Consider the following 141,526-nt stretch of genomic DNA (forward strand, 5'->3'; position numbering starts at 1 on the left):
ATTCCCTGACACTTGCCCCTTCTGTGGTGTGAGGAGACCGTGGCACACATCTATCTTGAGTGCATCAGGCTACAACCCCTTTTCTGACTCCTTCAGAACCTTCTCCTTAGATTCTGGTTGCACTTTTCCACACACTTCCTGATTTACACAGACAATATCAATGGCCCCATGAAGTCGCAAGACCTCCTCCTGGCACTGACCAAGGTGGCCATCCACCATACCAGCAGGAGGTTGTAGGATGGGGAGGTACTCTGCCACTGTGGGACCTATTTCTGCTCCTCTCTTAGATCGTGTATCCTGGCAGAGCTCCTCCATTGGCTCCCTGGATGCTTTCGAGGAGCAGTGGGCACTGTCTGGGGTTCTCTGCTTGGGGTCACCCTCTGGCTCCCTGCTTTTGACCCTATAACCCTCACTCCTGTTCCTGCTTTGTCATTTGTTGTCCCACAACTTTATTTGAACCCTGGGTCTAGTGACTCCTCCCCTTAGGCTGGGTGAGGGGCCTCCTGAGGCGGATGGGCCCTCCTGGAAATTCAGTAGGTACAAGCAGCGGATTCTTTGTGTCTCATGTAGCTTGGCCAGTCTGTCCTATCTAGGGATTGCCACTGTGCCTGTCATGTGCACCCAGGTACCCACCAATTGACCTCTCACCCTCATGACCCCCATTGGACAGGCCTCTGAGCCTGCTGTGGGCCTCTGGGGGTCTGTACGCACAGGCAGGGCCTGAGCTAAACTCCACCTCCCGCTGACCCCAGCTGGTTCAGGGGCTGAGCTCTGTGTGCTGGGGATGGAGGGGCTCTTGTGTGTGGGCAGGACTGTGTGTGCCTGAGGGAGAAGGTGGGGCTCTCAGATGGGGGGGGCTTTGTGTGTGGGGCGGGGGGGCTGTCAAATATGGGCGGGACTGTGCGTGCCTGAGGGAGGGCGGGGCTCTCAGATGTGGGGGGACTTTGTGGGGGGCAGGAGGGGCTGTCAAATATGGGCAGGACTGTGTGTGCCTGAGGGAGGACGGGGCTCTCAGATGTGGGGGGGCTTTGTGGGGGGCAGGAGGGGCTGTCAAATATGGGCAGGACTGTGTGTGCCTGAGGGAGGACGGGGCTCTCAGATGTGGGGGAGCTTTGGGGAGGGGCAGGGGGGCTCTCGAATATGGGCAGGACTGTGTGTGCCTGAGGGAGGACGGGGCTCTCAGATGGGGGGGGGGGGTTGTGGGGGGGACAGGGGGGCTCTCGAATATGGACAGGCCTGTGTGTGGCTCTGCACAATCTCGGGGCCCTTGGCGCAGGGAAGGGGGGACTTGTGGGGGCGGCGCTATATGTTCCTTGGGAAACGTGGCTTTTCGGTGAGTGGGCGGAGCTTTGTGTCTATGGGCGGAGCTTTATGACAAGTGGGCGGGGTTTGTGTGTGGGCGGGGTCTGTGGAGCGCAGGGCTCGGGGGTTAGGTGAGGGGCGTGACTCTGTAGTCAGTAGGCGGGAGACTATGGGGGCAGGATCTAACGCGAAGGGGCGGGACACTGGGCGGGACCGTAGCGGAAGGGCGTGGCGGTGCCTGTGGCCTCGCTCTGACTGGCTCCGAAACTCCGTTGCCCTGGGTTACTCACCGATACAGCTGGTAGCCTGACGTCATTGGTGGGCGGAAACCCTTTGCGAGCGAGGCTTGTCTGCCCGCCCCGTTAGGAGGCTTCCCATCGGGCCAATGGGAAAGCGCGATGGGCCGGGCCTGTGCTGCGTTCTTCCAATGAGAAGGGGGCGGTCGGTTCGGGCCGCTGTAAGGGGGGGGCGGGGCAGCAGCACGCGCCCTCTGGCCCACTGAGGCCTGCCCGGGGGAGCCCAGGCAGCCGCGGGGGGGGAGCAGGACATTGGGGAGGGGAAGGAAGGGGGGATGGGTAGTTGTGTGGGGGGGAGGGGGCAGGCGGTTGGCGTGGGGGGTGGGGCAGTTGTGGGGGGGGTGGGGGCAGGTGGTTGGCGTGGGGCGTGGGGCAGTTGGGGGGAGGGGGCAGGTGATTGGCGTGGAGGATGGGGCAGTTGTGGGGGGGAGGGGGCAGGTGATTGGCGTGGGGGGTGGGGCAATTGGGGGAGGGGGCAGATGGTAGGCGTGGGGGGTGGGGCAGTCGTGGGGGGGAGGGGGCAGGCGGTTGGCGTGGGGGGTGGGGCAGTTGTGGGGGGGTGGGGGCAGGTGGTTGGCGTGGGGGGTGGGGCAGTTGTGGGGGGGTGGGGGGTGGGGCAGTCGTGGGGGGGAGGGGGCAGGCGGTTGGCGTGGGGGGTGGGGCAGTTGTGGGGGGGTGGGGGCAGGTGGTTGGCGTGGGGGGTGGGGCAGTCGTGGGGGGGAGGGGGCAGGCGGTTGGCGTGGGGGGTGGGGCAGTTGTGGGGGGGTGGGGGCAGGTGGTTGGCGTGGGGGGTGGGGCAGTTGGGGGGGGTGGGGGCAGGTGGTTGGCGTGGGGGGTGGGGCAGTTGGGGGGAGGGGGCAGGTGGTTGGCGTGGGGGGTGGGGCAGTTGGGGGGGGTGGGGGCAGGTGGTTGGCGTGGGGGGTGGGGCAGTTGGGGGGGGTGGGGGCAGGTGGTTGGCGTGGGGGGTGGGGCAGTTGGGGGGGGTGGGGGCAGGTGGTTGGCGTGGGGGGTGGGGCAGTTGGGGGGGCAGGGGAAGTTGTGGGGGGCGGGGTCGCTACTGGAGGTGGGAGTCGCCCGCCCCGCCCCGCTCCGGCGCTAGCCCTGGGGAGGGGCCGAGGCGGGCGGGGTCAGCCCGGCCGCTGGCCCCGCCCCGCGCCCCGCCCCTCCCGGAGGTGCCGCCGGCTGCGGTGGCGGGCGCTGCTGGTGCGTTGGCGGCGCGGGGCACGGCGCAGAGGACAGGGGCAGCCGCCGCCTCAGCATGGTGCCGTCCAGCCCGGTCCCGGGAGAGAGGCGGCGTCAGCCCAGGGCGGCGGCAGCGGGGCAGGCGCAGCGCGGAGCGGGGGCCCGCGGCGCCGGCAGGTGCTAGGTGCGGGGCGTGTGCCCGCCCGAGCCGCGCGGTCTGGCCGCTCTCGGGTTCGGCTGCGGTGGATGCCACTTTTGCACAGACGGCGAAGCAGGCGGCGGGATCCGTCAGTCCCGGGCCGGGAGCCGGCCGCTGCCAGGTGCGTGCGGCCGTGAGCATGCCCGCCTCGGCTCCGCCGCCCTGCCACACACCTGCCGGGGAGCGCCCAGCCCAGCCGTAAGGAGGGGGCAGCCCTGCCTGCCGCCGGAGCCCTGCCCTCCCAGCCCCCGAGGACCTGATCTCGCCTCCTCTCCGTGTTCCCGAGGGGGCCGGCGTGAGAGAGCCGGGCTCAGCGCGCCACAGGCTGCCAGGGTACTTGCCCAGGTGACCAGCTGGGATCCCCGCACTTGCCCGCAGCCTGCCCGGGAGGGCTCCTCTCCCGCACGCCGCCCGGGCTCCGGAACATCTGTTGCTGACTGAACAGCCTCCCCCCGCTTCCCAGCCCGGCCCCGATGGATGCAGCCGCCCTCTCCAGCCCCCGCCAGCCATGCCCTTCTGGCTGAGCCCCCCGGCACTGGGGCCGTTCCTTACGGGGGAGCTCCGCGCCCGTCCCTGCCTCGGGAGCCCCCATCGCGCAGCCCCCCATCTGAGCTCTCGCGTTACACTGCTGCTGGCTGCCATGGGGCTGGGGCCATCTGCCTCCTAGGTGCCGGCGCTCGGCTTCGGACTGCTGTGCCTCCTCTCCCCGCTGCCGGGGCCTCTTCTCCCCTCCCCGCTGCACTCCAGGCTCGGCCCCGGGGGTTGCCGTCCTCTCCCGCCCCCTGCCTCTGCCGTGAGCGCTCGTCCCGGTCCGCTCCCCGCCGTCTCTCCCTCTCCCCGGCCGTGCGGAAACCTGCCGTGACTCCGCGGGGGAGGCGGAGCGGGGGGAACATGGAAGAGAAGCGGCAGGCGCATCAGGTTGAAATCGACCCGGATTTTGAACCCCAGAGCCGGCCCCGTTCCTGCACCTGGCCGCTGCCTCACCCCGACTTCCCCGGGGAGGAGGAGGACGGAGGCGCGGCGGCAGCCGGTGGCTCCCGAGCCCCCGCGGCCGGCGGAGCGGCAGAGGGCTCGGAGAACACGGGAGCCGTGGCGGATCGCAAAGCCGCTTCGGCGCTGCCTTCGCTGGGGGCGGATGTTGGACAGCTCCGCAAGGCGAAGAACTCGCGGCGCAATGCCTGGGGCAACCTGTCCTACGCGGATCTCATCACCAAGGCCATCGAGAGCTCCCCGGAGAAGCGGCTCACCTTGTCCCAGATCTACGACTGGATGGTCAGATACGTCCCCTACTTTAAGGATAAAGGAGACAGCAACAGCTCTGCCGGCTGGAAGGTACGTACAGCCCCCGCCTGGGGCCAGAGCTGTGCCCGCGCCTCCCTGCCCGCAGGCGCCAGCCAAGTTTAATTTAAATCCATGTGTGCGACCAGGGAGGCTGTGTTGAATTAATCTGTGTGGTCAGGGGCTGCGCCTGTAGCTGCCTATTTCCATGCAGGGATCGGACAAGTTTCTCTGTCTGTGCCATCAGAAAAACCTGCTCGGTCCCTGCTTGTGACCAGAGTTTCATTAAGGCGACACATGTGATGTGGGGGCCATATCGGTGCATGTGTGGCTAGGGGACAGGCAGCTTGATTTCTCTGTGTGATCAGAGCTCTCGTTTTCATCTAGAGCTGGTGTCGGAGAAATTTCTTATCTACATTTGTGCATCTGCATATAGGGGAGCAGCAAGTTTTCCCAGATTCTCTAGCGTGAGAAGAGAGAAAAGGTTCTTGTTGCCTTGTGTGTGTTAGCAGGGAGATCCCTACCGGGTTAACTTGTCTACAGCAGCTCCCATTCACCTGTTCACCCATTCTGAGTGGCCTGGAGGAGGGGTCATTCTGGCCCTGAGTTCTTGCTGCCCTTGTGTTATAACTGCCCGTGCACCTGCCCATCTGGAAAGGACCCTGGGCAGCAGAAGCAGGGAGGTGCTTGTGTGTGCATGACTGTCTCCTGTTGGTGTGAATTGAAACCTGATTTAGATGAATGACACCAGAGACTTGCCCCTTCCCTCCCTTTTTTCCATGTGGTTATGTTATAAATCTTTGTTCTTGGGTTGCATTTTAGAGGAAGGAGTCTGAGAACAAGGTCTGGGAGAGAGGGGAGAAATCCATGTCTACTTTATCACATGAGAAGTGACTGGCTCACCTCTGTCAGATGCTGGCAGGGCTAGTGGCCAGCAGAGCTGGAATTAGACATGTGACAGCGGTCTTGGCTCCGGGTCTGTCAGGATAAAAATTGGTGCTGTGCTAGAAGCCGTCTTTGCCTGCCATATGTGAGCATTAGAGCATTATTAATTACAGCGCTGCCAATCCCCAGCACTGGGGGGGGAGGGAGAGGGTTACATGGACAATCGGGATTTGCCCAGCAGCATAATGTGCTTCTGTTGCGTGATCAGTAAGGTGAGATCAGGGGAGTCCTGTCCTACAGTCGTAGAGCTAAATATGCCTGCTTTGCCCAGAGTGGCTGTAGCATTGCTAAGTGTCTGACGACAGCGAGGCAGAAGGCTCTTCACAAACAGGTGTGCTCCATAGAAATGGCTTTGTGAGGCGCCTTTCACTGTACATGTACAGAGCAGGGTTTAAGTCTTGCAGCGCTGTGAGGGGGAACAGGCACTGAGGTCTTTCCCCGCAGAAGGTGCTGTGCTTCCCTTCCCTCATGTGCGCGCACACAGCCCTCTGGTCTCTGGATTTGGTTTCATTGGCAGCACTCCAAGCAGTTGTCTTTGGTTTGTTAAATATTTCTGTCAGCAACCATCGATCCCCTCTTACTGTGTTTTCCTGTGGAGCTGTGTTACGCTGACACTCCTGGAGCCAAGCGGTGGGGGGAGAGGCTGTGCTGAGCTCAGTCGCACCTGCCGGCTGAGGTGTTGTCTGTCACAATACCCTGCCCAGTAGGAAAGGGCACTTACACAATGACGGGCACTTGGAGACACACCTCGTGTTAGCAACACTTGGCAGAGCGGAGAGATTGCCTTGTGTCTAGATGGTGTCAGTAAACTAGTAGGTGGTTTCGCTTTACCCCTCCCCTAAACCCTGTCACCTCCAGTGTGATTAGTGGATAACAAGCAGTGTGTTCATTAATACCAGGGCTGCTGTGGGAGATGGGCCAAACTCTGTCCTGGCATTAGCAAACCCTGCTCCCATTGGGGTCAGGAGGAGTTGGGCCCATTTCTGTCCTTGCTGAGCCTACCCCCACCTCCTCCTAATAACTTGTAGGCTGGGCTGCTCTGGCCCCGGGGGATGTCCTAGAATATCAGGGTTGGAAGGGACCTCAGGAGGTCATCTAGTCCAACCCCCTGCTCAAAGCAGGACCAACACCAACTAAATCATCCCAGCCAGGGCTTTGTCAAGCCTGACCGTAAAAACCTCTAAGGAAGGAGATTCCACCACCTCCCTAGGTAACCCATTCCAGTGCTTCACCACCCTCCTAGTGAAATAGTGTTTCCTAATATCCAACCTAGACCTCCCCCACTGCAACGTGAGACCATTGAGCCATGTCCCTGGCTGCTCTTGAGACCTTTGTGAAGAACTAACTCCAGTAGCTCAGGTGTGCAGATATCCTGGTGGTCACTTATATTAGCATAGTCCCTGAGGTCCCCACTGAGAACAGGCCCCATTGTGCTAGGGGTTGTGTAGATGGGCTCTGCCCCATAAAGCTTATGCTTTATGTAGCCGTGACAGACAAAAGAAGGATTGTTATCCCCGCTCTTCAGATGGTGGAACAGAGAGAGGCAGTGACTTGCTCACACTGACACATGGAATGTGTAGCAGAGCCAGGAATCAAACTTGGATCTCCTGAGTCCCAGTCCAGTGCTTTAACCTTAAGCCCATCCTCATGGAGTAGGAGCCTAAATAGAACAGAGGAGAATGAGACTGTTTTACAGATATGTGCCCAGGAGAAGCTTCCACTGTAAAGGAGAAAATTGTAGGGTGATGAGTATGTGGGGAACTCTGACCAAAGAGCACATGAAATCAGTGCTTAGGGACTGGTGGCAGACACACCCACTGAAGTATCCAGGGAATTCCCAGTGAAGGGCCAGAGACAGCACAAGGTGGCTGGGGAAATGTGTCCCATACTGGAAAGGTGTCTGAGTGGTAGTCATTAGAGAGCCACAAAACTCCATCACTGGAGGATGTGAGCGCTGGGCTTCCTTGGGGAACTGAAATGTTATTGGGTGCTCCTAGGCAGCTGCCACGTTCCACCCCAGAGGTGGTTGCATTTCAGTAATGGATACAGAGATTCCCTTCCTATCCCTTTGTCAGCTCTCTGGGATGTTTGTGTTATTTAACAAGTGTAAAAAATGCTGTATGATCTCCAGATGTACAGGCTCCTGGAAGGATAAAGGATTCTTCTTATTGCTATGGTGGGAGGGTAGAAGGGGGCTTGGGGAGGGTGGGAGCAGTGGTGAGGAGTTGTCAAGCTTGCAAACGATGAGCTCGCTAGAAGGAGCCTGAGAGGGTTGTGTCTCTAGTGGCATGGTGCTGGCACGGATGTGGCATATGGGAGGTGGAAATTGCCCATGAGCAGACGCTTTTATCCCAGTTGGTAAGAGCGCTGGCCGAGGGTGGTGTGTGGGCTGAGAGCCAGGTTTGGAGTGGGGCACAAAGCCTTTCCTTGGAACACGCTAGCACCAGGGGTTGAGCTGCCTACAGCTTGCAAGCAGGAGGAACGCCCAAAGGGGGTCCCTGTGGGACGTGGGAGGATTCAGACCAGCACAGTGGGGCACTGCGCAAACCACTAGGGTGGAGCTGGTAACAGGTTTGGGCTTGCAATCATGCAAACGTCGGGATGAGCAGCGACCTTGGCCTTGCAGCGGTAAGGGCTTGAATGTGACTCTTGCTTTTTTCAGAGTAACAGCCGTGTTAGTCTGTATCCGCAAAAAGAAGAACAGGAGTACTTGTGGCACCTTAGAGACTAACAAATTTATTAGAGCATAAGCTTTCGTGGACTACAGCCCACTTCTTCGGATGCATCCGAAGAAGTGGGCTGTAGTCCACGAAAGCTTATGCTCTAATAAATTTGTTAGTCTCTAAGGTGCCACAAGTACTCCTACTCTTGCTTTTGCAGCCCAACCTTGGACAGGGTGAGGACTAAGGGGCTTCCTGTCTGGAGAGCAGGTGTCAGAATCGGGAACCATCCCCAGCATTCCCTCCAATGTACCTCGCTGTCTGTACGTCACGGCCCCCTGCAGCCCACGGCTAAGAGGCCAGACAACTTCGTAGCATGATGGGCTGGTGCTCTCTAAAGCATCCACTAGGGAGCACTTGTGCATGATGCAGCTTGCTCTGCTGCTTCCATTCCCCACCCAGAGATGGGAGAGCATCTCCTTATCTGCCCTTTGGGGCAGGGAGGGTCTCCCCTACCTTCTGGAGAGGTATACCCACATGCCCTCACGGCGCCGCGTGCACCTTCTAGCAGCGTGTGGAGCCAGTGAGCAAAGACTCGGTTGTGTTGCTGCCAGCCCCGAGGGGAATCACTGATTTAATCAAGCGTTTGCATGAAAGGGCTTCATCTGGAGCATGGCCTCCTTGTGGGAGCATGTTCTCCCTGGGGAATGACACCCTGAGACAGGCATGCAATCTGGGAAAGAGTGACTCACCTGGCCAGATATGGCTGCTGGACACCCCCTTCCCCCACACTGCCCCCCCCCCCCGTTTGAGGTGGATGCTATAGCCACAGAGATGAGGGGGGGAATAACCCCAGCAAGGAGCCAGTGGAACCCACAATGCTGCAGCGAAGCGGGGAGCATGGTTGGAGCCAGGATGGGGTCTAGAGCCCCAGCACCTGCCTTGAGGGAGAAGAGAGGATCGTGCACTCGGAGAGCCGAAGTTCTGGGGCCTCTCCCAGCTCTGCTCTGAGGAGCATAGGGCAGGCCTGTGGACTCCTGCTCAGGACAGGCAGGAACAAAGGATCCATCAGGTGCTCAGCCATTTTTGGGCATTAGTGGGCAGTTTGTCTGGGCAGACCTATCCGCCCTGCTTGGCAAAGGGATCCCAGGCAGCCGGGCGCGTTCTATGACCCAGAGGATTTGGTAAAGGGATTGGGGGTGAGTGCAGTTTGACCTGTCCCTGCAGGTGGCAGATAGTTCCCGCCATGGCTCGTGGCGTTTCTGTGCCTTTTGCCCGGGCTGAGAGCAGGAGGGTTTGTCGGCAGTGTGGCACAGCTGCAGTAAGTAACGACTCATCTCCTACAGCCTCGTGGTGACATTCAGACCGTGTCTGACACCTCCCACACAAGAACAGCTGTCGGCAAGCCGCCTGCCCAGTTCCTCGTGTTGCAGTTAGCGGGAAGGCCCCATAGTGAGCACGAATGCAGCAGAACACCTGACAGCAGCATTCCCTGGTGCACATGGCCCTTTGAATTTGGGAAGAGCAGGGTTTCCAATACCCCCCCCCCCCCCGAGACAGGAGCCCTGGGAGGGTACATGGCTCTCCCTGTCTATATCCGGGCACTCTGGACCCACATTCCCTGCCTGTGCTTGCTGTTGGGGGGGCTGTAGCAGCCCCTGTGTGCTTTGGATCAATGTGCTAAATACCCCTTTGGTCTCCTTGTCCTTCTCGTGGTGGTTGCTGAACCTCTTGGTCCTGTGCTCCCCCAGTGAGCCCTGCATGCACCGGAGGAGACCGCTTTCTCCTTTTCTCCAGCAGCCAAAGAAGCAAGGCTGCTATGGAGCTGTGCTAAGCCAGGCCACTGGGCTCTCTTGGCCGAGGTCAATGAGTCCTGCGTGTCCAGCAGCAGCCACACCTGAACTGGTGGTCGGAGGCTGTTGGTTTGTGATCCTGTGAAGTGCCAGTGTGCCAAGGGTTCGGTGGCAGACGTGCTGTCTCCCATGCAGCGTGTCAGGGAGCCTGGCCTGCTCGGAGCTGGCACAGCGTTTCTCTCCACCCTCTCCCTGAAATAAAGACGGGTTCTGCTCCTTTAATCTGCGACTGTGAGCGGGGGCTGGGAGGGAGCTGAAGCACACACCCCACAGTGCCAGCCTCTGTCTGCACCCTGTTTCCCAGGCCTTGCCCCGGACACTGTCCTGTCAGGTCCCTAACCCCAGCCTGCAGCACAGCTGCCTTCCTCCCCCTCCTGCCCCAGCAGAACCAAGCCTGGCTCCCCGGGAATGCCCTCCCCTCGACACACAGCCCCCTCCACCATGCTAATGGCGCTACGCTCCCCTGAATGCCCCGTCTCCTGGCACCAGTGCTGGCGGCGGGCGCACCTGGAGTAGCGGCCAGACAAACATGCAGCGATGAGCTGCTCACTGCTTATTGCAGAGGCTGCTCTTCCCCCTCCTGCCCCAAGCCTGGGAGAGGCATCCTGGCTCTAAAGCGTTTCATTACCGAGAGCAGTGTGGGACGGGATCTCAGATAACAGGGCTTTGCCTTTAATTAGCTCCCTGTGCAAGTGTCATGATCCTTGTGCATTGCCCTGAACGAGGGCGAGGCTGCTGAGAAAGGGGTAACTCTAGCCTCATTTCCCGGGTGACTTGCCCCAGGCTGCGCGGTGCTAGAACTGGGAGTTAAATCCTGACTCCTGACCTTCTCTGCCCACTTGACACCGCCCCCCACCCTGACCCAGGAATAGAAGTGCAGGGCTCCTGCTCTAACCACTAGACTGGGCTTCCTTTCAGAGCCAAAAACCGAACCAGGAGCTCCAGCTTTAACCCCTTTTGGAGCTGGGAACAGAGCACAGCAGTCCTGACGCCTACCCTGCTCTAACCACTAGACATGCAGCATTTCTCCTCCCCATAACCACACGGAGCCATGCCTGGAGCTCGGCAGAGCTATTGTTCGGAAGGGGGCTCTCCAGGATTTGAATACGTCTTTCAGGGCCAACCTGCTGCGTATGGCGACTAAAGGGAAGGTGGGTGTCTTTGGGAATCTCTCCTGCACGCAGGCTGCTCCTTGGTCGACCTTCGGGCATTCTTTAGCATTCACTGCTGTTTCCTCCTGCCCCAGATCTGGGCCTGATACACACCTGTGCACAGCCTTCCCCTGCGCAAGATGATCGTTTCAGTGTCCTTGGGCTCCGGCTGAGTGGACTTTGCCTCTGCAATGAGAGAGTGCAAGCCCAGTGCACAGGGATCTGAGTTCAGCTGGTCAGTCTGGGAGCCTGCGGGGGAGATGACAGACTGCTCAGAAGCCATGTTCTGCCCCTGCCCGAGCCTAAGGGCGGGAAGAGCTGCTTGAGCAGCCAAATAATGAGAGCACATTTCCTCTCACCTCCTGGGAGCCCCTTTCATCCAGTCGTCTCACACAGCACTTTGCAATCATTAACATCCCCTCCTATGGAGTGGGTGGCAGTAGCCCTGCCTCACATTCGGGGAAACTGAGGCACAGTATGTAAATGACTTGCTCACAGTCAGAGTTTGGAATGGGACAGAGGAGTCTTGGCTCCTCGTCTCCATTGTATTCAGCCCGCTAGGCTGTGCTGCTTCCAGTGGTTAAAAGGGAGCTCTGCCCTGGAGTCCCGCTCAGGGGCATGTCCTGGGGACCCCCAGTGTGTGATGTGAGTGGCAGCACACCCCCTGTGCAGTTATGCCAGGCACGTGCGCCGGAAACTGCTGCTTTTTCCCAGTGCGGGGCAGCCAGTGCCTGTGACTGACAGTTCTGCTTAATTAGGGAGTTATTTTATCAATTCCAAAGCGCTTGAAGTTTTCTGCTCCAGCTCACGCTTTCCACTTGTTAATGGGAAACCATCACCCTCCGTCAAAAGGCAGCAGCTCTGATTCTAAGTTTGACGTCCAAAATATAACACTCAAGCAATCAGAGCTACATCAAGCAGCCATCCACCAGCTGACCGTGCCAACTGCCTTCCTTTCTGAGCCCTCCCTGTCCCATGGTGCACTTTGCCCTCAGCCGAACAGCACTGCAGCCATAGGCAAGTGGGTGGCTCAGGCCAGGGAAGGCTTGCATAGGGGCAGGGACAATTGCTTGGGACATTTCAGCTTGGGCTGAGTAAAGTGTGGCCCCTCCTATCCCGCTGCAGGGCAAGAGCGAGGTGAGTAATGCAGTGGGCCTTATAATGTGATGGATGCATTTCTAGAACACAGCGCCCCCTCCCAGGAGAGTGGAGGAATGACAGGTAGCAGCCCACTGCCGCCCATTCTCTGCTCCTCCCAGCGCAAAGCACCAAGAGCTGGCGCTGTGTGGAGAGAAGGAGCCCTTCGCTTCTCTGCTTGCTTTGAAATCTCCATGCACTCGCACCTGCCCGGAGGGTATTTTGGGGGCTTGGGCCGCATGCCATTATCCCGGGTGCTTTTAAACCTGTTTAGTTAAACCGCTGTAACCTCCTATGCAGCTGCTTTTATGTGGGTATAACTTAGATCTGTCAGGAACTGATTAAGCCCTTGGAGGTCTGCAGGGGGGTTAGCAAAAGGGCTGAACATTGCACATTGGGAGCAGCTATCTCCTGTAGGCAGGCAGGGTCTGCACCGCCGAGAGGCTGGAATGAGGGGCGGAATGGCTGAAGGGAGAGGTGGGGCAGGGAGTGAGGGGGTTAATGGAGAGCTGTTGAGCCTGGGGTGCCTGTCTCTGGGCAGCCCTCATGAGTCCAAATACTCTCTTCCTCTGGCCCCCTCCCTGGGGAAACGCCCTCGCCTCTCTTGGGCCCATGCTGCAACCCCCGGGCCAACCACCAGGCTCCAGGTTGTTTCAGCTTCCCATTAGCCCCTGTGCAGCTGAGAGCAAAGTTACTTTTGCTCCTGGGCAGCCGGTTCAGCAGCAACGGCTGGCCACTGTGAGTCCCCGTGCCTCCCTTACTCCGCTCTCCTTCCTCTCCATATGTGGAGATCATTTCCCAGGGCTGCAGGACGTTAGCGAGTGCCAGGTTTGTATCATTTTTTGGTGGTGCTCAGAACAGCCATAGGACAGACTGGGGCAACCGCCCCGGACCCTGTGCTTTGGGGGCCCCGTGCTTCAGGGGGATGCAGGGTCCAGGGTGGCCTAGGAGGCTAGCAGGGGACGTGGTGCTGGCAGTAGTGAACGACTCAGCCCCAGCCCACCCTGCCAGCTCCCAGTGTCGCTCAGGGGAGGGGGCAGAAGCTGGAAAGAGGCAGGGTGGAGGCTTGGGGAAGAGGTGGAATGGGGGCAGGGAGGGAGTGGGGCGGGGCAGGCTGGGGCCGGGTCGCTTGCTGCTGCTGGCACCAGGACCCCCACTAACCCCCCAGGCTGCCCTGGATCCTGCGTCCCCATGAAGTGTGGTTGCCCCAGTCTGTCCTATGGATGATCTGAGCACCCTAGTCGCATCCCTTGGCCATCCCTCAGAGCTGTGTGTTGGTGACAATGCCTCTCGAAGTGCGGGGAGGGATGGAGCCAGCTCTTCCTGAACCCTGGGGTCTAGCTGTGTGGGGGGGAGCCCATTAGCGGGGGCAGGACAGCTGGGGTATGAGCACAAGAAATCCTCGCTGGCAGGGCTCCCCTCCTCCCCACAGCGCTTCTCTGGGCTCGCGGGGAGGTTTTCAGCCGTTTTCCCCTCTGAGTTGCTTCTCATGCAGCGCTAACTGCTGAAGTAACACAAACCTGCTAAATGGTCCAGCTTTATGATAACATAAAAATGATACTACAGCAGTGAGTGGGGCTTTATTAGCCCCCAGGGAGAGGCTCCAAATAAACAGCTTGCTCTGCTCTGAGCTCGCTTTTTCCTTTATTTTTAATAACCACTGGAATATAAACTACACTTCAGCTGCTGGGGACTAGAAGGAGCACTTCCAGGAGGTCGCTCTCCAGCAGTCTGCTGCTGCCTCTCCCCCGCTGTCTCTCCTCCTCGCTCGCTGCAGCCTGACACTGGGAGGCAAGTGCCAGATTCCTGGGCTGGGAAATGGATTTCCTGGCATTTGGAATTTTACTTAAAAGGCCTTGTAAATATTTTGGCTGGACTCTGATCAGTTCAGGCTCAGCACGGTGGCTGCTCTGACACAGAAGGGCCCAGGTCATTAAAGGTGCTGAGGTACTAGGAACGGGCCCCAGGATCTGCTCTGTGCTGCCACCCTTTGGAGAGTGATTTCCCAGTGATGCTCCCTGCTGGGAATGGTGTCTGTGCACCTTGCCTACTGCTCTAGGGCCACATTCTCAGCTGGTGTAAATCACCATCAGCCCATTGAAGCTCATGGGGCTACATCATTTTACTCCAGCCAAGGATCTGGCCTCTAGTTTTAGATATCCTCAGTGGGGGCAGGGAGGGGAGCAAGAGGGAAACCAGGAAAAAGCAGGGTCCCCCATTCTCCCTCCACACACAATGAGGCCGGTGTGCTTAGACCACTGGACTGCCTTCTGTCTCAGCGGTGCTCTTGTGCGTCATCTGCCCCAGCAAAGAGCCTCACAGACAGTGTCCCATCCCCTGAGCGATTCGCAGCACGTTCTCACGGAGCAGGATGGCCCATCTCCTGGCAGGCCAGCGGTGATGGCAGAAAGGCAAGGAGCGTGAATTCCTTCGGAATAGGTGGGGCACATACCTTAGGAAGCAACAGATCCTCCCTCCCCTACTGCCTGTGGAAGGGTGGGCTGCTCTGTTCTCCCAGTACCCAGCAAAGGTCAGCTTTTAGGAGCCACCCCCGTTTACCTCTTACATCACTCACACCTCTCCCCCAGCTCTGGTATTCTTTTATTCGAAGTGGAGCTGGTACTGCCACCTTTAATTAAGTTTGCCCTTTCCATTATCAGACCCTGTTTTCAGTTTCTTATAACTTTACCAAGCATTAGCCGTTTGGGCTGACGCTTTCCACTCTGGGTGGCTGCCTCAGGCTGAATGTTTTGGAAAGTTTCAGCGAAAACGGTTCAGCTGCTCTCCAGAATGAAAGGAGGGAAAATGTGTTGTTTTGCTGACGTTAAAAAAAATCATCTGTTTCTATAGAAGTGCTAGTGCCTCGTGCTTTATACCCAGGGCGTGGAGTTTATCAGGGGGCTGAGCCTAGTGGCAGGGATGTGTCTTTTACTGTTCTCATGGAAAAAACACCCACAGTTATACACTTATAAAGGCAATCACAGTTTGCACATGCTCAGGGGAGACTTGTTAGAACTTGGCAGCTAAATTCTCTGTAGCTTCCTCCTGCACTCGACGTGCTGCAGGCCAGCTGCAGTGGCTGAACAGGACTTCCCCTGCAATTGCTTCTCCCAGCTGCTGGGGACTGATGCGACTCTGGGCGCCAGAAATGAGGGTAGGGAGAGGTGTCCTCTGTGCTCTTCGTGCTGTCCTGCTGTCTCTGGGGCAAGGTGGGGGAGGAGGCTAGGCTGTGTGATGACTGCGGAGGGAGGGAATATGAGCTGGGCTGGGGGCAGAGGGAGTCAGTTGGGAGAAGCAGCCTGGGTGGAGTTTGGGACTGGGAGCCAGTGGGGAAAAACTAAGAACAGACAAGGCCCTAGGTTGGAGGGAGACTAGGACTGGGTAGGGGAAAAGCCTGGGACTAGGATGGGGAGACAGGATATTGGCCAGGGTGGAAGGGGTCAGACATGGAGACACCAGCAGCAGAAGGGTCTGTGGCCAGTAGAGCAGAGGTCTGCACAGTGGATTTCCTGCTGACCCATGATGTCAGTATGATGCCATGTGATGGAATTGGGGGGTGCTGCCTTTCCAACCCTGCTGCTGTGACCCCCATGGCAGCACCCTGTCAGGAAGTAGTTGTTGCCCACACAGCTGTGTTTATTTCCCCCTCTCTGTCGGCAGCGGGCTGTCCTGTCCCTGCTTACATTACTTTTAATTAGCCAGACGCTTCCTGTCCGCTCCTCTCTCCTGCTGAAGGTGCCTGGCTAGTGCGAGGTGAAAGGCACTTTGGGTTACAGAAGGACACTTGGAACAGGTTACCCGCTTGCTGCTGAAGCTCATTTTGGACGGCATCTGTTCATTATTATGTGTTGGCTTGGCCGCTTGCCAGCAAGGCAAGCCGAAAGCCCGACACAGACATTGCTTTCACCCGGCGGAGGAGAGAGGCTGCTCTCCCTGTCTCTGCCTCACCCCGGGAAGGGGAAACACAGGCGCTCACTGTAGAAGCAGTTGGGATCAGGGCTCCATGGTGCTGGCGCTATGCAGTCACAGAGGAAGGCATGGGCACCCTCCCCTTGCAAACAGGGAGAGCCCAGCTTCCCAGAGCAGGGAACAGCAGCAGCTAATGCCTCCCCACAAGCCCTTGCTGAGGTAGGGGAAACTGAGGCACAGAGCAGCAAAGCCCACATTTAGCTGAGGGGGGAATAGACCCCAGGAGTGTTGGCTCCTTGCTCTAACTCCCCAGGTGGGTTAATGTCTGGCAGGGAGAGCTGAGTTCTTGCAGTGCTCTGTCTCACACACTCCATTGCCTGAGCACCCACCTGCCAGCCTGTCTTCCTGTTCTCATCCCCAGCATCAGCCTGTCTCTGGTTCTGGAGAGCTGCATCCCGTGCCGCTGGCTGGAAGCCTCATCATACGCCTCTGTCCTTGCACTCCTCCCGGCTGTGTGCTGGGATCAAGGAGAGCTTTCCTAGCATGGATCCTGACAAGGCTGAGGAGTCGAGGGAATGGACCAGCCCTGCTCCCGGGTTGAGTACTTGGCTCTGCGTCTGCTGCTCACTGCCTCCGGTGTGTTGTTATAGCAGGACAGCCTGGAGACGTGGCTCATCTCACTGCTCCTGCAGCCCTGCCCGGGGAGTGGTTGGGAGGCCTCTGGGAGCCAGCACAGTAGTGGTTGTTGTGCAGCACTTGGGGATGATGGCAGGGTCCCTGTTTTCCTTTGGTGTGGGGAGAAGGGCAGGGGAGTCACTGCCCCTTGGCCCTAGGTGGCACTGGGCTGGGGGAACACCAAGATCTGGGTCTGTCCCACTGCTGATGTGGATCCGAGAGCAGGGGAGGCCAGAACATGTGTATTCAGCAATGAGGGAGCTGCTCGGTGTCAGGGCTGAGTGGCAAAGCAAGCAATGGCGAGACGCCTGTGCCAGGCCAAACCCAGGCCTGGTCTCAGCGGCCCCAGCCCCCGGGAGCACTCACCCCCACCCCCAGTGCCGCACGCACACACTCACAGGAGAGGGGCAATATCACTTCTGCGATCACAACTAGGTGCTTTTTCCAGGGCCCATCACCACGCTTTCTGGGCATTCAGCACAGATCTGGTTACAACACATCAGTGTGACATACATTCAGTACAAAGTAAATACACCCCATGTGATTGTGCCTCCCTCACGCTCACTAGTGCAGCCTCCTGTGCACACACATTGTCATACCTGCACACACGAATGTGCACACACTCACCTATGTGCACTTTGCTCACACACACTTGGACATACACTCTAGCACCCCCATGTGCACACACAACACTAATACCCTCATTAGTACACACATTACACACTGAAATGCCCATGCGTACACAAGCACATATTACACATTCCCCACATCATGTTCACATGCCCACATGAGCACCCCCAACACACAACATACACACCACCATCTGTGTGCGCACACACATACACCCAGTATATTCACCCTGTGTGCTCACGACTGCCACATATACATGCTCACCCCTCCCCTTTGTGCATTTACACACCCACCCACTGTCTATCTGTAGAATTGCTTAGTGGGTGTGCACAGAAGATACTGGTAAATATGTGACAGTCAAACTGGGTGAATAACTCAGGAGTCTGGCCCTTAACCAAACCTCCGCCTGGGCTGACCCCACCCTCCTCTGCCCCTCACCCTTTCTTTGGCGGGTTGGAGGGGAGAGTTCCCCATCTCTTCAGGGGGCTGGGAAAGGAAGAAGGTAGAGCTGTGGGTATCAAAGGGCTGGAGCTCAGGGGTGCTTTTGAAGAACATGCTGTGTCTCGGGGAGCTCGGGGGAGGCCGAGACAGAGAAGCTGAGCAGACACCTTTGATTTGCTCAGAAAAAAAGGGTTCTTAGAAGCCGCCTGCCACCTGGCGCGATGCCAGCGATTGAGACGCGCCGAAGCAGACATGCCAAGCTGTAATTGCAGACAGACTCGTTCAAAGAGACGAGACGTTTATTTTTAACTTGTGTTAAGGTAATGCGCTGATCTCCAGACTGCAGGTTCAAAAGTTCACTGCCCCCAGCCCACCCACCCCACCCCCAGCATTCCCTGGGTTTGGTCTTGCAGTGTTCCTTTGCCCCAACGCCCTCGCGGGCAGAGCGGCTCATCTGGCATTTCTCTAGACACCCCGTTCCTCTTCTGAGCAGCCTTTGTTGTCTCCCAGGGAGTCTGGCTCCTTTCATGTGGGGCGGGAGGAGCAGGCCCTCCGGGAACTGAACTCCAGGGAGGAGCCTCGGACCCCCAGGGTCGGGAGGAGATGGGAGCATGTGAGGCTTGCCCCGCAGAGTGGGGCCTGCAGCTGTGGTCAGCGCTGCTCCCGGCCGGACAGTCCCGGCATGGAGGGTGCTAAGGAGCCATTCGAGCTCAGAGTTCTCGTGGTTTATTAGCAGACCGAAGGGGTGGGGGTTGTTGGGAGCTGGGCTTGAGCAAGTCGGGGGGATGCGGGCCGGTGTGCAGGGCGTGTGAGCAGGAGCCAGGAACTTGACACTGACCCCAGGGTGACCTTATGCAATTCCCTTGCCCTCTCTCCACCCTGAGGGGGACAATGCTCCTTGCACAGGCCTGCACCTCTGGGCAGATTGTCTCTCTCCGGGGAGGCAGGTAGCTAAGCCCCCACCTGGGCTCATTCGTTCCCTCATGTCTGACACTGACTTTTATCCAAGGGCAGCTGGCCGTTCAGCCTCCTGCTCTCACCTGACTTCAGGGGCCCAACTCGAGTTGCCTTCAGTGTGGCCCACAGCTTTCCCCGCCTCGGCCTGCACGCCACACCCAGTCTTTCACGCTGACAGTCCTGGGCTGCCGGCCATTCCCCCACCCCACCATTAGCAATAACCCGGCTGGGGTGGCTGAGAATGAGGAATAGCTGAGTTAGGGGAGCTTTCCCCTCTGCCCGCCAGCAGGCCTATTCAGCTGAAGCCGCAGAGCCCCATAACATGTCCATCTTAGAATGGCTGCATACCAGGGTGCCCCAGAGAGCAGGCCAGAGAACCAGACCCTCAGCCTCCAGGAGATTCCCACTGTTCAGGGTGCTCTCCCCACCCTTTTTCCCCCTGTCTGGTGGGGAGAAAGAACCTTAATCCCAGAAAATCTCAGCTTCTGAGTGCAGAGAGTGATGCCTGGTCATCATCATCCCAGTGCACTTTATGGCTGTGCCCCCTTCAGTGTGCTGCAGCAGGGAGCTGCAATCTCCATTGAGGACCTGCTGGGGCAGTGCTTGTGCAATATGGAAATGCAGCCACCTCTGGGGGGCAGGGCAGCAGACAGCAGGTTTCACAACAGTGGGAGAGCGACAGGGAGTTTGGGGAACCCAGCTCCTATAAAAAGTGCTCTCGTATCTTAAAGGGCACAAAAGCTCACCCTCAAAGACCCCACATGGTCAAGTGCACTGAGCTCGAGTTATTAATATCCAAGTGATGAGGGCTGAGCTAACCTTACTAGGAGTTGAACCAGTGGCTCTAGGCATTATAAGCCTGACGCTTATTTAGACCCTGCTACACTTGGGTTGTTCAGCCAGTTTGATGATTTGATGTGCTGAGCCCTCAAGCGCCTCTTGGAATACTATGGAGCTGTTGGCTCATGCAGTGGATCAACGACCATATTGTCCCATTACAAAGATTTAGGCCCAGTACAAATTGTGTGCACACACAAATGCAACCACAGTGTACATAAATGCAGTGCGATTGCAGAATCTGCATGTGCAGAGATGGCCAGTTAGACATCATCTGTGTGCTCTCTTCCCAGTTATGTGTGCAACTGGAGTGGACTAGCAGCTTGTGCGCGTTCTGTGTGTGCTGAGGCAATTCTGAAAACCTGGCTCACAATATTTTCACTTTTTATTTTAAGTTAAAATACATAAAGCTCATCACTGTCTGGACATGAGAGTGGCTCATTTCTAGGCCAATTTCTTTGGTCTCTCTCAAATTAACCACCACTATGGAGACAGAGATGTAATCAAAGGCATTATTAAGTGGCTAAATAGTTGACCAATCAGTGCCAAGAACAGGAATGTGATAATGAGGCTCTGTCAGGTCTGTCTCCAGCCCCAAGAACATCTTATAAAATATTCTGAAAGAAAACTGGAGCAGAAATGCTTTATGATGCACTGGCTTTAAACCTGCAATAATAATAATTAGTAAACTATAATCCTTCCCTCTTTATTAGCCTCCTATCCAAGGATCTCGAAACATTTGACAAACATGAGTTAATTACACCTCACAACAATCCTGAGATGTAGGGGGAGTGTCTGTCTGTCCGTCTATTATCTGCGCCTTGGTTGGTCATTGTCAGCAGTATCTTGGATGTTCTCCAGACTCAGGAAGCAGGGTTCTCCTTAGTTTTGTTGAGGTGTCTTTTCTTCAGGTGGTCCTGATCCTCAGGGTGAGTATGATGTGCGGACAACACGGCGGATTTGCCTAGTGTGGGTGGCGTAGTTATTCCCTTTGAAATGTGCCAGTCACTCTTGTTTGGATTCTACTTCTCTCCCCCTTGAAGGGGAGGAAGCCATTTGGCACTCCTGCCAGGGCATTCCTTCCGTTGCCATTTCCTGGTGCATCACACTCGTGTAACTACTTTGGGGTTAATTGCCTTCAACTCAAGAAGCTTGTTAGACGTTAGCACTAAGGGCTGTGATCCTCTGCTTCCAAGTTGCTGCATCTGGTGACCCTAATGGAGCCTTGTGAGGTGTGCTGCCATGTTCTCATCATGCTGAACAGGGAGCCCTTGAATCTGCCCAATTTTTTTTATCAAGGTCTTTGCTTTTTGCATCAGCTTTCCTGCTGACCTACTTGAATGTGCACAGTAGGCCATTGTGTGGTGTGCTTGAGCTGATAAAGCAAAGGGAAGTGCCAGGATGATTCACGGGTGAATTGTGGACCATTATCTGTTATTAGCTCATCTAGGATCTAGGTGAGCAAGCCATGATTTACAGTAAGGTGTTACTGTGATTAGGGCGATGATTTGTTTATGGTAGCACCCACACTGGCAAGAAGACCTGGTCCCTGCCCTGGGGAGCTCACAACCTGTGATTAAAACTGTACAAGTATTAGTATATTGTTACTCGATGTGTTGTGCAACAGTGCAATGTAAATTGAGAAAATGTCATAGGAATCCACTAATAAGAAGTCACATTCCCCATTTAATTCAAAGAGACCTGCATCAGCCTGGGAACATCAGGAAACATGGCTCTACAATGAACCACATAGCAATGTGTGAAAGTGGTCACGAAGAGCCTTTTTTTCAAAAGTGCTGAGCACCCATAACTCTGGTTGGAAGTCAGTGGGAGCTGGTGCTACTCACCTGATTAGGCCTTTTAAGCTGGGGCCCTTTGTCATCCCTTGAGTGATATATGTACAGAATAGCTGCTCATTCAGTGGCTTCTCTCCTGTGCTGTAAAATCACACTGCATGAGGTCTGAAATGCTGAGCACAGTCCAGGTGCTTACCTGTGTACTGAGAACAGAACCCGAGAGATGCTATTCTAGCCAGGTATCAGTGCTGCCATCCAAGATAAGGCAGCCAAAGAAATCAACAATTGATACAGGAAGGAGAAAGCAAAAGAACCACTGAAACCACATGAAACTGACTTTGTATTTAAGACCTACCTGTACTAAGTGTCCAGTTTTTGCTGGGCCCTTGGATGGCTGCCTAATGCAGGCTCCTTTAGTGTGTGTGTGTGTGTTTTAACAGTAATCCCTGCAGTTCTGTATTTAGATAAAGAGAATCAACCTGCATGTTTCAGTGCATAAACTAAATGCCAAAGGGGAGAGGAGCCCCCCCCACACGGACAGTACCGCTCAATGCTAGGTGGCTTATAATAGGGGAGTTTTGCCCTCTCATTAAAGTATCATTGGACACCATCAGCTGTTGGAAGCGGGTTGGTTGCATGGTCTGATGTTGTACAGCAAGTTCTATGATCCTAAACACTAAGCAAAAACAGCTGCATGTGGCAGCTTAACAAATAGGACTTGGTTGGGTTGGGGTCTCCAGGTGAGAGGAGCATCTTTGCCTCTTTAGCCCCTTCATACTCTGTACCTGGCGTGCGGTGTGCGTGGAGAGCTGCAGAGAGGCGATGGACAAGCTTGTTCTGGAGTGACAGGCTGATAAGCCCCCCAACCTCTCCCCCCCCCTTTTTTTTTTTTAGACTGTCAAACCTATGTCTGTCCCAGGGCTGTGAGACAGCGTTTTATTGCTGCATGCTTGATGGCTGCTCCCGGTTCCTCTGCTGCTGTGATTTATCTCTGCACTTTGCACTGATTGGATTAGAAGTTTAAATGCTAAGAGTGCATAACAATATATTTTTCTTATTAATATTAAAAAATCATTATTGGATTTTTTATAGTTCTGTTTTGAATTGAATCCCCATGTTTGATTTATTCTCTCTCCTAGAGTAGAATTTAATGCTAATAGGGACAATCATTGCTTTGTTTTGAGGCTTTGACTGTTTGGAAAACTTTCACTGCAAAGGGAAATTACAGCGTTATTAAGAGTCCATTAAAAAGGGTTTGTCCATTGCCGGCTGATACCTGCAAGCTGGAGAGAAAACAAAAAAGTAAAGACAAAGAGCCTGTTATGCAAGGCTCTCTCCCTGTGCCCTTCCCGGGGTGTCACATAATTATCATGGCAATTATTATAATCAACTCTATTATGTTACAGGTATTAATTGCAGGTCCCACTGGTGAAATTTCCTATGGGACGCCAGGCTAATAATGTGTGTAAATCACGGTGGAGCATGATTTTATGTTAATCAGTAAAAGGAGAGATTGTGTGTCTTTGTGGTTTGTTTTTATTAAGTGAAGCCTTGTCCTCACTGAGAAAAAAGGTAGTTTCTTGTCTCGGGTGAACTAGTGCCCATGAGCTATCCTGAGCGAAAAGCCCAGCGAAAGCCAGGTGCTTTGGTTTTACCAGGAGGTAAAAAAGGCGAACTCAGCCCAGGTGCTGGCCTGGCCTGGCCTAGCTACTGTGCGCTAAAACGGATGTGTCTGGTCTGCGCTGTGTTTTTACCTCCGGACAGCTCACGTGCATTGCAGTGAGGTGAACTTTTCAGCGGTGTAGGCAAAGCTGAGACCCACCGAAAGGGGCCTCAGGTGCAAACCATATGTCTGCTGTTAAAATGCTATTCTAGGATGACCAGATGTCCCGATTTTATAGGGACAGTCCCGATTATTGGGTCTTTTTCTTATATAGGCTCCTATTACCCGCCACCCCCTGTCCCGATTTTTCACACTTGCTGTCTGTCACCCTATGCTATTCCCATGCTGCCAATGTGGGCCCCGAGGCTGCAGCTGGATCTACTCTGGCAGACCCTTGTGTGGGGCTGCCCACATCGATCCAATTGCAGGATTGAGACCAGCCCCAGGGAGTATTACAGAGGGAGAGATTTATTGCTTTGCTTTCTATCGCATCGGCTCTTGGGCTCCTTCTGCATCGTACTGCATTTGGACAGCGCGAGCAGGCCGGCTGGGGCTGTAGACCGCCTGGTTGTCCTACTGCTGAGGCTGAATTCACAGCACGGCAGAGGGGAAGGCTCAGCCAAGCAGAACTCTGCTGTCACAGATTTTTTTTTTTTTTTTTAAAGCCGTTTCTCTTTAGATTGCGGTTGGTGTGAACTTTTTTTAAACAAATTCTAAAATTGAAGTCTAGACCCCTTGCTCTGTGTGTGTTATCTGAATTACAGGAGCCCCTGTAGGCTCCTCTTTGTGGTCTGTGTTTGTACAGTGCCTAGCACAGTGGGTCCTTGTCTATGACTGGGGCTTCCGGCAATAAATAATAACAGGCCCCAGCTGAGATCGGAGCTCCATTTCACTGGGCACTGCACAGCTCCATGGGAACAGACTGAGGAGCTTAGAGGCAAAATAGATCAGACCGAGGTTGGGAGGTGGAGATGAGGCTCAGAGAAGTGACTTACCCAGGGTCCCACAGCAAATTGGTAGCAGAGCCAGGAACAGATCCAAGGACTCTGAACCATGGTGCCGCTCCAGTGAAGCCAGCTTTGGAGGACCATATGGAGATGTGGAGAGAGCTGGCGTGGCCCTTTCGGACAAGAAGTCAGGCTATCCGCGACTGGCGAAAGGGATTGGGTTGCCAACTTTGAAACCGAACAGCCTTTTCCTTCCCTGAGGCCCCGCCCCTTCTCTGAGGCCCCACCTCCCTCCCTTTGTCACTCACTCTCCCCCACTCTTGCTCACTTGCTCATTTTCACTGGGCTGCGGGAGGTGGGCTCTATCTGGGGCTGTGGGCTCTGGGCTGGGACCGGGGATGAAGGTTGGGAGTGCAGGAGGGGGCTCCAGGGTGGGGCATGGTGTTGGGGTGTGGGAGGGGGTGTGGGCTCCAGCTGGGGGTGTGGACTTTGGGGTGGGGCCGGGAATGAGGAGTTTGGGGTGCAGGAGGGGGCTTCAGGCTGGGGGATGGGACTAAGGGGTTTGGAGTGTGGGAGGGGGCTCAGGGCAAGGGGCTGGGTGCGGGAGGGTGTATGGGGTGCGAGCTCCAGGAGGGAGTTTGGGTATGGGAAGGGGCTCAGGGCTGGGGCAGGAGGTTGGGGTGCAGGAGGGGGTGAGCGGTGGGGGGTCCTGGCGGCGCTTACCTCAGGAGGCTCCTGGAAATGGCTGGTATGTCTGTCTGGCTCCTAGGCCCGCAGATCCCGCAGGTGCCGCCCCCACAGCTCCCATTGGCTGCAGTTCCCGGCCAATGGGAACTGCAGAGCTGGTGCTCGGGGCAGGGGCAGTGCGTGAAGCCCCCTAGGAGCCGGAGGGACATGCCTGCTGCTTCCGGAACCCGGGTGGAGCTGGGTAGGGAGCCTGCCTTAGCCCCACTGCGCCGCTGACTGGACTTTTAACAGCCTGGTCAGCGGTGCTGACTGGAGCCGCCAGGGTCCCTTTTCGACCGGGCGTTCCAGTCGAAAACCAGATGCCTGGCACCCCTAGAAAGGGAGCTGTGTTCTCTGTGCAGCCAGACCCTCCCAGACGTGCTTCCAAGCCAGCTGATTCAGGGAGTGAAGGGCAGGCCTCAGGAAGGTCAGAGGTCACATTTGGTTTGGAGCAGCATCCAAAAGTTTGGTCTGCATAGGGGCAGCTTTATTTGAATGATCCCTCCTGGCTGTGCCAAGGGCTGGAGACAAGAGGAGTAGATTACTCCACAGCTTCTCCTGCCATCTCATGGCCTGTTGGCCTGCTCCAGCCCGCCCAGTGGAACATGCTGGTTTGGGACCGTGCTGAGCCGGTGTTCAGCTCAAAGTGTGGGTGTGACTGAGCCCAGGCCAAGTCTGAGTCTTTCCAAACCGACGACTGCAGCCCTCAACCCATGAACTCTTGTATCAAAATGTTATTCCTTTGCAGTTCGGGTGGCCAGCTCTGTCCCCGCTAATCCCAGCAGGCGGGCGGGGCGCTGCATCTCCTCTGAGGGCTGAGTGGGGTGACTCCTGCGTGGCTGCCCGTGGCTTTATGCCCCACTGCCACTGCAGTAAGGGGGTGGAGGGGACATCAGTGCTGGGTCTCCAAGGCGGAGGTTTGGCACAGGCTGTGGTGTGATTGAGTGGGTGGCCTTTGGGGAGCTAGGACCCTTCCAGGGGCAAGTGGAATGAGCCTGCGTCTCCTGCTGAGCGCCAGGCTGCCTTCCAGCTCCCCAAGGCACCGTCTGACTGTTTCCTCATGCTGCTTCCAAAGGACATGGGGCAAGAAGGTTCCCTCTAGCTCTCCTGGGCTCCAGGGGCTCCTAGCAAGCTGTAGCATTCGTATGACTGAAATATGGCTGGGGCATCTTTTGAACTCAGCTAATTCATTCTCTCACTCCTGGAGCTGGGCTCTCCCTGAAACCAGAGGGAAGGGATAGAGGGGAGAGGGACGCTGCTCTTTTTCCAGCACTGCTGGGCAGCCGTTACTTTGTGATCATAGAATCATAGAATCTCAGGGTTGGAAGGGACCTCAGGAGGTATCTAGTCCAACCCCCGGCTCAAAGCAGGCCCAATCCCCAGACAAACAGATGATCCTTTTTCTCTCCCTTGAATGCTGATTCCTCTGGTCCCCTGCCCTGCCCACGACCTCATTCCTGTGCCGCCAGCAGCCAGCATTCCTTCGCACGCAAGGCTGCCGCAGATAGCGGGCTGGCGCTGGGCCGCCTGCTCTCAAGTGCAGCCACGCTGCCTGGGCTGCTCCTTGGCAGCTTTCGGCCTGCCTCGAGTGCGTGTGTGAGTAGCTCCCAGTAGGCTGCCAGGGTGGCAAGGGTAAAGTGGGTTAGGTGCTCTGTACCAGGCCTAGCAGCATCCCACGTGTTCAAAGCGGGGAACTGGGCCACTTCTGGGGTGGGCCCACGGTCCGAGACGCGCGTGGGGGTGGAAATGGTACCAGGATGTGTGCAGGGCAAGCCCCTGGAATCGGCATGTGGCATAGAGCAGCCTGCAGCACCGGTTCCCGTGCAGCTGAGGCTCATACAGGGCCCGTGTGCGGAGCAGAGACATGGGTGGCACATGCATACACGGCACAATAGTGGCCTGCACAGACCCAGCCAGCCCCGCCTCAGGGAAATGCCAAGATGCAGCGGGGGTAATGGTGAGCTGCTGCAGGGAATCACAAGAGAGGGTCAGAAATCTCAGCAGCAGCAGCAGCCAACCACAGCCTCCCAGTACCCCTCCCCCAGTACCCCTTGCCCAGAACCTGTTCACCCAGCTCCCGTCACCCGGAGCCTGCTTCCCCCAGCCCCCCTCACCCAGAACCTGCTCACCCAGCCCCCAACACCGCTCACCCAGAACCTGCTCACCCAGCACCGCTCCCCTGGAACCTGCTCACCCAGCCCCCATCACCCAGCACCGCTCACGCAGAACCTGCTCAACTAGCCCCCCTCACTCATAACCTGCTCACCCAGCCCCCATCACCCAGCACTGCTCACGCAGAACCTGCTCAACTAGTCCCCCTCACTCATAACCTGCTCACCCAGCACCGCTCCCCTGGAACCTGCTAACCCAGCCCCCCTCACCCAGAACCCCCTCCCCCAGTCCCCCTCCCCCAGCCCCCTGCACCCAGAACCTGCTCACCCAGAACCTGCTCACCCAGCCCCCCTCACCCAGCACCGCTCCCCTGGAACCTGCTAACCCAGCCCCCCTCACCCAGCCCCCCTCACCCAGAACCTGCTCACCCAGTACCGCTCCCCTGGAACCTCCTCACCCAGCCCCCCTCACCCAGCCCCCATCACCCAGAACCTGCTCACCCAGCCCCCATCACCCAGAACCTGCTCACCCAGCCCCCATCACCCAACACCGCTCACGCAGAACCTGCTCAACTAGCCCCCCTAACTCAGAACCTGCTCACCCAGCACCGCTCCCCCGGAACCTGCTCACCCAGCACCGCTCCCCCGGAACCTGCTCACCCAGCCCCCATCACCCAACACCGCTCACGCAGAACCTGCTCACCCAGCCCCCCTCACCCAGCACCGCTCACCCGGAACCTGCTCAACTAGCCCCACTCACTCAAAAGCTGCTCACTCAGCCCCTTCACCCAGAACCTGCTCACCTACCTTCCTCATCCAGCACCCTTCATCTAGAACCTGCTCACCCAGCCCCCCTCACCCGGAACTTGCTCCCCTAGCCCCCCCTCACCAGGAACCTGCTCACCCAGAACCTAGAGTGCTAGGGGACACGCTGCTGATGTTGAGGGAACCCTAAATGGCCTGCTCATTGGTGCTGCATGGAAGGAAAGCAAGCAGCTTAGGCCTCAGGGACTGAAAGTGGCTTTGGGTTGTCTCAGCCATCTCTCTCCATTGTCGCTGTCTCTGCCAAGATGCTGCCTTCCAAGAATCCAGCATGTTTTTGTCTCCTGGAGTTTCAAGTGCCAGTGCTTGGAGACCCTGTTAATCCGACTCAGCTACTTGTTGGAGCGTTTCCATCGCACAGCCCCAGCTCTGCTCCAGCTGCTCCATTCCAGCTCCCCTCCCCAAGCACAGGCAGAGAGGGGGATGGGGTGCACAGTGCCCCACAGAGAGCTAAGCCTGGGGGGTGCAGGCCCAAGGGACTGCTTGGCAGTAACCCAAAGGGGAGGGTGCATTTCCCACACTCTGCACTGTGGTCCAGCTGCAGCACTGCCCTTTCCTTGAGGTTCAGGGCTCAGGTCTCCATTGTGCTGTCCCCATGCCAGGTGGGGGAGAGACAAAGGTGGCTTTAAGCCCCTTTTCTGCTCACCATATTCTTGGGTTTCGCTCTAACTTAGCTGTAGCAGCCCCCCCAGGGGCCACCTACCAGCTCCTCGTGTGCCCAGGCCATATCGCCTCCCTGCTCTGCCTCCCCACCCCCCGCCACACCGTAGGGATCCCCTGGCAGTGGTTTCCAATCCTTGCTGCCACTGGAGCAGTGTAAAGGGGCCGGGTGCAGTGGAAAATCAGCCCCCAGTTAATGTGTTGCATGAGCTAAGGGAAGCACCAGCCCCTCTTTCTCCCCCAGCCCTGGACAGGCATAGAGTTGCCAACCCTACAGGATTGGCCTGGAGTCTCCTGGAATTGGCATTGATCTCCCGGTGACGATTGAAAGCAATCTGGGAGATTTGAATAGGATATTTTAAGAAAATGACATTACGTCATATTGAGGGGGAAAAATCTCCCGGAATAGCATCAGTCAGAGTTGGCAACCCCAGGCAGGCATCATCTTAGCCAGCCTGAGAGCAGGTTGTGAGTCGCGCTTTGGGGCTACAGTAATTCATGACGGGATTGTCAAACCCATGCAGCATTTGGAGAGAGAAACTCACTCTTCCCTGTGCACTGTGCAAGGAGAGTGCCGTTCCAGCGGGCACGAATTGCTCTGCCCTGGCTCCCGCCTCCCTTGCCTGCAGCCCTGGGCTGGGTATGTGGGTAAATGCACCTGAGGCCTTGGCTACACTTGCAGCTGTACAGCGCTGTGAGGTAAACCTGTCTTCGTACAGCTGAGTAGGGAAAAACGCTGCAGTCTGTCCACACTGACGGCTGCCAGCGCGGGGGTGTGGCCACACTTGCAACATTTGCAGCTGTGTTGGGAGCGGTGCATTATGGGCAGCTATCCCAGCATTCATGTGGCTGCAACGTGCTTTTCAAAACGGGGGGGAGGTGGTGGTGGTGGATTGTGACAGGGAGTGTGAGGGGAGAGAGAGTGCTTTTTGGAGCGTGTCAGCTCTCTATTTTGCAAGTTCTGAACTCCCGGTCCCCTGCTCATTCATTCACTCACGCAAAGCAAACAGCAAACTGTTTGCTTTTCTCTGTGGTACGAGCTTTGAAACCGGCACTTCCGCATTCCTGCAGCCGGATTGGCCACTTGACAAGGTGATTAGTACAGCGCTGCAAGCGTTTACACTCACACCCGTGAGTCGTAGCCACTTCGCTGCAGCTGTTCTTTCTCTCGGAGATGTGGAGTACCTGCAGCGGTTTACCCAGGGAGATACAGCGCTGCAAGTGCCCTGCCAGTGTGGACGGGGAGTGAGTTACAGCGCTGGGGGAGGCTTTACAGTGCTGTAACTTGCAAGTGTAGCCAAGGCCTGACAGCCCAGGGCTGGCTGGGTTACACACCTTCGGTGTAATACGGCATTACGTGTCGAATAGCCTAGGGAAATTGGCTGTCCTTTCTGTCCCTACCCCATGTGGGAGTGGGCAATTGGGGATACGCCATCTGCGAAATCTCCCAGCCTCCCCTGGGCTCCCTGGCAGAAACATGATAAGGATCGTTCTCCCCAGCAGAGGATTTGCAGCCATTGTCATTTCCCTGCTGCCTGGGGATTGTGATCTCCGGGTACAGGGGACTCACCACCCACCCTGTTGTTTGCACCACGGCCCAGGAGGGGCCAGGGAAACACAGGCAAACCAGCCTGGGCTGACACATGGACATCAGTGCCGGTGCTGCTATGTATACGTCACCTGGGTGTCTGGTGCTGCGGGCGGGTGGCCGGGTCTCTTCGCATGGTGGAGGGGATGAGGGTGGTTTTCAGTTAGGTGCAATGTGAGGTTTTTTAGATCCTTGTGGCAGGGATCCTGTCTTTATTTGTGGCTTGTACCGCTCTGAGCACCTGTCTGCATGGGGCACATACATCACAGTGATGAATTACGGCTCGAGGCCGGCACTCACTCAGCTACTGGACAGAGTAGCTCTTGCCTGCCATTCATTCCAGGGCTAAGGGGTCTTCAAGCCCACTTCAGCCCTTGCAAGGTGGACTATGCCACAGCACACGTGTGCATATGCCAGTGCCCCCTAGTGGCTAAACTGGGGAAGGCTGCCTCAAAGCAACACATCCCGGTTTTGTTGCTAAAGTTTGCGGGTTCCATTCCCTGACGCTGCACAGATGCACTTGGCTGAGCCCCGCAGTGCCTGCGTCTGGCTGTAGGTTGCTGAGTGCCAGAGTCCCTCCTCATGCTGCTTTCCCACACTGTGCTGCCATTTCTGCAAATAGTTTTCCCACCACTGAAAGCCTTGTGGCAAATGCACACAGCAAAACAGAAGCCCTCAGTATAATGAGAAAATGCCAGACGGGTGCATCACTGCCTGGGCTGGGACACACTGACGTATGGCGGTCTCTTTATCCCATGGAAGGAAATGATGGATGCTGTTTCCGTCCTCACCCAGGATTTATGGTGTCAGCCCCTCCCTCCGTGGGTCAGGAGAGTGACACTCCAGATTCGAAGCTCAGAAGTGGTCTCTGGACTCCCAGCCCTGCCAGCTAACTTCTGCTGAGTTTGCCATAATGGGCACCTTTTCAGCAAGCCTGCTTAATCATGGACCTGTGTGCGAGCCCAGGCCCCTGTACGTTGCACACTCACAAAACCTCTGTGCAAATGTGGGTGAATGGGCAGCACACAACCCTTGCACATGCAGAGGAGCAGGGCCACTGAAAAGCTGCCATCAAGGCTTCCGCTGAGAGCTAGTCAGATAAAGGCTTGATGGCAGCGTGTCCTCAGGAGCCCGCCCATCAGCAGTGACCATATGGCAGAGGTTTCCCAGCACCCAGTTCACAGCCAGCTAGGCAGCTCTGGAATCCCAGCAATAGGAGCCACTCAAACCTCCCTGTGTATTTCTTGGCCGACCTGCTCTCTTTTTTTCCTGCATCCTGTAGTCTGAGCGTGCGAGCCAAGGAGCGGCTGTATGGGGAGGCTGCATGCCAAGCTCTTAGCCAGCTGTTAGACTGGAGGATTTATGGCAGGATGAGGCTGCACTTGGTTAATGATGGTAGCTTCAGGTTAATTTTTGAACACCAGCCTCTTGTTTGGACTAAGTGAGCAGATTTGTCTTCCTGACCCTGAGAATTCCCAACAGGATCCAGACATTCCACTCCCAGCTTCATAACCATGTTCTGATTCCACTGCCCTTCCCTAGCACCAGCCACCCTCGTTGCTCAAAGCACATCACAAGTGTTCATGGAGCCAGCCTTGCAACGCCCCCATCTCCAAGTTGGGGAAATTGAGGCATAGAAAACATAAGGATCTGGGTTTTAAACTAGTTAGCTCTGCAATTGCATGTGCTGCATGTGTGCACAGCTGCCCCCCTGATTTGTGCATACAACTAACATGACAATGTGTGTTGATCAGGTACAGTAACGTTATTGTGATCACTTGCATGCTCATTGGATATCTGAGAGTGCAAAGCACAGTGGTCCCACACAAGGGGATCCCATTTTTCCATGCAGAATTGAGCATCTAACTTGTTATAAAATTGAGGGATTTGTTTGACATCACATCGGAAACGTCAGCAGGACCTGGGATCTGACCACCAGCCCATAGATTCAGATTCCAAGGCCAGAAGGGACCATTGTAATCATCTCTGACCTCCTGCACAGCACAGGCCAGAGACCTGCCTCACAATAATTCCTAGAGCAGAGCTTTTAGAAAACACCAATCTCAATTAAAAAATTGTCGGTGATGGAGAATCCACCACAACCCTCGGTAAAGTGTTCCAAGGTTAATTACCCTCGCTGTCAAAAATGTACACCTTATTTCCAGTCCAAATTTGTTTCACTTCAATTTCCAGGCATTGGACCATGTTAACCTTTCTCTGGTAGATTGAAGAGCCTGTTATTAAATATTTGCTCCCCACGTAGATACTTAGAGACTTTGATCAAGTCACCCCTTAACTTTCTCTTTGTTAAGCTAAATAGATTGAACTCTTGGAGTCTACCACTATAAGGCAGGTTTTCTAATCCTTTAATAATTCTTGTGGCTCTCTGCTGAACCCTCTCCAATTTATCAACATCCTTCTTGAACTGTGGCCATGGGAGCCGGATACAGTATGCCAGCAGTGCCAAATATAGTCGTAAAATAAACTCCCTCCTCCTACTCGATATTCCCCTGTTTATGCATCCTAGGATCACGTTAGCTCTTTTGGTCACAGCATTGCACTTGGAGCTCCAAAGCCGCCTCAGAGTCCCTGCTTCCCAGGATAGAGTCCCCCATCCCGTAAGTATTCTTTGTTTCCAGACGTATACATTTACATTTAGCCATATTAAAGCACATACTGTTTGTTTGCACGTAGTTTACCAAGCAATGCAGATCACTTCATATCAGGGACCTGTCCTTTTCATCATTTACCACTCCCCCAATTTCTGTGTCATCTGCACACTTTGTCAGTGATGGAGCCAGTGGTGACCAGCCATCATTCCTGTGAGATCCTCGGTGCCGTCTCTCTCCAGCTACCTCGGCCTAGTGTCTTTCATAGGTTGGAAGCTCGCTGAAGGGGCCTTGGCTGAGATTTTTCCATGCAGTCTAGAGGATTTAGGCACATACCTGCATTCACTTTGATGGAAGACATGTCTGAATCTCCTAGACAGCCTCGAAAATCTCATTCCTTGTCTTTGATCTGCCTCAAGTGCCCTGCATGGCCTAAACAATGATCATAGATGGGCCCTAAGGCAGCAGCATAGTCTAGTAGACGGTGCTAGGACTAGGAAGCAGGGCTCTTGAGTTCTCCCTCTAGCTTTGTCGCTGATTCAGTGTGTCCCCCTCCTACTGCTCCTGCTGCACCCACACCCCCCCTACCGCTGGCCCAGCACTCCAGGAGGCCAACTGGAGGCTGCTGTTTCGATGGATTTACCCCACTGAGATGGGAGTGTTAGGTGACAGCTCCCAGTCCGTGTGCACCCCTCTGACTCCTCCAGGGGGAGGGCAGCCAGCAGTGACTCCTATAATTACTGTTATGCCCTGACTAATTCATAGCATCATGACTCCAGCGAAGTCGCCCTCCCCTCCTGAGCTCATGGGGGCCTCTGCCTGGGAAGCATTGGCTGATGCTCGGGGCTGCACCAGGCACAGACTAGAGGGCTGAAGGGCCTAATGCAGGCTGGGCTGCACCTAGAGCCCGGGGCAGAAGGGGTGAGATGGGGGAGGCCTTAGGGCAAAATGCGATACACCAAAGGCAACTTTCCTTCCATCCAGCAGGGACTGGTGCCCTCTGCCATGGGGGGGGGGGGGGGGGAGGGAGAGTGACGGTGATGGGCTGTGGGGAAACACAGGAATGGATCAGGCACAGAACAGGGCGGGCAGTGTCCACCCTGGACAGCACCTGCTGCTTTCATCACCAGCCACTGAAGGTGCTGCAAGGTGCTGGGAAGCGGGACTTCTGGGTTCTGTTCCTCACTCTGCGACTGACTCAGTGTGGCTTTGGCCAAGTCTCATCCCTGTTCTGTGCTTCCCCTGTGCAGGGGGAATAATGCTTCTGGCTGGGGGGCTGAATTTGTTACTGTGGCCAAATAATTCAAGTCTTGGGGACTTCAATAGGAGCTGCTCAGCCCCTCTGAAAACTAGGCCAGTTATTTAGGCACCTAAATGTGCAACAAGGGGCCTGGGTTTTGGCCCCAGGTTTGGCTAAGGAATCTCCACCAAAGCGCTCCGAGCTGTGGGGCTGGATGTATGGAATTACCCCAGGGCTGAACTTGCCTCATGATGCTCTCCGAGAGGTTTATCCTCCGACAGGGAGAAGTGGGCAGGGTTTTGGGAGGGGGTAGCAGGAGCACATGCTGGAAGGAGGGCCCCTGGTGCAAAGCGTCTGCACGCTGCTCCTTGCCCAGCATCCCGGAGGCTGCGAGCTGTGAGGGGTTAAGAGGAATAAAGCCGTGTGAAACTTTCGGCTTTGGAGCTGCAGTCAGAAAGTGCATTTGTAGCCTCAAGTGGCCGCCTTGAAGACAATCCAGACCTGTCTGGGAGCCGTCTGCTGCTAAAACCCTTTGATCCACTTACTGTCCTCTGGGGAGCTCCCTGCAGTAATGGTGCTAATGCCCCCATGGCGACAGGGGCTTAGCTGCCAGACAGATGCAGGCGTGGCCCCCTCCCTCTGCCAAGCCATAAAGCAGCAGCAGAGAGAGAGAGAGATGGGGTCTTCTTTCGTGACAGACTGAGGATGCCACAAGGGCTTAACCCCAGCGGTGCTGGAAACCTGGATAAATGTGTCTGGAGCTGGAGACACCTGGCAGTTTCATCTGGGAGGGGTAGCTTGGAGAGGGGGATTCATTAAACAGAAATGAATTATCCCCAGATGCTATTTTCAGGTAGTTTTAGATAATGAAAGAACAGTAATTCGAGGAGTTTTACTGCTGGAAGAACCTCTGCTGGGTGGTCCTGGCAGGGGGCTCTATTGGGCAGTCATGGCAGGGAGCTCTGTTGGGTGGTCACAATGTGAGCTTCCTTGGTCAGGCATGGTGGGGAGCACTGTTGGGTGGTATTGCGGGAGCACCATTGGGTCATCATGGCAGAGAAATCCATAGGGCGGTCATGATGGGGAGTTCTGTTGGGTGGTTGCAGTGGGGAGCTCTTTGGGGCCGGTTGTAGTTGGCAGCTACATTAGGTGGTCATAGCTGAGCGGTCACAGTGGGAACCTCAATTGAGTGGTAATGTTGGTGAGCTTAGCCATGATGCGGAGCTCCATTGGGCAGTCCCAGATGGACCTTCGTTGCGTGGTTGCATTGGGGAGCTCCATTGGTTGGTCACAGTGGGGAATCCCATTCGGTGATCATTGCAGGTTGAGGGGTTCTTTTGGGGACTCATGGTGAGAATCTTAATTGTGTATTCACAATGGGTAGCTCTGGTGGACAGTCGGCAGGATGCAGGGCTCCATTGGGCGGTCATTGCAGGGGAGAGGCAATGTAGATGGTCATGATGGAACATCTTTTGGGGTCTAGCTTATACATTGGCATTGTGGTGGGATCTCTTATTGCTCATCTGGTCCCTTCCCCTGCCTCAGGGCCTACGGTGGGGGTTTCAGATAGTTTTGCACGGGAGGTGGGATGAGTAGAGCTTGATGGAGTAGGATTACATAAGAACTACTACACCCCCATTGGAGAGGCCTTGGTTGTTGTCTAGGCTTCATTTCTGAGCTCCCATCGGTTGCATCTTGCTGCAGGATGTGGATGGAGGAATTAGGATATGTATAAACTCCTTGAGACCGGATTGCTAGTGGGATGGGATCAGGGAAGATGGAAAAGCCCATTTGTTATAGGGAGTAGGGATCTTTCTCCAGGAGGGGAGCACAAGGTCAGAAGGAGAGCTGTCTCCATTTCCAGGAGGTGTAAAATATTTCCCCAGAGAAGGGTTTATTGAAGCTGGAGGGAAGACACTGATCCCAAGCCATGGTAGACTGAAGTCTCCAGGAACGCAGACTTGGGATTCTGTTTGGGAACATTCCTGAGACAGCTGGATCTCTGCATCTGTATGGGGATGAAATGCTGAGTTGAGCCCATCAGTAGATGAAACTACTGCACCCCTCCTACCTCCCAAATCTCCTTCTCCTACCCCTCCTTTGCCTGACCCCTCACAGAGTGTGTGGAAGATCTGGCATGGCCTGCATTAACACAAGGGACATCATGCTGGGAAAGAATGAACCTGAACTGGGTTGCAGGTGTGTTTCTATGTGAAATGGGCCCAGAATGGCCATGCTCAGATGAACCTGTATTTCTACTTCCTTCAGGCGCCCAGAGCCTTGGGAGAGGCAGGCTCTCAGAGGTACATGAGCATTGCAATAGCAGAGTGGGCTTGTAGTAATTCCTATGGGTACAGGGGAAGGTGAATGTGCTTGGCTTGTGTGTAAAGAGTGATGCTGCCCTTTGATGAACCTCACAGAGAGGAGAAGGGACCTGCTAATGCTGTTGCTTATGGGAGTTCAGCTTTCGCTCAAGTGGCAGAGGCCTGTGTTTTCTGAGCTGAAGACCTAGCATTTGAGTCCTGGCTCCCTGCGGAGTGTGTTGTGATTTTTCTGGTTGCTGTCTGTTGTCGAGGGCCCTGTGCCTGCGATTCTGCCCCAGGTTCGAAGAGCTGGGATGGTATTTATTTATTTATTTGCTCCCATGTATTCAAAGCTAGAAAGATTTTAAAAGTGTGGAACAGTGTGAAGTGGGCCCCAGGATTAAAGGTCCCAGACTCCATACACCTGGACAGGGGTTCCATTATCTGCCCTTCCCCCTTGTGGGCCCAGGGTGGCCTGTCCCTTCCTTTCCCCTACACAGGCCCTGTGGCCTGCCCCTTGTGCCTGGTTTCGTGGCTGTCCCTCCCGTCCCCTGGCACAGCCCCCATGAGCTACCCCTCCCCTTCTCCAATGCAGGCTTGGTGGGTTAGCCTTTCCCCTGTGATTCCTGTGGCCTGTCCCTCCCCTCCCCTCCCCTGGCACAGGCTCCGTGGCTTACCCCTCCCCCTGTGTGGGCACTGTGGCCGGTCCTCCCTCTGTGCAGGCCCTGTGGCCTGTCCTCACCCTTCCCTGACATGGCACGGCCCTCCTCCTTTTGGGTGAATGCTGGCAGAGGATGCTGAGGTTAGAGGTTGGGGGCTGAGAACCAGGATCTCTCTTCAATGGCCCCATTTTGCGTTTGGGGGCATACAGCTGGTGTCCACGTGGTGCCCTGGAGTGGGGGGGTAAAGGAGGTCCCCATGTGGAATGGGGCATAGCGGGGGGCATTGCCTGGCTGCTCTGATGGAGCCGAGGTGCCAGCCCTGGGAACAAATCTCTGGCACGGCAGCTGTGGGCTGCGGTTGCTTACACTGCATGACAGTGCGTGGCCAGGCTCCTGTGCGGATCGTGTCACTGCCTGTTACCCATCACCAGTCCTTGCTACGGCTGCGCCCTGCATCCTTGTGCACGAACCTGGGCCGGACAGGTTGGGAGACGGCTTCCTAGAAGGTAACAGGTGTTTCCTGTGGCACCGGTCCCTTGCCTCCAAGAGGCTGGGCACCGCACCAGCTCATCATGCCAGGCACTACAGCTGCCATCACAGCTGGTGGGGACAGGCTCAGGCATGGGGTGAGGGCCCGGGGGGGGGGGCACTGAGAAGGGGGGTGATGAGGCATAAAGGAGAAGGTCCTGGCAGGTAAGAAAGGAGAGGCTGGGGGAGGGGAGATGGGACTGCTAGGAGATATGCCCCCCAGCAGACAGCATGATGGGAGTGTGGGAAGGGGAGAGGTGTGAAGGTGAAGCTAACAAAGGCGCTATTGAGGGACTGAGCTTGGCCGCACTGCTTTGTGCGGAGCCGGAGGCTGGCCAGGAAAAAGAGGCCTGGAGCAGGGAGCACACTGTGTCCCTGGCTGGAGCTGTGCAGCCCTCGGTACATTCTGTTGTGCAGGAAGTTGGCGGGAGGAGGAGGCTCTGCACATCTGACCCTGGCTGGGAGAGACTCCCGGCCCCCTCTGACTGCTCGGCTTGCCATGCCTAATCGCCTGCGTAATGAGCTCCATTCAGGGCAGCAGGACCCTGCAGCTGGGGGGCTAAAGCCGGTCAGTTCTAGGTCAGCGCTGGGGGTCAGACTGGAGACAGATTGGGCGCCTTTCCCAGGAATTTGAGGATGGTTTGCAGGCTGCTCTGCCCAGGCAGCAGCATCGAATTCAATTAAAACTCAGTGTCCTAAAGCTGGAGAGCCCAAAAGGAGCACAGCACAGGGGAGCCGGTGGGACCCTCCTGGGCAGGCGGCGCCTGCAGGGGATTGCCACAAGTTACCTTCCTGGTGCTGCTCCCAACACCCCCCACCCTGCGGTCCGGTCCGGGGATAGCCTGTCTTCTGGCATCTCTGCGTGGCAGCTTCATGGCTGAAAGCTGCAGAACCGCCTGGTTGGCCTCGCTGTTCCTGGCAGACACTGAAGGGGCTGGCACCAGGGCCGGTGGTTTTGGCTCTGAAGGTGAAATTGCCCATTGGAGGATCCCCTGTGCCAAGCTGCAGTGGGAGAAGGGCACGCAGCAGGGTGAGGTGGGGATAGCCCAGGGACTGTGTCAGCCCTGCAGAGTGATGGGTTCACTGCAGGCAGGTCAGCAAAGCTGGTCCATGCTAAAGCTACCCTTTGTTCTACCCACCTGAGCCGGCTTCAATCCCTGTTATACAGAGCCAGCGTCCCCCGGCTTCAATCCTTGTTATACAGAGCCAGCGTCCCCCGGCTTCAATCCTTGTTACACACAGCCAGCGTCCCCCGGCTTCAATCCTTGTTACACACAGCCCGAGTCCCCCGGCTTCAATCCTTGTTACACACAGCCAGCGTCCCCCGGCTTCAATCCTTGTTACACACAGCCCGAGTCCCCCAGGTAGGCAGAACCTCAGGGGACCCAGCTAGCCGGTGCAGCAAGGGGAACAGCTCAGTCCTCTGCCACAGGTGCCCAGCAGCCTCCCAACTACGCAGCTGAGACAATGCCCAGTGAGGAGCGCTAAGCGATCCTCCCCACTTCCAGCTCGGGCTGGGCCTGGCTCTAGGCACCAGCAAAACAAGCTGGTGCTTGGGGCGGCACATTTTTAGGGGCGGCATTCTGGCGCGGGCCATGCCACCCCTAAAAATGTGCCCTGGCCGCCCTAACTCACCACCGCTGCTGCCGCTCGCGCGTCGCTGCTCCCCTTCCCTCCCAGGCTCTCAAACCCGGGAGGGAGGGGGAGATCCCGAGCGGCCGCGGTGCGCGAAAAGGCTGATTCATACGCCGTGGCCGCTCGAGATCTCCCCCTCCCTCCCGGGTTTGAGAGCCTGGGAGGGAGGGGGAGCAGCGACGCGCGAATCAGCTGTTTCGCGCGCCGCGGCCGCTCAGGATCTCCCCCTCCCTCCCGGGTTTGAGAGCCTGGGGGGAGGAGGCAGGGCTGGGGATTTGGGGAAGGGGCGGAGTTGAGGCGGGGCCGGGGGTGGGGTAAGAAAAAAACGGCGGGGGGTGGCCAAAATCCTAGAGCTGGCCCTGGGTCTCAGGCAGATAATGGCACTGAGCAGAGACCCAGAATCACTCCACACATGCCTCTCTCCCCCACACACCCCGACCTGCCTCTCCCCCTCCCCCTGCCTCCAAACCCTGACACACTCACCCCAGCCCCTCACACAGTGAACCCGCCCCTCCCCCTGCCCCCAAACCCTGACACACTCACCCCAGCCCCTCACACAGTGAGCCCGCCCCTCCCCCTGCCCTCAGACCCTGACACACTTACCCCAGCCCCTCACACAGTGAGCCCTGCTCCTCCCCCTGCCCCCAAACCCTGACACACTCACCCCAGCCCCTCACACAGTGAGCCCTGCTCCTCCCCCTGCCCCCAAACCCTGACACACTCACCCCAGCCCCTCACACACCCATCTCTGCTACTCCTCCTGCCCCTGACCCCCGCACCCTGCCCCCCCAACTGTCCCATTGTTTATATACATGCCTTCATCCTTCCTATCACTACTTCCCTCCCATCTCTATAGCCCCATCCTTCAACCCTCCCCCACCCCTGCAGCTGTCCTGCATTGCCCCTCTCACACCCTCCCCATGGCCAGGTGCCTGCTTCCGATCCCTGCTGTTCCAGGGAAGGCTGCTTGTCCCTCAGTCACTGTTCCAGGCCTTGCAGCTGGGCCAGGATTCAGCTGCTGGCCCTTGTGTTACTCCCCAACCCCAAGCGAAGCAGCTCCCAGGCCTCTGGGTGTGCCAGGCCCACTGGTGCCAACAGCGTATTGTCTTCCCATCTCCCATTGTTCCACATCTGGCTCTGGCCATGGGGTTCAGGCCACACACCCTGGCTAAGCACCAAGCCATGACAATGCCCTTTGTGCAGGGTTTGAGCTCCTCTGATGCAAAGAGGCAGAGCTCCCCTGATGTGCCAATGGAAATGCCCCTGGCACAAGAGGGGCTTGACAATTTGTGGCTCCCATATAGCCAGGCCAGGATGATGCCCTGTGTCTCTTGCTGCAGGCTCAGGCATGGGGCACCAGGCTGCAGTGGCACTCGGGCACCTCCTACCAGCCATAGTGCACTTGACATTGACTCTGAAGGAAGCAAAATACCTCAGCCTCCTAGCTGGGGCTTGGGGAGGCAGCCGTGACAGTAACGCCACAGAGGGTGAGAGGGGTCACTTGTGGGAAGTGGCAACGACATAGGGAAGGATCTCTGCACCAGCCTGTGCCGTGCATTCATGCTCCAGGCACTTCTTACTTCAGAAGTATGGGCTGGATGAATGGACTATAAGGTGGATAGAAAGCTGGCTAGATCGTCGGGCTCAACAGGTAGTGATCAATGGCTCCATGTCTAGTTGGATATCAAGCTGCGTGCCCCAAGGGTCGGTCCTGGGGCCGTTTTTGTTCAATATCTTCATTAATGATCTGGAGGATGGCGTGAACTGCACCCTCAGCAAGTTTGCAGATGACACTAAACTGGGAGGAGTGGTAGATATGCTGGAGGGTAGGGATAGGATACAGAAGGACCAAGACAAATTAGAGGATTGGGCCAAAAGAAATCTGATGAGGTTCAACAAGGATAAGTGCAGAGTCCTGCACTTAGGATGGAAGAATCCCATGCACTGCTACAGACTAGGGACTGAATGGCTAGGAAGCAGTTCTGCAGAAAAGGACCTAGGGGTTACAGTGGACAAGAAGCTGGATATGAGTTAACAGTGTGCCCTTGTTCCCAAGAAGGCTAACGGCATTTTGGGCTGTATAAGTAGGGGCATTGCCAGCAGATCGAGGGACGTGATCATTCCCCTCTATTCGACACTGGTGAGGTCTCATCTGGAGTACTGTGTCCAGTTTTGGGCCCCACACTACAAGAAGGATGTGGAAAAATTGGAAAGAGTCCAGCAGAGGGCAACAAAAATTATTAGGGGGCTGGAGCACATGATTTATGAGGAGAGGCTGAGGGAACTGGGATTGTTTAGTCTGCAGAAGAGAAGAATGAGGGGGGATTTGATAGTTGCTTTCAACTACCTGAAAGGAGTTCCAAAGAGGATGGATCTAGACTGTTCTCAGTGGTGGCAGATGACAGAACAAGGAGTAATGGTCTCAAGTTGCAGTGGCGGAGGTCCAGGTTGGATATTAGGAAACACTATTTCACTAGGAGGGTGGTGAAGCACTGGAATGGGTTACCGAGGGAGGTGGTGGAATCTCTTTCCTTAGAGGTTTTTAAGATCAGACTTGACAAAGCCCTGGCTGGGATGATTTAGTTGGGGATTGGTCCTGCTTTGAGCAGGGGGTTGGACTAGATATCTCCTGAGGTACCTTCCAACCCTGATATTCTATGATTCATCCCCTGAGGTGTGCCATCTGAAACCGCTCAGGGACCTGGGGTGGGACGGACCCCGCTGTCTCTGGCTCACTGGTGCACATGCAGGTCAGGAGAGATTGAAGGCTTTATGCATCCGAAGAAGTGGGCTGTAGTCCACGAAAGCTTATGCTCTAATAAATTTGTTAGTCTCTAAGGTGCCACAAGTACTCCTGTTCTTCTTTTCCCATCCAGTGGCTTATGAGAAATGTCTCTGCTCTCCAGAGTGCCCATGTCACAGGTCCCCCAGCACCAGGGATTGCCCCCTGGCAGTTTGGACTCAGCAGAATGGCCAGGGACTGAACAGGTCTCGGAAACGAGACACCACTCTCACCTCCGAAGAGGTCAGAGGTGTGTTAGTGGGGGCAGTTTGTGTGGGAAGCTAGCACCTGTACCATGGAGGGAGGCCTCCATCAGCCAGCCACACCGAGCCGCTTTGCTGGGGGAGAAGCTAGCAGCTGGGAAATGTGTTTGGAGGCTCTGAGAGGTGTCTGTGGAGCTCTACAGCAGCTGTGGATCTGCATAGTGGTTCTAGATAAACAGGATTTCAGGTCTCGCTCACACTCTCCTTCCCAGGATGTCGCTGCCATATGCAAACTGTCTCCCTGGTGCAGGTGTAAAACACCCTCTAACAGAAGCAGTAGACATCCCAGAGATGAGGCTACGTTGTGTGGAAGTTTAGGACAGTACTTTACAGTTGACATAGGCCTGAACCAAATCCCATTTCTACGCAACTAAAACCAAAAGGAATAAACCCCTGCCCTCCAACAATAGCAAAACATGGAACTAGCAGTACTTTATCCATCGTCTGTGTGCTTGTGTGTTATTCCCAGTCCCCAACCCTTTGTCTGTTCATGCGGCTTTTATGCTGAGCTGTATTTGTGTATTGCCTACCATGGGCTCGATCTCAGAGTTTTATACTGTTTCCCATCACTGTAGCCACCTTCTGTGTGAAATCAATTGCACTAGCACCATCTCTGGATCTTCTCCCTTTTTGGGGTAAAAGCTTTGCCTGGGGTATGATCGATCCCAGTTGAAGACTTTGGGCGCTATTGAATGTAGTGCTAAGAGTAGGAAGAACAGCAGTCCTGGATCCAAACCCCAAACCTGGGAAGTGTGAGTTTGGAGTCACACTTTGTGCCTGACCCCTACCTTTGCAATGGGTCAAGCCAGATCCCTGGATCCAAACACACCTGTACTGGGGTAAATCTGAATCCAGACTTTGCGACACAGTCTCATCCCTGATCTCGTACGTTCCACCCAGGGAACAAACAGCGCTTTACAGACGTTGGTTCCTTAAGCCTCACTTTGAGGTTGGACTTGGTATCATCCCCCTCTTACAGGCACAGAGAAGCTAAATTCAAAGTTAATTATAACAACAATTCTGGCAGGGATATTAAACCCTGTGCTTCAGGCTTAAGCCAATCTCTGACTGTGAGAGACCAGGTGGAGCACTGCTACACCTGCCTCTGAAGCATCTGTGTGAGATGGACTTCAGGGCTGATCTGCTCTGGCAGTTCCTGTGTTCCTAAAATCCTCAAACACGTCCATTAATCCCGAGACAGCTTCAGCCTCTGAGTTTGGTACCTCAATTCTGGGGGCCCTTCTTAGGACACCATCAGATTTCTCTACCCAAACTAGTCACTTTTGATAATTCATGCCGTGGGGATGTGTCTGATGCCAGACAGTGAGTCGGGCAGAGGTAGCACTAGAATGCTGACAGCCTGATGCCTGCCTGCTATTAGAATATGGTGTGTATTATACGGGGGGAGGGGCGGGATTTCAGTGTGTTTTCCTTCCTGTAGCTCCTAAATAACCCAATTCATGCTGGCTAACTGGTCCTAGCAATCCTGTTTCCACACCCACACTGGGGCATTTCCAGCATAGCTTGGTTCACTTTGGAAGGAGTGAAATGATTTTCGTACTGGGGCTGGATTTATCATTTGGAGGCCGACATCTCGATCTCCAGGGCTCCTAGCACTGAAGGGACGTCATGTGCAGAGCGTCTGTGCGGCTGTACACAGAGGGAATGACTCTGCTTCTTTTTAGAACAGCATCTCAGTGCCCCTGTGCTGCGCAAGGAACCAGCTGCTAAGAGAGGTTCAAGATGATGTAATTTTTGCCATTACAGGTAAAGCTTCAGGTCCCCTGTGTGGCCAACTGTTGAGCTCCTCTGAGACGCTGACAGGTGTGTAGGTTGTTGTGTTCCTGTTCCTCTGTTATATCCTAACTGGAATAGCTGCTGCATCCCTAGGTGTGTCTGTTTCCCCGTGTAGGACCTTCTTGGGATGTATCAAGGCTCTGCTGCTAATCCAGACCCTCGAGGCATTTGAGCAGCTGCTATGGGACGCCAGAGGCTGCTCCACTGTCACGTGTTTGGAACTGAGCTACTTTTACCCCAGGATTCATTTGTCTAAAGTTCCTCAGCTGGAATGGGAACTGCCCACCTCATTTTGCTTCCCAAGCGACACTTGCATGGCTCCATTCATAGCTTCGCCAACTTGCTGCCCCCAGACACAGTATTAGTCGTCCTTGTCTTTGTACCTCTTTTGGAAATATCCCCCGCATTGAACCCTATATGTGGCTGCAGGCTGGACATTGTGCATGCAGAATCCTGCATCTCCCTGCACAAAGGCAGTCTGCTGGACTCACCTGCTACTGCGGCTTGCGGGTGGGGTTGGGTAAGCAGTGGGCTAGGCTGGCCGGGGGAAAGACATTTCTGTACAGTGGTGACACCCTGCCAGGATGAATGGCCACAAGTCCCACATGCCTTCCCCCCCGGGGACGACGGCATGCTGGCATGCCTGCAGTCCCCTGAGTTTGGGATGCCTGTGGAAATGAATGACTCCGTTTTCCTGATCTGGGGAGTGGCACCTCCGCAGAGAGAGCAGTCGTTGGTAATGCACTCTGAGCCCCTCCGAGGGAAGGGCAGAGGCTGTCGTTGATACAATGATAACTCCAGGGCACTTCTTGCTTGTGGAGTAGTAGCCCAGCACGAGGCCTGAGGCTGGGGGGATTAGAGCCAAGAGGTGCTGAGGCTGCAGGGTAAGGAGCTGTATTGAGTATCGTGGTAGCGACCCGCACAGTGATGGGCGAGGCTGAGTGACAAGGCAGGGAAAGAGGAGAAGACACCAAGGCAGGCAGTGAACACATGGAGTGGAGAGCTGTTTGGAGAGGGAACCTCTGGCCTTGCGTCTCCCCTCCCTCCCTGCAGGTCAGCCCAGGAGAGCAACCCCAGTGTCCCCTCATATGTGGGGATGATGCCCAGCAGGCCGAGAGCTCCACACTTCCCACCCACTGCACTGCCCTGAACAGCCAGGAGCATGCCCGAGGGGTGAGACAATGACTTGAATCCCTTCCTTCCCCCAGCACAGCACCCCCCAGTGGTGCTGTGAAACCCCATGAAGGCCAGTTCCTTTAAGGATTAACTAACATAAAAATAATAAACAACATTGAAAATCAGCTCCGCCTTCACTTACCTGCCGGGATCTTAACTCAGAGCTCTGTGTTTCCTGGCAACAGTGGATGGCATCCCTAACACCTAAAGCAGAGACTTTCCTTGCCTGACTTTAAGGTGCTTGCGATGTCATCAGCCGTTTCCCAGGTAACAGAGAATCCGGAAGCCAGGTCCTGGCAGGCAGGTAGAGGAGGAGCTGAGTTTCACATCCCTTTCTTTGCAGCTGTATTTGCTTCTCTAAAGTTGATGCATCAGTTCTGCGACCTGTTCACTGATGAATGGGGAGTGGTTGTGCAGTTGCCCCTCTCTGCTCTGCCACCCTCCCTTCACGCAGGGTCTGGTCAGGGCTGCAGCCCCCCGCATGTCTGAGTCTCCAGAGGAGGAGAGGTTGCTATTTCTACACTCAGTGGGAGAATGTAAAGCTGGATAAGGAAAATAAGAATTGGACTGGTGCCCTTTTTTGCATCTTTTTGATGGATAAAGGAAATCTGAAAGTTCAAGAAAACAAAGTGTGTGTGTGCAGGGGTGGGGTGGTTCTGTTTGTTAGAAAGCCAGGCCTGCTCTATCCTGCTTTCCCTGGAAGACTCGATAGATGACCGGAGAACTAACTGGTAGATCTCAGTCCTGGTCTATGCTTAAACCTTTTGCCAGCATAGCTATGTTGGTTAGAAGTATAAAAATAACACCCCACTAACCCACAGAGCTATGCCAGCAAAAGCCCTAGTGCAAACCACCATACTGGCAAAAATGTCCTTTTGCCGGCTGAACGTATCCCATGCAGGGAATTGGTGTAAGCTCTACCAGCAAAAGAACTCTTTTGCCAGGATAAGCTGCATCTCCACGAGGCGGGTTTGCCAGTGTAGCTATAGCTGCATTCCTGTACCAACAGTGAAAACTGACGAATGGTCTAGGAAAGTGATTTTCATCCCACTGTTAGGAGTTGTCTTTGACAGCACCTCTCATCTCCAGTAACAGCAGGAGGAGAATCTCCTTTGGGTCGGGGTTCAGTTGCCCCGTCCTTTCAGGTGAGGGAATCCAAAGCTCTGGGCCCTCCAGCAAGGCCCAGCCTTGATCGCGATATTTCGAAGTTAAGAACAAGCAGGAATGAAATGAGGCTTTTGTCCAGGAGAAGTGAAATAGACACCAGCCTGATCTGTAGTGGCCTTTGCCTTGCCACTCAATCCCTGGGCTCGGGAGGCTTTAAGGGTGGCCTGTCGAGGTGGGATGGGGGTAGAGCCCCTGCCAGGATGTTGCTCTGTTGTTCACACCTGGGGTGCGTCTCTCCAGTTGGGGAGCTGGCCCGTGAGCGATGGCCTTTCCCCGGCTGACTCTCCTTTCCCGGTCCCACTCAGCTCCCCGAGGAAATGCCGGTAACAGAAAGTGGCCTGCGGGCAGCAGCCATTTTGTGCCTGTTGTTATGTAAGTGGATTTCTTGGTCATTTCAAAGGGCTTAGCTGTGTTCCAGGTCTGAGTCGCAAATCCCACCTCTCCTAATCCAGGTAGATCTGTCTCTGAGAAGCTAGGAGAAATCCTGCTTAGCCAGGGCACTCTGGGGTTAAACACTCCTGTCCCTGGGCGTGAGGGAGGGAGCAAGCCAGAGGCAAGCCCCAGGCGCACATTCACACAGACCCACCCAGACATCAGGGCGCCTGGGGATGCTGCCAGTTCATCAGGGCTCTGGGAAAGTCCCTTACTTGGACAGCATTTGACAGCCCTGCCTTGCTGCCTGGCCCCCAGCAGCGATGGTGGGGCTGGGCAGGTTATATTGGGATGAAACCGGAGCTGCATGGTGCAGCCACTGGGAATTCCCCGATGGATCATGTGCTCCAGGGGATTTCCCAAGCCTGGGAGACCAGACCAGCCGGTGACGTCCCTCTTTTCCAGAGGCAATCCCTCACCTTTCACTGAGTCCAAGCCTGCCACGTGGCACCTGCCCGGGAGGAGGGGTCCTAGGTCCCCCTGTAGCGTCGCTCCTTGGTCAGAGACTGGCTGTGTCATATGTTCGTATCCACATCTGTGTGGGGCCAGTGTGCAAGGGAAGAGCTGCGTGTGCACAGTGTATATACAGAGCACACACAGTGCAGAGAGCCAGCAACCCACTCTGTTCTCTTTTCTAAGCACACCTTTGTGCGTGTGCACACACCTAGAGTGTGTAAGTCTCCTGGGGGTGTGTGTGTGTGTGTGCAGCAGGTGGAGTGAGTTAGGGATGTGCTGTGCTGGGCTGCCTGCCGGGTGTCCCGCCTTGTCGGGCAAGGTCTCGCAGGTGGCGATGGCATAGGTGTGGGCGCTGAGGGGACTCCCCGCTTGCACTGCGTGAGCGGCGGGACAGGCTCCCTGTGTGCACTCCTTGTCCCTGGGGGCCAGGGGAAGGCCGTCTGGCCCCTCTCTGAGCACAGGACTGCGGTGGGGAGGGGCAGGGCGAGGTGGAGGCTCCGGGGAAGATCCCCCAGCTCTAATGCTGAGCCTGGCTCTTCCTCTGTGTGTGTGCCTCCTGGCCCCTTTGATTAGCCTCAGTCCCTGCGTTAACCCCTTGCGGGCAGCTCAGAGGGGTTAGTGAGAACGCACGGCTCAGCGCTGTGCCCGATATGGGAACCCAGGGAACGGGGCCAAAGGGACACTGGGGAGGAGGTGAGTGACAGGTACCACCACTGCCTGTAACCTTCCAGCACCCGGCGGCCTGGTGGGCACCTGTGAGGCTCTCTCAGAGCTGGGGAGCAGTCGTGGTCCTGGGGGCTGGTCTCATTCCCTCCTGGTGCTGCCAGGGTGGGAGCAGGGCGGGGGCTGGGGCTAGGTCTACAGAGCAGCAGTGCTGAAGCTGCCTGGCGGTTCCTTGCTGGAGCCTGGAGGGTTAATCTTCTGCAGCTATAAATGGCACCAGCCCCCCCCCCCCCCCCCCCCCCCCCCAGGGCACCTGGGCCTGACTGCGCGGCAGCTGATGTGCGTGTGGGAGGATCCCCCTTCCCCGCTCTAGGAATTATGAGTAAGCCCTGGCTGGTGAGACCCTGGTGAGAGAGGCTGAGGGGGTGGAGGGGGGAGGTAATTAACAGGTGCAAAGCAACCCGCTGCCCGTCAGGTCAGCTGAGTCACTGCAGGGCTGTGTGTGCGTCTGCACATGTGGCCAGTGTATGTGGGCTCGGGGTGTCCATTCAGGTTTTGTGGCCGTGAGTGGGTGTGAGAACGTGTGTATGTGAGGGAAGTGTGTGTGTGTGGGGGGGGGGTCGTGCACTGTGTGAATGCATGGAGTATATGGGAGGGCCGTGGGAGCATATGAGTGCCTGAACGCACAACTGCTGGATGCCGGAGGTCTGAGTGAAGGGGATAAAAGATTGCCTGCTGGTGTGGGCCCCAGGAGATGCCATGGGCTCTGGCTTCTCAGGGTGAGTTGGCCATTGCAGGTCCGTGCTCCTGATCCTTGGAAGATGGGAGCGTCAGCCTCCTCCAGTCAGGAAGTGCAGTTGCTTTTTTGGCTTGTCTTCAGCACCAAATGGAAAATCCTCCCCGCCCGCAGGGCTCTCCTGGGCTTGACTCGGAGCCTGCCAGGAGCCTGCTGGCACCCGGAGCAGCGCAGCTGGGATCCTGCCCGGGGAGCTGAGCAGGGAAGCCTGACCGTTGCTGGCTTTACCGGCCAGAGGAGTGAAAGAGCCTCCCAGCATACCAAGGGCCTCTCCAAATTCCCCTCCCTGCCAGCTCGTGGGGGAGGCGCGGGGACGCTCACATGCACAAGCAGAAGCACAAGCACGCTAACACTGTCAAACTCATTCCACTCGCCATTTGCTTCTTGTGGAGGGGCAGAGCTGTTTCCATGGTGTATTGTGCCCGCCAAGCTGCTGGGGACAAGGCCTGACATCGCATTCAGGGAGGCTCTCGCACGCTGGAGAAAGGAGATGCATGTGTGTGTGAGTGTGTGCGTGCACTGGTGTGCAGGCAGAGCTTGGGGATTTAACGGACTGGCAAATCCCTCTGCCTAAGCGGTGACTGAGAGTCGGCGCTCCCTGGACCAACAGGGACAGCGGGGTTCTGTTCCCAGCCTCCCACTGACTCACTCTGATCGGGTCATGGCCCCACTCCGTGCCTCAGTTTCCCCATGACCCTGACCCTCCTCCCCAGTTACTCCATTAGTGTGTGTGGTGCTTGAACACAGGAGTGCTGGCCTCCGCTCCCCATTACATTGCCTCCTCTGGGCTCTGCAGCACCCGCCTGCACCAGGGCTTTGGGATCCTGCAGCCCAACAATGACCTTGTTTTGCTTGCGTGACTTTGGTCTGTGGTGCGTGTGCTCGGGGTGTCATGGTCTCAAGATGGAATAATCACATCCTGCGCGGTTCATCCCTGCTGGATGTCTGGGGGGAGCCGGGACTTCTCGCCGACCCTCCCCCCGCTCTGAGGAGGGCCTAGTTGTGCCTGTGGATGGTACTGGCCCCAGGCAGAGACTAGGACCTGTCAGCCGAGGAGCTGCTAACCGGGCTCCCTTAAAGGGACAGCAGGCTCTGCTCTGCTCTGCTTAGCGTGAGCAGCTGGCATTTGCCACACTGCCGCTGCTCACCCTGCTCTGTGCGCAGGTGCATGCCTGGGGGTGAAATATGTCATGTGCGCGTGCACATTTGTATGTGTGTGTATATGTGTGTGCATGTGTGCACATTTGTGTGTGTATATGCGTGTGTGTGCACATCTGTATATGTGCAAGTGTGTGTGTGCGTGTGCACGTTTGTGTGTGTATATATGTGTGTGCATGTGTGCACATTTGTGTGTGTATATGCGTGTGCACATCTGTATATGTGCAAGTGTGTGTGTGCGTGTGCACGTTTGTGGGTGGGTGTAAGTGTGTGTGTCTATGTGTGTGCACGCACTGTGGAGGCAGCTGAGCTCTCTCTCCCTGTGTGGGACGAACAATCGTGCTTTGCCTGGCGCTGTCTCTGGCGCTAAGCCCTGTCACCCTGTCAGTGGGGACCAGGGCTGGCTCACAGGTGCTGGTGCTGCCCCAATACCCGAGCTGTCCTTACTCCCCCTTCCCTGATGGTGCTCACTGCCAGGAGAGGGTATTTGCCTTCTGTGTTGGGGGGTAGCAGGCTGTTCCCGTTCCCCTCCCTCCCCTATGCAGTGCCAAGGGATTGCATGGCCTCTTCCCCAGGCAGGGGTCAGGCCCAGCTGGCACCCCCAGGTATTGTCAGGGTGTGGGGAATTGACAGCCACTTCCTAGCCTTCGAGCAGTTTTGGGAGAAGCCGTTTTCTGCCACTGAACTATTAACTAGCCATTTCGTCCCACCTTGGCCCCAGCAGGATCGCCTGGCCCTGGAATGTGACAGCACAACAACCCTTTTCCCCAAGATCATGGCTGGGGTCTCAGAAGTGCAGTAGCCCCCCATGGCCCATCCCCGGCACTCTCCACTCTCTGGCTGACCCATCTTTGCCCCACCGTCTTCGTAGTGCCTTGCTGAGAGGCAACGTGTCTGGCATCCCTGGAGCCTGCGGAGCCAGCACTGGGGACCCAGCCCCTTGGCCTGTGCTCTGAGCAGCAGGACGCCAGGTAGCAGTGCAGCATGCTCCGGGTGCATGCAACGGTCAGGAAGGGGCTGGCTGAGTGAGCCAGAGCTGGCAGACGGCTCGCACAAGCAGCTCCCTGTTCCCGTCCAGGCAGGACACCAGCTCAGGGCTCTGCTCACTAATGGCCAGACGGGGCGAGGTCTGTGACTGGGCCCGTGGGAAGGGCTAGCAGGCCTCAGGCTGCCAGAGGCGGAGGAGCAGAGTCCCAGGTGTAGGGCTCCCCCTTCCCCAACTGGCCCCTGCCACCCCTCTACACCAGCGCCCCAGCTGTGTGTCCAGCCTTCCGGGATCCCCATGGCTGCAGGGTGACCTGCAATGATCAGCCTTGCCCCTGCCATCCGCCGAGGTCCTACAAGGATCCTCCTGGCTCTGGGGAATGGCCCAGGGAGGCAGTCTCCTGTGTTGTGGCTGGAGCCATGCCCTGGGCTGCGACGGCCTGCGGCTCTGCTGGGAGCAGGCAGCTGGCTCGGCCCCCGCCAGGCTATTGCTGCTTTGCAGTGTCTGATCCCGGTGTGAGGAACCCGCCAGGGCAGGGCTCTCGTCTCCCCAGGGCACATGCCGTGGGGGGCAGAGGGTAAAACCTGCCACTTCTAGATGGGAGGGTGTCACCCTCAGGCCTCACTGGAGCAACACATGGCCCCATTTCCAGCAGAGAGAGGAGCGTTGGGAGTGCCAGGGCATGGGAGGTGAAGTGGGGGCTTTGGCTGGGGGCATGTCAGAGGGGCTGGGGGTTGACGAGGAAGGGCCCATCTGGTATTGATGGGGAGGGGAGTCTGTGAGGAGGTGATGGGGGAGGGGTGGATGTGGGGCATGAGTCTGTCTGAGGGAGGGAAGTCTGCGCATCCTGGAACACTGCTGGCTCCTATGCCCAAGGCCCACAGGCATAGTAGGGCTGTGGGGTGTGATGGGTAAGTGCCAGGCCATCCAGCCCCAGCGGCCTGGGTCCTGGCCCGTCCCTACCTTAGCGTGCAGGCAAAATGTAATTCTGAGTCTTGCTGCGTGGGCTGTCTGCTGGAGAGAACACAGCCAGGGTCGTTGGGTTGTGATCCAGACGGCCCGGCAGAGTCAGACTGGGGTCGCTGGGGGGCTGCTGGCCAGGAATGAGGTGCACTGGCAGGGAGCCTGGCACGGGAGTAGAAAGGATGTGGCTATATTTTTAATTCAGGATTGAAGGGCTTTGGCAGAGCTGTAATAAATCACACTCATCATACGTAATCCGACAGGGCGAGAGCAGCTGTCATCCAAAGCATAACAACCTGAAACCCAAACTCGCCAGGCATGGCTTTATCCAGCGGCTCCTCTGGGGTGGAACATGGCTGCTGCTAACGGTGCACAGCAACGCTGCCGAGCAGTTTAGCTCAGGCCGTGAAGACCAGCAGCAGATCCAAACGAAACTGCAGGTGTGATTTAGACTGAAAGGGTGCAGCAGAAATGGAAATGTATCCAGGAACGGGGGCTTAGGGACAGGTCCCAGTGGGGTTTGAGAAACTTCTAGCCCTTAATTTCAATCGACTGTTCAGCTTCACAAAATGTGGTTTAGTTCAACCGGCAATTTCCTCCCTAAATTGAAACCATTGCTTTGAAAGGGAGTTAGTTCACGTCAGGTATTTCTAACTAACCAGAGGCCTCGGCTGGTCTAGCATCTCTCGTTTGGAGGCGATTCCTGCCCTGCTCCTAGGACAAGCAAGGGAAGGGAATAGCGGACGAGACAGTAGCCTAGGCTGTGTGTTTGCTCGAGCCAAACTGACCCGGAACCTGAGCTGGTTGGAAGGTGTCAATTATTTTCCCAGGCAATTTTTTTAAAATTATTTTTTGCAAAATTTCTCATGAAAAGTTTTTGCTTTTTTAGAATCAAAACAGGGGACACGTCATTTTTTCAAAAACTGAAAAAAAAATGTTCTTTGAAAACCCCATTTTTTTCTGAACGCTGAAAATTTTGACCAAAAAAAATATTAAAAAAATCTGTTTCTATTTTTTGGTTAAAAACTGGAAAAATTTTGACCAAAATGAAAATGTTCTGCAACATTTTCTTTTCCATTTTTGGCAAAAAAAAAAACAAAAAACACCCAAAACATTTTGCCAGAAATTGTGCTAGAAACTCCTTCAACTGCAATTCATCTCCCCAGCTAAGGTCCCTGTTTCTGAGTCAGCTCCCCATAAGGCAGCCAGAATCCCACATCCTTGTGTGCTCTTGGGAGGTGCTTGCCCAGCTGACACCCGTGCTGTGTCGAGCTGGAGCTGAGATTACTCACCTCTTGAGGCTGGTGCCTCTCGCGGGAGGGAACGGATGTTGCGCCAGCCAGCAGGAGGTAGCAAGGCGCCTGCCCTTCTGCGGGGGCAGAGGCATCCTGATTCCAGAGGGGCTGAGTGCCCGCAGCTGCCATTGGGCTGCATTTGAAACTACAGGTGGGAGACATTGTTCTGCGGGAAAGCCGAAATCAGTGATGCTGTCCCGTTGCCGAGCGGGGGAAGGCTCTCCTCCCCGGCCGGGCTGAGCCAGCTTTCCGTGTGGAGGCGTCTTGCTCTACAGCAGCCAAACCAGCCAGTTCCCTGACTGGGGACTGTCACTGCCAAAAACAGCACTGGTGGGTTTCAAAGCAGCTCCATGGCTGCCATCAGCCTGCGGCTGTGTGTTCCAGGCAGCAGGTGGCACTGGCTGGAGCCCTCCTGGCCACGGAGGGGAAGAGCGAAGATGAGGCCAACCCTGGCCTTTGGAAACCATCTGTGCACTTTGTAGTGTGGAGAGGAGTGAATCATAGAATCTCAGGGTTGGAAGGGACCTCAGAAGGTATCTAGTCCAACCCCCTGCTCAAAGCAGGACCAATTCCCAACTAAATCATCCCAGCCAGGACTTTGTCAAGCCTGACCTTAAAAACCTCTAAGGAAGGAGATCCCACCACCTCCCTAAGTAACCCATTCCAGTGCTTCACCACCCTCCTAGTGAAAAAGTTTTTCCTAATATCTAACTTAAACCTCCCCCACTGCAACTTGAGACCATTACTCCTTGGTCTGTCATCAGGTACCACTGAGAACAGTCTAGATCCATCCTCTTTGGAACCCCCTTTCAGGTAGTTGAAAGCAGCTATCAAATCCCCCCTCATTCTTCTCTTCTGCAGACTAAACAATCTCAGTTCCCTCAGCCTCTCCTCATAAGTCATGTGCTCCAGCCCCCTAATCATTTTTGTTGGGGTGATGCGGGGCGAGGAAGTGGGGAAGGGAACGAGTCTCTCTGCTTGCTGCCCCTTAGACATGCTTTCAAGGGCTGTTGGCAGATGCTTAGCAAGGTTTGGCTCCTGTTGCCAGGTGGCAGCAGGCAGGTGTATAGGGCACCGAGCAGCTGGCCACAATCCTAGCAGTCACAACCCTCTATCACCATGGGATTGGACAGCCTGGCTGCATCGGTGCTGCCAACCTGCACAGGCAGAGCGGGGCGTGGGGCTGGGCAGGGAGCCGTGTGGGGTAATAAGGAGGGGAGAGAGAGGGACTGGCCATCTGCCTGTGTGTTTATGCCGTGCTCCTCTCCATGGTATCCATGTGCCTTACAATGTAAGAAGAAAAGGGCACTAGCCGAGCAGCGCATGCTCAAGGGGTTTTGTGACCTACTGCATGGCCCAGTGCCCAGCGTTCTGTGGATTCTTGGAAACCGTCCAGTTCCAATGTAGATCACAGCCTGGAAACTAGCACTGGGCCAGCCTACAAAGAACTGGTTCATATCAGCATCCAAAAGACGGGATGCTTTTCCAAGCCACTCCAGGCTGGAAATTCCACAAGAGACAGCTTCCTTGGGAGATGTCTTCTCCCTCCTCCCCATGGGGCTGGGGAGAGACCAGGAAAAGAGCACTGGTCCCTGTAGTACTATTTCTGCTCCTGCTCCGGCCAGTTCAGAGCAGCAGGTCCATCAACTGTACGCTCAGTCGTTTTCAGACTCAGGGGCTGGTCCCAGGTCAGTGCGAGGGTGCGGGCTGGGTCTGACCCAACTCAAGGGAAACCCAGACTAAGGGAACTTCACGGGGCCCCACCAACCAAGGGAACACTCTAAGTGTTGAATATCCGCCAAGGGCAAATCGTCTGATCAACTTTTGGTGCCACCGTCCAATCAGAACTGATGTTAACACATTTCTGAGCCCTGCCATTGGCTGAGGTGGAGGCTCATTGTGGAGCCATGGAAATGAGGGCTAGAAAAGCCCTCTCACTTCAGATCTAGTCCATCTCCCTTAGGACCCTACGGTTCATGGTCCAGGGCTTTGTCCAGCATTGCAGGAAATGTCCCAAGCAATGGGGCTTCCAGCCTTTCCCTGGAGAGACGGAGAAGCCCAGCAGCTCTCACTCTCACATGGCCAGACTGCATTTCTTGTCACATTTTAACACCAATGAATTCAACTTGCTCCAGGGAAGTCCCAAGACTCTGACTGGTGGCTCAGTTGCTTCTCATTTTCATGGTCTAACCCTCTCCTGGCTGAAATGAGGCTGTATTAGCGTGTGACCCTATGACTAGCGGTAGCTAATGGGGACCCTCCTTTAGCTCAAGGAGGAGAGAGCTGGGTGCTTCGAGCCCCAGCTTAGGGGTTCTGCTCCCCATACTGAATAAGCGAGATGCTCTCAAGGAGCCAGTGCAGGGTGTGCACATTCATCACACTTCACTTGTGCACAGCGACTTTCTAAGGTGCCACCCTGGGGACCTCTGAGCTGCCGTGGTGGGGGCCCTTCAGTTCCTTGGGTTTGGCTCTCCCTCTCTGGCACCTCAGCCTTTGGGCTGCACAGATTTGACATCGGGGGCGGGGGCGTTTCTGGGCAGCAGGGGGCATGTTCTCAGAGCGTGCGGCTGTCAGTGCTGCCAGCCCCCAGGTGCCCAAGCTTTGCTCTGCCCCGAGCTGGCACAGCTCTTTGCCATCCGGCAGCTCCACTTGCCAGCTCAGGTCAAACAACAAAGCAGCCGCCGAAGCTCCAGGGGCTTATCAAGTCAGCCAAGGCTCTGGGACAGGCCAGGGGAGCTCAGAGCCAGGTGACCCAGTCCTCTGCAGATGGCTCCTCCAGGCTGCAGCCTGGGAACGGTGCTGAGAAGGCGAGGAGGGGGGTCTGGCGTCCAGAGGTGAGCGCACCTGCAGCTGCCGTTGGCTTTGCTCGGGCTGTGGGCGCCAGCACCTCTGGAGATCAGGCCCAGGACCTTTGGAGGTCTGGTCAGTTTCCTAAGAAGAGCTGGTTGCAGGCTTCCCTCCCCCACTGGCCTTTGGAGTCCTTCAACCCCCTCCCCTGCTGCATCTTTTCAAACCTGCCCCTCCCTGTAACAGCAAACAAAGCAGCTGCAAGCTCCAGTTTTGGGGTGAAGGCTTCCCTACCCCCCACTCCCGCATCTCTGTCTGTGGCTGGGGTTCCGGAGACCCCCTCCCCCCCCCCGTGTACTCTTCCCCGGCCCATTGGCCCTGCAGCCGCCATGCCCAGGCACGGGGGAGGGTGCCAGTGGGGCATTAGACAAGCACCTAAGGAAAAGGGAGTGCTGCCGCTTTAATTATTTGGCTGCGGTAAGAACTTGGTGTGGAGGAAATTGAACCCAGGGGAAAAAATACTGTAATTTCATGCAAAAATTACATGGCAGCTGTGTGTGATTTACTGCAGCTATTTTGGTGGCCAGCTCTGGGGTGTAATTAGAGTATTCCTGGGGCAGGAGCGAGTGGAGTGGAGAGGGGTCTTTCCGTACCGGGGGAGGGGCCAGGCTGGACTCTGCCTTGGTCATTTGGGGGCAACGTGTCACCCCTGGGGTTCCAGCTCATACACCTGGCACGGGCTCTGGCTATGCAGCCCTCCTGGCCCCAGGTGATTTACAGGCAGAGCCGTGTGGCAGCCAACAGCAGGGGATTGATGCAGTACGCTTGGGTGGGCCGTTGTGGGGCTCTGCGCCCCTCCAAGCACACCTGGGGGGCTGGCTGGAAGTGGAGAGTCTGGAGCAGTGAGCACAGAGCTTAGGGGCAGGATGCCTGGGTTCTCTCCCAGACTCTGGGTACATCTACACTGCGCCGGTCAGCTGAGTCAGGCTCACAGGGCTTGCGCTCCGGGGCTAAAACCAGCAGTGAAGCCGTTCCTGGCTCGGAGACCCCCCCACCCATCAGAGCCCAGGCTCCAGCCCCAGCAGGAACGGCTACGCTGCTCTTTGGACCCCCAGACGTGAGCCCTGCAAGCCTGAGGGTGTTGGCGCAGGCTCTGAGACTCACTACAGGCGTCCCTAAGTCACTGTAAAAAGTGACAGAATCCTGTGGCACCTTATAGACTAACAGACATTTTGGAGCATCAGCTTTCGTGGGTGAATCCCCACTTCGTCAGACGCATGACACACCTAAGTCACTCTGTAACTGGGGCAGATCCCTGCCGCTCTCTGAGCCTCGCTTTCCCCATCTGTAACATGGGGGGGACCTGCCGCTGCCCAGCCTGGGGTAGGGATGGTGATCTCTGGGTGGGAGTGTTACCAGCTATGGCCGTGTCCTGGGGCTCACGCTCTGCTGTTAACCTGCTCAGCGCCACGCTCTTGCAATTTTAGCTTTGTCATGGTGAGTGCCCGGCTGGGATTTCCCAGAATGCCCAGGAGCCGGCTGCTCGGGGAGCTGGGGGGAGCAGTTAGAGAACATGTTTTCCAATTAAAAATGCAAAGGCTCTGTGATGTGCCTGCCGAGCCTCTGTGCGCCTCCCAGCTGCCGAGGGAGCAGAGAGGGCAGCGGATGGGTGGCAGCATGCGGGTGCTCCTGCCCCAGGCAGCACTCTGCTTCGCCCGCCAGGGGAACAGCTAGAGCAAAAGCCTCCTGTTCTTGTGCTTTAGGAAGGAAAATGCTCCCGGGGACAGCCCAGCTCCAGGAGCACACCAGGGTGGGGCCCTGGGGCTAGGGAGCGGCACTAGGCTGGGTGAATGTCTGGCATCACCGTGGGCAGCTTCGCTTTTCATCCTGGGATTCCCCCCTTGGCAGAGCCCCATGGAGCCCGCCCGTGGCAGGCCGGCCCTGGTACTGAGGGGGAGCATCAGGCGGCACAGGGCCTACGGAGCCCAGGACCTTCCAGGGGATGGCTCTGGGCCCAGCCTGTTCCCTACAGCCCGGCTGTCACTGTGGAGTCTCTGCCCGGATCCCAGAAATGCCCCCAGGCAGAGTCCTCGGTGCACAGATGGGCTGTTGGATGGTGAGCCATGCACGGCACTCACAGCCTGGCCAGGGCCCCTTGCCCATGGTCTTGGCTCGGTGGGAGCGTTGGTAGGTGTGGTTGGCATGGGGGAGGGGAGGCTCTGAGCTGATCCTTGGCAGAGCTCACAAGAGCAGCCCCATGGGAATGTGGCTTTCGGGCTGTTCCCTCCAGGGCTGGTGACGCTGCTGAGGGCCCCCAGGAGACAGGAGCCTGAGGAGTTCCCCAGAGTCAGCTGCAAGCTACTCCCATTGCAGTGCTCCCAGGACTCTGCCCTCGCCCGCCCTTTGCTGGAGCCACATCTCCCACTCACGGCAGCATGGCCTGGCCCTTCTCCTACCGTCGTAGCTCAGGGGGAGGCAGGGGAGTCTTGCAGGATGCTCAAAGGATGGCAAAGCTGGGGCCACCACGATTCCTGCTCGAAGGAGCTGCATGGCCAGTCCCTGCCGAGCTGCGCCAGCCACAGCGCTCCCTGCTGGTGGACAGAGGCCGGCGGCGAGCCAGGGGAGAGTGCCGAGTGCTGAGATGTGTTTGACCCGGGGTCCCAGGAGACCCCAGCAGCCTGGCTCACCATTGAGAGGCCTTCCCCAGAGAGGAGCAGTGCGATTGCCTGGCCAGCTCGTCTGTGCCCTGCTTGGGAGGGATGTGCCCAGGGGCCGCGGTGAGCCGCAAGGCCGGGTGCCAGTTGGACAGCGGGGCCCAGGTGGCCTCAGCAGATGGCAAGTGTGTCCAGCCAGCTCTCCCCGTAGTGTCACCTAGGGCTTCCCTGGGCTAAGCCAGGTGCGTTGCCTGTGCGCCCTAATGTCTCTCCAGCCCGGCCCGGCCCAGCACTGGTGAGCCTGCTGAGGGGGAGACGTACCTGCGAGTGCACAGATCGTCTGGAGCTGCACACAGCTGTGGAGCAGGAGGGCAGAGACACCAGGGCCTGGCCGATCCCGAGGGAGGGGAGGAACTGTTGGCCATCAGGATTCTCCAAGAGGAATGAAAGCAGCTTCCCACTGCCCTGTCTGCTCCATCTCTCCCATGGGATTCAGAGCCATCTCCTTTTGGATCCATAGGCGCCCCCAGAAACTGAACCCCACAAACCCCACCCCACAACCAACAGGAACTCTGGGAGCCTGGCGTGGACGGATAATGGAGACAACAGCCCCGCGGCTCCGCGTCCCAGCGCCTTTGGCTTGACCTCAGAGCAGAGAAGGCTCCCCGCCAACTAACCTCCGTCCATACCATGGGACAAAGGGCAGCAGGGCCCCCCTGGGATGCTGGGTGACGGGGGCTTTGAGATACAGGTTGACCACGGGCCGATCCCGTCCGCCCTGGGCTGGCCTGACTCCGCTGCTGCAGCCCGCGGAGAGACCCTGTCAGCGGGCCCAGTGCTCCGCAGCCATCGCAGAGCAGCCAAGTCTGGGTGTCAGCCAGGAGCGCCCTGCCACTAGCCGAGTTAAAAATAGCTGCGAGGAGCGGTGCTCACGCGGCTAATCAGCCGCCAGTCAATCGCCTGTCTGAAGAGCTGCTCGTCAGCCGCAGCAGCTAATCAGCGGTTAACCCGCAGTCTCGCTGCTCCCAGGGCTCAGTGTCTGGCTGGGGACGTGGCGTCCCCAGGCAACGAGCCGAGGCCTGAGGCTGCTGGGCTGGGGGCAGCCCCCGCTCACACTGGCTGAGAAGCCTAATCCCCCAGGACACAGCAGGCCAGAGAGGCCTGGGGGCCAGGCCGGAGCGCTCACCTCCGAGCACAGGCCAGAAGATTGGCACTGGCTCAGCATGGCCTTGGCTCCTTCTCCTGCAGGGACACGGAGCCGGAGCCAGGTTCAAACTGTCCTTGGCTCACCCCCATCTAGCAGGGCGTTACACACGCCCCGTCCTTCCACAAACACCCCCATCTAGCAGAGACTTACACACGCCCCGTCCTTCCGCAAACAACCACATCTAGCAGGGCGTTACACACGCCCCGTCCTTCCGCAAACACCCCCATCTAGCAGGGCGTTACACACGCCCCGTCCTTCCGCAAACACCCCCATCTAGCAGGGCGTTACGCCCGCCCCGTCCGTCCGCAAACACCCCCATCTAGCAGGGCGTTACACACGCCCCGTCCTTCCGCAAACACCCCCATCTAGCAGGGCGTTACGCCCGCCCCGTCCGTCCGCAAACACCCCCATCTAGCAGGGCGTTACGCCCGCCCCGTCCGTCCGCAAACACCCCCATCTAGCAGGGCGTTACGCCCGCCCCGTCCGTCCGCAAACACCCCCATCTAGCAGGGCGTTACACACGCCCCGTCCGTCCGCAAACACCCCCATCTAGCAGAGACTTACACACGCCCCGTCCTTCTACAAACAACCACATCTAGCAGGGCGTTACACACGCCCCGTCCTTCCACAAACACCCCCATCTAGCAGAGACTTACACACGCCCCGTCCTTCTACAAACAACCACATCTAGCAGGGCGTTACACACGCCCCGTCCTTCCGCAAACACCCCCATCTAGCAGAGACTTACACACGCCCCGTCCTTCCGCAAACACCCCCATCTAGCAGGGCGTTACACACGCCCCGTCCTTCCGCAAACACCCCCATCTAGCAGAGAGTTACACACGCCCCGTCCTTCCGCAAACACCCCCATCTAGCAGGGCGTTACACACGCCCCGTCCTTCCGCAAACACCCCCATCTAGCAGGGCGTTACACACGCCCCGTCCTTCCGCAAACACCCACATGTAGCAGGGCGTTACGCCCGCCCCGTCCGTCCGCAAACACCCCCATCTAGCAGGGCGTTACGCCCGCCCCGTCCGTCCGCAAACACCCCCATCTAGCAGGGCGTTACGCCCGCCCCGTCCGTCCACAAACACCCCCATCTAGCAGGGCGTTACGCCCGCCCCGTCCGTCCGCAAACACCCCCATCTAGCAGGGCGTTACGCCCGCCCCGTCCGTCCGCAAACACCCCCATCTAGCAGGGCGTTACGCCCGCCCCGTCCGTCCGTGTGACGAACTGGGACTGTTCTTGCTGGGGTGTGGGAATGCTGACAGGGGAGTGTGACTCGGATGGTCTGCATCGGGGGATGGGAGTCGGCCCAAGGGAACATACCTGAGCTTGTAACATGAGAACCCAGGAGGGGATTGGAGGTCAGGTGACTCCGGGGCCCGGGAAACTGAACAAAGGCTGTGGGAGGGGTCGCTGAAGGCAGGGTGCTGGAAGCAGGCTGGAAGCAGGCTGGAGAGATGGCTGGGGGGCAGAGATGGCTCTGACCTCCCAAGGGGGGCTGGGACCCCAAGATGGACCAAACTGAGGGGGTCCCAGTTGTCTGTGCCTGCAAGACCTGTCTTGGACTGTATTCCTGTCATCCAAATAAACCTTCTGCTTTACTGGCTGGCTGAGAGTCATGGTGAATCGCAGGAAGCCGGGGGTGCAGGGCCCTGAGTCCCCCAATACTCCGTGACAACTGGTGGCAGCGGCGGGATCTACTGCACCCCGTGGACGGCGCTTCCTGCAGTAAGTGACTGGGGAGCAGTAAAACGAAGGGGGATTGACGGGGACCAGGCGTGCTGAAGAGTGAGAGAGAGACGGTTATTACCCCTGGGAGTGTGTGACCAGCGAGAAGGACTTTTGCAGTAACAGGGTCCCCCGAGGGGATCGCAGTGAGTGGTCCCAGGGGCGGAGGAGTCTGCAGCTCGACCCTGGCAGAGAGGTGGTGACCTCGAGAAGGGCTGGCACACTAGGGGACCCCCTGGGAACTGTGGGGAGCTGTGAGCACACAGGCCGGTGAGTGGCCAGCAGGAAGATGTATGCCAAGCGGCTTAAGAGCGACCTGGTGGAGCTGTGCAAGCAGAGGCGGCTGCGCATTGGGAGGCTCACCAAAGAACAGCTCATTGCCCAGCTGGAGGCGGAAGATCGCGCGAATGAACTGATCCCTGTGTCTCAGGGAAGCAGCCTGGCAAATGCAGCGCAGGCACCAGTGTCTGTCCCAGCTGGGAGTGGTCAGCCGGCTGCTGAGGGCTTCCCGAGACCCCTCTTTCCTATGCCTAGGGGAAGGGTGGGGAGGAGCCCAGCAAATACCGAAGGCGCCGTGAACCCCCCGGCCAGCAGGGGGTCCCCCCGGCGAAGCCCACCGGCCAGCAGAGGATCCTCCCGGCAACGTTCGGCATCCGGGGAGCGGAATTGGCTGGAATGGGAGAAAGAGCTAAAACTGAGGGAGCTGGAGGATCGTGAACAACAGAGACAGCATGAAGAGAGACAGCGTCAGCATGAACGGGAGGAGAAAGAGAGACAGCATCAGCGTGAACGGGAGGAGAAAGAGAGACAGCATCAGCGTGAAGAGAGACAGAGACAGCATGAACGGGAGGAGAAAGAGAGACAGCATCAGCGTGAACGGGAGGAGAATGAGAGACAGCGTCAGCATGACCTGGAACTGGCGAGATTGAAGGGCAGCGAACCCCCGGCTGCGGTGAGTGAGGGGGGACCCAGGACTGCACGGAGCTTTGATAAGTGCATCATGGCCCCATACAAGGAGGGGGAGGACATGGATGACTTCCTGGAGGCCTTTGAGACGGCCTGCGAGCTGCACCGTGTGGACCCCGCGGACAGACTCCGGGTCCTTACCCCCTTACTGGACCCCAAATCCGTGGCATTGTACCGCCAACTGGGAGAGGCAGAGAAAGGGGACTACGAACTATTCAAAAGGGCCCTGCTACGAGAGTTTGGGCTGACTCCTGAGATGTACCGGGAAAGGTTCCGGAGTCAAGATAAAACCCCTGAGATCTCATATCTGCAACTAGCCGCCCGCATGGAGAGATACGCCAGCAAGTGGGCTGGTGGGGCCCAGACGAAGGAGGACCTGATTAAACTGCTGGTACTGGAGCAACTGTATGACCGGTGTCCATCCGACCTGAGGCTGTGGTTGGTGGACAGAAAGCCAGAGAACCCGCGACACGCCGGGCAGCTGGCTGATGAGTTTGTAAAGAGCCGGTCAGGAGATAAAAGGGAGGAGTCCCAAAGGAACAGTCCCACCACAACGCAGAGAGAGAGTCACCATGGGACCTCCCCATGGGAAAATACAGAAAAAACCCATCAGAGGGGAGCATCCGGCATCAGGACCATCCGACCTACTCAAGGGGACCCATGGGACATGGGCTGCTACCACTGTGGCCAAAAGGGCCACATACGGGCCCAGTGCCCTAGGCTCAGGGACAGACTGAGCAGGCCGAACCCACAGAGGGTTAACTGGGTAGAGACCCAGCCCGGCGAAAGGCAGCATCCCCAGGGAAGAGGGGCTGGCAGAGTACCACCTGCTAAGGAGGGAGGAGAGCTCCAGGCCAGCTCCTCTAGGGGGCTGGATGCTCCAGACTCAGGGTTTTTGGTTTATATGGTAGGCGCGGGGCTGTCCCTCCGGAGAGAGTACCTTGTTCCCCTGGAGGTGGATGGGAGGAAGGTCAATGGATACTGGGATACGGGCGCAGAGGTGACGCTGGCCCGGCCCGAGGTGGTGGCCCCAGATCAGGTGGTGCCCAACACCTACCTGACCCTGACGGGGGTGGGCGGAACACCAGTCAAAGTACCCGTGGCAAGGGTACACCTGAAGTGGGGGGCCAAGGAGGGCCCCAAGGATGTGGGGGTACACCCGTATTTGCCCACTGAGGTATTGATGGGGGGGGACCTGGAGAACTGGCCAAGCAACCCCCAAAAGGCACTGGTTGTGACCCGCAGTCAGAGCCGGCGAGGGGCACTGCGCCCTGGCCTTGGGGGGGGTGCCTTGCCTGAGGCGCAGGACCCTAACCTGGTGGGGAGGGAACGCCCAGGGACACGGCTCAGGGAGGCTGCAGCTTCAGGCCCAGCGGGCGAGGAAGAGCAGGTGGCCATCCCTGTCCCAGCTGCTGAGTTCCAGGCCGAGTTACAGAGAGATCCCTCCTTGCGGAAGATAAGGGACCTAGCCGACCTCAATGCGGTACAGACCATGGGACGAGGTGGCCGGAAAAGGTTCCTGTGGGAGAAGGGGTTCCTGTACCGAGAATGGGCTCCCCCAGGGGAAATGGAGTCAGGGGGGATCAGGAGGCAGCTGGTGGTACCCCAGAAGTATCGCCGCCAGCTGCTGTGCCGGGCCCATGATATTCCCCTCTCAGGGCACCAGGGAACCTGGCGTACCCAGCAGAGGCTGCTACAGAGCTTTTACTGGCCTGGGGTCTTTGTTACTGTCCGACAGTACTGCGGATCCTGTGACCCCTGTCAGAGGGGGAGGAAGGCCTGGGACAAGGGGAAAACAGCTTTAGGACCCTTGCCCAGCATAAAGGATCCTTTCCGGAGGGTGGCCAAGGTTAAAAGGGCGGCTCTAAACCAAGAGAGCCCAAAGCACAGATCTCCAGACTGGAGCGCTGGGAGAAGACCACAGCCCAGTTGGAACCCCAGAGGTATGGGGGTGGGAAAAGGGCACAGGCCGCATAAACCTTCCCACATGCGAACTGCGAGTGCCATCAAGCACCCCCGACCTAAGGGGGGGCGTGGAACGGAAGGGGCCTGGTGTAACTCCCACCAAGGAACTGGAGGGATGCGGGGGCATCCATGGGAACGGGGGTAGGTTCGAACTTCCCCAGGTCACTGGCTAAAGTGACCCTGCTCAGTTCGGTCTCGAAGGGGGGAGAGATGTGACGAACTGGGACTGTTCTTGCTGGGGTGTGGGAATGCTGACAGGGGAGTGTGACTCGGATGGTCTGCATCGGGGGATGGGAGTCGGCCCAAGGGAACATACCTGAGCTTGTAACATGAGAACCCAGGAGGGGATTGGAGGTCAGGTGACTCCGGGGCCCGGGAAACTGAACAAAGGCTGTGGGAGGGGTCGCTGAAGGCAGGGTGCTGGAAGCAGGCTGGAAGCAGGCTGGAGAGATGGCTGGGGGGCAGAGATGGCTCTGACCTCCCAAGGGGGGCTGGGACCCCAAGATGGACCAAACTGAGGGGGTCCCAGTTGTCTGTGCCTGCAAGACCTGTCTTGGACTGTATTCCTGTCATCCAAATAAACCTTCTGCTTTACTGGCTGGCTGAGAGTCATGGTGAATCGCAGGAAGCCGGGGGTGCAGGGCCCTGAGTCCCCCAATACTCCGTGACAGTCCGCAAACACCCCCATCTAGCAGGGCGTTACGCCCGCCCCGTCCGTCCGCAAACACCCCCATCTAGCAGGGCGTTACGCCCGCCCCGTCCGTCCGCAAACCCCCCCATCTAGCAGGGCGTTACGCCCGCCCCGTCCGTCCGCAAACCCCCCCATCTAGCAGGGAGTTACGCCCGCCCCGTCCTGCCGCAAACCCCCCCATCTAGCAGGGCGTTACGCCCGCCCCGTCCTGCCGCAAACCCCCACATCTAGCAGGGCGTTACGCCCGCCCCGTCCTGCCGCAAACCCCCACATCTAGCAGGGCGTTACGCCCGCCCCGTCCTGCCGCAAACCCCCACATCTAGCAGGGCGTTACGCCCGCCCCGTCCTTCCGCAAACACCCACATCTAGCAGGGCGTTACGCCCGCCCCGTCCTTCCGCAAACACCCCCAGCCACACACATCCCATCCTTATACACCCCCATCCTCACTCACCGCCATCCCCATCCTCTCACAGACACCCCCATCCTCACCCCCATCCTCACTCACCCCCCGTCCCCATCCTCACATCCCATCCTCATACACCCCCATCCTCACTCACACCCCCGCCCCCACATCCCATACTCATACACCCCCATCCTCACTCACCCCCATCCCCATCCCCACATCCCATCCTTATCCACCCCCATCCTCACTCACCCCCCGTCCCCATCCTCACATCCCATCCTCATACACCCCCATCCTCACTCACACCCCCGCCCCCACATCCCATACTCATACACCCCCATCCTCACTCACCCCCATCCTCACATCCCATCCTCATACACCCCCATCCTCACTCACCGCCATCCCCATCCTCACTCACATCCCCATCCTCACATCCCATCCTTATCCACCCCATCCTCACTCACACCCCACCCCCATCCTCTCACAGACACCCCCATCCTCACCCCCCATCCTCACTCACACCCCCACCCCCATCCTCTCACAGACACCCCCATCCTTGCTCACACCCCCGCTTCCACATCCCATCCTTATACATCCCCATCCTCACTCACCCCCATCCCCATCCTCTCACAGACACCCCCATCCTCACCCCCCATCCTCACTCACACCCCCACCCCCATCATCTCACAGACACCCCATCCTCACATCCCATCCTCACACCCCCGCCCCACATCCCATCCTTATACACCCCCATCCTCACTCACACCCCCACCCCATCCTCACATCCCATCCTTATACACCTCCATCCTCACTCACTCCCATCCCCATCCTCACATCCCATCCTTATACACCCCCATCCTCACTCACCACCATCCCCATCCTCTCACAGACACCCCCATCCCCACTCACACCCCCACCCCATCTTCTCACAGACACTCCATCCTCACTCACCTCACCCTCTCACAGACACCCCCATCCTCCCTCACCTCCCCACCCCATCCTCTCACAGACAACTCATCCTCACATCCCATCCTCACTCACACCCCCACCCCATCCTCTCACAGACACCCCCATCCTCACTCAAACCCCCGCCCCCACATCCCATCCTTATACACCCCCATCCTCACTCACCACCATCCCCATCCTCTCACAGACACCCCAATCCTCACCCCCATCCTCACTCACACCCCCACTCCATCCTCTCACAGATACCCCATCCTCACTCACCTCATACCCCCACCCTCTCACAGACAACCCCATCCTCACTCACACCCCCACCCCCACATCCCATCCTTATACACCCCCATCCTCAGTCACACCCCACCCCATCCTCTCACAGACACCCCCATCCTCACTCACACCCCCACCTCATCCTTTCACAGACCCACCCCATCCTCTCACAGACACCTACGCCCCAATCCTCACCCCCATCCTCACTGACACCCCCACCCCCATCCTCACCCCTCCATTCTCACTACTCCCCCCATCCTCATACAAAGCATACTCCCTCACAGACCCACACTCCATCCTTATACACCCCCATTGTCACATGCCCCCATCCTCACACACACACATGCAGCCAGGCCCGTGTTTCGGCTGCCCCTGCCCTGCCAGAGCCCCCCCAGGTGCTGCCATCACGGCCTGCCTGGAGCAGCTGAGAAGTCTGGTTACAATCGGCAGAGACCCGGGTGAAGTTACGCAGTGCCCGGGCTCTGGGGGCTCAGGGCAGGGCTGGGAAGCGGAGAGCAGAGCCCAGAGCCGACCGGGGAGGCAGGGACTGGGGTGCGGCGGGGGGGGGGGGGGATCTTAAGACAGAGCGTAACAGAGACCGGCCGCCACCTGCTGAGCTTCCCAGCAGCTGCCTCTCCTGGGGCCTCCAGGCTTAGACAGCTCCGACCGCGGCGCCCCACCCCAGCAACATGCCCCCCGCCCCCACCCCACCCGGGTCCCCAAGAGGCAGCGCTTGGATTCATTATCTAAATTGTGCATCGTTCGCTCTAATGAGCCCTTTGGAGAGAGCGTGGGGCGGGACAGACGGTGCTGGGGGCAAACCAGGAGACAGAGCTTGGACTGGCAGAGCAAAGGGATTACACAATTACACAAGCCACCAGCCCCACCTGCCCCCGCAGATAACGCACATACACCCAGACACACCTGCACCACGCAACATCCCCTGATGCACACTCATATCTGCACCACGCAACATCCCCTGACACCAGCACTACGCAACATCCCGATATGCACACATAGACACACACCTGCACCACGCAACATCACCTGACACGCACAGACACACCTGCACCACGCAGCATCCCCTGATGCACACTCATATCTGCACCACGCAACATCCCCTGACACGCACAGACACACCTGCACCACACAGCATCCCCTGACACGCACACACAGACACACACCTGCACCACACAACATCCCCTGACACCAGCACCACACAGCATCCCCTGATATGCACACACAGACACACACCTGCACCATGCAGCATCCCCTGACGCACACACAGACACACAAGCACTACACAACCTCCCCTGACAGTCACACCCAGACACACCTGCACCACGCAGCATCCCCTGATGCACACACAGACACACCAACACCACACAACATCCCCTGACACGAACACACAGACACACACCTGTACCACGCAACATCCCCTGATATGCACAGACACACACCTGCACCACACAACATCCCCTGACACACACACACACACAGAGAGACACACCTGCACCACGCAATATCCCCTGACACGCTGTCACAGAGTGTGGGGGGGCACAAGGCCCTGCACCCCCGGCTTCCTGCAATTTACCATGACTCTCAGCCGGCCAGTAAAGTGGAAGGTTTATTTAGACGACGGGTCTTGCAGGCACAGACAACAGGACCCCCCTTGGTTAGGTTCCTCTTGGGCTCCCAGGGCGCCCCAGACAACAGGACCCCCCTTGGTTAGGTTCCTCTTGGGCTCCCAGGGCGCCCCAGCCCCCTTGGGAGGTCAGAGTCCCATCTGCCTCCCAGCCATCTCTCCAGCCAGCTCCTGAAACTCTGCCTTCAGCGACCCCTCCCACAGCCTTTCTTCAGTTTCCCGGGCAAAGGTGTCACCTGGCCTCTAACCCCTTCCTGGGTTCTCATGTTACATGCTCAGGTATTCTCCATCGGTCAGTCTCCCATCCCCCAGTGCAGACTATCCTAGCCACACTCCCCTGTCAGCATTCAAAGACCACAGTAAGAACAGTCCCAGTTCGTCACATCCACACACACAGACACACCTGCGCCATGCAACATCGCCTGACATGCACACACAGACACACCTGCACCATGCAACATCCCCTGACATGCACAGACAGATGCACCAGCACCACGCAACATCCCCTGACATGCACAGACAGACACACCTGCACCATGCAACATCCTGACATGCACACACAGACACACCTGCACCACGCAACATCCCCTGACACGCACACACAGACACACCTGCACCACGCAACATCCCCTGACACGCACACACAGACACACCTGCACCACGCAACATCCCTTGACATGCACACACAGACACATCTGCACCCATACAGCATCCCCTGATATGCACACACAAACACACCTGTACATGCAGCATCCCCTGACATGCACTCACAGACACACCTGCAGCAGTCACATATGCAGTGCACTTTGAGACATACAAACACACAGAAATGATCTGCTGCCGTGCTCTCACACACCGATCTATACACCCGTCGTCCTAAAACTATCCTTCATAAAGGTGTCGCACCACAGCGTCCTTCTGTCTGTCCCATGCCTGTCCCCTGTCAGCCCTGAGCTAGGATTGGGCAGGAGATGGCCCCATCTGGAAGGGGCACTGCCCACGGAAAGCCCTGTCCTCGCAGGGGCAGTGTCTGTGCTGTGGTTCAGAGATGCTCACCTGGCTTGGGCACCCGAGATCAGACCCACCCAGTCCCTGAGGCAGACACTCCAGTCGGGCTCCATGTAGGATGGGAGCTGGTGGGGCCTTCAACAGGAACCTGTTGGCTGCCTGCAGGATGGGTGACCAGAGCCTTCAGCAGCTCATAGCTGGATTCCTCGGGCTTGGTGGGACACATGTCAAGGCAGCAATGGCAGGGACTCTGAGCACCAGATCTCAGTGCTGACTCTGTACTGACCCTCAGGGGGTAAGCTATGGACCCCCTGGGCTGGCCTGCTTGCTGGGGGGCGACCCCATGGACCACCTGGAGGGTTCCCTTTCCCAGCCCTTTCTGTCCTCACTCAGCCTTGTAAGTGCAAATGAAAATGCAGCAGCAATGCCCCCAGTAACCCTGCGGCCAGTCCAGGGGTACATGCTGGCCATGGCAAAGGCAGGCTAGGCTGGGCAGGCCACGCCACAGGGCCCCATGTGCCCTTCCCGGCCCAGACAGAGGCAGGGACCGAGCAACTGTGAAATGTGTGCAGATGGGGCTCCGCTAGGCTGCTGTGGTGCTGAGCCAGTCCCTGCTGGGAGGCGTCTCTTCCTCACCCAGCTGGTGGGAACTGGTGGAGCAGCCTCCTGGCTGGGATCGGGGCCTCCTGGGGCCAGCTCCACACCCCCTGACTGTGGCTCTTTTGGAACGAGTGAGCTTGCTCCCTTCCCCGCCATCCTGTGCCCGTAGCAGCAGTTGGCTCGCTGCCGAGACTGGTAACGCTCCCCCCATGTCAGGGCCATGTGCTGGCTGTGCAGCACTGCAACCAGCCAGGGAGGGACGTTCCCCCTCTGTGTCCCAGGTGATGGGCCTGGCAGTGTGACACTCCTCCCCTGTGGCACATGCCGGGCATATCATCAGTGAGGCCGTGCCCCTAACACGGGTCGCCTGGCACCGATTGCAAACCTCCCCGGCTGTGACTCATGCCTGCGGCTGGAAAGAGCCATCACCTGACCAGAGAGCCGGGTCACCGGGACCTGGTCACGCAGCCCGAGCGGGTGAATCCAGCCACAGCTGGGAGGGGGAAGGAGCCTTCCGCTACAAAGCCGCCCTGTGTTCCTCCTCCCTGGCAGGCTCAGGGGAAAGGCTGGCTCACATAAAGACGCCTTGTCTGGGGTGGCCAGCTGGGGGGATGCTCCTGGGACAGCAGGTGAAGGCAGCGTCTGGAGAGCGACGGGGCGCAGGGCTGCAGCTGCAGGGACATAGTTGGCTGGGCGGGGCCCGGATCCCCTGCGGGGGGCATGAGGGCTTTGCTCCCCCGGCCCGGGATGGCCCATCCCCAGTGATCGGGGTGCTGCCCTGTCTGGTCTGTTTTCAAAGGGGCCATTGAGTGATCCTGACTGGCTACAATAAATCCACTGCCATGGCAACAGATACACTCCCATTTCAGAACTTCTTAGCAACCAGTTGTTTGGCCACGCTGGTAACTAGGGTGGGTGGAGTGTCTCTGGCTATCCAGGCCTGTCACCAACACCTAGGTGAGCTGGGATCAGCATCTGCCCAGCATCTGCCCAGGAGACCCACCTGCTCTAAATGATGGGGGTTAGCGAGGGACCTCTGCTGGGGCAGGTGACTCCAGCTCTGCCCCCTTCAGGAGTTTCCTGCCCCTCTCTCTGGCGCACAGTCAGAATCCTGGGTTGGACAGACCCTGCTCTGAGCCCATGTGGCAGTTGCCAGGTTCCCACGCCTCGTCCCCATGCCTGGAGGGGCATGATATGGTCTCTGTTCCCTCTCTGCCTGCTGTGGGGGGCAGCGGTTACTCGGGTACAGTGATGGGAGAAGAGGGCCCCTCTGCTGAGTGAGGTGTCTGTTGGCAGGTCTCCCCCGCCCCAGCATGGTGTCACTCTGCCATGTGTGTCGCTGCGTGGGGCTGAGGACGGGACGGGCGGCTCTCCGGAGACCTGCAGCCTGGAGATGGCTGTGACTGGAACACTGCGAATGCACAAGCAGACGAGCCGGAGTCTGCGGAGTCTCCTGCGGTGGTGCAGGTGCCAGGCTGTGCCCTGTAGCAAGGGCTGGCGGTGGGGGTGGGCGGGTGCTGTGGTTTGATTGGCGTCAGCTGGTTATCCTGTTGGTTTGGAAATAACTTGCCGAGCTCGTGGTCAGGAGCGGGAGGAGGGAGCAGTGACAGATCGTGACACCTGCCCGGGGAGGGGCCATTGGCAGGGAGACCTGGCTACAGACAACTCACTCAGCAGAGGGGCCCTTCTCTCCCGTACGGGAAACAAGCCTGCAGGTGCCAAGTCCACATGCGTGGGGATGGCTCCTGAGAGCCCTGCAGCTCTGGCAGACTCAGGGTTTTACCCAACGGCCACTTAGGGCTGCTTGAGTCTGGGGGGACTCCTGACCCCGAGGACCAAGAGCTGATCTGGCTAGCGCAGGTCAGGGAGCCCAGCCCAGTGGGCAGCACAGTCCATCCCAGCAGGATTGATGCAGGTAGTGGACACTTACCACCACCTAAGGGGGGAGGGATAGCTCAGTGGTTTGAGCATTGGCCTGCAAAACTCAGCGTTATGAGTTCAATTCCGAAGGGGGCCGTTTAGGGACCTGGGGTAAAAATCTGTCAAGGGGTGGGACTAGATGCCTCCTGAGGTTCCTTCTAACCCTGGTATTCTGTGAGTCTATGACACCCAACTGGCTCTTGGGGACATCCATCTGCTGGGACAGCTCTATGGTTTTTGCCGCCCCAAGCACGGCAGTCACGCGGCTTTCGGTGGCGCGCCTGCGGGAGGTCTGCCAGTGCCGCGCCTTTGTCATCCCTGCCCCCTAATTGCCTCTGAATCCATGGGATGCCGCCGAAGGCAGCCTGACTGCCACCCTCGCAGCGACCGGCAGGCCGCCCCCCGCAGCTTGCCACCCCAGGCACACGCTTGCTGCGCTGGTGCCTGGAGCCGCCCCTGTGTGCCGGGGCCTTGAGCCAAAGCCCACTAATCAATGGAAACACTCGTATTGATGGCAGTGGGCATTGGATCAGGCCCTGTATCCATCTAAGCCCTGGGTTACGTGCTCTGTATGTTGTGTCCATCTTGAGTATCGCCCCCTTTCGGGGGCTTGAGGAACCTCAGCAGGCCTGCTAGGCTGAGTCCTCTCCTGCCAGGAGACGCTTTCCTCTGTGACCCCAGCATGACCCGGCACGAGTGCGATCAGAGGTGTAGAGTGGGATGATGTGCCGGGGCAGGAGGGGACTGGGTGGCTTGGGGGGCACGTGCTCCTGACCTGCCATAGGATGACATAGGTGATCGCCAAGGAATCACCTTCCCCTCTCTGGAGCCAGCACAGACCCAGCTGGAGCGAGCAGCCGGCCAAACCTGTGCAAGGCGAGCAGCCAGTTCGCCACCGTGTGACTGAGTCGGGCAGGTGCTCAGCCCAGCTTCTATAGGCCTGTCTAAGGGGCTCCAGTGACCATGGGGTGGCTCGGCAGCACCTCCTGTCCAGGAATGAGTTCAGCCTCCCGGCTCCACAGGAGGGCAGGCTGGACCATCCCCAGCCCACAGGAGTGGGAAGTGAAACACAGAGAGGTGGGAGGGCTGGCCCAGCCCTGGGGTGCAGTCTGCCCTTCCCTGCTGCGCGGCCGCCGGCCGGATCCGGTGGGGGATGGAGCACTGGTCTGATCGGGGGTGGCTGGAGGAGCCAGCCCAGGCTTGATGGCCCGATGGTCTGTGCAGCACAGCAAACCTTGTGTGTGTCCTATGTGTGTTGTGTCCCTGGGCATGGGTCACCCGTCATGTTGGGGCCCAGCCCTTTCCCTCCCCTCCTCTGTGTGTCTGTGCAACACGGGCAGGGCTGTTAGAGGCGTTATCGAGTTGTGAGCCAGGCTCCTGACTGACAAGAGCATGCACCGGTCCGTACTGCGTGGCACGCAGAGAAATGCTCTGGACAGGCCTTTGCTGACACACTGGGCTGCTCTCAAGCAGAAGCTGGGATCCTCCGTGTCCGCCACCTGTGCTGCCGGGCCCTGTGACTGACACAGGCCGGCATGCTGCTAATGGGCATTTGGTTCAATTATCAACATGTCAGGCTGGCTTGGGATCAGGCGATGCACTGACCCGAACATGGTAGCCGCTGCTCCGCGGCTAGAGGCAGAAAGCTGGCTGCGTGCAGATGCGGAGCACAGCCGTCTGTGGACAGCATCATGCCTCGCATCGCCCAGCCGGCTGCCTTTGTGCTCCGGCTGGTGCCTTGCAAACCCTGCTCCCAAAGGGGGGCAGGAATCCAGGCTGGCTGTGGTGCTGGCTGTGTGGGGAAGCACTCCCAGCTTCCTCCAGTGGGAGGTGCTGCATGGGAGGGTGCAGGAGCACGGCTTATGGGGAAGTGCAGTCCCAAGCCTCACCTAGCAGGGGGCACTATAGCAGGTGGTGCAGGAATGCTGGCCATGGGGAGCTGAGCGGGGGTGCTGCGGTGTGGGGCTGGGCCCCGGCCATGGGGAGCTCAGCGGGGGGGGGGGTAGCCATGGGGAGCTGCGGGGTGGGGCCGGGACCTGGCGTGGGGAGCTCAGTGTGTCGGGGGGGTGCTGCGGGGTGGGGTAGCCGTGGGGAGCTCAGTGGGGGGGGGTGCTGTGGGGTGGGGCCGGGGACCCGGCCATGGGGAGCTCAGCGGGAGGTGGGGGTGCTGTGGGGTGGGGCCGGGACCTGGCGTGGGGAGCTCAGTGTGTGTGGGGGGGTGCTGCGGGGTGGGGTAGCCATGGGGAGCTCAGTGGGGGGGGTGCTGCGGGGTGGGGTAGCTGTGGGGAACTCAGCGTGGGGGGGCCCCCGGCCGTGGGGAGCTCAGCGGGGGGCGAGCTGTTGCGGGGGGGAGCCCAGCCGTGGGGAGCTCAGTGGGGGGGGGTGGCCGTGGGGAGCTGCGGGGTGAGGCCGGGACCCGGCCGTGGAGAGTTCAGCGTGGGGGGGTGCTGCGGGGTGGGGTAGCCGTGGGGAGCTCAGTGAGGAGGGGTGCTGCAGGGTGGGGTAGCCGTGGGGAGCTCAGCGGGGGGGCATGTTGCGGGGGGGGCCCCGGCCGTGGGGAGCTCAGCGGGGGAGGGTGTTGCGGGGGGGCCCCCGGCCATGGGGAGCTCAGTGGGGGCGGGGGTGGTGTTGCGAAGGGGGGGCCGGCCGTGGGGAGCTCAGCGCGGGAGAGGGGCTGCGGGGGGGGGCGGCGGTGGGGAGCTCAGCGGGGAAGGGTGTTGCAGGGGGGGCCGGCTGTGGGGAGCTCAGTGGGGGGGGGCCGGCCATGGGGAGCTCAGCGGGTGGGGGGTTTGCGGGGGGGGGGGGCCCGGCCATGGGGAGCTCAGCGGGTGGGAGGTTTGCGGGGGGGGGGGGGCGGCGGCCGTGGGGAGCTCAGTGGGGGGTGCTGCAGGGTGGGGTAGCCGTGGGGAGCTCAGCACAGGCACCCGAGGAAGTGGCGCCGGAGCTCTCGCAGGCCCCTCTGCACTGGCAGGACTGCGCAGGGCCCGGGAGCTCCCACTGCTCTGCTACCAGCTCAGCTCAGCTCAGCGCAGCGCAGAGGGAGCAGCGCTTCTGGGGTGCTGGAGTGAATTCAGGAGGCTGGAGCAGGGGGTTGGCTCAGGCCTGGCTGGAGCAGGGGAGTTCTTGCCTGTCTCCCCTCCTGTCTGCGTTCGCTCTGGCTGTGCCTGGCCCCAGGGACTGTGTGGGGCGAAGGGCCTGGCTCACCGGCCAGGAAGCTCTCACCTTCCCCTGGAGCTGGGCACAGCTCCCTGAGGGCTCAGGGGCTGCCCTGGTGCTTTAGGGGCTCTGCCTTGCTTGGGAGGCCCTGTGGCAGCCTGCAGCTGGCCTGCATTGGGGTGGAGAGCGGGTGGCAGTCGAAGGGCCTGGGGAGGCAGCCGAGCAAGGCCCAGCAAGCCCTGCACTAGCTCCTGCTCCCCCATTCCCTGCCGCCCTGGGTGCCTGGAGAGGGTTAAACACCTGGCTCGTCAGGGGACAGTGCCGCACTCCCAGAGCTCCCTCCGCAGCAAACCTCTGAGGTGCTGGGGACAAGCGTGTGGCCCTGGGGGAAGTACACACCAGATACAGAACATGGTGGGTGCGCTGGGGACGGCGGTGGCTGTTTCTAGAGCTAGCGGTTTTCAGGCAGAAAGGTCCGTTGTGATCAGCGAGTCTGACCTGCTGCATAGCCCAGGCCAGAGCTCCCGCATTGAGTCCCAGTGGGGCTGTGGTGTACACGGGCCCCTCAGGTCTCCTGCCGCAGAGGTCTAGGGCCAAGTCTGGGCTCTGAGGCCATTGTAAATCCAGAGAAACCCCAGGAGCTAGTTGTGCTGGATTTATACCAGTGTCACTGAGATCCGGCATCATCCACATATCCACCGTCAGTGTGAAAGGGGAGGGGACCACCAGGCTGCATGGCCTTAAAAGCGCTGCCCCAGAGCAAACCTGGGGGCTGCAGAGAGTTCACACACACGCACACATGTAGACACACATGTGCAGGGGCCCGGAGTCCCGTGTGTACAGGACTAGCAGGGTCAGTAGGTGCCAGTAGTGTCTGGTCTCAGTGTGTCAGGCCAAGGTGAGGGCGGGGGCTCATCTCCACAGCCCCAGGTGGCAAAGCACCCTGGGGAATGGCTGGCTGTGCCATAGGGCAGGGCAGGAGGCAGACTGCTCAGACAGAGGGAGGCGCTAGCTAGCACACCCAGGGCCTCTTACACCCCCCCTCCATCCTTTGACAATACCGCCCCTGACCCCCGATTCCTGCTCATGGGACCCAACCCCCCTGCTCCGCTCTTCTCATTCCCCCTCGTGCCCCAAGCTTGGCCCTGGAGGAGTCAGAGTATGGGGCAAAGAGTCAAAATGCACTGCTCAGCTCCCACCCCCCACCCACCTGCCTGATCAATGCAAGCAGCCCATGCATACGCCCCCTCCCAGCCACAATGATGAACTGACCCCTCCCCCACCCCGATGACCCTCCGTCCTCAGCTCCTAACCCCCTGCCATATGCTCTGGTGGCCAGCATCTCTTTCCTGCCCAGCCTGGTGCCTCCTCTCTCCCTCCCCACGGCCCCAGTCCCAGCGTGGCCATGCTAGCCCTCAAGCCCAGGGCTGTGCTCCAGGAGCCTTTGATAGCACCTGTGAGAGTGGGAGGAGGCTGCATCTGGCTCTTGGGGGCCCTGCAAGCCTCCCCCCTCCCCCCCCCCGACTACCACAGCCGAGAAGGATGAGTGGGAGATGCTAGCTGCACAGATCTCCCAGCACCTCTGCAATCACGATCATTAATGGATGCCAGCCATGTGCACAGGAGGGGGCTCCCCTGGGAAGCAGGGACTCTGGAATGGATTTGGGAGTCATAGTGGAGAATCAGCTGAACATGAGCTCCCAGTGCAACACTGTGGCCCAAAGGGCCAATATGCACAACGGTTCCCAGAGAGTCGTTATCAGTGGTTCACAGTCGTGCTGGAAGGGCCTAACGAGTGGGGTCCCACAGGGATCGGTTCTGGATCCAGTACTGTTCAGTATCTTCATCAGTGATTTAGATAATGGCACAGAGATACACTGATAAAGTTTACAGACAATACCAAGCTGGGAGGGGTTGCAAGTGCTTTGGAGGATAGGATTAAAATTCAAAATTATCTGGACAAACGGGAGAAATGGTCTGAAATAAATAGAATGAAATTCAAGAAGGACAAATGCAAAGTACTCCACTTTGGAAGGAACAATCGGTTGCACACATACACAATGGGAAATGACGGCCTAGGAAGGAGAACTGCGGAAAGGGATCTGGGGGTCATAGTGGGCCATAAACTAAATATGACTCAACAGTGTAACGCTGTTGCAAAAAAAGTGAACATCATTCTGGGATGTATTAGCAGGTGTGTTGTGAGCAAGACACAAGAAGTGATTCTTCCGCTCTACTCTGTGCTGATTAGACCTCAACTGGAGTATTGTGTCCAGTTCTGGGTACCATAGTTCAGGAAAGATGTGGACAAATTGGAGAAAGTCCAGAGAAGAGCAACAAAAATGGTCAAAGGTCTAGAAAACATGACCTATGAGGGAAGATTGAAAAAACTGGGTTTGTTTAGTCTGGAGAAGAGAAGGCTGAGGGGGGGTGGGGACATGATAACAGTTTTCAAGTATGTACAAGGTTGTTACGAGGAGGAGGGAGAAGAATTGTTCTCCTTAACCTCTGAGGATAGGACAAGAAGCAATGGGCTTAAATTGCAGGAAGGGAGGTTATGGTTGGACATCAAGAAAAAGTTCCTAACTGTCAGGGTGGTTAAGCACTGGAATAAATTGCCTAGGGAGGTTGTGGAATCTCCATCATTGGAGATTTTTAAGAGCAGGTTAGATAGTCACCTGTCAGGGATGGTCTAGATCAGTGGTTCTCAACCAGGACAGTGGAGCCCCCTGGGGGGCCGCGAGCAGGTGTCAGGGGGGCTGCCAAGCAGAGCCAGCATTAGACTCACTGGGGCTTAGGGCAGAAAGCTGAAGCCCCACCGCCTGGGGCTGAAATCCAGGGCCCCAAGCCCAGCCACCTGGGGCTGAAGCCAAAGTCTGAGCAACTTAGCTTCGCGAGACCCCCTGTGGCTTGGGGCCCCAGGCAATTGCCCGGCTTGCTACCCCCTAACACCAGCCCTGGCTTTTATATGCAGAAAACCAATTATTGAGGCACGGGTGGGCTGCAGAGCTTTTATGGCATGTTGGGGGGGGCCTCAGAAAGAAAAAGGTTGAGAACCCCTGGTCTAGATAATACTTCGTCCTGCCATGAGTGCAGGGGACTGGACTAGATGACCTCTCGAGGTCCCTTCCAGTCCTACAATTCTATGATACATAAACCGGGGAACCTTGAGTTAGGGTTGCGAGGTTATTTTACCTCTGTATTTGGCACTGGCACAACTGCTGCTGAAATCCTGCGTCCAGTTCTGGTGCCCACGAGTCAGGAAGGCTGTTGATAAATTGGAGAGGGGTCAGAGAAGAGCCAGGAGAACGATGGAAGGATTACAAAACCTGCCTTACAGTGCTAGACTCCCGCTGCTCAATCTATTTAGCTTAACAAAGAGCTGGTTAAGGGGGGACTGAGCCCAGGCTGTAAGGCCCTGGGTGGGGAGCAGAAAGGCTCTTCAGTCCCGCAGCACAGGGTCTCACACGATCCAGTGGCTGGACGCTGAAGCCAGACAAATTCAGATTAGAAATAATGGGCACATTTTAACAGTGACTATTGGAACAATGGACCAAGGGCAGCGGTGGATTCTCCATCACTGGCAATTTTTAAATCAAGACAGGATGTTTGTCTGAAAGTTCTGCTCTGATTCAAAGGGGAATTAATTCAGGGAAGTTCTCCGGCCTGTGGTGTGCAGGGGGCCAGACGAGTTGATCACAGAGGTCCCTTGTGGCCTTGGAATCTACGAATTATCCCCATTGTAGAGACAGAGAAACTGAGGCACAGAGTAGGGCAGGGACCGGGCAGAGCCAGAAATAGAACCCAGGAGCTCCTCTTCACCACTGGTGCGCTCCCCCCTGCCCTCACTCTTGTGGCCCCAATTACTCCTTGTCCGAGAGCTCTGGCTGGGGCTCCATGGCCGAGCGGTGCACGCCTGGGCCACTGGCATAGGATGCAATGGGGAGGTTGTGGTGACCCTGCTCTGGGAGGAGCCTGCCATGTCACGCAATGGGGTCCCACCCCACCTGACAGACCTGGTGTGGCATGGCCCAGCAGTGTAATCCTGTTCTGCTTGGCGGGCTGGGGGCTGCCGAGGCTGCTGGGCTAGGAACCCCGCGGTGTGTGAGTGCTCTGCATGGGGCAGGGAATGGCTGACACCCCATCTGCAGTTACAGCGTCTGCTCCAGCAGCTCCTCTCCCAGGTGCCCTCCCCTCCAGCCGGTGTCAGGGCTGAGCACGGGGGCTCTCTGGACAGTGAAGCTGGAGAGGAGCGGGGCTGGGGTAATTCGTCTCTCCCAACCTGCCCGCCCCCCGGCTTGATGCTCTTCTGGGCAGGGACTGTGTTGGGCCCTGGGCTGTGACACGATGGGGCCCTCCAGATAATCATGGGCTCTTGTTCAGTGCCCATCCTGGGAGAAGACAACGGGTTATTTATAGTTTCTCTCCCTGTAGCGCCCAGGAGCCCTGGCCACAGGCCAGGGCCCCACTGTGCTAGGCGCTGCACAAACACAGAACGGAAAGCCAGTCTCTGCCCTGGGGTGAGCCTGACCCAGAGCCCAGCATCTCTCCCAAGGAGCTTCTCTCTCATCCTCCTCCCAAGCTCCTTGCTCTGGCCAGGCTGGGACAGCTGCCCCTTCTGGTTCCAGGGGGTGGCTAGAGGAGCTTGGGGATTTTAGGTTGCTCTGGGGCATGGCATCACTGCATATTGGGCTCCGGTCGGCTGCCCTCGCAGGCTGCGCTGGGTATGCCGGCTGCCTGAGGCAGCGGTGAAGCCCCCTAGCCTGGTGGTCGGGGTTCAGGGCTGGGCCTTGGATGGCAAGTAATGGCGGGGCCTGCGCTGCTGGTGGGCCATGAAACGTGCCCTGGCCCTTCCTAGCAGGCTGGGCTGTTATTGGAGCTGGGTGCAGCGCCCAGTGCGCAGCCCAGGGCCATGGGCCATCAGTACCAGGTCTGTGCAAGCCCCGAACTCAGAGTGGGAGTGAGGAGTGGGTGAGCTGAGGTCCAGTGGCAACTCCATTTCGTGTAAACGGGGCTCTAGTGTGAACCCAGCATCCTGGCCAGACTCTGCCTGTCTCAAATGCCCCTCTAGTTACCACTGGGATGGGATTTGGCTTCACTTCCTGTCCTAACCTGTTGCGCGAGGTTGCTGAGCACTGTTAATGCCATGCTCCACCCTAGAGACCGCTGCATTTCAGTAGCTACCAAGGTGCCCTAGGTAGCCTTTGGGTATGGAACATTAAACTCTCTCTATGCAGCCCTCGATGCGAGTTCTGGGCACGTTTCCAAGGCTGCCAAGGGGTCTGTCACTGTGGAACTAGGAGATATTAGTTTGGATTGAGCCATATCTGTACAGCACCTAGCGCAGCGGGGCTTCTGGGCCTGACGCTAATACAGATAATAATGCTCAGGGCCTTCTGGGGCCCAGACTGGACTCCTGCTTCCCTTCCCCCACCACCTTGTGGATAGAACTGTACCTCATCCTGTGCTGTGAAGATGGCACCCAGAGGCCATGGTGATGGGTACCTCAGAGATGGATACCCATTGGATAATGCTGCCCTTATCCACTCCCCACTGGAGGAGTTTCCAGCGGGGTGAGGAGCACTGCGGGGGGTGGAGGTGTGGGGGGGAGGCTGTAACAGGCATTGTCGGAGGATTGGGGAGGTGGGTCTCCCCACCATCAGTAGCTTGTCTGGGTGCCGTGTGCCCTGCCATGGGAGCATGGTCCCCAAGGGCAGGGAGGCAAGTGCTGGAGTCATGGCACCGAGTCCCGGCTGCAAGGCCTTTCCTCCAGCACCTACCACTTCTGTGTGCAAAGCAATCAACCAGCCATTACCCCCCTGTTATCCTGCCGGGCGTGGCTGGCCAGGCTCCGACGGGGAGTCTCGTTAGCGGCCTGTCACCACTTTCTCTCGTTAAGCAGCACAAGCAGGTAAAAGGCTCATTAGCTGGCACGACCAGCAGCTGGGCCAGATGTGCAGACTCGGTGGGCCCCTGCCAGTGGCCAGGCTGCTTGGACAGCTGTCGTCTGGAGGAGGAATCGGCCGGAAGGATCAGGCCTGTCTCTGCACACATCCAGGGCTCCCATTGCCAAGACAAGCTCCTGGAGCGCCTCAGCCCGAGTGAAATCCCATCCCTCCCCCGCTGCTGCACGCTTGGCAGCTGGCGGGAGCTGTGGAGGCAGGAGCACGTCTCTGACCCTGGGGTCTAACAGGAGGCGCCCGCGACAAACGCTGTAGATGGGCTGAGATTCCCAAAGCTGTCAACTGAATAAGTAGCCGTGTCTCTGGTAGCAGGCAGGGCACCCCGAGCCGAGTGCAGACGCTGCCGAGCCCCCTGCACAGAGAGCTGCAGCGACGGCCCCAGCACCAGCTTGGCTGCACGTCCCACAGCAATTCACCTCCTCCCCGGCAGCGCGCACGCAGGCCAGGCTGGCAACGTGGACAGGAGCCCAGGGCAAGCGCCACGGCTACGCTTGGGTAATGGCCGCTAGAGCCCAGCAGCCGTCTCCACGGCAACTCATGCTTAGCAGGCTGCCCAGTTATATTATTACCGTAATGCCTAGCAGCCCCTGTCATGGGCTGGGCATGGCACAAACACAGACCAAGATGGTTCCTGCCAATGGCTTACAATGTAAGGGCGAGTGGTCCCCCACCTAGGGAATCCGGCCCCATTCGGAGCTCTCTGTGATGGGTCCCAGGGCTGTGTGGGATGGGGTCCCCTCTGCTGGCTGGGCCCATCGAAAGGATAACAGCCTGCTCTGGCAGGGAAAGGAGCTGGAGGTCTGTGCTGAAGAGCCCATTCTGTTCTCACTCATGACCGGGGGAGGGGCGGGGGGGAGGGGTAAATGTCTATTTACTAACCGGGATGGGACTGTAAGAGGTGTGATTGTGTCTTTGGGGAACCCTGGTGGGATGCAGAGGAATCTTTCAGCAGTATCTAGGCTGTGCCCTGGCATCACACGGGGACACGGACATACTGGTTTCATCTCTGGCTGCTCCTGGTCCCTTGGGAGATTTGGCTGGATGGTCCATATGGGTCCATACGGCTCCATTCTCCTGCCTGCTCCCCAGCAGCTCCTGGTGTCCGGGTTGTTTCTCTCTTTCCCCTTGTGGTCAAGTGAATTTGGTGCAGGGGGGAGGTGTTAGCTGGATGCCACTGGCGGGAAAGTCCCAGCATGGAGTAGCGCAGCAAGCCAGCTTGCCTCTACCCACCAGGTGCTCCCGCTGAGCAGCGGGAGGTGGGGCTTGGTCTCTGCTGGGCCTGCCAACCAGGGGGCTGACAGTACCAGTGGAGCTGGTAGGGCTGGAGATGTGGACATGCTGGGAGCTGGATTAACAGATTTTAAGGTCGTCAGGGACCATTGTGATCATCCAGTCTGACTTCCTGCGTAGCGCAGGCCAGAGAACCTCAGCCTATAGTTTCCGCATCAGGCCTGTCACTTCTGGCTAAGCTAGATCAGGTCTTTCAGACAGAGACATCCAGCCTGGAGTCAATGATTTCTGGTGATGGAGAATCCACTACAGTCTCTAGCTAAGGGCTTGTCTTCACTGCAGTTCACTTGAGTTATAACTCAAGTATTGCTCCTAACATGACTGCCATCTTCCCACAATCCCTCTTCTCTTGGGTGCAGTGGTGCATGGTACTCAAGTTGGCTGGCACAACTCGTCAGTTGGTAACACAATCAGTCTGTGCAAATCAAGGGTTTGTTTGCAGTGTAGTTTCTCTCCCCTGAGCTAGGTTGACTTAAGAGGAATTGTCACGTGTAGATACCTTGAGTTAACTCCGCAGTGAAGACAAGGGCTACGTTGCTCCAATGGTTAATTCATATCACTGTTAAAAATGTGTACCTGGTTTCTAACCTGAATCCATCTCGCTTCAGCTTTCGGTCCCTGGATCTCAATATGCCTTTACCTGCTGGATTAGAGAGGCGTCTGCTGTCTCAGATCTCCTCCCTTTGGAGATCCGTACAGCCTGGGATCAAGTCACCTCTTAACCTTCTCGTGGATGAACTAAATCAATTGAGCTTCTTTAGTGTCTCCCTGGCAGGCAGGTTTCCAGACCGTGGCTTGTTCTCGCAGCCCTTTTCAGGACCCTTTCAAATTTTTCAACATAATTGTTGCCGTGGGGACACTAACAACAAGGAGTCTGGTGGCACCTTAAAGACTAACAGATTTATTTGGGCATAAGCTTTTGTGGGTAAAAACCTCACTGCTTCAGATGCATAGAGTGAAAGTTACAGATGCAGGCATTATATACTGACACATGGAGAGCAGGGAGTTACTTCGCAAGTGGAGAACCAGTGTTGACAAGGCCAATTCAATCAGGGTGGATGTAGTCCACTCCCAATAATAGATGAGGAGGTGTCAATTCCAGGAGAGGAAAAGCTGCTTCTGTAGTGAGCCAGCCACTCCCAGTCCCTATTCAAGCCCAGATAAATGGTGTTGAATTTGCAAATGAATTTTAGTTCTGCTGTTTCTCTTTGAAGTCTGTTTCTGAAGTTTTTTTGTTCAATGATAGTGACTTTTAAATCTGTAATAGAATGACCAGGGAGATTGAAGTGTTCACTTACTGGCTTATGTATGTTACCATTCCTGATGTCCGATTTATTCTTTTGCGGAGGGACTGTCCGGTTTGGCCAATGTACATGGCAGAGGGGCATTGCTGGCACATGATGGCATATATAACATTAGTGGATGTGCAGGTGAATGAGCCCTTGATGGTGTGGCTGATGTGGTTGGGTCCTCTGATGGTGTCGCCAGAGTAGATATGGGGACAGAGTAGGCAACGAGGTTTGCTACAGGGATTGGTTCCTGGGTTAGTGTTTCTGTGGTGTGGTGTGTAGTTGCTGGTGAGTATTTGCTTCAGGTTGGGGGGTTGTCTGTAAGCGAGGACTGGCTGCCTCCCAAGGTCTGTGCGAGTGAGGGATCGTTTTCCAGGATAGGTTGTAGATCGTGGATAATGCGCTGGAGAGGTTTTAGCTGGGGGCTGTATGTGATGGCCAGTGGTGTTCTGTTATTGTTCTTGTTGGGCCTGTCCTGTAGTAGGTGAACACTAGACCTGGACATGAGATACAGGCCACATGCCGAGGGAACAGCCCCTCCCTTCTCCATGCAATACTCCTCTGCTTATACGGCTAAGGATTGTGTTGCCTCGTAGCTGCTGCGTTGCACTGGCAGCTCCTGGCCAGCTGGTTATCTCCTGGGACCCAGAGTCCCTGTCAGAGTCCTGCTCTCTGGTGGCCCCTTTTGTAGGTGTGACCTGTGCTCTTTGCACCTTGCTTTGGGCTGGTAGAACCCGTTGTTCTGCTGAGCCCACCTTACCCAGGGACCCAGGGCGCTATGTGCCGCGCCATCGGTGGTTGGGTCATCTGCAAACGTTCCCGGCCCTGCTGATATCCTTCCAGAGCAGGCGTGCACAACATGCGGCCCGGGGGCCGCATACGGCCCGTGTGGGCTCACTGTGCAGCCCGCGGAGGGGTGAGTCGGCGAGCTGGGCGGATGGAGGGCTGAGGAGGCGAGTGGGCAGGCAGTGGCGGGGGGTAAGTAGGTGAGCCGGAGAAGGGGGGCTGAGGGGGCAAGTGGGCGGGCAGTGGCGGGGGGGCAGGTGAGCCAGCGAGCCGGAGGGGTGGGGGGGCTGAGGAGGCGAGTGAGCAGGCAGTGGCGGGGGGTGAGTCGGCGAGCCGGGGGACGGGGGCTGCGGAGGCGAGTGGCGAATCGGGGGCTGACCTGTTCTACTGATCTGGTCTGGCTCCCATCCCCTCTCCCAGGGCCGCTCCAGGCACCAGCAAAACAAGCAGGTGCTTGGGGCGGCACATTTCTAGGGGCAGCATTCTGGCACCGGCCATCATAGGCGCCGACTCCGGGGCAAGGGGAAAAAGTGCCCCTGCCGCTCCAGCTCGCCGCCCCAGCTCGCCTCCGCTCCGCCTCCTCCCCTGAGCGTGCCGCCGCCGCTCCGCTTCTCCCCCCCTTCCTCCTAGGCTTGCCGCGCGCGAAACAGCTGTTTCAGGCAGCAAGGCTGGGAGGGAGGCCAAGCCGAGCAGTGGGGCGCTCGGGGGAGGCGGCGGTGGTGGAGCGGAGGTGAGCTGGAGCGGGGAGCGGTTCCTCTATCCCCCTTGTTACTTCCTGCGCCCCGCCACCCTAGCTCACCTCTGCTCCGCCTGCTCCCCTGAACGCACCGCTGCTCCGCTTCTCCGCCCTCCCTCACCTGAGAGGGAGGGAGGAGAAGCAGAGCGGCAACACACCCGGGGAAGCAGGAGGAGCGTAGGTGAGCTAGGGCGGAAGGTCGCGGGGGGCCCGCAGGAAGCAATGGTGGGGGGGAAATGCAGCACACCGGGGGAGGAGGCGGGACTGGGGATTTGGGGAAGGGATTCGGAAGGGGTGGAGTTGGAGTGGGGCCGGGGGCAGAGGGGCATGGTGGTGGGGCGGGTGGCGCAGGGGGGGGTGTTGTGTTTCGGGGGGAGACTGGGTGGCGCTGGGGGGGGGTTGGCGGCGCTCGGGGGGTTTTGGCCCTCAGCTGTTCTCTTTGGAGTAATACGGCCCTCGCCGCTTTACGAGTTGTGCCTGTTCCGGAGCATTGAGAAAGTGACTGAATAGCGCTGGGCCGAGGTCGGGGCTGGTGCCCCAGCAGCTTGCAGACTGGCATCTGGATGGAGATGCATTTTGGTCACTGCTGATGGGAGCTGGATTTGAACCAGACCCTACGTGCTGCAAGTACCTGCCAGCGCCAGGGAAGTCTCACGCTTGGCACAGTGCTCAGCTTGGTCCCGAGAGCAAACCCCTCCCTCCTCGCAGAGCTGAGGGGACTCTGCCCATCAGACACATGGGACCACCCTCCACGCAGGCCCTGCCAGCTCTCTGCTGAGCCAGAGGCCTGTGGCGTGCAGGCGTTCCTGCTGTGCTACCCCTGAGCTCCACCTCCATGCGTCACCCGGCCCCCCCCCGTGACTCCTAGCTCACACTCCACATACACACGCCAGCTGCTGTAGCCTGCACTCCCCGGCTGAAGAGAAAACTCCCCACCACCTTCCAGGGCCTGGCCCATCCCCATGCAGTGAGGGGAGGCAGGGCCCCACGTCTGTCTAGACCAGCAGCTGCCTCCCACCAGTTCATCTCAGGACACATGTGAGGCCGAGCCAGGAGCCCGGCTGTGTGCGGTCATGCACTCTCAGGGGGAAGCTGTTTGGTTAGGGTGACGTCTCCGGGCAGGGAACAGCGAAGGGGAGGGTGCAGGGGAGGGCCGTGCACCGAAATTTGCCCCAAAGTGCAGTGCTGGTCTCTCCACCCCCTTGCTGGCTGCCGCGGGAACAGGGGCTCCCGGGTACAGCTCTGCCAGCCGAGGCACAATCCACCCTGACCCCGGTTCCTGAAGCCTGCCTGTGGGGGAGCAGACAGTGCCCCAGGAGGAGGGCAGGGGCATGGCCAGGGGAGGGAGCACAGGCTGGCTGCGTCACCCTTTCATTGGCAGTTTCCTTGGCCTGTTACGTTGGGGACCATCCGCTCGGGCTGTCAGGACAAGCAGGCAAAAGGAGCCACTCCTGGGAAGTGAGAGGCCGTTGGTCAGGGGCCGGGCGGTTCTGCGGGTAGTTCTGGTCGCTGGCTTTGTACCTGTCCCCAGCTCTCAATAGCTCGTCTGGCTTGGGCTAATCCCAGCACTTGTGCTTGGCAAAGAGACGAGGCTGAAACCAGGAGCCTCCAAAGGGAATGTAAATGGAGGCACCTAACTAAGGCTTTGTCTGCACTACACAGCTTTTAGCGACAAGGCCATGTCCACACAGCCATGTCGCTAAAAGTCAGGCAGTGTAGCCGCTGTTTGTCTGCACTTTTGCAGACAAAATACTTCTACCCGCAATGAGCAGCATTTGCATTGTCGACAGGAGAGTCCTGCCAACAACGCGCTGTTCACACTGACACTTGCAGCTGCAAAACTTTTGTCTTGGGTGTGTGTGTGTGTGGGGGGGAGGGTAGCACCTCTGAATGACAAAAGTTTTGTCACCCAATTGCCAGTGTAGACTTAGCCTAAGTGACTAACTTTCCAGAGGTGCTAAGCCCCACAGCTCCTCCTGCCTTGCAACTGGGCAGGGCTCGGCAGCCTGGACAAGCAGCCCACGCCCGCAGTGCCACAGGGTGGACGGATGGGCGGGCAGGTGCAGAGTCTGCCCCCAGGCTCTGGCCCCGCGTCCTGCCCGGGTCCCAGCAGCAGGGTGCTGGGCAGCACGGCCCCAGACAGTGTCTGTCTGGTCAGAAGGATGCTGAGAAAATGGACAGCTCCTTCCAGATGCAAATTGCTAGTCAAGCCACTCATCAGAACAATGGGTCCGGCTAATCCTTTCACAATGGGACTAATTGCTAATCAGACCAATTTCACACTGGCTGTTTCCCTTGACAATGAGGCTCCTTGGAGAACAGCTGGGGGGTGGGGCGGAATAGGGGCCGTTTCCCTGGCACGCATGTCTCCCTGTGCTGGGGGAGGGGGAGGCACCATTGGGATTAGCGCCTTCCCGCTCTCTGGAGTGTCTCTCCAGCCCCCTGGGGATGTGGGGCTGATGGTGCGGGCGTGAGGCGAGGCACAGGGGATGGCAGCTGGGGACTCTGCTGTGCTGGAAAACCCGCCGGCAGCCTTCTGCAGGGGCCTGCCTGCCTGCGTGCCCCTCCAACCTCCAGCTCCTAGGGCAGCTCCCGCTACACTGCTGGCTGCAGGGACCCTCCTAGCCAGGCCCAGAGCCTCTCCTCAGGAGTTGGCTGCCCGGCTTAGGCCTGTGCACAGCGCTGTACAGCCATCTGCTGCTGCAAGCGTTAACACCCCGGCCCACTGCTGTCTGTGTCAGCTAACACAACCTAGCCTGGCAGTTCTCCCAAGGGCTATTTCGCCTGCCACTGGCAGGCAGCCACCTCCGAGGTGGAGCACCGCACCTGTATAACAGAGCACAGCAATGCGATTCAGCAGTTTAGGACAGGAAGTGGCGCCATGCTGTCGGTAATGACCCCAGGTGCAGGAGCTCCCTGAACATTTCACGTGGCCAGCGCCTCTAGCCCCACGCTGGAGTTTTCCTGGGTGCTGATGTGGGGAGCAGCGCCCCCTGCTGGGTCACCAGCCGCAGCTTGCTCCGCCCTGTCCGTTTCCGGCCGGGTGCGGAGCCACCTGCTGGCTGAGCTGCGGCCCCTGACATGCCCTGTCAAGGCTGAGGCTGCCCTTTGAGCTGTGGGCATTGCCATCTTGCTGTGGTTCTGGCTGCGAGCCGGAGAGCTGGCCGCACAGGCCCCCCGGGGCTCTCCCAGCCGACTCGGAGCTGTGCTGGGGGAATCCCATGCCAGAGACTCCCCGGGAACACCTCGTTTCCCTCCCAGGGCCTGTGGCTGTGCGGTGCTATGGTGACCAGTTGTCCCGATTTTGCTGTCTGGCCACCCTATGCGGTGCCTTGCCTGGTAAGAGCTTTGTGTGCCTGGCCGTCAGGGCAACCAAATGACTCCTTGGACATGCTCACCGTGTGGGGGAGATGCCTGCACTTCTGGGATTTCCCAGGCCCCCCCAGGAGCCCCTGGGTCCTGCCAAAGGCCCAGGGCCCATTCACAGCCTAGCTGGCTAGGAGAGATTTCTGCCTCAGCAAGAGAGTCGGGGCAGGGGCAGCGTCTGATGGGAGAGGGGCTGGTGTCCAATGGGCTCAGACTGACTGGAGATCCGTGAGGGGCTGCATCAGTGAGAGGGAGTGGGTGTGAGGGGACAGGAGGGGGGCAGCGGACTGGGGCAGGTGGGAGCGACAGGGAGAGCCTAGGGCAGGAGTCGGCAACCTTTCAGAAGTGATGTGCCGAGTCTTCATTTATTCACTCTAATGTAAGGTTTCGCGTGCCAGTCATACATTTTAATGTTTTTAGAAGATCTCTTTCTATAAGTCTATAATATAGAATTAAACTATTGTTGTATGTAAAGTAAATAAGGTTTTTAAAAATGTTTAAGAAACTTCATTTAAAATTAAATTAAAATGCAGAGCCCCTGGAGCGGTGGCCAGGACCCGGGCAGTGTGAGTGCCACTGAAAATCAGCTTGGGTGCCGCGTGTAGAGGTTGCTTACCCCTGGCCTACGGCGTCATTGCTGTGTCTCCTCGTGCGGGTGTGGGGGGCAGGAGGGGGGCAGCAGGCCGGGGCAGGCGGCAGGGACAGGGAGAGCCTAGGGCGTCATTGCTGTGTCTCCTCGTGCGGGTGTGGTTTGTGTTTGTGGCTCATGACGCACCCACTGATTGAAGCTGTGAGAGGCAGTGTGGACTAGTGGTGAGCGCACAGGCCTGGGAGCCAGGAGCTGCTCGATCCTGATGTGCCATGTGAAGAAGAAGAAAGAGGAGCGTCCATGCACCAGCAATGGAGATACAGGTGAGGAATCGTTTCCATGTTCTCTCTACAGGTGCTAATGCGGAGAGTGGACTAGATGGCCCATCTGAGGGAAGGGAGCAGAAGGAGACTCCACCGATTGGAAGGCAAAAGATGCACTGTCCTAGGGATGGGGGTTCCACGACCACCACTCCCAAGAGGAGGAGGAGGGTGGTGGTGGTCGGGGACTCCCTCCTCAGGGGGACTGAGTCATCTATCTGCCGCCCTGACCGGGAAAACCGAGAGGTCTGCTGCTTGCCAGGAGCTAGGATACACGATGTGACGGAGAGACTGCCGAGACTCATCAAGCCCTCGGATCGCTACCCCTTCCTGCTTCTCCACGTGGGCACCAATGATACTGCCAAGAATGACCTTGAGCGGATCACTGCAGACTACGTGGCTCTGGGAAGAAGGATAAAGGAGTTTGAGGCGCAAGTGGTGTTCTCGTCCATCCTCCCTGTGCAAGGAAAAGGCCGGGGTAGAGACCGTCGAATCGTGGAAGTCAACGAATGGCTACGCAGGTGGTGTCGGAGAGAAGGCTTTGGATTCTTCGACCATGGGATGGTGTTCCAAGAAGAAGGAGTGCTAGGCAGAGACGGGCTCCACCTAACGAAGAGAGGGAAGAGCATCTTCGCCAGCAGGCTGGCTAACCTAGTGAGGAGGGCTTTAAACTAGGTTCACCGGGGGAAGGAGACCAAAGCCCTGAGGTAAGTGGGGAAATGGGATCCTGGGAGGAAGCACAAGCAGGAGAGCGCAAGAGGGGAGGACTCCTGTCTCATGCTGAGAAAGAGGGACGATCGTTGAGTTATCTTAAGTGCCTATACACAAATGCAAGAAGCCTGGGAAACAAGCAGGGAGAACTGGAAGTCCTGGCACAGTCAGGGAACTATGATGTGATTGGAATAACAGAGACTTGGTGGGATAACTCACATGACTGGAGTACGGTCATGGATGGATATAAACTGTTCAGGAAGGACAGGCAGGGCAGAAAAGGTGGGGGAGTTGCGTTGTATGTAAGAAAGGAGTATGACTGCTCAGAGCTCCGGTATGATACTGCAGAAAAACCTGAGAGTCTCTGGATAAAGTTGAGAAGTGTGAGCAACAAGGGTGATGTCGTGGTTGGAGTCTGCTATAGACCACCAGACCAGGGGGATGAGGTGGACGAGGCTTTCTTCTGGCAACTAGCAGAAGTTGCTAGATCACAGGCCCTGGTTCTCATGGGAGACTTTAATCACCCTGATATCTGCTGGGAGAGCAATACAGCGGTGCACAGGCAATCCAGGAAATTTTTGGAAAGTGTAGGGGACAATTTCCTGGTGCAAGTGCTGGAGGAACCAACTAGGGGCAAAGCTTTTCTTGACCTGCTGCTCACAAACAGGGAAGAACTAGTAGGGGAAGCAAAAGTGGATGGGAACCTGGGAGGCAGTGACCATGAGATGGTCGAGTTCAGGATCCTGACACAAGGAAGAAAGGAGAGCAGCAGAATACGGACCCTGGACTTCAGAAAAGCAGACTTTGACTCCCTCAGGGAACAGATGGGCAGGATCCCCTGGGAGAATAACATGAAGGGCAAAGGGGTCCAGGAGAGCTGGCTGTATTTTAAAGAATCCTTATTGAGGTTGCAGGAACAAACCATCCCGATGTGTAGAAAGAATAGTAAATATGGCAGGCGACCAGCTTGGCTAAACAGTGAAATCCTTGCTGATCTTAAACGCAAAAAAGAGGCTTATAAGGAGTGGAAGATTGGACAAATGACCAGGGAGGAGTATAAAAATATTGCTCAGGCGTGCAGGAGTGAAATCAGGAAGGCCAAATCACACTTGGAGTTGCAGTTAGCAAGAGATGTTAAGAGTAACAAGAAGGGTTTCTTCAGGTATGTTAGCAACAAGAAGAAAATCAAGGAAAGTGTGGGCCCCTTACTGAATGAAGGAGGCAACCTAGTGACCGAGGATGTGGAAAAAGCTAATGTACTCAATGATTTTTTTGCCTCTGTCTTCACGCACAAGGTCAGCTCCCAGATTGCTGCACTGGGCAGTACAGCATGGGGAGAAGGTGACCAACCCTCTGTGGAGAAAGAAGTGGTTCGGGACTATTTAGAAAAACTGGACGTGCACAAGTCCATGGGGCCGGATGCGCTGCATCCGAGGGTGCTAAAGGAGTTGGCGGGTGAGATTGCAGAGCCATTAGCCATTATTTTTGAAAACTCATGGCGATCGGGGGAGGTCCCAGATGACTGGAAAAAGGCTAATGTAGTGCCCATCTTTAAAAAAGGGAAGAAGGAGGATCCGGGGAACTACAGGCCAGTCAGCCTCACCTCAGTCCCTGGAAAAATCATGGAGCAGGTCCTCAAGGAATCAATTATGAAACATTTAGAGGAGAGGAAAGTGATCAGGAACAGTCAGCATGGATTCACGAAGGGGAAGTCGTGCCTGACTAACCTAATTGCCTTCTATGATGAGATAACTGGCTCTGTGGATGAGGGGAAAGCAGTGGATGTGTTATTTCTTGACTTTAGCAAAGCTTTTGATACTGTCTCCCACAGTATTCTTGCCACCAAGTTAAAGAAGTATGGGCTGGATGAATGGACTGTAAGGTGGATAGAAAGCTGGCTAGATCGTCGGGCTCAACGGGTAGTGATCAATGGCTCCATGTCTAGTTGGCAGCCGGTTTCAAGTGGAGTGCCCCAAGGGTCGGTCCTGGGGCCGGTTTTGTTTAATATCTTTATTAATGATCTGGAGGATGGTGTGGACTGCACTCTCAGCAAGTTTGCAGATGACACTAAACTAGGAGGCGTGGTAGATACACTAGAGGGTAGGGATCGGATACAGAGGGACCTAGACAAATTAGAGGATTGGGCAGAAAAAAACCTGATGAGGTTCAACAAGGACAAGTGCAGAGTCCTGCACTTAGGACGGAAGAATCCCATGCACTGCTACAGACTAGGGACCGAATGGCTAGGTAGCAGTTCTGCTGAAAAGGACCTAGGGGTCACAGTGGACGAGAAGCTGGATATGAGTCAACAGTGTGCTCTTGTTGCCAAGAAGGCTAACGGCATTTTGGGCTGTATAAGTAGGGGCATTGCCAGCAGATCGAGGAACGTGATCGTTCCCCTTTATTCGACATTGGTGAGGCCTCATCTGGAATACTGTGTCCAGTTTTGGTCCCCACACTACAAGAAGGATGTGGAAAAATTGGAAAGAGTCCAGCGGAGGGCAACAAAAATGATTAGGGGTCTGGAGCACATGACTTATGAGGAGAGGCTGAGAGAACTGGGATTGTTTAGTCTCCAGAAGAGAAGAATGAGGGGGGATTTGATAGCAGCCTTCAACTACCTGAAGGGGGGTTCCAAAGAGGATGGAGCTCGGCTGTTCTCAGTGGTGGCAGATGACAGAACAAGGAGCAATGGTCTCAAGTTGCAGTGGGGGAGGTCCAGGTTGGATATCAGGAAAAACTATTTCACTAGGAGGGTGGTGAAACACTGGAATGCGTTACCTAGGGAGGTGGTGGAGTCTCCTTCCTTGGAGGTTTTTAAGGCCCGGCTTGACAAAGCCCTGGCTGGGATGATTTAGCTGGGAATTGGTCCTGCTTTGAGCAGGGGGTTGGACTAGATGACCTCTTGAGGTCCCTTCCAACTCTGATATTCTATGATTCTATGATTCTATGTGGCCTTGGGCGAGCCCTTCCCTACGGCCAGACATTGGATACGGCCGTTGGATGGTTAATTGGCTGGGCTCGCTGCATGTGCGACATGCTTGGTCAGTGCCGTGTGTCTTTAGCACTCAGCCGAGTTTGCTTGCAGCAGCAGTGCTGGCCCCAGCAGCCAGTGGCCCGGCCTCCCACGCCCCCGCTGGCTCCCCCAAACAGCCTGCCCTCGCTCCCTGCTTTGGGGGCTGGCCAGAGCTGTTTGTCCGTGGCAGAGGCATTGCTAAGGGCCGGGCGTCTCAGCCTGAGGACGCTGCTGTGGGCAAGAAGCAACCGAGCTTCTTCCAGTCCATTAATTAAGCTCCGTGTCCCTGTCCCCGCCCCCGCGAGCTCTCCCTGCAGAGCCCAGCTGCCCTGCCATGAGTGCCCACCCAGACGCAGCAAGCAAAGTGCCTCAGGGCTCTAATGAAGCAGAGTCCTGGACGCGCTCGGCACTGACTCCCCGGCTCGGCTTGGCTACAATTAATTGCTGTTTCCTTTTTGCTCTTAATGAACCTTCTCTGCGGAAGGAGGCAGCCGCCTCCCCGCACCGATTGGCACTGAGCTGCTCCCCTTCCTGCCCCCCCGGCTGGTCCCTCGGTCTCACCCCGTCCCAGCCAGCGCAGCGGCCTCCCGGGCCTGCTGCCAAGTGCAGATGGCTTTGGGTGCCAAGTGCAGGGAGGGAAGAGATCTCCAATTGTTGGAATTGCCTAAAAAAGGAGAAAGGCAGCAGCTTGAAGTGGAACTCCACAGCCGGCGTTTCGGGAAGGTATTTGTGCGAAGGCCCCGTCGTTAATACTGCAGGGGAAGCTAGAGTTCCATCTGGCCTCGGCGTTACCTTTCAACCACGCAGCTAAGCTCCTAACCCAGCCAGCAGCGACTCCCTGACCCCGTGCGGGAGGTGGCTTGTCACACCCCCCCATGCCACATTCTGCTGTCTGGCCGATGCCCTGGGGCACCAGCATCTCCTGCATTACTGCTTTGCAGAGATGAGTGAGATGTGGTCGCCTGGGGTTGCATTGGTGCCGTTCACAGACCCAGGCTCTGCACCCCCCCACCTCCTGCTAGGTGCTGGCAAGGTGAGCAGGCGTCTGCAATTCCCCATAAATTGTGCCACACCTGTCCCAGTCACCTCTTCTGAGGCAGTCCCTGGCCCAAAGGAGGTGGCAGTTCAGGCAGGATCCCTGATTTAGTTGGTGTTGGTCCTGCTTTGAGCAGGGGCTAGATGACCTCCTGAGGTCCCTTCCAACCCTGATATTCTATGATTCTATGATTCTTGCTGCACGTAGGGGGCAGGGCCCCAGCGCTCCCCACTCCCACTGATCTCTGGGGGAGCCAGTGCAGGGCCAGCTGCCCACACGGGTGCTGGACCCTGACAGCCTGAAGCATGTTGTGGCTGGAGCTGTGTGGCCCAGATGGTGCCTGCTATGGGGCTGCCCCCTGTGCTCTGGGCCAGACCATCCCCATGCCTAGCTCCCAACGGAGCAGCACCCGAGAGGGATCCGTAGTGGGGGCGCCAGTGCCCGCCTTGGGACCCTGCCCTCTCGTCAAAGCAGCGAGTGCACAAAGGCTGCTGGTGCACCTCTCCCCTGCACCAGGGGTGCCGTCACTCGTGCCTGGCACGGCTGGCAGTGGGGGCAACAGTGCCGCTGTGCTGCACAGCGCAGGTGGTACTGCGGGAGGTGCTGCCGCATTGAGCCCTCCCTGCCGAGCACACCGAAAGAGGGACCCCGCTGCACCGGGGGCCAAATGGGGCAGTGCAGGAGGCATGGCAATGAGCCAGCCTGGCAGTGCTGCGGGGGGCGGGGTGGCATCAGTGCCTCCAGCTCGCTGCATTGCCCCGGGTGTAACTGCAGCCCTGGAGAATCCAGCCAGCCAGGGGCACCGAGGGTGAGGCCAGGGAGAGCGATCAGCCTCAGCAGAGACCTGGGAGCAGCTTTGGCGTCTGCTGGGACCCCGGGGAAGGGCCGGTGGCTGCGTGGGTCTGGCCCGGCGGCGGAAGGGCAAGCTGGGTGACCAGTGGGAATGAGTGTCCGCTCCAGCATGGAGGTACTGGTCCCTGGAGCTGCCATTGCCTGTCCTGTCTCCCGCGGAGCAGGGCGAGCTGGGCAGCTGCTGTCAGAACAATGGGCCGCCCGCCCACATGCCCCCCCTCTCCCCCAGCACCCTCAGCCCGCGAGAGCGCCAGGCTCTTCCCAGCCGCTGCCATCTCCCTGGCCCTGCAGTGCAGGCTCTCTGCCCTCGCCTTGCCAGCCACGCAGGGAGGTGGTACGGGGCGCTGGCTGGAGCTAGCCGGGGCACAGGTGCATGAGGGCCCATCCTTGCAACCTGATGCGGGTCAGGGCCTGCCTCCAGCGGCCTGGGCACAGAGCCATTCTCAGGGGACAGGCATCCACACCACCAACACTGCCAGGCACCTCGCTGGCAGCATCAGCAGGGAGACTGAGGGCTGGGCGGGCTCTGGAGACTGGACTCCCCTCTCGCCCCTCGAGACTGTAGTGCATTGATGTGGCTATGGGCAGAGCTTGGCCTGGCATCCCCCTGCCGGAGGGGGCACTGCGTCCTGCCCCTGCCCAGGCTCTAGCAGTTCTGGGGATAAGACCCATAACCCAGGGTTAGACAACGAAGCCCCCACCCCTTGGCAGCTCCTGTCTGAAGCTCCAGGCCATCAATCCCTGGGCACCAATGCCCTGATGAGAGGGTGGCACGTGGTCCCTGGACTGGGAGCCTTGCCCACCCCAGGGCACTTTGGGGCTCTGCTGGTGGGAGCAGCGCGGGGAGCCTGGGCAGACGTTCATTGGCGTTGCAGTCGGGGCGTGGGTTAGCCTCCCTCTGCCAGCAGGACGCCCCACACTGTTGCCGCGGCAGGGCTGGCTCAGGTGGGAGCAGCGGGAGAAGTTTGTCCCGTGTCCCTCGTGGGGCCCAGGCTGCAGAACACAGTGCTGCCCCCCAGGGGCGCCCTGCATCTCACTCAGAGCTGGGCATCAGGGGCTGCTGACGCAGCCTGAGGAGCTTCTGTGCCCCCGGCCCGCACACCAGCACCCCAGGAGCATCTCTGCTCCTGTCGGCCAGGATGGGCCGGGCTCTTAGCAGCAACACAGAAACGTCACCTGGTGGGACCGGCTCTGACAGGCCTGGGAGCTGGCCCGGGTGAGGACAGGAGGGCATGGCTGGCCCGGGCACCAGGCACTGTGCCAGCAAGCAGGGGGGAGGCTGGAGTGGGGGCAGAGGCAGAGAGAGGAATGGGGGGCAGGAGGCAGTGGGCTGTGGAGCTGGAGGGAGGCACAGCGACTAGCCCCCTAGGTGCTCTGGGCTGGGTGGGGCGTGTCTCCTAGGACTGGCTAGTGGCCGTGTGGCTCCTGGGGACAGCCAGCAGGCTGCGAGGGAGCGGAGGGCCAGGGTGCTCCTTGCCCATGTGCCCCACAGAAGCCCCCAGCAGTGGCAGGTGTTTCTCTCCTGGGTGCCCTGGCCTGAGTCTGTCTGGGCTCCGGGGGGCCTGGCCAGGTGGCACTGGGGCTGTTCCGTGCTGAGGGCAGGCTGGGAAGGGGTTAACGGCCACCCCATACCTGCAGTTGCATTTTAAAGATGTGAAATTAAAGCCCGTAATTTATTCTCCCCACACACGAAGGAGCAATTAGTTCTAAACACGGCTTAATCAGTCAGCGCGAGATTGATTTCTGTAGACTTGGATTTGGTGGCTGCTGGCGAGGAGCCAGGCTGGGAGCAATCTCCAAATAAATGAAGTGCGGAGAAGGAAGCCATTACATAATATGATGGATGGGCCCGGAGCTCGCACGGCTCCTCATTAGTATGCCACTCGAGGCTGGCAACCGCACCAAACTTTCTCCCAGGCACCTCGGCAACTTCCTTCCCCCTCCCCTGCCCCTTTCCCCAGCTGGGCTGGGGCTAAACTCTTGCTGCCTCCCCCAGCACACTCAGCTGGGGCTCAGGGCCGGGACAGACACCTGGACCCAGGAGCCTGTTCAGCCCCAGGCAGCCTTTGTGCAAACTCCCTGATGTTCCCATCTCTGGCTTCCAGCTGGCGCAGTGTGCCCCCTGCCTAGGCCTCAGGCCTGGTCTCTTCCCCCTCAGCTCTCGGCATTGTGCTGGGCACTGGGCCGCCTACAGAGGTACCACTTTTATCCCCATTTCACAGACAGGGAAACTGAGGCACAGCCAGGGCACATGCCTTTCTCCAAGGTCACGCAGTGAGTTGGTGGCACAGCAGCACGTAGAACCCAGGAGTCCTGGTCCTTCCCCTTCACCCCAGACCAGTCTCTGAAAGGGGCTCATTAGGGAGCAAAGCGCAGCCCCCAGCTGTCTGGTGGGGTCAGGTGCGAGGCAGCCTTGGGGAGCATTCATCATGCCACCTCCCACTCGCCTGGCTTTCTGTAGCGGCCCCACAAGTGACACATGCTATGGGCGGCTGCAGGGTGCCTGCTGGGAATTCCATGGGCAAACTCCCCCAAACTCCGAGGCATAATCCCCGGGTCACAGAGTAACGGTCCCCACCTCCCGCGTGCGTCCTGCCTGGACTTCCCTGCTGTAGCATCAAAGCGTGGGGGGTGAGCAGAAGGGCGTGGCCCTGCCTGGGGCTCCCCCTCAGAACGGAACCCTGCTTTCAATGCCGCCAGAAACGCACCCGTGGGTGAGGACAGTGCTGGCGTGGCACAGCTGGGGGAGCTGCGGGAGTCTCCCGCATGTCGGGCAAGCTCGTGTGTTCTCTGCCCGGGGTTTGGCTGCACTCTGGGGGAGTCTAATCACACCAGCCCTGGTGGGCTGTGAACGCAGAACCCAAGATGCTCCAGCGTCAGACGGGCTCTGCTGCAAGCAGGCAGCACTGAGGTGGCTGCAGAAGCACCTGGCACCAGGATTCAAAGGTGCTGCTGAGGAAAACTCCGGGTCGGATACTACCACGCCCATGCCTGTGCACCAGGCTGTCCTCCTCAGGTACCTCAGGAGGCTGCAGGGGGAGTCAGGCCGGCAGCATCTCCCCCTCAATAGCTAAACTCTGCATTTGTTGGCAGGAGAGATGGGCCCCAGAACTCACATGCTCTGGGCTTCGGGCAGGTCAGGCCCACACCTCGTATTAAGGGGAGGATTTGGGGGCAGGATTTGCCATGCTGGGGAGGGGATCCCCGCAAGGGTTTGCAAGCAGCCCTCATGCCAGGTGTGTGATGCTGGGGGATGCGCGCCCTGCCCGCGGGCAGGCTCCGATCCGCCGGCAGCAGGCGGCTTCCTGCTGTGAGCGGAGCCCAGCCGCTTGGCTGCTGGCCAACTCTTCACGCCGACTTGCTTTGAAGAGCCACCATTCGTGCCGTGGAGCCGGGCCCTAGCCCTGGCGCTGGGCTGACCCTTCCTGCATGTGGGGGTGGCTCCCGATTTCCTGAAACAGATGATGGGCTGAGGGAATTGGAGAGAGCTGGGACTGAGCCCCCTGGGCTGTAGTGTCCCCACCGCCCTGGCCTAGGACTGGCCAGGAGGGACCCACCCACCCTTAAGGGGCCATGCAAATGTAACCACACACCTCCTGGTGGGGGGGGGGTTCTGTCCCAGCTAGTGGCACTGAGACCACTTAAAGCGAGAGAGAAAACGAGTCGGCTCTACAGCCTTCACTAGCCGCCAGATGGCTTTTAGCTCATGCTGGAGAGGCTCATGCACTAAGCTCCAGAAGTCCCCGGTTCAACCCCGCCCGCCGACCCTGGGGCCTGTCAGCATTACACATAGATTGAGCACAACTAGGCTCCTAGCTGCAAGGTCCATGAGCCTGCGGGTCTCTGCAGCCCGACTTGCTGCTGAGGGCTGAACTCGCCCCAGAGCCAAGGCCCACACCACTGCCCCTGGGCCAGGCCCATGTCTCAGCCCTGCCCCCTCTGCCAGAAACACAGAGCCCCAGGGTACTTATCAAACCAGACCGTTCCCGCCGCGGCGCATGCTTCTCCCGCTGCATGTGGGGGTGGTGTGTAGCCAGTGTCTAGAATAGAGCGAGTCCAGTGCCAGCCTGACCCAGAGGCTCACCTGTGCCCGGGCCGCAGGGGACAGCAGGGTGAGCGATGCAGGAGCTTTGGAAATGTTTTCTTTCTTCCTTCGTGGTGTGAAGGAGGCGCGGCGTTCGCCAGGAAATAGTAGCCAGGGCTGGGGAGAAGCGTTTGAAGCCAGCTCGAGCACAGGAACAGGGAGTCCCTGCCCACCGGGGGGCTGGGAGAAAGGGCCTGTCTGCCAGGCTGGTGAGGGACTGGGCATGTGCCTGGTGTCAGTGAGGCAAGCGGGATGGGCATGCTGGGTCTGAAGAGGACTATGCATGGGCTGTGCTGGGAAGGGGGCCCTGAAGGAGGGCTCCAGGAGTCTGTGCTGGGGGAGGGGAGTTGGGAGTGGGACCAGGGAGCCACGGTTGGCCTGGTTCTGATCCCAGTCACGCTCTGACATCAGTGTCACTCCAGGAGCTCAGCGGAGCTGCTCCTGATTTACACCAGTGTGAGAGCAGAGTCGGGCCGGAGAGCTGTTCCTGTCCAGCAGCCTTTGTGAAATGGAGTCTCAGTGCCGCTGCTGGGGGGCAGCCCCCCTGTGGCACCAACAGGCCCCCTTGCTGCCGCCACAGCAGAGAGGCCAAGGACTGAAGGTGCCGTGGAGAGTGAACTCCCAGTGGTCCCGCGCCTGGCCAGGCTGAGGTGTACTGGTGGGCTGGGGTGAAGGACGGAAGAATCCCATGCACTGCTACAGACTAGGGACCGAGTGGCTAGGCAGGAGTTCTGCAGAAAAGGATCTAGGGCTCACAGTGGACGAGAAGCTGGATATGAGTTAACAGTGTGCCCTTGTTGCCAAGAAGGCTAACGGCATTTTGGGCTGTATAAGTAGGGGCATTGCCAGCAGATCGAGGAACGTGATCATTCCCCTCAATTCGACATTGGTGAGGCCTCATCTGGAGTACTGTGTCCAGTTTTGGGCCCCACACTACAAGAAGGATGTGGAAAAATTGGAAAGAGTCCAGCGGAGGGCAACAAAAATGATTAGGGGTCTGGAGCACATGACTTATGAGGAGAGGCTGAGGGAACTGGGCTTGTTTAGTCTGCAGAAGAGAAGAGTGAGGGGGGATTTGATAGCAGCCTTCAACTACCTGAAGGGGGTTCCAAAGGGGATGGAGCTCGGCTGTTCTCAGTGGTGGCAGATGACAGAACAAGGAGTAATGGTCTCAAGTTGCAGTGGGGGAGGTTTAGGTTGGATATCAGGAAAAACTTTTTCACTAGGAGGGTGGTGAAGCACTGGAATGGGTTACCTCGGGAGGTGCTGGAATCTCCTTCCTTAGAGGTTTTTAAGGTCAGGCTTGACAAAGCCCTGGCTGGGATGATTTAGTTGGGGATTGGTCCTGCTTTGAGCAGAGGGTGGGACTAGATGACCTCCTGAGGTTCCTTCCAACCCTGATATTCTATGATTCTTGCAGCACCGCTGCTATTGTGGGGGGGAGGCTCCTTTACCCCAGCTGTCAGAGGCCTTGATAAATCCCCGGCTGCCCAAGCTAGTGCATGTCAGAGCACATGTGCGCTGCTCCTGCAGTGCATCAAAGGGAGACAGGGAGAGCCCCCCAGCTCTTCCCAGCCATAGATCTCAAAGCACTTGTACCAAGGAATCAGTATCATTATCCCCATTGTACCAATGGGGAAACCGAGGCACATAGTGGGGCAGTGACTTGCCCAAGGTCACCCGGCAGGCCAGTGGCAGAGCAGGGAATGGAGCCCAGCTCTCAAGGGTCCTAGTGCAGTGCTTACTCCACACACACCATAGGGAAGCCCCCCCTGCTAGCCACTAGTCCCGTGGGGACTCTCACTGACAGAGGCTCTTTGTTTTGTTGTCTCCGCAGAACTCGATTCGGCACAACCTGTCTCTGCACACCCGCTTCATTCGCGTGCAGAACGAGGGCACCGGCAAGAGCTCCTGGTGGATGCTGAACCCCGAGGGCGGCAAGACCGGCAAGCCGCCGCGCCGGCGCTCAGTGTCCATGGACAACAACAGCAAGTTCCTGCGCATCAAAGGGAAAGCCAGCAAGAAGAAGCAGCTGCAGGCGACTCAGGAGCGTGGGGAGGAGAGCCCGTCCTCTCAGCAGGCCAAGTGGTCTGAGAGCCCTGCCTCCCACGCCAGCGATGAGTATGACGCCTGGGCTGACTTCCGGACACGAGCCAACTCCTCGGCCAGCACGCTGGGCGGGCGCCTCTCCCCAATCATGTCCAGCCACGAGCCGGACGAGCTGGAAGAGGACGACGGCACCCCATCCTCCCCGCTGATGTACCCCAGCCCCTCCAGCACCATGTCTCCCTCCCTAACCAGCAGGTGCTCCGTGGAGCTGCCCCGGCTGACCGACCTGACCGGCACCATCAGCCTGAATGAAGGGCTTGGCGAGAGCCTGCTGGACGATCTGCAGGACAACTACAACATGAGCCCTTCCCAGCCGCTGCCCTCGGGCGGCCTCAGGCAGAGGAGCTCCAGCTTCACCTTCAACTCCAAGTGCTCAACGCTCGGGGCAGCCACCAGCACGTACTGTGGGACCATCTACAGCCAGCCCGCCATGAACCTGCTGCGGCGCCTGCCCATGCAGACCATCCAGGAGAACAAGCAAGCTACCTTCACCGCCGCCGGCTCCTACCGGAACGCCTCTCTGCAGGACCTGCTCTCCTCCATCTCCTACGCGCACAAGGAGAGCATGGCTCAGGGCGAGCCGCCCATGGCCCAGGCCAGCATCCTGGCACCGTCCCGCAACCACAGACAGAGCACCCTCATGTGCGGAGGTGGGGAGCTGGGCTTGTCCTCTTACCCCGCCCACTCGGCCTCCCTCATGAAGAGCAACACTTTGTACCACCCGTCACCAGCCAGCCACCACCCTGCTGTCAGCAACAGTGCCTTACCCACTCCTATCAGCCTTATGAGCTTGCCTAGTGACTCCTGCAGCCTGGCAGCCATGCCCCACCACGGGCATCTCCATCCCTATGTCAATACCCAAGGGGCACACATGAGCTTGCTGGATTCCCTCCAGGGCCCTTACCAAGGGGCGATCCACCCCCCTGTTTTGGGCCAAGACAGGTTCCCAGCAGACCTTGACCTGGACATGTTCAACGGCAGCTTGGAGTGCGACGTGGAGTCCATTATCCTCAATGACTTTATGGACAGCGATGAGATGGACTTCAACTTTGACTCGGCTCTGCCCCCACAGAACGGCCTCAACATGGCCACACTGCCCAGCGCCCCCCAGCCCCCCAACCAGAGCTGGGTGCCTGGCTGAGACGAAGCCGGATGCTTCCCACCAAGGAGTCACATGGGGAACAGTGAAACAGACTTTTTTTTCCTTTCTCTTCTGCCTTTATTTGTTCTGATGGGCTAGAGGCATCTGTTAAACCTGAGAGCCACCCAGACCACGAGCTGCAGGGTGACAGATCCGTCCGGGCGCAGGACACAGCCCCACCAGCCAGTGCATTGATGTGTGCGCCAGACTAGCTAGCTCCGGCTGTGCCGGGGAGCCCCAGGCCCACTCCAGTTCTCTCCCTAGCACTGTAAAACAAAAGAGAAAGCACATCAGGTGTGGGCATAAAGGCAGTCTGGAGCCAGCCATGCCCTGTCCCTCCTCTGCCCTTAGGGGGGTTCCCAGGCGAGGCAGTGCAGAGTCTGGACCCAAGGCATTCGCATTTGTCAGAATAAGCTTTCCAAATTGCCCCCCTCTGACTGGCCCCACCTTTTGTGCTCTTGTTTGGTTTGGTTCTCCCCACTACCTACGGTGGGTGGCAGCCCTGGAGCAGAGGCACAGTGACTGCAAAGGCCCTTGTTTTCCAGGGCAGCTGCAGCCATCAGGAGCAGTTGGCTGGCTCAGAGGAGGCTCCCCCCCCGCAGTCAGCGTTAGCGTCAGCCTGCAGCCCCTTCCACCCCCTCACCCGACAGCAAACCAGTGGATTTCCGTGTATTGTTTAAGCCTGTTCTAGAACCTGATATAACCCCGGGGTAGCTGGAGAGCCAGGGAAAGCCTCTGAACTCTGGAGCTAGCAGCTGGGGCTGCCTGCTGGCAGCACCCACGCGCACGGGGCTCTCTCCAGAGTTTGCTTCTGGATTCTGAGCCAGTTTGATCTCAGCCAACTTTGGGGATGGCCATGTTTTCAATCATCAGTGCCTGCAAAAATCCCAACCCACCGATGACTGGCAGCTGTCTGTATACAACATGCATGGTGCCATGCACAGTCGGTGCGTGCGTGGGCGGGGGTACAGGCGTGCATGCCCTGCACGTGCAAATGCCGGCTTTGCAGCAGGCCCAGGGGCCTGTGTGAGGCTCTGGGCCGCCTGTTGGGAGGGGCATGCTGCTAGCCTGGATCCCTGCTGGAGAGGTAGGCTGGGGGAGGTTAGGGGGTGTGGGGGGGAGTTATTTATTTGATTTTATGCACTCTCTTGCCATTGAATAATCACCTTGTTAGAAGAGCCAACGGGAGAGCCGTGCTGGGAGCTGGGGAGGCAGTCTGCAGGCAGCGCGTGCTCGCGGGAGACGGCAGTTAATGTCAGGGATATGCGGAGGGCTGGGAGATGATTGCAAAACCTGAATCTGGCTTGCGATGCGGAACATCCCCAGAGTTTGGGGTGCTCAGTGCCAGGGCACTGGACCTCCCAATGGGACTTGGGGTTCAAACACCTGCTTCCCTCTGCAGAGCTCACTGTGCCCCTGCGTTTTCACTACCAGCAAACCCTTCCCTCCCCTGCCCCAGGGGTTGGTATGCAGGCTCTGGGCAGGTGCCCGGGGGCTGCCAGTCTGTCAGGCAAGAGAGAGGTGCTATTGCTGCCCACAGCAGGGAGTCACTGGGGCTAACTGTCCGGGTCTAGCAGCAGGGACTTCTGGGGAGGCAGCCTGCTTTCTGAGCACCACCCACCTGAGCTGGGCGGCCGTGCCAGCCATGCAGACAGCACGAACGGGCACAGCAGGTGCTCAGCGTTTGGGGACGAGCCAATCGGACGGAGGATCCTTCCCAGTAAGTGAGAAGGGAGCCAATCCCCTTGCCTCTGTGGTAGTGCCCAGAAGAGTCAGGAGTGGTTGGGAGCTGCAATGCGGGCACAGCTGGGCAGTGGGCTGTGCTGGCCCCCATCGGGGCAGGAATCCCCACACATCGGGCTTGTGTTCCGCAACCACCGGCCTGAGGCAGACCCAGAGCATCTCCAAACTGCCCAGGATCTTGTAGACAGTCCCTGGCTCTCTAACAAGTCGAGCCCAAACACCATCTGAGCTCTGGGGCTGGAGCCTTTCCTTGGGGGTCCAGCTCCTCCTTAACCAGGGCCCGGCTCCTGGCTCTGACATGAAACACACGTTGCTTCCGCTGCGCTTTGCTCTGGGATCCCCGATCCGTTGGACTCTGAGCCTCGAGCAACCAGGGCGCAACCCCCTGGGTGGGAACCGAGGTTTCTGTGAACTCTGACTGCAGGACACAGGCCTGGCGCTTCCCAGCAGGGGGAGGGATATTTGCCCCCCAAATGATCTTCTAGGGCCCCAAAGTATAGTCAGAGAGGCTGAACTACGTAGTGAGCGACCCAGCACTGAGCAGTGGAAGTGACAGTGACAAACTACTGATGCCAGAGCCAAATTTTACATTCTTAAATTCCAAGATTCCCCAGGTCTAACCAGGCCTGGGCTCCTGGAAGGCTGGTTGTGTTTTAAACAGCAACCTCTAGGGACCTCAACATACACACCAAGAAAGGGACCCTAGAACTGGCCCTGGCATAATCCCACGTAGTCGGGAACTGGGGGCTCCCTGGCTCCATGGGGCTCCAGGGTTCTCTGGCCTGGTGGTCTAGAAAGCGCCTGGAGCCCCCCGCGTTGGCCCATGGAGCGTGTGATTCTGTGGTCTGGGTTCAGGCTTGTTTCCCACGGGAGCAGCCAGCATAGGCACATGTGAAGGGCAGAGGAGATCCCAGGTGCTGAATGGGAGGAGATGGGTCCTCATCCCTACGCAAGGTGGAGCCCTGAAGGGCCCTGCCCTCCTCAGTGGGGCTGTCCCATGCCCCTGCCCTGCAGCCCCCCTCCTTTCTCTGTGAATGGCCCAGGAGCACCAAGCACTGTCAGGCACAGAGAAAGGGGCCGGTTTGTTAAAGTCCCCATCTCTCTCTCTCTCTCACCCCTCCAGCAATTCTCCCAGCCCCCAGCATCACAGCCGATGCATCTTCCAAGGGCCAGGCAACATGTCCTGATGAAGGCCATAGGAGACCTAGCAGCTGCTCCTTGCCTGCGGTGGGCATACGCCATGTCCTCTCGCCTCACCCAAGCAGGGTCCATCAGGTACCCGGCGTGTGTCTATGGTGGGGAATAACAAAGGAGCCCATTGATGTACCATTGATGATGTTTGCTCCAGGTACATAGAGGTCGTAGTCTATTTATAAAGACATTATTACCAATTAATTAATTATGTTTACATTGTTGAATCATGTACAGAATTTAATATATTCTATTCTAGATATTCTTTCTCAGAGGCTTTTTTAAAAATTATTATTATTTGGTTGATAGCATTCGTTCATTCATTCATTCATTCAGTTTCGACACTCCCATTCTGTTTTCAGATGTATTTAATTCATTGCAGAAATAAATTGCCAATGACAGATGGCTATGAAATACCCAGCCCCTCGCCCTGCCCTAGCCTGGGAGCGCTAAGGAGGGGTAGAGAGGAGGGGTGTGGCAGGGTGCTTTGCTTACCGTGGGGCTGGGGGCTGCAGGGGAGGCCTGGTTCTGTCCTGGGGCTGGAACAGGCTCACTGGGGTGCCTAGTGCTTGGCATCAGGCCCAGTCACCACTCCTGCTCTCTGCCAGTCTCAGGGACTCTCCCTGCTCTCCGCAGGCTGGACGCCTCGACCTGCCCCTGCCCCCGGAGCTCAGTGCTAGCTGGGCCTTTGCGCTTACATCCCTCCCCACAAGGAGATGGGAAGAGGGACAGAGATGCCCAGGGAGCCCCTTGGCCTTGCCCAGCCCTGAGCATCCATTGGTACTTAGAGGAAGCAGCAGGAAGCCTCAGTCAGAGAAGAGCCCCCCCCCCCCCCCCCCTCCCGGCATCCCCCGTGCCTGCTCCCCCCGCCCCGCCGTGTGTTTGACCTGGGAGGCCAGCCCCGGGTACGTCGTCTTGCGAAGCTGTCTGTGGTTCGTGACCGTGGGGTTGTCGTGTGTACGGTGGAGTTGTGTTGGTAAGCATTGTGTGTGCCGTCGTTGTGCAGTGCGAGGGATGTGGTGGCGGGCAGGGAGCTGGGCAGGACGACCCATCACTCTGGGTGCCCAGCGACACCCACGCCCTCAGGCAAGGACACGGTCAGCCTCGGGCCTACGCGGAGGAGTTTAGGTGCAGGGCGGGAGAAGCGTGGGCAGCACCCCCAGTGCCAGGGGGAGAGGAGGGGAGGGCCGTGCGCGTGGGCCAGGGCTGCTCAGGGATCGGGACGGAGATGGGGGCAAAGCACATGGGGAGGGATTAGGTGGGGGGGGGGGTGTCAGTCATTCCCTTGCAGCTCCATTTCCATCCCAGCCCTGGTCTCCTGTATGCAAGGGTCAGATGATACGTGCCCAGGTCTGGTCTGGGCCCTGGGCACAGTCCCGTGCCCCCCACCTGTCTAGAGACCGGGGCCGGAGAGCTGCTCTCCCTGGTGGAATTGCTGCCAGCACCCCCCACTGCAGCTGGGGAGCATGGGGCCCCCGACGGCCCAGCACGCTGCGAGCTGACTCGGTGCTCTGATGCAGTCTGCGCAGGCCCACGGCAAGGAGCCGCACATGAGGCTGGGTAGGCCGAGGCTCTCTGGCCTGTGAGCACACAGCTGTGGTGTCTGCACTACACAGGCTGTTGTCATGTGGCTTGGCCATGAGTCCACGTTTAAACACAGCTTTGGTGTCGCGTCCAGGGAGTTGGAGAGACGGCCGGGCTGCCCTGTCCTGCCCAGCCACGCTGGGACTCCAGGTCAGTGGCCACGTGCCAAGCCACCAGCCGCTTGGCTCCTAGCATGGCTGGGAGCACAGGGAAGGAGAAGGCTGGTTCTTTGATTTGAAGGAATCAGGGGGGTTATTTTAAATCTCCCTCAGGACATGGGTCCCCAAGCACAGCCCATACCCAGCCCCCTGGGAGACTCCTCTTCTGGACTTCCCACCCGGTTCCCTAGCACACTGTCCCCCTCTGCCCCATGCTCCCAGCCTGGCTCCCACATCTGGCCTGGTGGGGCCTGGCTTCAGTGACTCAGTGACGGGCACACAAGCCAGGAGCAATCCGATAGCGGAGCTGGCTCCTCAGAGGGACTGGCTCCAACAGTTTGCTTTATACAGATGTTTCAGTTCATTCTTTCCCTCGTATTTATAACTGTACAAACTTGGGGGGAGGGTTTCGAACAGGCTGTTATCTCTCACCGCACATATATTGTAGGCAATGTAACCTTCTTGATTGTGCTATTAGAGTTTGTGTGTGTGGCAATGTAAAGAACTGTGTATAGTGCATTGTACAGCATATTTTCATGAATAAAATTGTTTTAAATATTACAAGTATGGCCAGCTGACTTCCGTGCTTGTGGGTGCATGAGTACGTGTGTGTGTTTGCAGGCGCACATGTGTGCGTACCCCTGTTTGTGTGTGTGCAAGAGATGGAGGGGTCAGTGTGGTGACCAGAGAGGGAGTTGGAAGGTTAAAGGGGGGGACAAGTATAATAATCAATACTTGTGAGCCATATTGTTTTGTTCCTGGCAAACACACCGAGATGTTGGATAAAAACATTGACACTCTTGCTGGAAGGCTACAACATCACACAACTTTATTTCTTAGAATTCAGAACAATAAAGCACAGGAACTCAAAACCAGAGAAAGAGAAAGCAGGCTGCTCTTTAAAACAGAGAGGCCCAATTCACCCCTGCTAGCCCTAAGCTGGCTGGCTGCAGACTGACTCTGATAGACCCAGATCCCCTGCTTCTCTCCAGGTCTCCCTTGCCTACAAGCAGACCCAGGAACCCCCTTAGAACGTAAAGGGATAGCTTACAAGTTAACACATTTTACAACACACCTCAGCTATCAAGGAGCCCATCTGACCCTTGGGCACTTGGAACTAAAGACCAAACTGAAAGTTAAAGGAAGGCAGGACTTCCAAAGTGTCCGTGGCCCTGCTGGACCCTCCTGGGGCAATGGGATGGCTTCTCCAAGTGACCATCACTACTGCCAAGAGGTTCAGGTGCATGAAGCTGTGCAATCACTGAACACAGGACAAGTACAGAATGGATCCAGATCTGCCACTTGTCTGCTGGGCCAGGGCAGTGGGGCAGGAAAATGGGGTCTCCAGCACCCCAGAGGCTGGGCTGGACTCATGAGTGTCGGTGTGCCAATCACAAGACTGGGTAATAGACGAAAATCAGTAAATTGCAGCATTTGTGTAGTGGGGACCTGCTCCCCACGGTGAGACAGAGGCTGCGTGTGTGGGCCGTGGGCTGGGCAGGGGATGTGAGTGGCAGGCCCAGTCGGCCCAAAGAAGTGATCACTGCACCACTGGCCTGTGTCACCTCTGGCCCCTTTCCCACTATGTGGCCATAAATCCTTCCCCTCCACCTCGGCCGGCTCTGAGCACCAGTGAGATTCTGCTGCCATCTGTGAAAAGATGGAAGCCAGCCATTCCCATAGCCCCTTCTGCCAGGTCAATGCCCCTCACGCCACCTCCCCATTGACAGACGGGTCCCCCTGCCATCCCCTCACGCCAGATCCCCATTGTCAGACAGGTCCCCCTGCCACCCCTCACGCCACCTCCCCATTCACAGCCATGACCCCTCAGATAACACCCCCTCACGCCACCTCCCCATTCACAGCCACGGCCCCTCTGCCAACACCCCCCTCACACCACCTCCCCATTCACAGCCACGTCCCCCTTGCCATCCCCCTCAGCACCTCCTCATTGACAGCCACGTTCCCCTGCCAACGCAACCCCCACACATCACCTCTCTATTCACAGCCAACTGTCGTTTCCATGGCCCTCACTCACTCATGTGCACTGCAGCTAGTTATGCCATCTCCAATCGCCTCATAGCTGGAAGTGGGCCTGAAGTGGTGCCTAGCCTTGGGTAGGCCTTCCGCCCTGCAGCAAACACCACCCTTTGATGCTTTAAGCTTCAGTTCAGCACTTAGCCAACTCCACTGAGCACGGTGGCAGGGACCCTCTGCCTGCCAGCTGAAGGCTCACTCGTGGACTGAGCTCTCTGACTTCAGTGCCCAATTTGCAAGCTGGGCTCCCAATTTTTTTAATCACAAAAAAACCGGCCACAAAGCAAAAGGCAGCATGAATCCACTGAGTGATGTGTGCAACACGTCGATTTTAAGGCCCAGAAGGAGCTCTGTGATCAGCCACTCAGATCCCCCGTAGAACGGCACCGAGTGAATGCTGCCTGGGGCCCAAGCACTTGTGGGTGGGTTAGAGATGTTTCTGTTCATGTAGGTCCATTCCTATAAAGACTCCACCATCCTAGTCATAAAAACAGCCTGTAAAACTGGAGTCTGTCTTAACCTTCCACGGAGGCTGGAACCATCTGCCAGTGAGTGAAACAAAAATATTGTCCCACATTATCTTGACATTTTTATTGACATAATTTTTTTATGGACTTTAGCTTTTACTGATGACTGTGATGATTGACGGCCTCTATCACAGCAGTCACCAGCCTCTCACTGCCCACTGGGGGTCTTCGCTGAGCTCAGCCACCCACTGCGAGAAACTCCCGTGTCTCTACACCTGCTGCCCTGGCCAGTAGTGCAGCTCGGCAGCGGGGGTTAGTTACCTACATGTTTCCATTTGACCAGCTCTTACGGTGACTTTCAGCTTTTGAAATGTTCCCCTTCTGGACTGATTTCCCCCCCCCCCCCCCCCCCCAAGTCCTGAGATGAAATTTTCAAAAGCTCATAGGTGAACGAGGAACTCAGGGGCAGATTTACCAAGGGATTTAGGCTCCTAGAGCTGCAGAGAGGCAGTAGTGGGAGTTTCAAAAGTGCCTAAGTGAGTTAGGCAACTAACTCCCACTGACTCTCTGTGAGTTCGGCCCCAGACAGACAGATTTCAAAGGTATTTAAGCTCCAGACAGGTTCAAAAGTGCCTGAGCCTAACTCCCATTGAAGTCAATAGAAAACCCTACTCAGTGCTTCCCTACCTTTGTAAGGCTGGCCCCGAGTCACTCTTGGAAATGGGAATTAGGCTCCCAAGGCCCTTAGAAGGTTACTGTTACTCGCTTCTCTGAAAGAAAATTTGCGGGGAAAGACTGAGGGGGCAAACCCCCCAAACACCAACAATTCCCAGGGATAAAATTTTTTAAATCAGGCCTGGATAACTCGCACCCCAGAGTCCTATGGGAGTTGGCTGAGGAGAGCTCTGGCCCACTGATGTTCAGTTTTAATACGTCTTGGAATAGCAGGGAGATTCCAAAGACTGGGCTATTGGTAATGTTGGGCCGATATTCAAAAAGGGCACGTGGCATGACTCAGGTGACTACAGGCCAGTTAGCCTGACAGCAATCCTGGGTAAAACAATGGCAAAGCTGAGACGTGGTGTGGCTGATAAAGAATGAAAGGATCGGAATGTAGATCAAGATGGTTTATATGGAATACGTCTGGTATTTGTTGACGAGATTACACATTTGAACGATAAACGTAACTGCATTGATGTGGTGTTTGTAAGGCATTTGACTTCGTGCTGCACGACATTCTGATTAAAACCCACCACTGCAGAATAGCAATAGAGCCCACGTAAGTGGTTTAAGAACTGACTGACTGACTGACCGATCTCAGAAAGTAGTGGTCAGTGGGAGTCATCATTGAATAGAGGTGTTCTAGTGGGGCTCCACAGGTGTGGGTACCTGGCTTAATGCTATTCAACAACTCAGCGTGAACTCCCAGTGCAATGCTGTGGCCAAAAAGGTGTATGAACAGATGTAGAGACAGGGAGGTGGTTTCCCTTGGTCTACAGCATTGGAGAATACTGGAATACTACATCCAGTTCTGGTGTCCACATTTTAAAAAGGACGTTGAAAAAGGCACAGAAAAGAGACACCAAACTGATTCAAGGGCTGGAGAAAATGCCTCTCAGTGACAGATGCAAATAACTCAATCACTTTGGTTTATCAGGAAGGAGACTGAGAGGTGATTTGATTACAGTGTGTAAGAACCTTTCTGGGGAAAATAATACCAGGTGCTACTAAAGGGCTCTTTACTCTACCAGGGAAAGGCAGAACAAGAACCAATGGCTTGAAGATGAAGGCAGACAAATTCAAATTAGCAATAAGACACGTTCTTACCATTGAGGGTGATTAGCCACCACAACTAACTCCTGAGGGAAGTGGTGAAGCCTCCATTTCTCTACAACTGCAAGTCAAGACTGGATGACTTTCTGAGAGATTCCTAGATTCCAAGGCCAGAAGGGAAGGATTGTGATCAGCTAGTTTGACCTCCCGCCCTGCACAGGCCAGAGAACGTCCCTACATTAATTCCGGTGGGAACTAGAGCAGGTCTCACAAATCATCCAATCTCAAATGTTTCTAGTGATGGAGACTCCATCACAACCCTGGATAAGTTGTTCCAAAGATTAAATTGCCCTCTCAGCTAAAAATTGCACTTTATTTCTATTCTAAATTTGTCTAGCTTCAACTTCCAACCATTGGATCATGTTATATCTTTGTCTGCTAGACTGAAGAGCCCTCTATTATCAAGCAGCAAAGAGTCCTGTGGCACCTTAAAGACTAACAGATGTATTGGAGCATGAGCTTTCGTGGGTGAATGCCCACTTCGTCAGACACATGTGACATTACATTATGCTCCAATACATCTGTTAGTCTTTAAGGTGCCACAGGACTCTTTGTCGCTTTTTACAGATCCAGACTAACACGGCTACCCCTCTGATACTCTATTATCAAATTTCTGTTCCCCATGTAGAAACGTATAGACTGTGATCAAATCACCCTTAACAAGGGTTAGATTAGATTACCATTGCGGTTCATTCTAACCTTAGGAGTCTATGATTCTGTGATTCTCTTTGGTAAGCTAAATAGATTGAACTCCTTGAGTCTATAGCTATGAGTCCTGTTTTCCAATCCCTCGATCATTCTTGTGGCTCTTCAATGAACCCTCTCCAATTTATCAACAGCCTTCTTGAACTGTGGACATCAGAACTGGACACAATATTCCAGCAATGGTCACACCACTGCCAAATATGGAGGTCAAATACCCTCTCTACTCCTACTTGAACTTTCCCTCTTTATACATCCATGGATTTTGTTCCACCTTTTGGCCACAGCATCACACTAGAAGCTCATGATACGCTGATTATTCACCATGACCCCCACATCTTTTTCAGAGTCGCTGCTTCCCAGGATAGAGTCTCCCATCCTGTAAGTATGGCTGACATAGATGTAGACATGTACATTTAACCATATTAAACCACACCGAGTTTGCTTGTGCCAAGTTGACCAAGCAACCCAGATCCCTCTGTTTCCATGACCTGTCACCATTATTTGCCACTCCCCCAATATTTGTGTAATCTAGAAACTTTATCAGTGATGATTTTATGTTTTCTTCCAGATCATTGATCAAAATGTTAACTAGCGTAGGGCCAAGAACTGATCCCAGCAGGACCCCACTAGAAACACACCCACTCGATGATGATTCCCCATGTACGGTTACATTTGGAGACCTGTCAGTTAGTCAGTTTTTAATCCATTTAATGTGGGCCCTGTTGATTTGATATCATTCAGTTTCTTAATCAAAATGTCCTGGGGTACGAATTCAAATGCCCGGCAGAAGTCAGGTATATTACATCAACACTATTCCCCTTATCAACCAAATCGCAAACTCTTCAAAACAAGATAGCAAATGAGTTTGACAGGATCTATTTTCCATAAGCCCACATTGCTTGATATTAATTACATTACCCTCCATTCATTCTGTGTTAATTGGGTCCCGTATCACCCGTTCCATATTTTGCCTGGAATCAGCGTCAGGCTATAATCATCTCTTTTACCCTTTTAAAATAGTCAAACAACATTTGCTTTCTGCCAGTCCTCTGGAACTTCCCCAGTGTGCCAAGACCTACTGAAAATCAGCATGAACGGTCCAGTGAGCTCCTCGGCCAGCCCTTTAAAAACTCTTGGATGCTAGAACTGCTGCTTTAAAAATGCCTAACTTCAGTAGCTGCTGTTTAGCATCCTCCTTAGTTACTGCTGGAATGGAAAGTTTTTCATCATCGTCATATGGTAGGAACACATCATCTGGCTTTGGCCCAGGTACAGAACAGAAATGTTTCTTGACCACATCTGCCTTTTCTGCATTATTATGCACAGTTCTGCCATTTCCACCTAGGGCTGGACCAATGCCATGACGCGGGTTCCTTTTGTTTCTGTTGAACGTTAAAAACTCCTTCAGATTCACACACAAGTCGTGGGGCTCAGTGCAGGTTGAACTGGGTGAAATTCTATCAGCTGCGATATGCAGGAAGTCAGGCTACATGATCTAATAGTTCCCACTGGCCTTGAAATCTATGAAAACACACCCTATTTCACCTCCCTTCTGCCCCTACCCCCATCACCACCTTCAGCAGCCTACTCCCACACGTGCACCCCACCTCCCCTCGCAGCCCCCACACCTCCACCTTTGGCTGCCTCCTCAGCCCTTCCCCATGGCCCAGTTGTTTGCCTTGACCCCAAACTCTCATTGTGCTTCTCAGGTCTTTGCCCAGCCAACTGTGGGGTGACCCCCACCCTCCAGTCCTGTGTCTTTGTCCCCCACTGCAGGGACATGCTCAGTGGCTCTGAGATCAGACGCTTTAATCTATAGCAGCGCTGCAGCCCCCTCCCTGCCTGGGCTGTGGTAACGCTAACCCATGGCATCAGGTAGCAAACCACTCACTGGTCCAGATGTCTGTGTCCTGCTCTCTAGCTCAGGAAACAACCAGCACCGCACACTGCCCCGGGCTCTGCCTTTCGGCACAGGTAGGTGTATTTACCACCCCCTGCGCTCACTGCTGTCCTGTGAATAAACTGCCATTTTTTCTGCAGTTAAAAACAAGCGTCTGCACTGGGAATAAGGGGTCTCATTTCAATGGCCGAAAATTTGCTTCTGACAGTAGAACGTTGACTGCTGGGCACTTGCTGCATGGTTCCTATTCCGCAGCTGCTTCTCGGGATCAATAGTCAGTGGCTGTGCTGCTCTCACATGGGAACCGCTGCACTGGACGCAATGGTGGTGGGGAGAGGTGCTGCAGGTATTGAAATCACCATGAGCTGCCACAGCCCCCTGAGCCTCTGGGCCCGTTCAGTTTCCATCACCTGCCCAGCAGTCTCAGCTGATGGATCAGAGCCAGGCCTGGGGTGGTTCTGGGATGGGGGATGCTGATCTGCTCTGGACGAGGCTGAGACTGAACAACTCCTTTCGCGGAGCTCAGAGACTGGGCTGAGTGAGCTGAGCTGGACTCGGAGCAGCTCCCTAGAGCTGACTGGCTCTGGGGACGGAGAGCCGAGGGGGAGGAGCAGGCCCTGCAGGTCAAGGCCCTTTACTTTGCAGGCAGAACCCATATCCGTGCATGCAGCAGCTGGCACACGAGTTCCCTCCACTGCCCACGAGCTGTTCAGGCCGGTGCCGAAGATCTCCCCATGGCTGGTAGAGAGGAAGGCACCAGACTGCTGTGCCATCCTCCCAGCCTCTCCGTGAGCTGTGATGCACCACTCAGCGGCACCATCGGCAAGAGCCAGGGGCTGGGCTGTGAAGGCGCCATGCATGGCCCACAGCCTACGGCTCCGCGGCCTGGGCAGCATGCCAGGGAGGAGGGGAAAGCATTGGAAAATCATTGCTCTTGGCTGGAACAAGCATCAGGTGCACCTTCCCGCCAGTCCAAGCCGAAGCCGTTTATTGGCGAGCATTTCCTAGGCTGCGTGAAGAGGGGCCAGAGCCACATACCCCTGGTTCCGTGTCAGTGGGTGCGGCTCTTTGTAGACAGGTAGCCAATGAGGTTGCTGGCCCAAAGAGCTCGCCATCTTGTTCAGCCAAGCCCCACACAGTGCAGCGGCCTGGGAAGCGGGGTGAAGGCGCACAGGGGACAGGCCACAGGATCGCCCACTGAGAGCAGGGAGGGCACGGAGCAGGGGCAGGAGGCGGGGACAGACGGGATTTGGAGTGCGGGGCGTGAGAAGAGGCACAGGAGAGCGTGAGAGGCTGGGCGAGCCTCAGCCTCCTGTGGAATAATGTGGGACGTCGGAGGCCGGATCTGCAGAGAGAGGGGGATGTGGCTGGGGCATGAGCCGAGGAAGGTAATTTTAGCTGAGGAGAGCCTGGCGTGTGGAGAGGCAAACCAGGGGCAAGAGGTCACGACAATCAAAGCCGGAAGGCCCAAGTGCTCAAAGGCATTTAGGATCCTAGCACCCATTAGAATCAGTCGGTGCCTAAATACCTTTGAGGCTCTGGGCCTGTGTTTAAGCCCTTTAGCAGCAGAGAGGGAGCGGCAGGGAGGGACCTTAGAGCTCTCACAGTGGAAGGAGTCAAAGGCTTGGAAAACACCTGGCTGTGGGCAGAGGGGGAGCAGGGGTAAGCTGAGGGGACCCTGAGGTTAGGAGCTGCCGTGCTCCCATCTCAGACCGAGCCACCAGCAAGCCCTGAGATGCAGCTGCCGGAGGGGCCTTAGCTGTACCTGTCCAGCACTGTGACTGGGGCCTGAGCAGCCCCCCGGAGCTGCTCACTTTCCACACTCAGGAGAGGGGCGTGGGCTGGGCCTTGCAGCCCCCGGCTCTCGGGGGCACTGTTCTGACATGTACCCCCCTGTCCAGCAGCCCCCCGACTGCTCTGGCCTGGGACTCCGGCAGGTGAGCTCATAAGGGGAGGGTTCCACATTCAATCCCCTGAGCCGTCTGACTTGGCCAGGCTGGAACCAGCACAAGGCCAGCTACCCATGTGGAAGCTCAATGTGCCCCTTCTGCCTGAGAGCAGGGCGCTCCGCTCAGCAGTACGTGCTGTTAACGAGTGGCCTTACCCAGCTGTTTTCCAACTGCAGAGGGACCTGAGGTTTGGATTGCGCTTAAGGGTTTGGGTGGGGCCATTTGAGCCCAAGCCACTGACCCGTCCCAGATGAAGAGCTGAGCAAGGCTGGCTTGGAGAGCGTCAAAGCCTTGATCATTAAAGCAAAATGTCACCAGCCATGGGTGTGGTCTGTACAGTCGTGGGAGTAAGAGCTGGAAACACCCTGGGAGGTCTCCAGATGCCACCTCCTCTCCCCTTCCCTGGAGCACCGGGAAGCAGCGCCTGGCCTGGCTGATTGCCTCATTGATTTATAAGATTTGAAACATAGAAATGCGCTGGAGTGAAGCAGTAAAAGGGGTCAGTGCAGTTTGCTCCTGGCCCATGTGCTCACTGCAGGGTCCACACGGCATCAGACTCAGCCATCAGGCAGGCAGGGTCACCTTCCTTCTGGGACCTGGCCCGCTGGCAGATGAGTACAAGTGGTAGAGGCATCCTCTGCCCGGGCTTTCTGCTCTGCCCCATTCCATTGCAGGGAACAGCATTTTACATCAGCTTGTCAGGGTATTTTATACAGTGCGGGCAGGCTCCCTGGCACTGTGTGGGCAGGAATGGCTTAAAATATAGACAGACAGACAGATAAGGTGGCTGTGGTAATATCTTTTATTGGACTTCAGAAGTTGATCCAATACAAGATATGACCTCCCCACCTCGTCTCTCCAATATCCTGGGAGCGACATGGCTACAACTACACTGCGTGAACCAGCGAGGCAGACAGCTCGGGCTAAGGGGCTGTTTAATTGCAGTGTAGACATTTGGGCTCAGGCTGAAGCCTGGGCTCCTGGACCCTCCCACTACACCACAGATAAACAGCTCCTTACCCCGAACCTCCCCATGCCCAAGTCAGCTGGCCCGGGCGGCCGCAGGCGTCTAACGGCAGTGCAGACAGACCTTACTCATTGTTTGTCTGACTCTCAGGGTGGTTATTTCTCCAGCTGGACAGTGACTCTCTGCAGGATTTGGTTGCCCAGGGGCTCTTTCCAGGGTCAAGCCCACACTCCCATCTCAGTGGGGCCAGTTTTGTTCAACATCTTCATTAATGATCTGGATGTTGGGATGAATTGAACCCTCAGCAAGTTCGCGGATGACACAAAGCTGGGGGGAGAGGTAGATATGCTGGAGGGTAGGGATAGGGTCCAGCATGACCTAGACAAATTGGAGGCTTGGGACAAAAGAAATCTGATGAGGTTCAACAAGGACAAGTGCAGAGTCCTGCACTTAGGACGGAAGAATCCCATGCACTGTTACAGACTAGGCACCGAGTGGCTAGGCAGCAGTTCTGCAGAAAAGGCCCTGGGGATTACAGTGGACGAGAAGCTGGATATGAGTCAATAGTGTGCCCTTGTTGCCAAGAAGGCTAACGGCATATTGGGCTGCATTAGTAGGAGCATTGCCAGCAGATCGAGGGAAGTGATTATTCCCCTCTATTTGGCATTGTTGAGGCCACATCTGGAGTGTTGTGTTCAGTTTTGGGCCCCCCACTACAGAAAGGATGTGGACAAATTAGAGAGAGTCCAGCGGAGGGCAATGAAAATGATTAGGGGGCTGGGGCACATGACTTATGAGGAGAGGCTGAGGGAACTGGGCTTGTTTAGTCTGCAGAAGAGAAGAATGAGGGGGGATTTGATAGGCTGCTTTCAACTACCTGAAGGGGGGTTCCAAAGAGGATGGAGCTTGGCTGTTCTCAGTGGTGGCAGATGACAGAACAAGGAGCAATGGTCTCAAGTTGCAGTGGGGGAGGTCTAGGTTGGATATTAGGAAACACTATTTCACTAGGAGGGTGGTGAAGCACTGGAATGGGTTCCCTAGGGAGATGGTGGAATCTCCTTCCTTAGAGGTTTTTAAGACCCGGCGTGACAAAGCCCTGGCTGGGATGATTTAGTTGGGATTGGACCTGCTTTGAGCAGGGGGTTGGACTAGATACCTTCTGAGGTCCCATCCAACCCTAATCTTCTATGATTCTTCCCAGGACCACACTGACTCAACCATGTGGCCTGCTGGGCTGGCAAAGAGGTGGGAGAGGCAGTAGCCAGCTCCTCTGCGTGACAGGCCACCACTGTAGCTCCTTGGAGATCTGGCTTTGTTTATGGGGCTTGGCTTGGCAAACTGAGGACATCCAGTGCATGAGCCCAGCTGGGCCAGTGCCTGACCCATCTGCAGCCCCCTCCCTTCCCTCTGCCTTGCGCTGGGGCTCAGGGACAGGGCTGGGGCTGCCTTCAGCTCACTCACTTTGGTTGCAGGATGTGCTGACACCTTAACTGGCACTTGCAAGGCTTAATTGGCGAGCTGTGCCGTGGCTGCTTTGTATTCCTTTGAAGAAACAGGTCCTTGTGTGGCTATGCGTACTCTCGATTGTCCACTCGGCCTCCCCATCACTCCAATGTGTCCTTCATTGGCTTCCTTAGACCCTCCAGCTGAGGGATGCAGAGAGATGCAGGCAGGAGGCTGGACTGTGCTGTATTGTCTTGGCCGAGGGTCAGCAGCCTCCCAGTTCCCAGCAGCTGTACGGTGGGTGGGAGCCAGACCAAGGCCCCCTTCCGGGTGGCAAAGGGGCTTTCTGGCTCCAGCTATCAGCCCTTGTGGAAGATGCCCTGGGCCCATATAGCAACAAGGCTGTGGCCGAGAAGGACAGAATGTTACAGACACAGAAAGTTGAGGTCCGTAAGGAGCATATTTCTGTCATAAACCATTCCCTTGCAGAAATCTTGGAAACCTTAGAAAGAGTTTTTGCTCAATGTTATTAATTAAGGCAAAAGAATCCCCATATGGAAAGAGAAACAGTCAAGTTATATTTTTGCTAAATACGCCACACCATATGGTAACATACAGAAAATTGGCCACATAGGCAGCTTAGAATATATGTTACCATATGTTCATATGTACTTTATAATGTCTTTGTTTTTCAAAGAGGGCATTGTCTTATGGGGCAGAAATGAGCAGCCTGCCCCAGGGGAGCAGGGAACGCATCACCAGCAGCTTTGCTCTGAAATGAACCTGGGCGCCGAGCCAAACGGCTGCCCCGGGGACCTGTGTGCAGTACAGGACAGGTAAGCCAGGCACAAGGGCAGCACGGGCTCTTCCCGGCACAGTGCGGCCAAAGGTGCTGCCTCTGCATAGGAGAGTCAGCAGCTAATAATCCGTGTGCTGTGCACACCAGAGAGATCCCTGGAGAGGCTTGAAGGAGGAGGGGGAGAAACAAGGAGCTTCCTTGTTGTGTTGTCCCCAGGAAACCTTCGTTTACCCACAGCAAAGGCAAGAAGAAGAGGAAAAGCTCTGTATGGGAGAGGCACCAAGGCAGCGACCTTGGGAAAATCCTAAATACCACATGTGGGCTGCTGTGTGTGTGTGTGTGCATGTGTGTGCGTGCATTCCACTGGAGCGGGTGAGCACACTGTGTGTGTATGTGCGTTTGCACCTTGTGTGTGTGTCTCTATGCTGATTGTGTGTGTATGTGTGCATTTGCACTCTGTGCATGTGCACTCTCACATGAGGCTGTGTTTGTATGCATTGTGTGTGGATGGGGGTGGTGTGTGGATGGGGTGTGTTTATGCAGTGTGTGTGTGTGTGTGGATGGGGGTGGGATTTTCTGTGTGCATGTGTATGGATGGGGAGGCGGTTGTGTGGAGGTGTGCATGTGTATGGGTGGGGAGGCGATTGTGTGGGGGTGAGCATGTGTAAGGATGGGGAGGTGGTTGTGTGGGGGGTGTGCATGTGTATGGATGGGGAGGCGATTGTGTGGGGGTGTGCATGTGTATGGATGGGGAGGTGATTGTGGGGGGGTGCATGTGTATGGATGGGGAGGTGGTTGTGTGGGGGTGTGCATGTGTATGGATGGGGAGGTGGTTGTGTGGGGGGTGTGTATGTGTATGGATGGGGAGGTGATTGTTTGGGAGTGTGCATGTGTATGGATGAGGAGGTGGTTGTGGGGGGTGTGCATGTGTATGGATGAGGAGGTGGTTGTGGGGGTGTGCATGTGTATGGATGGGGAGGTGGGTTGTGGGGGTATGAATGTGTATGGATGGGGAGGTGGTTATGTGGGGGTGTGCATGTGTATGGATGCGGAGGTGATTGTGTGGGGGTGTGCATGTGTATGGATGGGGAGGTGGTTGTGGGGGTGTGCATGTGTATGGATGGGGAGGTGGTTGTGTGGGGGGTGTGCATGTGTATGGATGGGGAGGTGATTGTGGGGGGCGGTGCATGTGTATGGATGGGGAGATGGGGCGTGCATGTCATGCCGAGGGTGATGCCCCACCAGGGCTCAGTGTTTTGGGTGGAGGAGCTCCAGCCCCAGTGGTGAGTCACTGAACCAGCAGGTGTCTGGGGAGCCCAGAATCCATCTTCTCCTCAGCCTGCTTCCATTGCCCAGGTCTGACCACATCGCTACGCCTTCCTAGCAGGCTCACGAACACCTGAATGCCTGGCCTCTGGACATTGGCGCAGCCTGTCTCTGCGAGGCGCACAGGGAAAATGCCCCATTTCCAGTGGAGTGCCTGGCAGAGAAGTGTGCCAACTACATCACGCTTAGTGCATAGTGCGGCCAGGCCTGGCCTCTACCCCCGCAACTCTAGGGAGGTCAGTGTTGCAAGGGGCACAACCTTGCGGGCGCTTCACACCCTGACCCACCCACTCAGAGCCAGGCACCTCCTGACTCTGCCTTTCCCCTGGGCCTCGGCAGGCTGTGCACAGCAGGCCAGCTGCACGAGGGTGGCTGTGAGGCCCAGACAGGCTGGCACTGACTGGGCTCCTCTCCTCTGCACTCAGCTGCTTTGTTCCTTTACACTAGCGGGGTGGGGTGGGGTGGTGACTCCGTGGAGACACCTGCTAAGGCCACTTCCCATTTACCCGAGCTCTGGGGAGTGTCTACATTCCCCCTCCACCCCCCGAGTTACAGGGAACGAACCATCTGGCCCAAGCATGCCTGGCGGCTAACGGGATGGCAAACGGGGCCACATTCCCACCTCCTCTCTCACTAGAGAAGGAAAAGTCCCAGCTCCAAACCCTCCCTGCAGTCCAGCCCTTCCCCGAGTCAGACAGCTGGACCCAGGGTGCAGTTCCCAGGCAGGAAGACCTCCCTGAGCCCCAGCGGCTGGTCAGGCTGAGGAGTCTGCATCCTCCGTCCCCGTCTCCCATTCCCACGCAGGGGCGGCTCCAGGCACCAGCCCAGCAAGCGCGTGCCTGGGGTGGCAAGTCCGCCGGTCCCGCGGTTTCGGTGGCAATTCGGCGGCGGGTACGCCGAAGACGCGGGACCGGCAGATCACCCGCAGAAATGCCGCCGAAGGCTGCCTGACTGCCGTGCTTGGGGTGGCAAAATACATAGAGCCGCCCCTGTTCCCACGGGGGCCTTCGCCCACCACCCTCAGATTTTGGGCCTGCCGGTTTGTCCCCTCCGTTGTGGAGGTGGGATTCAGGCCATTGACATAGCTGTCTGTGGTGTCTCCAGCAGCCCAGGCTGTGCTAGGGAGGGCACTGGAGCCGGGCACCTACCACTCTACAGGAGATGGGGCATATTTCCCGCTGGCAGGTGAGGGGCGAGTTTGTAGCTACCTCCCCTGACTCTCCTCATTCAAACAGCCCAGAGAGGAGCCAGTAACCGCACATGGCGGCTTATCGGAGGGTTTTGTCTGCACAACGTCCCAGCCATGCTGCCTTCTGAGCTGCCTCATCCCCTTTCCTGGAGTTCGGCTGCTAGCTAGCTATGGAGTAACCATGCTAACAGCGTGGTTCTCTAGCAGCTGGACCCCACCAGAGATTTAGGGGTCTGCAACCACCTGAGTGGTATGTGTGCTCCCAGGGTCAGTCCCCACTACAGATGACGTGCCCAGGGTGGGAACACAGGCAGCATTTGTGGGGAGACCTGGCTGCTGCAGGGTGTGTTTCTAGGCTAGTAATTCTTCCTTTCCCTTGCTGTCCCACGCTCCGCAGCTGGTCTGTGTCTCAAACACAGGCTAGGCAGAGGCAGATTGAGTTTGATTGCCCCCAGCATGTGCCTCTGCTGGGAGCGAGCCCCCAATGTCCAATGGCATGGATCTATTGCTGCTATTTGGAGGCGCCTGGCACTACTTAAGGGCTCTATTTGCAAAGAGTTTGTGCTTCTAAACCAGAGGCTTGCCCAGACCTTGGACCATCTGCTTGTTCTGTGGCGAACCTGAGGAGCGTGCAAGCCAGCTGCAGCTGCTAGACAGGGTTGGGCTGGCAAAGGCCCCTGCCCAGGAATCCCCCCGGGGGCTGCCTCTGAGCACAACTGTCTCCTGAAGTCCCCAAAAGTCCAGGGCACAAATTTCACTGTGTACTTTCCCACCTGCCCTGCTGCGAGGCGAGAGACCATCTGTGCCATGCAAACAGACAGCTGGTTGCTGCTTGGCTGTGCACCCGCAAAGTGCCCTCACCCCACACTGCAGCCCCCCCCAAGGATTCCCAGGGCACTGGGAGCTGCGCCCAGGTAGCAGGGCAGGGAGCGGGGAGACCAGAGAATGCCCTGCCCAGAGGGAGCTCTCACTCACAGGAGCTGGGTGGGGCTTCTGGGCATCCTGGCACCACAGGTGCATCCGGGATGTGTCTGGGAATCCCACTGGCCCTAGAAGCTGCTCTGCCGCCTCCATTTGGGCCTGCTGGCTGGTGAGGGTAGGTGCCAGCGGCATGGAGGGGTGCAGAGGGAACACTATCTGCTGCCTTGCTGCACTCCCCTCTGCCCAGCACCCCAGCTGAGCCACAGACCAGCATTTCACAGTCAAACCTCAGGGCTGTTGTATGGAAAACCCGGCCCGGAGCTGTTCAGCACAGTTCCCAGGTGGTGTCACAGGGACAGCACTGTGCAATGTAAGGTGTGACACACACAGCGCTGTAAGGGATAGTTGGAGTGCTCTGAATAACTCCTTAACAAAAGCTACAAGCTAGGAACTCTACTGCTCCTTACACAGACTTGCCCACTTTGTGGCTGTTACATGGATCGACATGTCCAATATAATATGTACACTGGTGTCCTTAGCACACACACGCAGCCTCAGCCCGTGTGACCCTCATGCAGAACTCATGCCTGAGTCTCCACTCCGTGCCCTCCTACAGTGTGCATCCCCTGGACTCTCAGCACCGGAGACCAATGGCGGCACAGCACCCCTTCTCCAGAGTCCTCAGTGCCTTGTCAGCAAACAGAAGCCCGGGCTCCTTGCGGCTAGCAGCATCCAGCCCTGGTTAGGAGCTGGCTGGGCTCTGTATTAGCGGGTGAGACAGGAAATCTGTCACCTGTATAAAGTGGTAGAGGACGGTGTTAGGACTCAGCCCTGACAGCAGACACATCTCTTGGTCCTCCCACGCTGCTGCCTTTCTCCCTTCCCACCCCACAGCCTGATTGGTTCAGCACTCCACTGGTTAATGTGTAGACAGCTTGCCCTAAATGGAAAGTGAGATAAACAGTGAGGTGGCAACATTTGCAGATAATACTAAATTAGTCCAGATAGTTAAATCCCAAACAAAATGCGAAGAGTTACAGAGAGATCTCACGAAACTGGGTGACTGGGCAACAAAATGGCAGATGAAATTCAATGTTGATAAGTGCACAATAATGCACATTGGAAAACATAATCCCAACTATACATATAAAATGATGGGGTCTAAATTAGCTGTTACCACCCACGAAAGAGATCTTGGAGTCATTGTGGATAGTTCTCTGAAAACATCTGCTCAGCAGTGAAAAAAGCGAACATAATGTTAGGAACTATTAGGAAAGGGATAGATAATAAGACAGAAAATACCATAATGCCAATCTATAAATCCATGGTATGCCTGCAAATTGAATACTGCGTGCAGTTCTGGTCGCCCTATCTCTAGAAAGATATATTAGAATTGGAAAAAGTCCAGAGAAGGGCAACAAAATTTATTAGGGGGATGGAACAGCTTCCATATGAGCAGAGATTAAAAAGACTGGGACTGTTCAGTTTAGAAAAGAGACGACTAAGGAGGGATATGAACGCTGTGGAGAAAGTGAACAGGGAAGTGTTATTTACCCCCTTTGCATAACACAAGAACCAGGTGCATCCGAAGAAGTGAGGTTTTTACTCACGAAAGCTTATGCCCAAATAAATCTGTTAGTCTTTAAGGTGCCACCAGACTCCTTGTTGTTTTTACAAGAACCAGGAGTCACTCAATGAAATTAATAGGCAGCAGGTTTCAAACAAATATAAGGAAGCATTTCTTCACCCAACACACAGTTGACCTGTGGAACTTGTTGCCAGGGGATGTTGTGAAGGCCAAAAGTATAACTGGGTCAAAAAAGAATTTGACAGATTCATGGAGGATATTAGCCAAGATGGTCAGGGTGTCCCTAAGCCTCTGACTACCAGAAGCTGGGACTGGGCAACAGGGGATGGATCACTTGATCAAATGCCGTAGCTATCACCTACAGCCCCCAACTAAAACCTCTCCAGCGCATCATCGAGGATCTACAACCTATCCTGAAAGATGATCCCTCAGTCTCACAGACCTTGGGAGACAGGCCAGTCCTCGCTTACAGACAGCCTCCCAACCTGAAGCAAATACTCACCAGCAACTACACACCACACAACAAAAACACTAACCCAGGAACCAAACCCTACAACAAACCCCGGTGCCAACTCTATCCACATATCTATTCAAGGGACATCATCATAGGACCTAATCACATCAGCCACACCATCAGGGGTTCATTCACCTGCACATCTACCAATGTGATATATGCCATCATGTGCCAGCAATGCCCCTCTGCCATGTACATTGGCCAAACCGGACAGTCTCTACGCAAAAGAATAAATGGACACAAATCTGACATCAGGGATCGTAACATTCAAAAACCAGTAGGAGAACACTTCAATCTCGCTGGTCACTCAATAACAGACTTAAAAGTGGCAATTCTTCAACAAAAAAAACAAAACCAGACTCCAATGAGAAACTGCAGAACTGGAATTAATTTGCAAACTGAACACCGTCAAATTAGGCCTGAATAAAGCCTGGGAGTGGATGGATCACTACAAAAACTAAATAAATTTGTTAGGCTCTAAGTTGCCACAAATACTCCTCTTTGCTTTTACAAAAACTAATTTCCCCTTGCTATATACTCACACCTTCTTGTCAACCGTTTGAAATGGACCACCTTGTTTACATTGGCCTCATTAACACCACAAAAGTGATTTCCACCCCTTCTTGTCAACTGTTGAGAATCGCCCACTTCCAACTTCAATTGAATTGGCTCGTTAGCACTGACCCCCCACTTGGTAAGGCGACTCCCATCTCTTCATGTACTGCTATATATATCTTCCTACTGTATGTTCCACTCCATGCATCCAATGAAGTGGGTTCTAGCCCACGAAAGCTTATGTCCAAATAAATTTGTTAGTCTCTAAAGTGCCACAAGGACTCCTCGTTGTTTTTGCTGATACAGACTAACACGGCTACCACTCTAAAACATGCCCTGTTCTGTTCACTTCGTCTGAAACATCTGGCACCAACCGCTGCCGGAAGACAAGATACTGCACTAGATGTACTATTGGTCTGATCCAATGTGGCCGTTCTCTTCCTACACAGCTTTGGATGTACTTAAGGAGCATGTCTAGTATCTGCCACACCCTACTCGGGATGTTTCTGGGCTCTTCCAACTAACTAGGTTGACCTGCCCTACCCTCTGCACACAGTGACCAGCTAGGATCCACGTCTCCTTCAGACAACCTCTCTCCCTTCATTTGGGCCCCAAAGCCTGGTGCTGCTCTCTGAACCATGTGGGTTCAGTGCCCCCCCAGCGCAAACCAGGAGTGTGTGAGATGTCCCTGTTCGGTGCCCAGTCCCGCAGGCCACTGCTCAGGGAGTGAGGTGGCCTGTGGGAGCAGGAAAGGGGTACAACCTCTTGGGAAGTGTGACAGGGTATACCTGTCCTGCACCAGACAGGAAGGGGTTAACCCCTTACTTGGGCTGAGGAAGCCACGCCCCCTCGCCTCTGTTGGGCATGCTCCAACGGGAGCCACAGTATAAAAGGGAGCAGTTCAGTCCAGGCTGACCGAGGAGAGAGGATGTGTAGTGCAGGCTCTCTCCTGGTAGCCGCTGGAACCCAAGACCTCAGAGGCCAGGCGTGCCGAGACCTGGCTGCCTGCAGAAGTCCAAGAGGGGATAGAGTTGTTGGCTGCGATGACCCCAGAGACGCAGAGGAGCTGTGGATGACAGCGCTGGAAAACAGGGTAAGAAGTAGCTCCGGGGAACTAGACATTGCTCTGGTTGTAGCACCAGGAACCAAGTCAGCGAGTTTTGGATGCATCCCTGCTGACCCAGTGGCGAATACATTCACCACTGATAGGGCCCTAGGCTGGGACCTGGTGGAGTAGAGAGGGCCCAGGTCCCAGCCCGCTCTCCTGTGGCCACCGTTCACGCAGCCCTGCATAGGAGGGCGGCCTTATTGACTCTGGCTTCTAGGCCGCGCAGTCCTGCGCAGGAAGGTATTCTTACTGACTCTGACCATTAAGCCATACTGCCCCGAGGCGAAGGGTGGTCATTTGGACTTAGCTGTGGGGCTATAATGCCCCTCCCTTCTCCCCAAAGGGTGACGGGGTATACCTGCCCCATAACAGGAAGGCAAACAGGGGCGTGAGGGCAAAAATGACACGTGATCTAATGTGAGCCCCGGGGCAACTGGCACTGGCAACAGCGCAAGGGGAGCTGGGCCTCCATGGGTGCCCTGCCCCAGAAGCCGCCCTCAACACAGCCCCAGCATGGTCACAGTCAGCCCTCCGCCCACTGACGCTGGCTCTTGGCCGGGCACTCCCCTCCCCAGCCTGTCCCGCAGACCTGACAGCGCCCGGCGCTTAGCAGGCTGCGCTCAGCTTCGTGCAGGGGCAGCGGTTACATGCACATACTGGTAAGGAAGCCACAGCTTGAATACACGGCCCGGTGACGCCAGTGAGGACACGGCCTGCGGGCTCAGACCACAGCACATCCCAGCCGACGTAAGGGCGCACTTACCCCCTTGGCCTCCAACCTGGATAACGGGCATCTGGGGGCTCTGGAACAGACCAGCCACCTCCCAAACATTACTGACACCCCCGTTCCAACCCCCTGCCCCAGCCCAGCCCCCACTCACGCTTACCGTACTCCCCCACCTCTCCCATCAGCCACACAAGAGCTCACACTTGCACACTCACACACACAGCACTGCAAAGCTTGCCAAGGGCTGACACTCCCTCAAGCCCCCGAGGGCTGCCTTGTCCCTGTCTCCAGCACGCCCAGCAGAGTCTCCGAGGCCATCGCCTAGGCACAGGGAGACCCTCTGGTACAGCAGTCAGTCCCCAGCCTGGTCCCCTGGCCCTACAGAGAGGGGGGAGCATGATTTTAAAGCCAAAGAAACACAATCCAGGCAGAGGCTGTGTGGCCACCCACAGCCTAACCTCCCATGGAAGCCAGTGGTCCTTGGGGCCAAGTGCATCCTGCAGGACTGACCCACAGCCGCAAAGTTGGACCAGTATCAACCACCTGGCTACCAGCTCCGTGAGGGGCGGCCAGAGGCTCTGGCTCTGGGTCTAAAGACGCCAGAGGTCCAGAGGTTCACAAAGAGGTTGGGTGGAGCAAGTTCCTCTGCTCCTTCAACTCCTATTTTTGGACAGAACCTGGCGGTGGGACCAGGCCTGAGCTGGGCCCTCCCCCAGAGCCCTGCCTGGATGGCAGACTCAGGTTAAACTCCCAGGACCTTCGCATGGCCTGGGATGGCCCTGTGGGGAGAGTGCTGCATTTGGAGATGCAGGGCAGAGGCCTGGACATGAAACCCAACCAACCTCCCTTTCCCCTCCAGCCCCTCTCCAGCTGCCATCCCCGAGCGCACAGTGTAGGGGGCAGTGCCTCCAGAGGGGAAGGGGTCTGAGGCTGGATCTGGGCCATGAAGTTTCCCAGCATGACTGTCTCCACCCACACGCTGCTGGGAGAGGAACGTGTGAACAGAGGGGGCTGCAGTGCATGCATTGAGCATGGAAGTCATTGGGGGTGGAAGGGATCAGCTTCTAGGACCGGGGCCAGGGTGCTCAGAAGAGCTTGGCACGGCTTTGGAGAATGGGGCCCTTGGGCAGGAAAGGCAGGTGGATTGCAGCATGCTGCAGGGATGTCCCCGTCAGCCCACCAAGGACAGAAGATGGGTCACATTCCACTTGGCCACGGCTCCAGCTTGACTGGTCTCAGAAGCTGCCAAACTGCGGGAGAAACAAGCTGGGAGCTCCAGCTGCAATGGTCTTTGCTTTGCCCACGGTGCTTTGCAGGGGAGTTTGGCTTTGTAAATGGGTTTCTGCCCTCAGCTCCCTGTCTCCTGAGAAAGGCCTACGAGAGGGGAGAGAAAGGTCGCGCAGTTCGCTGGAAGGGAGTGGAGTTTGGAGGGAGCCATGTGCTATGTGCTCATCAGCTCCAGGGCAACAGCTACTGCAGATCTTCCATGTCAGGCAGAGTGCAGGCAGATGCAGTGCAAACTTCTCCCCAGCACTCGCCACTGACTCAAACACCCTTCCTGCCGGAGAGGGCTTGCTCTCCAAAACTCATGGGTCTCTCCCCCCGCACACCACCAGCTGCTTCAGGCACGCTGATTGCTGGGGCTGAGAAACCCCAACTCCTTCGACCTCCCCCAGTGGTACAATTCTCCCCAGGAAAAGGCAGAGCTGGTTTCCAGTCCCAACTCCCAAGCCCCGCTTCGGCTCCGAGAAGCTTCATTAAAAGGCAACACAAACCAGAAGCAGAAGGAAGCACTTTTAAGTTGCTGGCAACTTTGCCTCTCAGTGAGTTAGGAGGTCGTGCTTTATTCATGGGGCAGAAAAAATGCTTATCTCCTAAGAGCCCATTATGTTTCATTTGGAGTGTCCGTGCAATCAATGCTTTGGCAAAGGAAACGCCCCCCCGCCCCAAACTTTATCTCCCTATTTCATTACTGCAAGTTGCACTCATTCGGGTTTATCAGCAGTGATGAAGTGGATTGCTGAGTTCTCTGCTGGCCTAGCAAAAATGAGGATGGAGACATTATACTCCAGGTTCCAGCTATTTTCAGAGACCTTGGCTCCATGATTTATTCATAAAAAAGCCATTATTTATGCCAAAGAAGGAAGACAGAATGGGTTAGCTTTTTAAGTGCTTATAATGCATTATATGTTACCTTAGCCTGCCAGACATCATTTATAATTGTAGACTCCCTTAAGTTCTTTTTTTCTATTTTTTCTACCCTTCATATCAGTGCAGAGGGTGATAGCAAACTCGGTTAATTAGCAGAAGTTGACAGATGTGGCAAGGAGAGGTAAGGTGAAATATCACTGAAGGAGACGTTTTTCAGGCACCTACGTGAAGAAAGCCCCTCCCCTTCTCCCAGCCTTGATCTCCCAGCGCAGGCAGCCCAGGAAGATGAACGCAGCAAGGGGGGGGGGGGGGGGCGGTGGTGCCGCATGATTGGATGCAGGTATCCATCCAAACCCTCTGCATAGTTTCACACAAAGCCCTGTCGTACTCGTTTCTCAGCCCCCTGCACATCTCCCAGCTGCTTTCCTCACTTAGGAGGGGTCTAAAAAATCCATCCTGCCGGCTGTTGTGAGGGAACGAGTGTCTGTATTCCAGACTCCTGGGGCTCTCGCCGCTGCTAACTCCCCACCTACCAGGCCCATTCGGCCAGTGCCTTGCTGAGGGGCCCGGGAGACCCACAGCTCTGGAGCCTGGAAGAAAGTTATCATTGTTAGGAGCCTGGAAGGGGTTGGTGCTCATCTGGACTTCAGCTGTGACTCTGCCGCTCGCTGGCTTAGGGTGACCAGACAGCAAGTGTGAAAAATCGGAACAGGAGGTGGGGGGGTAATAGGAGCCTATATAAGAAAAAGACCCAAAAGCCGGGACTGTCCCTATAAAATCGGGACATCTGGTCACCCTACACTGGCTCCTTTTTCCTGTTTACAAACTGCTCTAGTTACAGCTCATGTGAGGAAAACACTCTGTGAGATGGGATAGGCCTCATCTGTGATTCTATGATTCTATGGATCCAAAAGTGAACAAAATACAACAGAACGGCATGGCACGCAACAGTACCTAGAGCTTGTGCAATTCACAGACCAGAGTGCTGCCACAGAGTCATAGAATCATAGAATATCAGGGTTGGAAGGGACCTCAGGAGGTATCTAGTCCAACCCCCTGCTCAAAGTAGGACCAACACCAACTAAATCATCCCAGCCAGAGCTTTGTCAAGCTGGGCCTTAAAAACCTCTAAGGAAGGAGATTCCACCACCTCCCTAGGGAACCCATTCCAGTGCTTCACCACCCTCCTAGTGAAAAAGGTTTTTCCTAATATCCAACCTAAACCTCCCCCACTGCAACTTGAGACCATTGCTCCTTGTTCTGTCATCTGCCACCACTGAGAACAGTCTAGATCCATCCTCTTTGGAACCCCCCTTCAGGTAGTTGAAGGCTGCTATCAAATCCCCCCTCACTCTTCTCATCTGCAGACTAAATAAGCCCCGTTCCCTCAGCCTCTCCTCCTAAATCATGTGCTCCAGCCCCGTAATCATTTTCATTGCCCTCCGCTGGACTCTCTCCAATTTGTCCACATCCCTTCCGTAGTGGGGGGACCAAAACTGGACACAATACTCCAGGTGTGGCCTCACCAGTGCCGAGTAGAGGGGAATTATCACTTCCCTCTATCTGCTGGCAATGCTCCTACTAATACAGCCCAGTATGCCATTAGCCTTCTTGGCAACAAGGGCACACTGTTGACTCATATCCAGCTTTTCGTCCACTGTAACCCCCGGGTCCATTTCTGGGGTACAGAGCAGGGGGAGGGCCTAATACAGTAAATCCCCATTGTCCTCAGTGGAAAGACCCCCATTGGTTTCAGTGGGTTTTGCATTTAGATACTCTAGTGATGAGCACCCTAGAAACACTGCGACAGGTAGATAGGACGCGTCTGTGACCATGCCACTAAATCTAGCTCACTAGTGGTTCCATTAAGGGTTGCACCCATTTTTATTGACATGTCGGCAAATATTTATGCCACCGATTTTCTCTCCATGAATGTTTTGGGACAAGATTTTATACCTGTACCGTCACAAATGCACAAGCACATTCAGCCCAGCAGTGTTCTGGAGGCCGTCTATCTCCAATTAGCTTTCCAGCTAATAAAACCAGCCTCTAACTTTCTGTCTTTGCTTCAGGCAGGAAGGATCCCAGCTCTGTTTAGATCTGAGATCCTTGGCCACAGCCAGATGTAATGCTCTTTCTTGTGCAAAAGAGGCTAAGAGGAGATGGTGTTGAATATTCATACTTCCCAGGCCTGCTTGTCTCATACAGGGCTCTGTCCTCACTTTTCTCCCAGAAAGATGCTAGGGCACTCCTCCCGGTTATAGGGGAAGGTCATTCAGTGAGGGAACGGAAACGCTCCCGTGTGCCGGAGATGACACTGAATATTGAATAGTCCAAGGAGTTCACACTGCAAAGAGGCGTAGAAAGCTCACTTCTCCAGGTATGTCTGCTAGAACCCATTTGTTGCAGAGATACAAATAATCAGCACATGACGAGCATGCAGACAATTTGTGAACAGAAAAAGGTTGGAAAACAGACCCGGCTAGTAACCCTCACACTCGGCCTTTCTCTGGTGCCTTCTGTACAAGACTCATTGCAATACGCTAGTGAGTGAAGTCTCTTAGCCCCTCTCTGTGGTATGTCGGCATTTGATATACAGATGGGGAAGCTGAGGCACAGAGCGAGGCAGTGACTTGTCCCAGGCCACCTGGGAAGTGTGTGGCAGAGAGAGGCCTGGAACCCAAGTCTCCTTACTGCCTTCCCCTGACTGGACCAGGAGAGTCTGCACTGGGCTGTACTACCTGCAATGTCTTGCTGAGGTTGCTATGAAAGAGGAATCTTCCATTGTACCTGTTCTAGGTGGAGTTACTTGCCCCTCCCGTAGCTTTTGCACAAGGTGACACCATGGGCTGGTGTCAGGCTAGCTCAGTGCCCGGTGCATTTCCCTGTGGCACAAGCACCCGTGCTCTGGGATCAGGTCCGGGACTTCATAACAAAGAGTTAGCAGGTGAGAGGCCCCCTCCTTGCCTCTCGCACTCTGGCTCCTGTTCCAAGCCAAAAATCCCCATTTAAAGCCAGTGCTATGTCCAAGATCCTTGAGTTCAAAGCAAAGTCAGAGTATCTCAGTGACTCTTCTGTTTTTTAAACCTAAGATAAATAAAAATGTAAGACAGGGAAACAATGTAATATAATCATCCAGAAGAAGAGAAAGCAAAGGCACAACTCACACACACACACAAATATAAACACACACACACACAGAACACATTTTAAAACCAATTAAATTCTCTTTCCAGAGAGAGCTCTTTCACCCACTCTCTGGGATATGAGGCTATCTGCTTCCTTGGCGCTCTGTATATGAATAATTAAAAGCTAAACATATGTTAAAAAATGCAAACAGTACATGAAACTGGAGAGTTTTTTCCTCATTATTATTTTTGCACAAATCCATTAAATGGATTAAAAAAGCCCCTCCTGAAACACACCAACTTTGAAGCCTTGTGTCATTTCCTAAAGCAGCCAGGAAGGAGTTAAAGCCATTTGGCAGAGACTAACCCATTAGGCCTAATAATTATGAAATTATAGAGGTACTCAGGTGACTGTTAATTTCACACATACTGTTCAGCTCGGTGGCTAATGAGAGCCTGAAGAACTCAAGTGCCTCATCTTTCTTGTTGAATGGTGACCTGCAATTAATGAGCTTCTGCAAGAAAAGGCAGCATTTTGCACTTGGGGCTAATAAGATGGCTTTTGTGCAGCAGCATTGTGATACCAGGAGCTTCTGAATGAAGATGAAGAACTTTTTCCTTTATTTATTTATGAGCACCGTGTAGTCCAAGAGACCACACACGCAGAGAAGTGGCCCTGGTGCGAGGCTTGGAACAAATTTAAGAGTACAGTTGCTCTGAGGCAACAGCAAGAATCTTCCGTCTCCTCTGCTAGGTAATAATGAGACTGAGAGAGCAGAAATACCATTTCAGAGCAATCACCCTTGAGGGGGGTGAGCACAGATTCCCTTCCAGGAAAAGCAATGAAATAAACTGCTTCTCCCACTTCTTAAGACCCCCTCCCCCACTCCTTGCAAGTGTGCCTGGGCTGGCTGAGTTCTCTGCATCTGGGAAAGCGCCAAAGAGCCCCCCTCCTGCCCCAGATAAGTAACACCACTGTAACCCTGAGTGCAGCTCCCAAGACCGGAGTGATTTCCAGACAGACCCGAGGCTGGAAGCCATGACACGATCCTGCATGACTGCGATTCCAGAGATGGCCAAAGTACAGACACCTTTTGAGCTGCCTAAGCATGTGGAAAATGGGATGACTTAGATGCACAAGCATGAATCCTGAGCCCTTTGGTTGGTGGACAGCCAGGAATCCAGTTAGATGGCTCTCGCCTAAGCAACCGGCAATTGGTACGTGTTCAAGGAAGCAGATTTGTTAGCACATAGGCTCTTTCCATCCAGTCATGTATTGTTACTGCTACGGATAAGCTGTGCATTCACCATTTGGTGCATTGACTTTTAGATGAACACACATGCAGCCACTGTTAGCTGGCAACCAGCAATCTTCAGGCTAACCACCACAATCACCGTGATTTGGGGCAGCTCAGGTACACCATCCCCAACTGTCCCAGGGATATGAGGAACCACCTGTCCAAATTCTTTCCCAAGCAAAGCTCTGGGTAAAGCAACAGGCCTTGCCTGAAACCCGAATGTCAGGCTGCGGCCCAAGGATCTCTTGATGCCACGTGGCAGACGGCCAGGGGGTGCCCAGAGGTTTAAAAGCATGCCCTGGGTCAGATATATGCATCACAGTGCACCAAATGGTGACGTGAGGTCTCTGCCAAGAGCCAGCAGCCTACTAGTTGTCAGAATTCTTAAACGATGTTCACATAGGAAATAGTTGAAGAAATATGTAATCTGGAAGCTATTCGATTCCAAACCCATGTACGTAAAGCCTGTCACTTGAGTCATGGCGAGCCTCAGGACGGCCTCAGTTAGCCCCAGGGCTGGATTTCCCATGAGGCTCAGTAGGCATGTGCCTAGAGGCAGCGGCCTTCTAGGAGCACTAAACGTTAAACGTGGGCTCCTGGCTCCGGCTAGTGGTCACCCAGCGTGTGAGGCTGGAGCAGGGTGAGCCACGAGCAGTGGCCGGGTGGCTGCTGACTGTGCTGGGAGCATCCCAGCCCCTTCCCAATCTTGGCCACCCCACTGCCTCCCCCCATGCCGGGGAAAGAGGGGGAGGGGTGTGGCCAGCGCCCCATTCACTTGCACAGGCAGAGCCAGAGCACGGCTGCCGCGCCAGGCTGCGGGAGGGATTGAAGACACCCATGCGTGACGGAGGGTGTCATGCCTTCCCATGGAGGCTGTACCTTGGCCGCCCCCAATGCCCTGGGGCTGCTTTGAGGAGCTGCTGCGGGAGGAACGGGGTCTCTGAAGAGGAGACCTCCTGGGGTAAGAGTCAAAAACTGCTAAGACCAGAGGAGAGGGGACAAGATTTTATCCTTCACCTGTGAGAGGAGCAGGCAGCGTGTGGGATCCCAGCCTGGGCTCTAGAATGCGTGTTAGGATTGTATCTGATATGTGCCCATTTGTTTCCAACACTACTACTGGCTGTGAGTCGAATTTCTACACTGTATTAAATAAATGTACACGTGTTTTCCCTATCGAGGTGGCTGGGTGCTGTGAGTTCAGCCGAGCGCTGCTGTGAGGTGGGCCTGGTGCTGTGGTGAGTACTGTGAGCAGCACTGGCCTGGAGAGACAGGGAGGAGTATCTGTGGTGCCCGTGGCTGGTGGAGTCGGGGAGCGGATCCATGCCAGGCACAGACACGGAGTCCTCCTGCTACGAGCGGGCGGGCGCGAGATGCCTCACAGTGAAAGCATCACCCAGGCATTAGCTCAGAAAGAAACCAGGGAGGCATATGTGAAACATGGGGTGCAGAGCTGGGAGCCAGGCAGAGGGGACATATTGGGGGGAGGAGGGTCAGCAACCCCCTCCCAGATTTGTTGCTGAAACCGCTGCCCTCACTCCACCCCTCCCCCCCGCCACACTATCAGCAGGCATGGGTCGCCTCTGGAGCCAGGAGCCCTAAGCTATGTCATGACTGCTGTTAATTAGCTGTACAAAGCTGGGCAAGTCACTTCACCTGGCTGCACCTGGCTGCGGTATCTCTGTCTGCAGAGCAGGGATCATGTAAAGCCCCTGTAAAGTGTGGTGAGAAGCACTGTAGCAGCAGTAGGTATTAATGGGCTACATAGCTACCATCCCTAAGCCAGCGGCCTCTTCATCCTGCCAGCTGGAAACTGTCACGGGTCTTCACGGATATCCCCAAGCAGAATGTGTTAGGGATGGAACTGGCCAGACTATTCACGGTGAAGTGTTTGCTCAGCAAATTTAGCCCCTTTGTCTGCTGGTGAATTGTCCGAGACTTCGATTTTTTAATGAATGTGTTTGTTATTGGCCAGTAGCCAATGGACAATTTAGGAGAACACATCTCTGCCGCTGGAGAACATGCTAACACTTTGCCTCATGCATAGGTGCTGGAACCAGGGGTGCAGGGGGCACTTGAAGTGGTTTCCATCATATACAGGGTTTAGTTTGGTTCAATGGCTCACAGCATCCTCACTACACAACGTGTTCCAGCGCCCCAGCCTCATGTTTGGTATTATTCGCAATTAGTTCTTCTTGCTGTGTGATTGGTCTCCCTAAATCACCTGGTATTGTATCTGCTCCCTGATTGGATGACTTCTGTGCCCACAAACAGCTTCAAGTTGGCCATCTCCAGGATGAAGACTTACTACACAGCCCTAGCTGTGTTCACAGAAAGTGAACGGGCATCGCAATGAGCGGCCAAGTGAATCGGCTTCTTTTTAATTCTGGTCTTGCTCACAACTCACAAACACCTTTTTTGCAGATTTGCTTCATTCTAGTTCCAATGTTCCAACCTGGAAGCGGCCTGGATAACCGCACTTAGCTCTGCATGCATCTACGAGCAAAGGCTCTCGGCCAACTGCCGGTCAGCCCCACGGCTACCTGGGAAATCAGGAACAAAAGCCGTTCCAGAGAATTTGTAGATGGGGAACATCCCTAGCCAAGCAGAGCAGCCCCACATCCTGCCAGTTCCTGCAGACGCCTCCACTGGCCAATCAGCCTAATTGCGATCTTGTTTTAACTGAATTTCAGCCGGCCCACCCTTACCTGGGCCAGACATCAGAGATACAGCGGTCCCAGCATGTTACACGTTTCACCAAAAATTGGGAACAATGATTCCACCCCCCCAAAAAACATGAATGTTTATAATTTTGCTTGTTTATGACAAAAAGGTTCTAAATGAATATTTTGGAATTGTTTTAACGTTTCTGTGGGGAAAAAAACTCCCTCCCTTCTTTACTTTTTCCCACTGGAAAAATGGGGAGGAGGTAGAGTAAAAACAAGTGAAGAAAAAATGAGGTTTTTTTCATCAAATGCATTTTTCTTGGTAAAAATGTTAGTTTTGGTAAAAAAAACAAAAAACCAACAACCCCCCCCCCCCCCAAGTGTGTCTGAGACATTTTGCCCAGCTCCAGTCAGGCAGTTTGAAATGGGAGGGACACTCTGCCTTGGATGTAAGGGGGATGAGGAGCTGCCAATGGCTCTGATGGCTCCACCGCCCCAAACATGTTGCAGACCTCATGGCCAGAAGAACCCTTTATCCGTTCCCCAGCATTGCTCAGGGATGTGATTTTCTGAGCCATTTCTACCCAGGCAAAAGCCCTCGTGTAGACACAGTTATACCTCATGCTGGTGTAGCTTAGTTCCTGGTGTAAGTACTCTCTTGCTGGGCTCCCTAGGCAGGTTTGTCAGTACAGCTATGTCAGGCCAGTGTTTTCTGGTGCAGACTAGGCCCCAGATTCCCCCAGCAGCCCACACAAGAGGAAGCTCAGGGAGGAGGCGCGTTTGCCTAGGGCCACTCTTTGACCACGTGAGGAGGAAAGAACATGGCCACTAGTGGCAGTCGTGCCCGTCACTCTTAGAGAGGAAAGGTGGCCAGTGGCTAGGGCACAAGCTGGGGCTTAGGAGACCAGAGCTCAGTTCCCTGCTCTCCCACAAACTTCCTGTGAGACCATGGGCAAGTCATTTAGCCTCCCTGGGTATGTCTCAGCGGCACTGTAAGCTTGGGTTCACAGAGCCGTACCATCCACACACAAAGCTGTCTGACTCAGGTCAGCAAGCACCCAGGACCCAGGTCTTAGGATGCATGCAGGGTGGGGTGGTGTCTGAGCCTGAGCAGGGGGGCTGGAACAATTTCTACAGTGGGGGTGCTGAGAGCCACTGAACCAAATTGTAAACCCTGGGTATGATGCAAACCACTTCAAGCCACAGGTGCTGCAGCCTCCCCAGCACCCTTAGTTCCAGCACCTGTGCCCGAGTCCCGCTGAGACTCAAGTCCATTTTGTGTGGACACAGCTCAAGCCAGAATCAGGAATCAGAGGGTCTGCAAAGGGCAGTATGGACGCGTTAGCACAGCTGTGAGACCAGGTCCAGGTTTAGGGTGCAGTGCGGGCACTCAAGCATGGCCTTGGGAACACCAGCCCCAGGTTTATAATGCAGCATGATGTACCCTCTGTGCCTCAGTCTCCCAGCTGTAAAACAAGCACCTGGCGGGGATGTTGTGGGGATAAATGCATTGAGAATTGGGCGTCTCTCTCAGATACTGTGGTAATGGGGCTGTCTTAGCACCATAGCTGGACGGATTCCCTCTGAGGTTCCCAATCCAATTCCCACTGATGTCAGTGGGAGTCTTTCCACCTAACGGGACCTGGATCAGGTCCGAATGAGGCCGGGCTCTGCAGAGCTAACCGTAGATGGGCCTCAGTCAAAGGCTGCACAAGGAGGCAGAGTTAAGGCAGTTCACTGAAGATGAGCTCATCCATCCTTAGTGCAGATGGTTTGGTTCTGGTGATGCAGCCTGACTTCCAAGGGCTTGTCAGAAACCAGCGCTCCCTTCCGCACCAAGGGGCCTTCTGACTCAGCTAGCCCGCTCAAAAAGCCCGACTAGCCATGTCCATGGCCATCGGCTCGGAGCAGCTTTAGTGCTCAGGACTGTCACGTGGGAAGATACGTGCACTTTTCCATGTCAGATCCTGAATAGTTCAGACCCAATGAGTAATTATTACTTTCTTCCCTTATGCAACAGGAATAAAAGCTACCACGTCCCCATGACAGGCGGTGCAAACCTCAGCAGCACCGAGAGACAGAAGGAAACTCCATGACAGAGAGAGCTATAAATGTCAGAACTCCATTGGTAAGGAGCAGTTCAATGCACTTCATCCCCACCCGCCTGATCCCACTGGGCACCGCCTTTGTAGAGCTCTTCCTTCTGCTGCGTGGAGCAATTTGCAGCCCACTCTTGCTGGCCGGGGAGCTTGGCTGGAGAACGTGTGTGAGACGACAGAGAGAGGAGTGTCATGTCAGGGCCAGTCGTGGTGAAGTAATGTGTTGTGAGAGGGATGTGCGTCCTGTCAGGAGCTGGCGTGCAACTTACCATGGGCGCCCTTCTGTTGTTTGGCCTTTTTATATTTAAAGTCAATCATGTGGCACTGCAAAGGCGCCCTTCACGAAGATGTGAAGGAAGAGAAGGCGCTGAAATGTATCTGACAAAGCGGGTGATGGCTGGCTCCTGCAGAGCGGTAATGGCATCGGACAAGCACACAGAGAGAGGGAAGCAGGTGCCTGAGACAGCAGCTACTCTGGCCCCTCTTCAACAGCACTGGGCTCACCTGGGCGTTTAGCCGCTATGCCCCAGATGCAGCACGGGAAGGCGCTAGATCTCAGCAAATCTGAGCACCCACACTGTGCCTGGGGAGCGCGTGGGGCGACAGCACAATCCCCTCTTTGTCCCTACAGTGCTCCAAGAACTCCTATGTCCCCCATCACCATTGCATCTGGGCGCCTTACACGCCTTAATGAACAGATTGTCATGCTCCTCCTGTGTGCCAGAGGGTGCTAAAGTGACACCCACTGAAGGGTGGGGAGCTGAGGCACTGGAAGAGGTGCCTATGGTCACAGAGGGAGCCTATCGGAGGGCAAGAACTGCACCCAGCTCTTCTGCACCCACAGCCAGCGTGTTAACCACTAGGCCACTGAGCCCTGGGCTTGCCACAGTCAATGGAAACAGGGACCCAGATTTGGTCAGGCTGATGAGGGTTAGAACACTGCTCAGCCACAGATGAGAGCTTCCCAGGTCCACTCTATAGCCTCCCTCCTGGCCAGAGACAGAGCCCCCAGAATCACTATTCTCTGGGAAAGCTTGGCCTCAGTCTGTCAGAGGCTGATGCACAATATTACATCTGTATATGGCCCCAGAGGCTAGTGTCTGAGGCCACTTGCAATACAACTCCTGGAGAGATCGTCCTCGCAGTATCCCATGAAAATCGCACTCGAACCTTTCTGCTCTTTAGTACAGTTACAGAATAAACCCACAACCTCGCCCTTCTGTACACGTCACTGTGGCGCTCTGAAACGAGCTGACATGCACGTGTCCATGGCGATGTCACTGGCAGCATACGGGTTTTCTTGTCCACATCCCTCCTACATCCAGCTTCGAAACCCAGGCGATTCCCACAAAGAAAAACTGCATGAATCCCCAGTTTGAATTCTTTAGAGGAACATCTAGCCACGTGAACCCCTGAAAGCAAAGAAAGGCCAGTCGCAGATTCCTTCTTTAACATAGCCTCTCCCCCACATCACAATCACCACTTTTACCGCAGGCTCCGCCTTGCCATAGCGTCTCATGCTCCCTCTATGTGTGCAGTAGGTAGGACAATGCACACGCCACATTCCCCATCATCGCACTGCAGGGGCATAACTGGCCTCACGGGGTATGTCCACCTGCGACTGACTCGGCTCATGGGGTTTGGGCTGCAGGGCCATACAATTGCAGTGTAGACCGTCGGGCTCGGGCTTGTGCCCAGGCTGTGGGAATCTTTCCCTTGTGGGAAATAACACATCATATAGATCATGGATGCCGATGCTGATGAGGTCTCTTGCCTTTCTGGTGGTCTAAGTAAATGAGTTGGTGGGTTCTCAGCCCAGTTCCTAGTGGACATGTGTCTTCAGCTCAAAGCCGCCCTCACCATGGGTGCTGATGGACACTTCTGTGGCCATCTCAGCAGAGGGTCAAAAGAGCCCAGCGTGTGTGGCAAAGTGCAGCTGCTGAATGCAGCCGCGGGCCCTCTATGAGAAATGGAGTCAAGGAAGATTAACAAGGCAGCATGGCTAGTAGAGCAGGAACCGCTCTGAGAGCCAGGAGAGGTGAGCTCCCATCCTGCCTCTGCCCCAGCCCTGCTGTGTGAACTTGAGCAAGTCACTTCCCTTCTCCTACTGGTTCCAGACTGTGTGTGTTTGTCCAGTGAGTTCTCAGGGCGACTGCCCCCTGTATGTGTTTGTGCAGCATCCTGAACAATGAGGACCTCATCTTGGATGGATCCTCTAAGTGCTACCGTACTACAAATAACTCTCCTGGACACATGCAATAGACGCGCGCTCCCCGGGAATCTCCGTGCCATTCATATAAGGCAGAAGGTGAGGAGAAAGGGCTGGTGCTGGGATGAGAAGGTTTCCAAAGATAAGAAAAGTCATGGAATACAGAAGGAAGGTTCTGAGGCCAGAGCATGAATTTCCTGGCAATTTAGCAAGAGCAGCTCTAATGAGAATGCTTTCTATTTCCCCAGGGCCTCTGCCCCAGGGAGTCCCAGGCACTGCGCACATTCATTCATGAAAACTCACAACAGAGGTGGCAAAACAGATGTAATCCCTGCAGACATGAGCATCCACGAAAAGGCAAAGGGACTCACCCCAGGCCATAGGCAGAAGTCACTCCTCACAGCGAGCCAGCACAAAGCACACACCCCCTTCTGGGTGCTGCATAGGCCTGGGGCTGGCTGTCTGCACAAGGAAGAATTTCACTGACAGAGAGTGCTGTGCTCTGACCACTATGCTTGACAATACAGTGACTTTAATTACCCAGCAGCTGCACTGCACACAGTAACCCCTGGCTATCACCAGGGGAGAGCCAAGTGCTTTACAAGGGGGTCGGTAGCATTTCCCCCAACGTATGGCTGAAGAAATTCACTCACCGAGCAGGAAAGCGCCTCGCCCCAACATCCCTTGGCAGCAGAGTCTAGACCAGTGCCCAGTTCTCCTGGGCCCCAGCCTGTTGCTCTAGCCACTAGGCCATACTGGGAGTGGGTTTTTTCTGTGCATCTCGTACTAGTTCCTGTAAGGAGGTTAACTGCCCGACCACATTACTTACAGTTTGCCTGTTTCGTTTCAGGCTGAATCCATGTATTTTTAGGTTCCAGGGATGCACACTGTATTTACTGTGAACTGAAACGTTCGGGTATATTTTGTGGTGGGCACATATACCAGCAAGATGAAACCTTAAAGCCATTTAAGCGACACTGTGTTTTACGTTTCCACATTTTATTAATAGCTGAAATCTGGGGACAGCTGATCTGTTCAAGCCTCACTGAAGTCAGTGGAAGTCTTACCATTGACTGCCAGGGAATCTGAATCAATCCCTTTCGACATATTTCTTCGGGTTAATCTTCTGATTATGGGATTGGGCACCGGTATCATGAGTGTCAGTGTTATGTACTAAATAAGAAACTAACACAGTGAAAATAATTAATAATGTCATAGAATGAACTTTCTGCAAATACAAATGATATAATTATGGGCATTGTTAACGTCAGTGTAACTACATTGTAATAGCAGGATAACTACAGCCTAATTAGAGTAATTGTAAAGTGCAACTGAAAACTTG

At 56.5% G+C, this 141,526-nt stretch overlaps 1 protein-coding gene across 1 annotated transcript; it reads left to right on the forward strand.

The window, feature by feature from the left end:
* Positions 1-2,762: 2,762 nt before the first annotated feature.
* On the forward strand, positions 2,763-105,124 carry FOXO6 (forkhead box O6). Its single transcript, XM_054011919.1, has 2 exons — positions 2,763-4,311; positions 100,520-105,124. Exons 1-2 carry the CDS (start codon positions 3,457-3,459, stop codon positions 101,930-101,932), a joined length of 2,268 nt encoding a protein of 755 aa, XP_053867894.1. The 5' UTR covers positions 2,763-3,456; the 3' UTR covers positions 101,933-105,124.
* Positions 105,125-141,526: the final 36,402 nt, after the last annotated feature.

Source organism: Malaclemys terrapin, chromosome 22 (genome assembly GCF_027887155.1).
Source record: "Malaclemys terrapin pileata isolate rMalTer1 chromosome 22, rMalTer1.hap1, whole genome shotgun sequence".
NCBI classification, from domain to species: Eukaryota; Metazoa; Chordata; order Testudines; family Emydidae; genus Malaclemys; species Malaclemys terrapin.

Bases quoted from the DNA above. Each gene is read 5' to 3' on its own strand.
- FOXO6 (XM_054011919.1), top strand. From the start codon at position 3,457: ATGCAGCCGCCCTCTCCAGCCCCCGCCAGCCATGCCCTTCTGGCTGAG. The intron at 4,312-100,519 runs GTACGTACAGCC...TTGTCTCCGCAG, and splicing joins ACAGCTCTGCCGGCTGGAAG to AACTCGATTCGGCACAACCT.